Below are 144,179 nucleotides of genomic sequence, written 5' to 3'. Positions count from 1 at the left end.
AATGGCATCATTGCTGTGAAAGACTTCACTAGAGTCTCACTCATTGTATCACTGCTATGAAACACTTCGCTTGAGTCTCAATCATTGTATCACTGTTGTGAAACACTTCACTGGATTCTCACTCATTGTAGCACTGCTGTGAAACACTTCACTTGAGTCTCACCCATTGTATCACTACTGTGAAACACTTCACTGGTGTTTCACTCCATGGAATCACTGCTGTGAAACACTTCACTAGAGTCTCGCTCATGGCATCACTGCTGTGAAACAATTCACTGGAGTCTCAATCATTGTATCACTGTTGTGAAACACCTCACTGGAGTCTCACTCGTTGTATCACTGCTGTGAAACACTTCACTAAAGTCACACTCGTATCATATCACTGCTCTGAAGCTTTGTACTGGTGTCTCACTCATTGTATCACAGCTGTGAAACTCTTCACTGGTGCTTCACTCCATGGCATCACTGCTCTGAAGCACTTCACAGGAGTCTCACTCATTGCATCACTGCTGTGAAACACTTCACTTGAGTCTCACTCATTGTATAACTGCTGTGAAACACCTCACTGGAGTCTCACTCATTGCATCACTGCTGTGAAACACTTAACTGGAGTATCATTCATTGCATTACTGCTGTGAAACACTTCACTGGTGTCTCACTCATTGTGTCTCTGCTGTGAAATACTTCAATAGAGTCTTACTCATTGTATCACTGCTGTGAAACACTTCACAGGAGTCTCACTCATTGTATCACTGCTGTGAAACAATTCACAGGAGTCTCACTCATTGTATCACTGCTGTAAAACACTTCACTGGAGTCTCACTCATTGCATCACTGCTCTGAAACAATTCACTGGAGTCTCACTCATTTCATCACTGTTCTGAAACACTTCACTGGACTCTCACTCACTGTATCACTGCTGTGAAACACTTCAACAGACTTTTACTAATTTTATCACTGCTGTGAAACACTTCACTGGTGTCTCACTCATTCTATCACTGCTGATAAACTCCCCACTGGTGTTTCTCTCCATGGCATCACTGCTGTGAAACACTTCACTAGAGTCTCACTCATTGTATCACTGCTCTGAAGCACCGTACTGGTGTCTCACTCATTGTATCACTGCTGTGAAATACTTCACTAGAGTCTCACTCATTGTATCACTGCTGCGAAACACTTCACTGGAGTCTCACTCTTTGTTTCACTTCACTGAAGCACTTCACTCAAGTGTCACTCATTGTATCACTGCCCTGAAGCACAGTACTGGTGTCTCACTCATTGTATAACTTCTGTGAAACAATTCACTGAAGTCTCAGTCATTGCATCACAGCTGCGAAACACTTCACTGGAGTCTCACTCTTTGTATCACTGCACTGAAGCACTTCACTCAAGTGTCACTCATTGTATCACTGCCCTGAAGCACAGTACTGGTGTCTCACTCATTGTATCACTGCTGTGAAACACTTCACTTGAGTCTCACTCATTGTATCACTTCTGTGAAACAATTCACTGAAGTCTCACTCATTGCATCACTGCTCTGAAACACTTCACTGGTGTCTCACTCATCGTGTCACTGCTGTGAAACACTTCACTTGAGTCTCACTCATTGTATCACTGCTGTGAAACACTTCACTTGAGTCTCACTCATTGTATCACTGCTGTGAAACACTTCACGGGAGTCTCACTCTTTGCATCACTGCTCTGAAGCACTGTACTGGTGTCTCACTCATTGGATCACTGCTGTGAAACACTTCACTGGTAATTCACTCCATGGCATCACTGCTGTAAAACACTTCCACTAGAGTCTCACTCATTGTAGCACTGCTGTGAAACACTTCACTGGAGTCTCACTCATTGTATCACTGCTATGAAACACTTCACTAGAGTCCCACTCAATGGCATCACTACTATAAAACACTTCACTGGAGTCTCACTCATTGTGTCACTGCTTTGAAGTACTTCAATAGAGTCTTACTTATTGTATCACTGCTGTGAAACACTTCACGGGAGTCTCACTCATTGTGTCACTGCTGTAAAACTCTTCACTGGAGTCTCACTCTTTGTATCACTGCTGTGAAACACTTCAGTGGAGTCTCACTCATTGTGTCACTGCTGGGAAACACTTAACTGGAGTCTTACGTGTTGTATCACTGCTGTGAAACACTTCACTAGAGTCTCATTCATTTTATCATATCACTGCTCTGAAGCACTGTACTGGTGTATCACTCATTGTATTACTGCTGAGAAACACTTCACTGGAGTCTCACTCACTCTATCACTGCTGTGAAACACTTCAACAGAGTTTTACTCATTGTATCACTGCTGTGAAACACTTCACTGGAGTCTCACTCATTCTATAACTGCTGATAAACACACCCCTGGTGTTTCAATCCATGGCATCAGTGCTGTGAAACACTTTAATAGAGTCTTACTCATTGTATCACTGCTGTGAAACAATTCACAGGAGTCTCACTCATTGTATCACTGCTGTAAAACACTTCACTGGAGTCTCACTCATTGTGTCACTGCTCTGAAGCACTGTACGGGTGTCTCACTCATTGTATCACTGCTGTGAAACACTTCACTAGTCTCACTTATTGTAACACTGCTGTGAAACACTCACTTGAGTCTCACTCATTGTCTAACTGCTGTGAAACACCTCACTGGAGTCTCAATCATTGCATCACTGCTGTGAAACACTTCACTGGAGTATCATTAATTGCATCACTGCTGTGAAACACTTCACTGGTGTCTCACTCATTGTGGCACTGCTGTGAAGTACTACAATAGAGTCTTACTCATTGTATCACTGCTGTGAAACACTTCATGCGAGTCTCACTCATTGTGTCACTGCTGTGAAACACTTCACTGGAGTCTCACTCATTGTAGCACTGCTGTGAAACACTTCACTGGTGTTTCACTCCATGGCATCACTGCTGTGAAGCACTTCACTGGAGTCTCACTCATTGTGTCACTGCTGTGAAACACTTCATTGGAGTCTCACTCTGTGCATCACTGCTGTGAAACACTTCACTGGAGTCTCAATCACTGTAACACTGCTGTGAAGCACTTCAACAGAGTTTTACTCATTTTATCACTGCTGTGAAACACTTCACTGGAGTCTCACTCATTCCATCACTGCTGATAAACACTCCCCTGGTGTTTCACTCCATGGCATCACTGCTGTGAAACACTTCACTAGAGTCTCACTCATTGTATCACTGCCGTGAAACTCTTCACTGGAGTCTCACTCATTGTATCACTGCTCTGAAGCACGGTACTGGTGTCTCAATCATTGTATCAGTGCTGTCAAACACTTCACTAGAGTCTCACTCATTGTATCACTACTGTCAAACACTTCACTTGAGTCTTACTCATTGACTCACCGATGTGAAACACTTCACTGGAGTCTCACTCATTGAATCACTGCTGTGGAACACTTCACGGGAGTCTCACTCATTGCATCACTGCTGTGAAACACTTCACTGGAGTCTCACTCTTTGCATCACTGCTCTTAAGCAGTGTACTGGTGTCTCACTCATTGGATCACTTCTGCGAAACACTTCACTGGTGTTTCACTCCATGGCATCACTGCTGTGAAACACTTCACTAGAGTCTCACTCTTTGTAGCACTACTGTGAAACACTTCAGTAGAGTATAATTCAATGGCATCACTGCTGTGAAACACTTCACTAGAGTCTCACTCATTGTATCACTGCTATAAAAAAACTTCACTATAGTCTCACTCAATGGCATCACCACTATGAAACACTTCACTGGAGTCTCACTCATTGTAGCACTGCTGTGAAACACTTCACTTGAGTCTCACCCATTGTATCACCACTGTGAAACTCTTCACTGGTGTTTCACTCCATGGCATCATTGCTGTGAAACACTTCACTGGAGTCTCGCTCATGCCATCACTGCTGTTAAACACTTCACTGGAGTCTTACTCGTTGTATCACTGCTGTGAAACACTTCACTAAAGTCTCACTCGTATCATATCACTGCTCTGAATCTTTGTACTGGTGTCTCACTCATTGAATCACAGCTGTTAAACTCTTCACTGGTTTTTCACTCCATGGCATCACTGCTCTGAAGCACTTCACTCGAGTCTCACTCATTGCATCACTGCTCTGAAACACTTCACTGGAGTCTCACTCACTGTATCACTGCTGTGAAACACTTCAACAGACTTTTACTCATTTTATCACTGCTGTGAAACACTTCACTGGAGTCTCACTCATTCTATCACTGCTGATAAACTCTCCACTGGTGTTTCACTCCATGGCATCACTGCTGTGAAACACTTCACTAGAGTCTCCCTCATTGTATCACTGCTCTAAAGCACCGTACTGGTGTCTCACTCATTGTATCACTGCTGTGTAATACTTCACAAGAGTCTCACTCATTGTATCACTGCTGTGAAACACTTCACGGGAGTCTCACTCATTGTGTCACTGCTGTAAAACTCTTCACTGGAGTCTCACTCTTTGTATCACTGCTGTGAAACACTTCAGTGGAGTCTCACTCATTGTGTCACTGCTGGGAAACACTTAACTGGAGTCTTACGTGTTGTATCACTGCTGTGAAACACTTCACTAGAATCTCATTCGTTTTATCATATCACTGCTCTGAAGCACTGTACTGGTGTATCACTCATTGTATCACTGCTGAGAAACACTTCACTGGAGTCTCACTCACTGTATCACTGCTGTGAAACACTTCAACAGAGTTTTACTCATTGTATCACTGCTGTGAAACACTTCACTGGAGTCTCACTCATTCTATAACTGCTGATAAACACACCCCTGGTGTTTCAATCCATGGCATCACTGCTGTGAAACACTTCAATAGAGTCTTACTCATTGTATCACTGCTGTGAAACAATTCACAGGAGTCTCACTCATTGTATCACTGCTGTAAAACACTTCACTGGAGTCTCACTCATTGTGTCACTGCTCTGAAGCACTGTACTGGTGTCTCACTCATTGTATCACTGCTGTGAAACACTTCACTAGTCTCACTTATTGTATCACTGCTGTGAAACACTCACTTGAGTCTCACTCATTGTCTAACTGCTGTGAAACACCTCACTGGAGTCTCACTCATTGCATCACTGCTGTGAAACATTTCACTGGAGTATCATTAATTGTATCACAGCTGTGAAACACTTCACTGGTGTCTCACTCATTTTGGCACTGCTGTGAAGTACTACAATAGAGTCTTACTCATTGTATCACTGCTGTGAAACACTTCACGCGAGTCTCACTCATTGTATCACTGCTGTGAAACTCTTCACTGAAGTCTTCCTCTCTGTGTCACTGCTGTGAAACACTTCACTGGAGTCTCACTCATTGTAGCACTGCTGTGAAACACTTCACTGGTGTTTCACTCCATGGCATCACTGCTGTGAAGCACTTCACTGGAGTCTCACTCATTGTGTCACTGCTATGAAACACTTCATTGGAGTCTCACTCTGTGCATCACTGCTGTGAAACACTTCACTGGAGTCTCAATCATTCTATCACTGCTGATAAACTCTCCACTGGTGTTTCACTCCATGGCATCACTGCTGTGAAACACTTCACTAGAGTCTTCCTCATTGTATCACTGCTCTGAAGCACCGTACTGGTGTCTCACTCATTGTATCACTGCTGTGAAATACTTCACTAGTGTCTCACTCATTGTATCACTGCTGTGAAACACTTCACCTGAGACTCACTCGTTGGATCACTGCTGTGAAACACTTCACTGGAGTCTCACTCTTTGTATCACTGCTCTACAACACTTCACTGGAGTCTCACTCATTGTATCACTGCTGTGAAACACTTCACTGGTGCTTCACTCCATGGCATCACTGCTGTGAAACACTTCACTGGAGTCTTCCTCATTGTATCACTGCTCTGAAGCACCGTACTGGTGTCTCACTCATTGTATCACTGCTGTGAAACACTTCATTGGAGTCTCACTTGGTGCACAACTGCAGTGAAACACTTCACTGGAGTCTCAATCACTGTATCACTGCTGTGAAACACTTCAACAGAGTTTTACTCATTTTATCACTGCTGTGAAACAATTCACTGGAGTCTCACTCATTCTATCACTGCTGACAAAAACTCCCCTGGTGTTTCACTCCATGACATCACTGCTGCAAAACTCTTCACTAGAGTCTCACTCATTGTATCACTGTTGTGAAACACTTCACTGGAGTCTCACTCATTGTATCACTGCTCTGAAGCACCGTACTGGTGTCTCAATCATTGTATCAGTGCTGTGAAACACTTCACTAGAGTCTCACTCATTGTATTACTGCTGTGAAACACTTCACTTGAGTCTCACTCATTGAATCCCTGCTGGGAAACACTTCACTGGAGTCTCACTCATTGAAGCACTGCTGTGAAACACTTCACAGGAGTCTCACTCATTGCATCACTGCTCTGAAACACTTCACTGTAGTCTCACTCATTGCATCACTGCTGTGAAACACATCACTGGAGCCTCACTCTTTGCATCACTGCTCTGAAGCAGTGTACTGGTGTCTCACTTATTGGATCACTGCTGTAAAACACGTCACTGGTGTTTCACTCCATGGCATCACTTCACTAGAGTCTCGCTCATTGCAGCACTACTGTGAAACACTTCAGTAGAGTATAATTCAATGGCATCACTGCTGTGAAAGACTTCACTAGAGTCTCACTCATTGTATCACTACTGATAAACACTCCCCTGGTGTTTCACTCCATGGCATCACTGCTGTGAAACACTTCACTAGAGTCTCACTCATTGTATTAGTGCTGTCAAACACTTCGCTAGAGTCTCACTCATTGTATCACTGCTCTGAAATACTTCACTTGAGTCTCACTCATTGAATCACTGCTGTGAAACACTTCACTGGAGTCTCGCTCATTGAATCACTGCTGTGAAACTCTTCACGGGAGTCTCACTCATTGCATCACTGCTCTGAAACACTTCACTGTCGTCTCACTCATTGCATCACTGCTGTGAAACACTTCACTGGAGTCTCACTCTTTGCATCACTGCGCTGAAGCAGTGTACTGTTGTCTCACTCACAGTAGCACTACTGTGAAACACTTCAGTAGAGTATAATTCAATGGCATCACTGCTGTGAAACACTTCACTAGAGTCTCACTCATTGTATCACTGCATTGAAACACTTCACTATAGTCTCACTCAATGGCATTACCACTATGAAACACTTCACTGGAGTCTCACTCATTGTAGCACTGCGTGAAACACTTTACTGGAGTCTCACTCACTGTATCACTGCTGTGAAACACTTCAACAGAGTTTATCTCATTTTATCACTGCTGTGAAACACTTCACTGGACTCTCACTCATTCTATCACTGCTGATAAACACTCCCCTGGTGTTTCACTCCATGGCATCACTGCTGTGAAACACTTCACTGGAGTCTCACTCATTGTGTCACTGCTGTGAAACACTTCATTGGAGTCTCACTTGGTGCATAACTGCTGTGAAACACTTCACTGGAGTCTCAATCACTGTATCACTGCTGTGAAACACTTCAACAGAGTTTTACTCATTTTATCACTGCTGTGAAACAATTCACTGGAGTCTCACTCATTCTATCACTGCTGATAAACACTCCCCTGGTGTTTCACTCCATGGCATCACTGCTGCGAAACTCTTCACTAGAGTCTCACTCATTGTATCACTGTTGTGAAACACTTCACTGGAGTCTCACTCATTGTATCACTGCTCTGAAGCACCGTACTGGTGTTTCACTCATTGTATCAGTGCTGTGAAACACTTCACTAGAGTCTCACTCATTGTATCACTGCTGTGAAACACTTCACTTGAGTCTCACTCATTGAATCACTGCTGTGAAACACTTCACTGGAGTCTCACTCATTGAATCACTGATGTGAAACACTTCACAGGAGTCTCACTCATTGCATCACTGCTCTGAAAAACTTCACTGTAGTCTCACTCATTGCATCACTGCTGTGAAACACATCACTGGAGTCTCACTCTTTGCATCACTGCTCTGAAGCAGTGTACTGGTGTCTCACTCATTGCAGCACCACTGTGAAACACTTCAGTAGAGTATAATTCAATGGCATCATTGCTGTGAAAGACTTCACTAGAGTCTCACTCATTGTATCACTGCTATGAAACACTTCGCTTGAGTCTCAATCATTGTATCACTGTTGTGAAACACTTCACTGGATTCTCACTCATTGTAGCACTGCTGTGAAACACTTCACTTGAGTCTCACCCATTGTATCACTACTGTGAAACACTTCACTGGTGTTTCACTCCATGGAATCACTGCTGTGAAACACTTCACTAGAGTCTCGCTCATGGCATCACTGCTGTGAAACAATTCACTGGAGTCTCAATCATTGTATCACTGTTGTGAAACACCTCACTGGAGTCTCACTCGTTGTATCACTGCTGTGAAACACTTCACTAAAGTCACACTCGTATCATATCACTGCTCTGAAGCTTTGTACTGGTGTCTAACTCATTGTATCACAGCTGTGAAACTCTTCACTGGTGCTTCACTCCATGGCATCACTGCTCTGAAGCACTTCACAGGAGTCTCACTCATTGCATCACTGCTGTGAAACACTTCACTTGAGTCTCACTCATTGTATAACTGCTGTGAAACACCTCACTGGAGTCTCACTCATTGCATCACTGCTGTGAAACACTTAACTGGAGTATCATTCATTGCATTACTGCTGTGAAACACTTCACTGGTGTCTCACTCATTGTGTCTCTGCTGTGAAATACTTCAATAGAGTCTTACTCATTGTATCACTGCTGTGAAACACTTCACAGGAGTCTCACTCATTGTATCACTGCTGTAAAACACTTCACTGGAGTCTCAATCATTGCATCACTGCTCTGAAACAATTCACTGGAGTCTCACTCATTTCATCACTGTTCTGAAACACTTCACTGGACTCTCACTCACTGTATCACTGCTGTGAAACACTTCAACAGACTTTTACTAATTTTATCACTGCTGTGAAACACTTCACTGGTGTCTCACTCATTCTATCACTGCTGATAAACTCCCCACTGGTGTTTCTCTCCATGGCATCACTGCTGTGAAACACTTCACTAGAGTCTCACTCATTGTATCACTGCTCTGAAGCACCGTACTGGTGTCTCACTCATTGTATCACTGCTGTGAAATACTTCACTAGAGTCTCACTCATTGTATCACTGCTGCGAAACACTTCACTGGAGTCTCACTCTTTGTTTCACTTCACTGAAGCACTTCACTCAAGTGTCACTCATTGTATCACTGCCCTGAAGCACAGTACTGGTGTCTCACTCATTGTATAACTTCTGTGAAACAATTCACTGAAGTCTCACTCATTGCATCACTGCTGCGAAACACTTCACTGGAGTCTCACTCTTTGTATCACTGCACTGAAGCACTTCACTCAAGTGTCACTCATTGTATCACTGCCCTGAAGCACAGTACTGGTGTCTCACTCATTGTATCACTGCTGTGAAACACTTCACTTGAGTCTCACACATTGTATCACTTGTGTGAAACAATTCACTGAAGTCTCACTCATTGCATCACTGCTCTGAAACACTTCACTGGTGTCTCACTCATCGTGTCACTGCTGTGAAATACTTCAATAGAGTCTTACTTATTGTATCACTGCTGTGAAACACTTCACGGGAGTCTCACTCTTTGCATCACTGCTCTGAAGCACTGTACTGGTGTCTCACTCATTGGATCACTGCTGTGAAACACTTCACTGGTAATTCACTCCATGGCATCACTGCTGTAAAACACTTCCACTAGAGTCTCACTCATTGTAGCACTGCTGTGAAACACTTCACTGGAGTCTCACTCATTGTATCACTGCTATGAAACACTTCACTAGAGTCTTACTTATGGTATCACTGCTGTGAAACACTTCACGGGAGTCTCACTCATTGTGTCACTGCTGTAAAACTCTTCACTGGAGTCTCACTCTTTGTATCACTGCTGTGAAACACTTCAGTGGAGTCTCACTCATTGTGTCACTGCTGGGAAACACTTAACTGGAGTCTTACGTGTTGTATCACTGCTGTGAAACACTTCACTAGAGTCTCATTCGTTTTATCATATCACTGCTCTGAAGCACTGTACTGGTGTATCACTCATTGTATTACTGCTGAGAAACACTTCACTGGAGTCTCACTCACTCTATCACTGCTGTGAAACACTTCAACAGAGTTTTACTCATTGTATCACTGCTGTGAAACACTTCACTGGAGTCTCACTCATTCTATAACTGCTGATAAACACACCCCTGGTGTTTCAATCCATGGCATCAGTGCTGTGAAACACTTCAATAGAGTCTTACTCATTGTATCACTGCTGTGAAACAATTCACAGGAGTCTCACTCATTGTATCACTGCTGTAAAACACTTCACTGGAGTCTCACTCATTGTGTCACTGCTCTGAAGCACTGTACGGGTGTCTCACTCATTGTATCACTGCTGTGAAACACTTCACTAGTCTCACTTATTGTAACACTGCCGTGAAACACTCACTTGAGTCTCACTCATTGTCTAACTGCTGTGAAACACCTCACTGGAGTCTCAATCATTGCATCACTGCTGTGAAACACTTCACTCTAGTATCATTAATTGCATCACTGCTGTGAAACACTTCACTGGTGTCTCACTCATTGTGGCACTGCTATGAAGTACTACAATAGAGTCTTACTCATTGTATCACTGCTGTGAAACACTTCATGCGAGTCTCACTCATTGTGTCACTGCTGTGAAACACTTCACTGGAGTCTCACTCATTGTAGCACTGCTGTGAAACACTTCACTGGTGTTTCACTAGATGGCATCACTGCTGTGAAGCACTTCACTGGAGTCTCACTCATTGTGTCACTGCTGTGAAACACTTCATTGGAGTCTCACTCTGTGCATCACTGCTGTGAAACACTTCACTGGAGTCTCAATCACTGTAACACTGCTGTGAAGCACTTCAACAGAGTTTTACTCATTTTATCACTGCTGTGAAACACTTCACTGGAGTCTCACTCATTCCATCACTGCTGATAAACACTCCCCTGGTGTTTCACTCCATGGCATCACTGCTGTGAAACACTTCACTAGAGTCTCACTCATTGTATCACTGCCGTGAAACACTTCACTGGAGTCTCACTCATTGTATCACTGCTCTGAAGCACCGTACTGGTGTCTCAATCATTGTATCAGTGCTGTCAAACACTTCACTAGAGTCTCACTCATTGTATCACTACTGTCAAACACTTCACTTGAGTCTTACTCATTGACTCACTGATGTGAAACACTTCACTGGAGTCTCACTCATTGAATCACTGCTGTGGAACACTTCACGGGAGTCTCACTCATTGCATCACTGCTGTGAAACACTTCACTGGAGTCTCACTCTTTGCATCACTGCTCTTAAGCAGTGTACTGGTGTCTCACTCATTGGATCACTTCTGCGAAACACTTCACTGGTGTTTCACTCCATGGCATCACTGCTGTGAAACACTTCACTAGAGTCTCACTCTTTGTAGCACTACTGTGAAACACTTCAGTAGAGTATAATTCAATGGCATCACTGCTGTGAAACACTTCACTAGAGTCTCACTCATTGTATCACTGCTATAAAAAAACTTCACTATAGTCTCACTCAATGGCATCACCACTATGAAACACTTCACTGGAGTCTCACTCATTGTAGCACTGCTGTGAAACACTTCACTTGAGTCTCACCCATTGTATCACCACTGTGAAACTCTTCACTGGTGTTTCACTCCATGGCATCATTGCTGTGAAACACTTCACTGGAGTCTCGCTCATGCCATCACTGCTGTTAAACACTTCACTGGAGTCTTACTCGTTGTATCACTGCTGTGAAACACTTCACTAAAGTCTCACTCGTATCATATCACTGCTCTGAATCTTTGTACTGGTGTCTCACTCATTGAATCACAGCTGTTAAACTCTTCACTGGTTTTTCACTCCATGGCATCACTGCTCTGAAGCACTTCACTGGAGTCTCACTCATTGCATCACTGCTCTGAAACACTTCACTGGAGTCTCACTCACTGTATCACTGCTGTGAAACACTTCAAAAGACTTTTACTCATTTTATCACTGCTGTGAAACACTTCACTGGAGTCTCACTCATTCTATCACTGCTGATAAACTCTCCACTGGTGTTTCACTCCATGGCATCACTGCTGTGAAACACTTCACTAGAGTCTCCCTCATTGTATCACTGCTCTAAAGCACCGTACTGGTGTCTCACTCATTGTATCACTGCTGTGAAATACTTCACAAGAGTCTCACTCATTGTATCACTGCTGTGAAACACTTCACGGGAGTCTCACTCATTGTGTCACTGCTGTAAAACTCTTCACTGGAGTCTCACTCTTTGTATCACTGCTGTGAAACACTTCAGTGGAATCTCACTCATTGTGTCACTGCTGGGAAACACTTAACTGGAGTCTTACGTGTTGTATCACTGCTGTGAAACACTTCACTAGAATCTCATTCGTTTTATCATATCACTGCTCTGAAGCACTGTACTGGTGTATCACTCATTGTATCACTGCTGAGAAACACTTCACTGGAGTCTCACTCACTGTATCACTGCTGTGAAACACTTCAACAGAGTTTTACTCATTGTATCACTGCTGTGAAACACTTCACTGGAGTCTCACTCATTCTATAACTGCTGATAAACACACCCCTGGTGTTTCAATCCATGGCATCACTGCTGTGAAACACTTCAATAGAGTCTTACTCATTGTATCACTGCTGTGAAACAATTCACAGGAGTCTCACTCATTGTATCACTGCTGTAAAACACTTCACTGGAGTCTCACTCATTGTGTCACTGCTCTGAAGCACTGTACTGGTGTCTCACTCATTGTATCACTGCTGTGAAACACTTCACTAGTCTCACTTATTGTATCACTGCTGTGAAACACTCACTTGAGTCTCACTCATTGTCTAACTGCTGTGAAACACCTCACTGGAGTCTCACTCATTGCATCACTGCTGTGAAACATTTCACTGGAGTATCATTAATTGCATCACAGCTGTGAAACACTTCACTGGTGTCTCACTCATTTTGGCACTGCTGTGAAGTACTACAATAGAGTCTTACTCATTGTATCACTGCTGTGAAACACTTCACGCGAGTCTCACTCATTGTATCACTGCTGTGAAACTCTTCACTGAAGTCTTCCTCTCTGTGTCACTGCTGTGAAACACTTCACTGGAGTCTCACTCATTGTAGCACTGCTGTGAAACACTTCACTGGTGTTTCACTCCATGGCATCACTGCTGTGAAGCACTTCACTGGAGTCTCACTCATTGTGTCACTGCTATGAAACACTTCATTGGAGTCTCACTCTGTGCATCACTGCTGTGAAACACTTCACTGGAGTCTCAATCATTCAATCACTGCTGATAAACTCTCCACTGGTGTTTCACTCCATGGCATCACTGCTGTGAAACACTTCACTAGAGTCTTCCTCATTGTATCACTGCTCTGAAGCACCGTACTGGTGTCTCACTCATTGTATCACTGCTGTGAAATACTTCACTAGTGTCTCACTCATTGTATCACTGCTGTGAAACACTTCACCTGAGACTCACTCGTTGGATCACTGCTGTGAAACACTTCACTGGAGTCTCACTCTTTGTATCACTGCTCTACAACACTTCACTGGAGTCTCACTCATTGTATCACTGCTGTGAAACACTTCACTAGGCTCACACATTGTATCACTGCAGTGAAACACTTCACTGGAGTCTGTCATTGTATCACTGCTGTGAAACACTTCACTAGAGTCTCACTCATTGTATCACTGCTATGAAACACTCCACTATAGTCTTACTCAATGGCATCACCACTATGAAACACTTCACTGGAGTCTCACTCATTGTATCACTGCTGTGAAACTCTTCACTGAAGTCTTACTCTTTGTGTCACTGCTGTGAAACAATTCACTGGAGTCTCACTCATTGTGTCACTGCTGTGAAAGACTTCACTGGAGTCTCACTTGGTGCATCACTGCTGTGAAACACTTCAATGGAGTCTCACTCACTGTATCACTGCTGTGAAACACTTCAACAGAGTTGTACTCATTTTATCACTGCTGTGAAACACTTCACTGGACTCTCACTCATTCTATCACTGCTGATAAACACTCCCCTGGTGTTTCACTCCATGGCATCACTGCTGTGAAACACTTCACTGGAGTCTCACTCATTGTAGCACTGCTGTGAAACACTTCGCTTGAGTCTCAATCATTGTATCACTGTTGTGAAACACTTCACTGGAGTCTCACTCATTGTAGCACTGCTGTGAAACACTTCACTTTAGTCTCACCCATTGTATCACTACTGTGAAACACTTCACTGGTGTTTCACTCCATGGCATCACTGCTGTGAAACACTTAACTAGAGACTCGCTCATGGCATCACTGCTGTGAAACACTTCACTGGAGTCTCAATCATTGCATCACTGTTGTGAAACACTTCACTAGAGTCTCACTCGTTGTATCACTGCTGTGAAACACTTCACTAAAGTCTCACTCGTATCATATCACTGCTCTGAAGCTTTGTACTGGTGTCTCACTCAGTGTATCACAGCTGTGAAACTCTTCACTGGTGTTTCACTCCATGGCATCACTGCTCTGAAGCACTTCACTGGAGTCTCACTCATTGCATCACTGCTCTGAAACAATTCACTGGAGTCTCACTCATTTCATCACTGTTCTGAAACACTTCACTGAACTCTCACTCACTGTATCACTGCTGTGAAACACTTCAACAGACTTTTACTAATTTTTTCACTGCTGTGAAACACTTCACTGGAGTCTCACTCATTCTGTCACTGCTGATAAACTCCCCACTGGTGTTTCACTCCATGGCATCACTGCTGTGAAAAACTTCACTAGAGTCTCACTCATTGTATCACTGCTCTGAAGCACCATACTGGTGTCTCACTCATTGTATCACTGCTGTGAAATACTTCACTAGAGTCTCACTGATTGTATCACTGCTGTGAAACACTTCACTTGAGTCTCACTCGTAGGATCACTGCTGTGAAACACTTCATTGGAGTCTCACTCTTTGTATTACTGCTCTACAACACTTCACTGGAGTCTCACTCAATGTATCACTGCTGTGAAACACTTCACTAGGCTCACTCATTGTATAACTGCAGTGAAACACTTCAGTGGAGTCTCACTCATTGTGTCACTGCTGGGAAACTCTTCACTGGAGTCTTACGTGTTGTATCACTGCTGTGAAACACTTCACTAGAGTCTCACTCATTTTATCATATCACTGCTCTGAAGCACTGTACTGGTGTATCACTCATTGTATCACTGCTGAGAAACACTTCACTGGAGTCTCACTCACTGTATCACTGCTGTGAAACACTTCAACAGAGTTTTACTCATTGTTTCACTGCTCTGATACACTTCACTGGAGTCTCACTCATTGCATCACTGCTCTGAAACACTTCACTGAAGTCTCACTCACTGTATCACTGCACTGAAGCACTTCGCTCAAGTCTCACTCATTGTATCACTGCCCTGAAGCACCGTACTGTTGTCTCACTCATTGTATCACTGCTGTAAATCACTTCACTTGAGTCTCACTCATTGTATCACTTTTGTGAAACAATTCACTGGAGTCTCACTCATTGCATCACTGCTGTGAAGCACTTCACTGGAGTCTCACTCATTGCATCGCTGCTGTGAAACACTTCATTGGTGTCTCACTCATCGTGTTACTGCTGTGATGTACTTCAATAGAGTCTTACTTATTGTATCACTGCTGTGAAACACTTCACAGGAGTCTCACTCATTGTATCACTGCTGTGAAACTCTTCACTGGAGTCTCACTCTTTGCATCACTGCTCTGAAGCAGTGTACTGGTGTCTCACTTATTGGATCACTGCTGTGAAGCACGTCACTGGTGTTTCACTCCATGGCAGCACTACTGTGAAACACTTCAGTAGAGTATAATTCAATGGCATCACTGCTGTGAAACACTTCACTTGAGTCTCACTCATTGTATCACTGCCATGAAACACTTCACTATAGTCTCACTCAATGGCATCACCACTATGAAACACTTCACTGGAGTCTCACTCATTGTAGCACTGCTGTGAAACACTTCGCTTGAGTCTCAATCATTGTATCACTGTTGTGAAACACTTCACTGGAGTCTCACTCATTGTAGCACTGCTGTGAAACACTTCACTTGAGTCTCACCCATTGTGTCACTACTGTGAAACACTTCACTGGTGTTTCACTCCATGGCATCACTGCTGTGAAACACTTCACTAGAGTCTCGCTCATGGCATCACTGCTGTGAAACACTTCACTGGAGTCTCAATCATTGCATCACTGTTGTGAAACACTTCACTGGAGTCTCACTCGTATCATATCACTGCTCTGAAGCTTTGTACTGGTGTCTCACTCATTGTATCACAGCTGTGAAACTCTTCACTGGTGTTTCACTCCATGGCATCACTGCTCTGAAGCACTTCACTGGAGTCTCACTCATTTCATCACTGTTATGAAACACTTCAATGGACTCTCACTCACTGTATCACTGCTGTGAAACACTTCAACAGACTTTTACTAATTTTATCACTGCTGTGAAACACTTCACTGGAGTCTCACTCATTCTATCACTGCTGATTAACTCCCCACTGGTGTTTCACTCCATGGCATCACTGCTGTGAAAAACTTCACTAGAGTCTCACTCATTGTATCACTGCTCTGACGCACCGTACTGGTGTCTCACTCATTGTATCACTGCTGTGAAATACTTCACTAGAGTCTCACTGATTGTATCACTGCTGTGAAACACTTCACTTGAGTCTCACTCGTAGGATCACTGCTGTGAAACACTTCATTGGAGTCTCACTCTTTGTATTACTGCTCTACAACACTTCACTGGAGTCTCACTCAATGTATCACTGCTGTGAAACACTTCACTAGGCTCACTCATTGTATCACTGCAGTGAAACACTTCACTGGAGTCTGTCATTGTATAACTGCTCTGAAGCCCTGTACTGGAGTCTCACTCATTGTATCACTGCTGATAAACACTCCACTGGTGTTTCACTCCATGGCATCACTGCTGTGAAACACTTCAATAGAGTCTCACTCATTGTATTACTGCTGTGAAACACTTCACTGAAGTCTCACTCATTGTATCACTTCTGTGAAACAATTCACTGGAGTCTCACTCATTGCATCACTGCTGTGAAACACTTCACTGGAGTCTCACTCATTGCATCACTGCTGTGAAACACTTCATTGGTTTCTCACTCATCGTTCCACTGCTGTGAAGGACTTTAATAGAGTCTTACTTATTGTATCACTGCTGTGAAACACTTCACAGGAGTCTCACTCATTGTATCACTGCTGTTAAATTCTTCACTGGAGTCTCACTCTTTGTATCACTGCTCTGAAGCACTGTACTGGTGTCTCACTCATTGGATCACTGCTGTGAAACACTTCACTGGTATTTCACTCCATGGCATCACTGCTGTAAAACACTTCCACTAGAGTCTCACTCATTGTAGCACTGCTGTGAAACACTTCACTGGAGTCTCACTCATTGTATCACTGCTTTGAAACACTTCACTAGTGTCTCACTCAATGGCATCACTACTATACAACACTTCACTGGAGTCTCACTCATTGTGTCACTGCTTTGAAGTACTTCAATAGCGTCTTACTCATTGTATCACTGCTGTGAAACACTTCTCGGGAGTCTCACTCTTTGTATCACTGCTGTGAAACACTTCAGTGGAGTCTCACTCATTGTGTCACTGCTGGGAAACACTTCACTGGAGTCTTACGTGTTGTATCACTGCTGTGAAACACTTCACTAGAGTTTCACTCGTTTTATCATATCACTGCTCTGAAGCACTGTACTGGTGAATCACTCATTGTATCACTGCTGAGAAACACTTCACTGGAGTCTAACTCACTGTATCACTGCTGTGAAACACTTCAACAGAGTTTTACTCATTGTATCACTGCTCTGATACACTTCACTGTGAGTCTCACTCATTGTATCACTGCTGTGAAACTCTTCACTGGAGTCTCACTCTTTGTATCACTGCACTGAAGCACTTCGCTCAAGTCTCACTCATTGTATCACTGCCCTGAAGCACCGTACTGGTGTCTCTCTCATTGTATCACTGCTGTGAAACACTTCACTTGAGTCTCACTCATTGTATCACTTCTGTGAAACAATTCACTGGAGTCTCACTCATTGTATCACTGCTGTGAAACACTTCACTGGAGTATCACTCATTTCATCATTGCTCTGAAACACTTCACTTGAGTCTCACTCAATGTATCACTTCTGTGAAACAATTCACTGGAGTCTCACTCATTGTATCACTGCTATGAAACATTTCACTATAGTCTCACTCAATGGCATCATCACTATGAAACACTTCACTGGAGTCTCACTCATTGTAGCACTGCAGCAAAACACTTCACTTGAGTCTCACCCATTGTATCACCACTGTGAAACACTTCACTGGTGTTTCACTCCATGGCATCACTGCTGTGAAACACTTCACTGGAGTCTCGCTCATGGCATCACTGCTGTGAAACACTTCACTGGAGTCTCAATCATTGTATCACTGTCATGAAACACTTCACTGCAGTCTCACTCATTGTATCACTGTTCTGAAGCACTGTACTGGTATCTCACTCATTGTATCACTGCTGTGAAACACTTCACTAGTCTCACTTATTGTATCACTGCTGTGAAACAATTCACTTGAGTCTCACTCATTGTATAACTGCTGTGAAACACCTCACTGGAGTCTCACTCATTGCATCGCTGCTGTGAAACACTTCACTAGAGTTTCACTCATTGCATCACTGCTATGAAACACTTCACTGTAGTCTCACTCATTGTATCACTGCTGTGAAACACTTCACTGGAGTCTTACTCATTGTATCACTTCTGTGAAACAATTCACTGGAGTCTCACTCATTGCATCACTGCTGTGAAACACTTCACTGGAGTCTCACTCATTGCATCACTGCTCTGAAACACTTCATTGGTGTCTCACTCATCGTGTCACTGCTGTGAAGTACTTCAATAGAGTCTCACTTATTGTATCACTGCTGTGAAACACTTCACGGGAGTCTAACTCATTGTATCACTGGTGTGAAATTCTTCACTGGAGTCTCACTCTTTGTATCACTGCTCTGAAGCACTGTACTGGTGTCTCACTCATTGGATCACTGCTGTGAAACACTTCACTGGTATTTCACTCCATGGCATCACTGCTGTAAAACACTTCCACTAGAGTCTCACTCATTGTAGCACTGCTGTGAAACACTTCACTGGAGTCTCACTCATTGTATCACTGCTTTGAAACACTTCACTAGTGTCTCACTCAATGGCATCACTGCTATAAAACACTTCACTGGAGTCTCACTCATTGTGTCACTGCTTTGAAGTACTTCAATAGAGTCTTACTCATTGTATCACTGCTGTGAAACACTTGTCGGGAGTCTCACTCATTGTATCACTGCTGTGAAACTCTTCACTGGAGTCTCACTCTTTGTATCACTGCTGTGAAACACTTCAGTGGAGTCTCACTCATTGTGTCACTGCTGGGAAACACTTCACTGGAGTCTTACGTGTTGTATCACTGCTGTGAAACACTTCACTAGCGTCTCACTCGTTTTATCATATCACTGCTCTGAAGCACTGTACTGGTGTGTCACTCATTGTATCACTGCTGAGAAACACTTCACTGGAGTCTCACTCACTGTATCACTGCTGTGAAACACTTCAACAGAGTTTTACTCATTGTATCACTGCTCTGATACACTTCACTGTGAGTCTCACTCATTGTATCACTGCTGTGAAACACTTCACTGGAGTCTCACTCTTTGTGTCACTGCACTGAAGCACTTCGCTCAAGTCTCACTCATTGTATCACTGCCCTGAAGCACCGTACTGGTGTCTCACTCATTGTATCACTGCTGTGAAACACTTCACTTGAGTCTCACTCATTGTATCACTTCTGTGAAACAATTCACTGGAGTCTCACTCATTGCATCACTGCAGTGAAACACTTCACTGGAGTCTCACTCATTGCATCACTGCTGTGAAACACTTCATTGGTGTCTCACTCATCGTGTCACTGCTGTGAAGTACTTCAATAGAGTCTTACTTATTGTATCACTGCTGTGAAACACTTCACGGGACTCTCACTCATTGTATCACTGCTGTGAAATTCTTCACTGGAGTCTCACTCTTTGTATCACTGCTCTGAAGCACTGTACTGGTGTCTCACTCATTGGATCACTGCTGTGAAACACTTCACTGGTATTTCACTCCATGGCATCACTGCTGTAAAACACTTCCACTAGAGTCTCACTCATTGTAGCACTGCTGTGAAACACTTCACTGGAGTCTCACTCAATGGCATCACTACTATAAAACACTTCACTGGAGTCTCACTCATTGTTTTACTGCTTTGAAGTACTTCAATAGAGTCTTACTCATTGTATCACTGCTGTGAAACACTTCTCGGGAGTCTCACTCATTGTATCACTGCTGTGAAACTCTTCACTGGAGTCTCACTCTTTGTATCACTGCTATGAAACACTTCAGTGGAGTCTCACTCATTGTGTCACTGCTGGGAAACACTTCACTGGAGTCTTACGTGTTGTATCACTGCTGTGAAACACTTCACTAGAGTCTCACTCATTTTATCATATCACTGCTCTGAAGCACTGTACTGGTGTATCACTCATTGTATCACTGCTGAGAAACACTTCACTGGAGTCTCACTCACTGTATCACTGCTGTGAAACACTTCAACAGAGTTTTACTCATTGTTTCACTGCTCTGATACACTTCACTGTGAGTCTCACTCATTTTATCACTGCTGTGAAACACTTCACTGGAGTCTCACTCTTTGTATCACTGCACTGAAGCACTTCGCTCAAGTCTCACTCATTGTATCACTGCCCTGAAGTACCGTACTGGTTTCTCACTCATTGTATCACTGCTGTGAAACACTTCACTTGAGTCTCACTCATTGTATCACTTCTGTGAAACAATTCACTGGAGTCTCACTCATTGCATCACTGGTGTGAAACACTTCACTGGAGTCTCACTCATTGCATCGCTGCTGTGAAACACTTCACTGGTGTCTCACTCATCGTGTCACTGCTGTGATGTACTTCAATCGAGTCTTACTTATTGTATCACTGCTGTGAAACACTTCACGGGAGTCTCACTCATTGTATCACTGCTGTGAAACACTTCAGTGGAGTCTCACTCATTGTGTCACTGCTGGGAAACACTTCACTGGAGTCTTACGTGTTGTATCACTGCTGTGAAACACTTCACTAGCGTCTCACTCGTTTTATCATATCACTGCTCTGAAGCACTGTACTGGTGTGTCACTCATTGTATCACTGCTGAGAAACACTTCACTGGAGTCTCACTCACTGTATCACTGCTGTGAAACACTTCAACAGAGTTTTACTCATTGTATCACTGCTCTGATACACTTCACTGTGAGTCTCACTCATTGTATCACTGCTGTGAAACACTTCACTGGAGTCTCACTCTTTGTGTCACTGCACTGAAGCACTTCGCTCAAGTCTCACTCATTGTATCACTGCCCTGAAGCACCGTACTGGTGTCTCACTCATTGTATCACTGCTGTGAAACACTTCACTTGAGTCTCACTCATTGTATCACTTCTGTGAAACAATTCACTGGAGTCTCACTCATTGCATCACTGCAGTGAAACACTTCACTGGAGTCTCAATCATTGCATCACTGCTGTGAAACACTTCATTGGTGTCTCACTCATCGTGTCACTGCTGTGAAGTACTTCAATAGAGTCTTACTTATTGTATCACTGCTGTGAAACACTTCACGGGACTCTCACTCATTGTATCACTGCTGTGAAATTCTTCACTGGAGTCTCACTCTTTGTATCACTGCTCTGAAGCACTGTACTGGTGTCTCACTCATTGGATCACTGCTGTGAAACACTTCACTGGTATTTCACTCCATGGCATCACTGCTGTAAAACACTTCCACTAGAGTCTCACTCATTGTAGCACTGCTGTGAAACACTTCACTGGAGTCTCACTCAATGGCATCACTACTATAAAACACTTCACTGGAGTCTCACTCATTGTTTTACTGCTTTGAAGTACTTCAATAGAGTCTTACTCATTGTATCACTGCTGTGAAACACTTCTCGGGAGTCTCACTCATTGTATCACTGCTGTGAAACTCTTCACTGGAGTCTCACTCTTTGTATCACTGCTATGAAACACTTCAGTGGAGTCTCACTCATTGTGTCACTGCTGGGAAACACTTCACTGGAGTCTTACGTGTTGTATCACTGCTGTGAAACACTTCACTAGAGTCTCACTCATTTTATCATATCACTGCTCTGAAGCACTGTACTGGTGTATCACTCATTGTATCACTGCTGAGAAACACTTCACTGGAGTCTCACTCACTGTATCACTGCTGTGAAACACTTCAACAGAGTTTTACTCATTGTTTCACTGCTCTGATACACTTCACTGTGAGTCTCACTCATTTTATCACTGCTGTGAAACACTTCACTGGAGTCTCACTCTTTGTATCACTGCACTGAAGCACTTCGCTCAAGTCTCACTCATTGTATCACTGCCCTGAAGTACCGTACTGGTTTCTCACTCATTGTATCACTGCTGTGAAACACTTCACTTGAGTCTCACTCATTGTATCACTTCTGTGAAACAATTCACTGGAGTCTCACTCATTGCATCACTGGTGTGAAACACTTCACTGGAGTCTCACTCATTGCATCGCTGCTGTGAAACACTTCACTGGTGTCTCACTCATCGTGTCACTGCTGTGATGTACTTCAATCGAGTCTTACTTATTGTATCACTGCTGTGAAACACTTCACGGGAGTCTCACTCATTGTATCACTGCTGTGAAATTCTTCACTGGAGTCTCAATCTTTGTATCACTGCTCTGAAGCACTGTACTGGTGTCTCACTCATTGGATCACTGCTGTGAAACACTTCACTGGTAATTCACTCCATGGCATCACTGCTGTGAAACACTTCCACTAGCGTCTCACTCATTGTAGCACTGCTGTGAAACACTTCACTAGGCTCACTCATTGTATCACTGCAGTGAAACACTTCACTGGAGTCTGTCATTGTATACTGCTGGAAACACTTCACTGGAGTCTCACTCATTGCATCGCTGCTGTGAAACACTTCACTGGTGTCTCACTCATCGTGTCACTGCTGTGATGTACTTCAATAGAGTCTTACTAATTGTATCACTGCTGTGAAACACTTCACGGGAGTCTCACTCATTGTATCACTGCTGTGAAATTCTTCACTGGAGTCTCAATCTTTGTATCACTGCTCTGAAGCACTGTACTGGTGTCTCACTCATTGGATCACTGGTATTTCACTCCATGGCATCACTGCTGTAAAACACTTCCACTAGAGTCTCACTCATTGTAGCACTGCTGTGAAACACTTCACTGGAGTCTCACTCATTGTATCACTGCTTTGAAACACTTCACTAGTGTCTCACTCAATGGCATCACTACTATAAAACACTTCACTGGAGTCTCACTCATTGTGTCACTGCTTTGAAACACTTCACTGGAGTCTCACTCTTTGCATCACTGCTCTGAAGCAGTGTACTGGTGTCTCACTTATTGGATCACTGCTGTGAAGCACGTCACTAGAGTCTCGCTCATGGCATCACTGCTGTGAAACACTTCACTGGAGTCTCAATCATTGCATCACTGTTGTGAAACACTTCACAGGAGTCTCACTCGTTGTATCACTGCTGTGAAACACTTCACTAAAGTCTCACTCGTATCATATCACTGCTCTGAAGCTTTGTACTGGTGTCTCACTCATTGGATCACAGCTGTGAAACTCTTCACTGGTGTTTCACTCCATGGCATCACTGCTCTGAAGCACTTCACTGGAGTCTCACTCATTGCATCACTGCTCTGAAACAATTCACTGGAGTCTCACTCATTTCATCACTGTTATGAAACACTTCAATGGACTCTCACTCACTGTATCACTGCTGTGAAACACTTCAACAGACTTTTACTAATTTTATCACTGCTGTGAAACACTTCACTGGAGTCTCACTCCTTCTATCACTGCTGATAAACTCCCCACTGGTGTTTCACTCCATGGCATCACTGCTGTGAAAAACTTCACTAGAGTCTCACTCATTGTATCACTGCTCTGAAGCACCGTACTGGTGTCTCACTCATTGTATCACTGCTGTGAAATACTTCACTAGAGTCTCACTGATTGTATCACTGCTGTGAAACACTTCACTTGAGTCTCACTCGTAGGATCAATGCTGTGAAACACTTCATTGGAGTCTCACTCTTTGTATTACTGCTCTACAACACTTCACTGGAGTCTCACTCAATGTATCACTGCTGTGAAACACTTCACTAGGCTCACTCATTGTATCACTGCAGTGAAACACTTCAGTGGAGTCTCACTCATTGTGTCACTGCTGGGAAACACTTCACTGGAGTCTTACGTGTTGTATCACTGCTGTGAAACACTTCACTAGAGTCTCACTCATTTTATCATATCACTGCTCTGAAGCACTGTACTGGTGTATCACTCATTGTATCACTGCTGAGAAACACTTCACTGGAGTCTCACTCACTGTATTACTGCTGTGAAACACTTCAACAGAGTTTTACTCATTGTTTCACTGCTCTGATACACTTCACTGTGAGTCTCACTCATTGTATCACTGCTGTGAAACACTTCACTGGAGTCTCACTCTTTGTATCACTGCACTGATGCACTTCGCTCAAGTCTCACTCATTGTATCACTGCCCTGAAGCACCGTACCGGTGTCTCACTCATTGTATCACTGCTGTGAATCACTTCACTTGAGTCTCACTCATTGTATCACTTCTGTGAAACAATTCACTGGAGTCTCACTCATTGCATCACTGCTGTGAAGCACTTCACTGGAGTCTCACTCATTGCATCGCTGCTGTGAAACACTTCACTGGTGTCTCACTCATCGTGTCACTGCTGTGATGTACTTCAATGGAGTCTTACTTATTGTATCACTGCTGTGAAACACTTCACTGGAGTCTCACTCTTTGCATCACTGCTCTGAAGCAGTGTACTGGTGTCTCACTCATTGGAACACTGCTGTGAAACACTTCACTGGTATTTCACTCCATGGCATCACTGCTGTAAAACACTTCCACTAGAGTCTCACTCATTGTAGCACTGCTGTGAAACACTTCACTAGGCTCACTCATTGTATCACTGCAGTGAAACACTTGACTGGAGTCTGTCATTGTATCACTGCTGGAAACACTTCACTGGAGTCTCACTCATTGCATCGCTGCTGTGAAACACTTCACTGGTGTCTCACTCATCGTGTCACTGCTGTGATGTACTTCAATAGAGTCTTACTTATTGTATCACTGCTGTGAAACACTTCACGGGAGTCTCACTCATTGTATCACTGCTGTGAAATTCTTCACTGGAGTCTCAATCTTTGTATCACTGCTCTGAAGCACTGTACTGGTGTCTCACTCATTGGATCACTGCTGTGAAACACTTCACTGGTATTTCACTCCATGGCATCACTGCTGTAAAACACTTCCACTAGAGTCTCACTCATTGTAGCACTGCTGTGAAACACTTCACTGGAGTCTCACTCATTGTATCACTGCTTTGAAACACTTCACTAGTGTCTCACTCAATGGCATCACTACTATAAAACACTTCACTGGAGTCTCACTCATTGTGTCACTGCTTTGAAGTACTTCAATATAGTCTTACTCATTGTATCACTGCTGTGAAACACTTTTTGGGAGTCTCACTCATTGTATCACTGCTGTGAAACTCTTCACTGGAGTCTCACTCTTTGTATCACTGCTATGAAACACTTTCAGTGGCGTCTCACTCATTGTGTCACTGCTGGGAAACACTTCACTGGAGTCTTACGTGTTGTATCACTGCTGTGAAACACTTCACTAGAGTCTCACTCATTTTATCATATCACTGCTCTGAAGCACTGTACTGGTGTATCACTCATTGTATCACTGCTGAGAAACACTTCACTGGAGTCTCACTCACTGTATCACTGCTGTGAAACACTTCAACAGAGTTTTACTCATTGTTTCACTGCTCTGATACACTTCACTGTGAGTCTCACTCATTGTATCACTGCTGTGAAACACTTTACTGGAGTCTCACTCTTTGTATCACTGCACTGAAGCACTTCGCTCAAGTCTCACTCATTGTATCACTGCCCTGAAGCACCGTACTGGTGTCTCACTCATTGTATCACTGCTGTGAAGCACTTCACTTGAGTCTCACTCATTGTATCACTTCTGTGAAACAACTCACTGGAGTCTCACTCATTGCATCACTGCTGTGAAACACTTCACTGGAGTCTCACTCATTGCATCGCTGCTGTGAAACACTTCACTGGTGTCTCACTCATCGTGTCACTGCTGTGATGTACTTCAATAGAGTCTTACTTATTGTATCACTGCTGTGAAACACTTCACGGGAGTCTCACTCATTGTATCACTGCTGTGAAACTCTTCACTGGAGTCTCACTCTTTGCATCACTGCTTTGAAGCACTGTACTGGTGTCTCATTGATTGGATCACTGCTGTGAAACACTTCAATGGTAATTCACTCCATGGCATCACTGCTGTGAAACACTTCCACTAGAGTCACACTCATTGTAGCACTGCTGTGAAACACTTCACTAGGCTCACTCATTGTATCACTGCAGTGAAACACTTCACTGGAGTCTGTCATTGTATCACTGCTGGAAACACTTCACTAGAGTCTCACTCATTGTATCACTGCTATGAAACACTTCACTATAGTCTCACTCAATGGCATCACCACTATGAAACACTTCACTGGAGTCTCACTCATTGTAGCACTGCTGTGAAACACTTCACTTGAGTCTCGCCCATTGTATCACCACTGTGAAACACTTCACTGGTGTTTCACTCCATGGCATCACTGCTGTGAAACACTTCACTGGAGTCTCGCTCATGGCATCACTGCTGTGAAACACTTCACTGGAGTCTCAATCATTGTATCACTGTTGTGAAACACTTCACTGCAGTCTCACTCATTGTATCACTGCTGTGAAACACTTCTCTTGTCTCACTTATTGTATCACTGCTGTGAAACACTTCACTTGAGTCTCACTCATTGTATAACTGCTGTGAAACACCTCACTGGAGTCTCACTCATTGCATCGCTGCTGTGAAACACTTCACTGAAGTATCATTCATTGCATTACTGCTGTGAAACACTTCACTGGTGTCTCACTCATTGTGTCTCTGCTGTGAAATACTTCAATAGAGTCTTACTCATTGTATCACTGCTGTGAAACACTTCACAGCAGTCTCACTCATTGTATCACTGCTGTGAAACAATTCACAGGAGTCTCACTCATTGTATCACTGCTGTAAAACACTTCGCTGGAATCTCACTCATTGTATCACTGCTCTGAAGCACTGTACTGGTGTCTCACTCATTGTATCACTGCTGTGAAACACTTCACTAGTCTCACTTATTGTATCACTGCTGTGAAACACTTCACTTGAGTCTCACTCATTGTAAAACTGCTGTGAAACACCTCACTGGAGTCTCACTCATTGCATCACTGCTGTGAAACACTTCACTGGAGTATCATTCATTGCATTACTGCTGTGAAACACTTCACTGGTGTCTCACTCATTGTGTCACTGCTGTGAAGTACTTCAATAGAGTCTTACTCATTGTATCACTGCTGTGAAACACTTCATGGAAGTCTCACTCATTGTATAATTGCTGTGAAACTCTTCACTGAAGTCTTACTCTTTGTGTCACTGCTGTGAAACACTTCACTGGAGTCTCACTCATTGTGTCACTGCTGTGAAACACTTCACTGGAGTCTCACTTGGTGCATCACTGCTGTGAAACACTTCACTGGAGTCTCACTCACTGTATCACTGCTGTGAAACACTTCAACAGAGTTTTACTCATTTTATTACTGCTGTGAAACACTTCACTGGACTCTCACTCATTCTATCACTGCTGATAAACACTCCCCTGGTGTTTCACTCCATGGCATCACTGCTGTGAAACACTTCACTGGAGTCTCACTCATTGTGTCACTGCTGTGAAACACTTCATTGGAGTCTCACTTGGTGCATAACTGCTGTGAAAAACTTCACTGGAGTCTCAATCACTGTATCACTGCTGTGAAACACTTCAAAGTTGTACTCATTTTATCACGGCTTTGAAACAATTCACTGGAGTCTCACTCATTCTATCACTGCTGATAAACACTCCCCTGGTGTTTCACTCCATGGCATCACTGCTGTGAAACTCTTCACTAGAGTCTCACTCATTGTATCACTGCTGTGAAACACTTCACTGGAGTCTCAGTCATTGAATCACTGCTCTGAAGCACTGTACTGGTGTCTCACTCATTGTATCAGTGCTGTGAAACACTTCATTAGAGTCTCACTCATTGTATCACTGCTGTGAAACACTTGACTTGAGTCTCACTCATTGAATCCCTGCTGTGAAACACTTCACTGGAGTCTCACTCATTGAAGCACTGCCGTGAAACACTTCACAGGAGTCTCACTCATTGCATCACTGCTCTGAAACACTTCACTGTAGTCTCACTCATTGCATCACTGCTGTGAAACACTTCACTGGAGTCTCACTCTTTGCATCACTGCTCTGAAGCAGTGTACTGGTGTCTCACTTATTGGATCACTGCTGTGAAGCACGTCACTGGTGTTTCACTCCATGGCATCACTGCTGTGAAACACTTCACTAGAGTCTCACTCATTGCAGCACTACTGTGAAACATTTCAGTAGAGTAGAATTCAATGGCATCACTGCTGTGAAACATTTCACTAGAGTCTCACTCATTGTATCACTGCTATGAAACACTTCACTATAGTCTCACTCAATGGCATCACCACTATGAAACACTTCACTGGAGTCTCACTCATTGTAGCACTGCTGTAAAAGACTTCACTTGAGTCTCACCCATTGTATCACCACTGTGAAACACTTCACTGGTGTTTCACTCCATGGCATCACTGCTGTGAAACACTTCACTGGAGTCTCGCTCATACCTTCACTGCTGTTAAACACTTCACTGGAGTCTCAATCATTGTATCACTGTTGTGAAACACTTCACTGGAGACTCACTCATTGTATCACTGCTGTGAAACACTTCACTAAAGTCTCACTCGTATCATATCACTGCTGTGAAGCTTTGTACTGGTGTCTCACTCATTGAATCACAGCTGTGAAACTCTTCACTGGTTTTTCACTCCATGGCATCACTGCTCTGAAGCACTTCACTGGAGTCTCACTCATTGTATCACTGCTCTGAAACACCATACTGGTGTCTCACTCATTGTATCACTGCTGTGAAATACTTCACTAGAGTCTCACTCATTGTACCACTGCTGTGAAACACTTCACCTTAGTCTCACTCGTTGGATCACTGCTGTGAAACACTTCACTGGAGTCTCGCTCTTTGCATCACTGCTCTACAACACTTCACTTGAGTCTCACTCATTGTATCACTGCTGTGAAACACTTCACTAGGCTCACTCATTGTATCACTGCAGTGAAACACTTCACTGGAGTCTGTCATTGTATCACTGCTGTGAAACACTTCACTAGAGTCTCACTCATTGTATCACTGCTATGAAACACTTCACTATAGTCTCACTCAATGGCATCACCACTGTGAAACACTTCACTGGTGTTTCACTCCATGGCATCACTGCTGTGAAACACTTCACTGGAGTCTCGCTCATGGCATCACTGCTGTGAAACACTTCACTGGAGTCTCAATCATTGTATCACTGTTGTGAAACACTTTACTGGTGTCTCACTCATTGTGTCTTTGCTGTGAAATACTTCAATAGAGTCTTACTCATTGAATCACTGCTGTGAAACACTTCACAGGAGTCTCACTCATTGTATCACTGCTGTGAAGCAATTCACAGGAGTCACTCTCATTGTATCACTGCTGTAAAACACTTCACTGGAGTCTCACTCATTGTATCACTGCTCTGAAGCACTGTACTGGTGTCTCACTCATTTTATCACTGCTGTGAAACACTTCACTAGTCTCACTTATTGTATCACTGCTGTGAAACACTTCACTTGAGTCTCACTCATTGTATGACTGCTGTGAAACACCTCACTTGAGTCTCACTCATTGACTCACTGCTGTGAAACACTTCACTGGAGTCTCACTCATTGAATCACTGCTGTGGAACACTTCACTGTAGTCTCACGCACTGCATCACTGCTGTGAAACACTTCACTGGAGTCTCACTCTTTGCCTCACTGCTCTGAAGCAGTATACTGGTGTCTCACTCATTGGATCACTTCTGTGAAATACTTCACTGGTGTTTCACTCCATGGCATCACTGCTGTGAAACACTTCACTAGAGTCTCACTCTTTGTAGCACTACTGTGAAACACTTCAGTAGAGTATAATTCAATGGCATCACTGCTGTGAAACACTTCACTAGAGTCTCATTCATTGTATCTCTGCTATAAAAACACTTCACTATAGTCTCACTCAATGGCATCACCACTATGAAACACTTCACTGGAGTCTCACTCATTGTATCACTGCTGTGAAACACTTCACTTGAGTCTCACCCATTGTATCACCACTGTGAAACACTTCACTAGGCTCACTCATTGTATCACTGCAGTGAAACACTTCACTGGAGTCTGTCATTGTATCACTGCTGTGAAACACTTCACTAGAGTCTCACTCATTGTATCACCACTATGAAACACTTCACTGGAGTCTCACTCATTGTAGCACTGCTGTGAAAGACTTCACTTGAGTCTCACCCATTGTATCACCACTGTGAAACACTTCACTGGTGTTTCACTCCATGGCATCACTGCTGTGAAACACTTCACTGGAGTCTCAATCATTGTATCACTGTTGTGAAACACTTCAACAGAGTTTTACTCATTATATCACTGCTGTGAAATACTTCACTGGAGTCTCACTCATTCTATAACTGCTGATAAACACACCTCTGGTGTTTCAATCCATGGCATCACTGCTGTGAAACACTTCAATATAGTCTTACTCATTGTATCAGTGCTGTGAAACAATTCACAGGAGTCTCACTCATTGTATCACTGCTGTAAAACACTTCACTGGAGTCTCACTCATTGTGTCACTGCTCTGAAGCACTGTACTGGTGTCTCACTCATTGTATCACTGCTGCGAAACACTTCACTAGTCTTACTTATTGTATCACTGCTGTGAAACACTTCACTTGAGTCTCACTCATTGTCTAACTGCTGTGAAACACCTCACTGGAGTCTCACTCATTGCATCACTGCTGTGAAACACTTCACTGGAGTATCATTCATTGCATCACTGCTGTGAAACACTTCACTGGTGTCTCACTCATTGTGGCACTGCTGTGAAGTACGACAATAGAGTCTTACTCATTGTATCAATGCTGTGAAACACTTCACTGGTGTTTCACTCCATGGCATCACTGCTGTGAAACACTTCACTGGAGTCTCACTCATTGTGTCACTGCTGTGAAACACTTCATTGAGTCTCACTCTGTGCATCACTGCTGTGAAACACTTCACTGGAGTCTCAATCACGGTATCACTGCTGTGAAACACTTCAACAGAGTTTTACTCATTTTATCACTGCTGTGAAACACTTCACTGGAGTCTCACTCATTCTATCACTGCTGATAAACACTCCCCTGGTGTTTCACTCCATGGCATCACTGCTTTGAAACACTTCACTAGACTCTCACTCATTGTATCACTGCTGTGAAACACTTCACTGGAGTCTCACTCATTGTATCACTGCTCTGAAGCACCGTACTGGTGTCTCAATCATTGTATCAGTGCTGTCAAACACTTCACTAGAGTCTCACTCATTGTATCACTGCTGTCAAACACTTCACTTGAGTCTCACTCATTGACTCACTGCTGTGAAACACTTCACTGGAGTCTCACTCATTGAATCACTGCTGTGGAACACTTCACTGTAGTCTCACTCATTGCATCACTGCTGTGAAACACTTCACTGGAGTCTCACTCTTTGCCTCACTGCTCTGAAGCAGTGTACTGGTGTCTCACTCATTGGATCACTTCTGTGAAACACTTCACTGGTGTTTCACTCCATGGCATCACTGCTGTGAAACACTTCACTAGAGTCTCACTCTTTGTAGCACTACTGTGAAACACTTCAGTAGAGTATAATACAATGGCATCACTGCTGTGAAACACTTCACTAGAGTCTCATTCATTGTATCTCTGCTATAAAAATACTTCACTATAGTCTCACTCAATGGCATCACCACTATGAAACACTTCACTGGAGTCTCACTCTTTGTAGCACTGCTGTGAAACACTTCACCTGAGTCTCACCCATTGTATCACCACTGTGAAACACTTCACTAGGCTCACTCATTGTATCACTGCAGTGAAACACTTCACTGGAGTCTGTCATTGTATCACTGCTGTGAAACACTTCACTAGAGTCTCACTCATTGTATCACTGCTATAAAAACACTTCACTATAGTCTCACTCAATGGTATCACCACTATGAAACACTTCACTGGAGTCTCACTCATTGTAGCACTGATGTGAAACACTTCACTTGAGTCTCACCCATTGTATCACCACTGTGAAACACTTCACTGGTGTTTCACTCCATGGCATCACTGCTGTGAAACACTTCACTGGAGTCTCGCTCATACCATCACTGCTGTTAAACACTTCACTGGAGTCTCAATCATTGTATCACTGTTGTGAAACACTTCACTGGAGTCTCACTCATTGTATCACTGCTGTGAAACACTTCACTAAAGTCTCACTCGTATCATATCACTGCTCTGAAGCTTTGTACTGGTTTCTCACTCATTGAATCACAGCTGTGAAACTCTTCACTGGTTTTTCAGTCCATGGCATCACTGCTCTGAAGCACTTCACTGGAGTCTCACTCATTGTATCACTGCTCTGAAACACCGTACTGGTGTCTCACTCATTGTATCACTGCTGTGAAATACTTCACTAGAGTCTCACTCATTGTACCACTGCTGTGAAATACTTCACCTGAGTCTCACTCGTTGGATCACTGCTGTGAAACACTTCACTGGAGTCTCACTCTTTGCATCACTGCTCTACAACACTTCACTGGCGTCTCACTCATTGTATCACTGCTGTGAAACACTTCACTAGGCTCACTCATTGTATCACTGCAGTGAAACACTTCACTGGAGTCTGTCATTGTATCACTGCTGTGAGACACTTCACTAGAGTCTCACTCATTGTATCACTGCTATGAAACACTTCACTATAGTCTCACTCAATGGCATCACCACTGTGAAACACTTCACTGGTGTTTCACTCCATGGCATCACTGCTGTGAAACACTTCACTGGAGTCTCGCTCATGGCATCACTGCTGTGAAACACTTCACTGGAGTCTCAATCATTGTATCACTGTTGTGAAACACTTCACTGGTGTCTCACTCATTGTGTCTCTGCTGTGAAATACTTCAATAGAGTCTTACTCATTGTATCACTGCTGTGAAACACTTCACAGGAGTCTCACTCATTGTATCACTGCTGTGAAGCAATTCACAGGAGTCTCACTCATTGTATCACTGCTGTAAAACACTTCAATGGAGTCTCACTCATTGTATCACTTCTCTGAAGCACTGTACTGGTGTCTCACTCATTTTATCACTGCTGTGAAACACTTCACTAGTCTCACTTATTATATCACTGCTGTGAAACACTTCACTTGAGTCTCACTCATTGTATGACTGATGTGACACACCTCACTGGAGTCTCACTCATTGCATCACTGCTGAGAAACACTTCACTGGAGTATCATTCATTGCATTACTGCTGTGAAACACTTCACTGGTGTCTCACTCATTGTGTCACTGCTGTGAAGTACTTCAGTAGAGCCTTACTCATTGTATCACTGCTGTGAAACACTTCATGGGAGTCTCACTCATTGTATCATTGCTGTGAAACTGTTCACTGAAGTCTTACTCTTTGTGTCACTGCTGTGAAACACTTCACTGGAGTCTCACTCATTGTGTCACTGCTGTGAAACACTTCATTGGAGTCTCACTTGGTGCATAACTGCTGTGAAACACTTCACTGGAGTCTCAATCACTGTATCACTGCTGTGAAACACTTCAACAGAGTTGTACTCATTTTATCACTGCTGTGAAACAATTCACTGGAGTCTCACTCATTCTATCACTGCTGATAAACACTCCCCTGGTGTTTCACTCCATGGCATCACTGCTGTGAAACTCTTCACTAGAGTCTCACTCATTGTATCACTGCTGTGAAACACTTCACTGGAGTCTCACTCATTGTATCACTGCTCTGAAGCACCAGACTGGTGTCTCACTCGTTTTATCAGTGCTGTGAAACACTTCATTAGAGTCTCACTCATTCTATCACTGCTGTGAAACACTTGACTTGAGTCTCACTGATTGAATCCCTGCTGTGAAACACTTCACTGGAGTCTCACTCATTGAAGCACTGCTGTGAAACACTTCACAGGAGTCTCATTCATTGCATCACTGCTCTGAAACACATCAGTGTAGTCTCACTCATTGCATCACTGCTGTGAAACACTTCACTGGAGTCTCACTCTTTGCATCACTGCTCTGAAGCAGTGTACTGGTGTCTCACTTATTGGATCACTGCTGTGAAACACGTCACTGGTGTTTCACTCCATGGCATCACTGCTGTGAAACACTTTAAAGAGTCTCACTAATTGCAGCACTACTGTGAAACACTTCAATAGAGTATAATTCAATGGCATCACTGCTGTGAAACACTTCACTAGAGTCTCACTCATTGTATCACTGCTATGAAACACTTCACTATAGACTCACTCAATGGCATCACCACTATGAAACACTTCACTGGAGTCTCACTCATTGTAGCACTGCTGTGAAACACTTTGCTTGAGTCTCAATCATTGTATCACTCTTGTGAAACACTTCACTGGAGTCTCACTCATTGTAGCACTGCTGTGAAACACTTCACAGGAGTCTCATTCATTGCATCACTGCTCTGAAACACATCAGTGTAGTCTCACTCATTGCATCACTGCTGTGAAACACTTCACTGGAGTCTCACTCTTTGCCTCACTGCTCTGAAGCAGTATACTGGTGTCTCACTCATTGGATCACTTCTGTGAAATACTTCACTGGTGTTTCACTCCATGGCATCACTGCTGTGAAACACTTCACTAGAGTCTCACTCTTTGTAGCACTACTGTGAAACACTTCAGTAGAGTATAATTCAATGGCATCACTGCTGTGAAACACTTCACTAGAGTCTCATTCATTGTATCTCTGCTATAAAAACACTTCACTATAGTCTCACTCAATGGCATCACCACTATGAAACACTTCACTGGAGTCTCACTCATTGTATCACTGCTGTGAAACACTTCACTTGAGTCTCACCCATTGTATCACCACTGTGAAACACTTCACTAGGCTCACTCATTGTATCACTGCAGTGAAACACTTCACTGGAGTCTGTCATTGTATCACTGCTGTGAAACACTTCACTAGAGTCTCACTCATTGTATCACCACTATGAAACACTTCACTGGAGTCTCACTCATTGTAGCACTGCTGTGAAAGACTTCACTTGAGTCTCACCCATTGTATCACCACTGTGAAACACTTCACTGGTGTTTCACTCCATGGCATCACTGCTGTGAAACACTTCACTGGAGTCTCAATCATTGTATCACTGTTGTGAAACACTTCAACAGAGTTTTACTCATTATATCACTGCTGTGAAATACTTCACTGGAGTCTCACTCATTCTATAACTGCTGATAAACACACCTCTGGTGTTTCAATCCATGGCATCACTGCTGTGAAACACTTCAATAGAGTCTTACTCATTGTATCAGTGCTGTGAAACAATTCACAGGAGTCTCACTCATTGTATCACTGCTGTAAAACACTTCACTGGAGTCTCACTCATTGTGTCACTGCTCTGAAGCACTGTACTGGTGTCTCACTCATTGTATCACTGCTGCGAAACACTTCACTAGTCTTACTTATTGTATCACTGCTGTGAAACACTTCACTTGAGTCTCACTCATTGTCTAACTGCTGTGAAACACCTCACTGGAGTCTCACTCATTGCATCACTGCTGTGAAACACTTCACTGGAGTATCACTCATTGTATCACTGCTCTGAAGCACCGTACTGGTGTCTCAATCATTGTATCAGTGCTGTCAAACACTTCACTAGAGTCTCACTCATTGTATCACTGCTGTCAAAAACTTCACTTGAGTCTCACTCATTGACTCACTGCTGTGAAACACTTCACTGGAGTCTCACTCATTGAATCACTGCTGTGGAACACTTCACTGTAGTCTCACTCATTGCATCACTGCTGTGAAACACTTCACTGGAGTCTCACTCTTTGCCTCACTGCTCTGAAGCAGTGTACTGGTGTCTCACTCATTGGATCACTTCTGTGAAACACTTCACTGGTGTTTCACTCCATGGCATCACTGCTGTGAAACACTTCACTAGAGTCTCACTCTTTGTAGCACTACTGTGAAACACTTCAGTAGAGTATAATACAATGGCATCACTGCTGTGAAACACTTCACTAGAGTCTCATTCATTGTATCTCTGCTATAAAAATACTTCACTATAGTCTCACTCAATGGCATCACCACTATGAAACACTTCACTGGAGTCTCACTCTTTGTAGCACTGCTGTGAAACACTTCACCTGAGTCTCACCCATTGTATCACCACTGTGAAACACTTCACTAGGCTCACTCATTGTATCACTGCAGTGAAACACTTCACTGGAGTCTGTCATTGTATCACTGCTGTGAAACACTTCACTAGAGTCTCACTCATTGTATCACTGCTATAAAAACACTTCACTATAGTCTCACTCAATGGTATCACCACTATGAAACACTTCACTGGAGTCTCACTCATTGTAGCACTGATGTGAAACACTTCACTTGAGTCTCACCCATTGTATCACCACTGTGAAACACTTCACTGGTGTTTCACTCCATGGCATCACTGCTGTGAAACACTTCACTGGAGTCTCGCTCATACCATCACTGCTGTTAAACACTTCACTGGAGTCTCAATCATTGTATCACTGTTGTGAAACACTTCACTGGAGTCTCACTCATTGTATCACTGCTGTGAAACACTTCACTAAAGTCTCACTCGTATCATATCACTGCTCTGAAGCTTTGTACTGGTTTCTCACTCATTGAATCACAGCTGTGAAACTCTTCACTGGTTTTTCAGTCCATGGCATCACTGCTCTGAAGCACTTCACTGGAGTCTCACTCATTGTATCACTGCTCTGAAACACCGTACTGGTGTCTCACTCATTGTATCACTGCTGTGAAATACTTCACTAGAGTCTCACTCATTGTACCACTGCTGTGAAATACTTCACCTGAGTCTCACTCGTTGGATCACTGCTGTGAAACACTTCACTGGAGTCTCACTCATTGTATCACTGCTATGAAACACTTCACTATAGTCTCACTCAATGGCATCACCACTGTGAAACACTTCACTGGTGTTTCACTCCATGGCATCACTGCTGTGAAACACTTCACTGGAGTCTCGCTCATGGCATCACTGCTGTGAAACACTTCACTGGAGTCTCAATCATTGTATCACTGTTGTGAAACACTTCACTGGTGTCTCACTCATTGTGTCTCTGCTGTGAAATACTTCAATAGAGTCTTACTCATTGTATCACTGCTGTGAAACACTTCACAGGAGTCTCACTCATTGTATCACTGCTGTGAAGCAATTCACAGGAGTCTCACTCATTGTATCACTGCTGTAAAACACTTCAATGGAGTCTCACTCATTGTATCACTTCTCTGAAGCACTGTACTGGTGTCTCACTCATTTTATCACTGCTGTGAAACACTTCACTAGTCTCACTTATTATATCACTGCTGTGAAACACTTCACTTGAGTCTCACTCATTGTATGACTGATGTGACACACCTCACTGGAGTCTCACTCATTGCATCACTGCTGAGAAACACTTCACTGGAGTATCATTCATTGCATTACTGCTGTGAAACACTTCACTGGTGTCTCACTCATTGTGTCACTGCTGTGAAGTACTTCAGTAGAGCCTTACTCATTGTATCACTGCTGTGAAACACTTCATGGGAGTCTCACTCATTGTATCATTGCTGTGAAACTCTTCACTGAAGTCTTACTCTTTGTGTCACTGCTGTGAAACACTTCACTGGAGTCTCACTCATTGTGTCACTGCTGTGAAACACTTCATTGGAGTCTCACTTGGTGCATAACTGCTGTGAAACACTTCACTGGAGTCTCAATCACTGTATCACTGCTGTGAAACACTTCAACAGAGTTGTACTCATTTTATCACTGCTGTGAAACAATTCACTGGAGTCTCACTCATTCTATCACTGCTGATAAACACTCCCCTGGTGTTTCACTCCATGGCATCACTGCTGTGAAACTCTTCACTAGAGTCTCACTCATTGTATCACTGCTGTGAAACACTTCACTGGAGTCTCACTCATTGTATCACTGCTCTGAAGCACCGTACTGGTGTCTCACTCGTTTTATCAGTGCTGTGAAACACTTCATTACAGTCTCACTCATTCTATCACTGCTGTGAAACACTTGACTTGAGTCTCACTGATTGAATCCCTGCTGTGAAACACTTCACTGGAGTCTCACTCATTGAAGCACTGCTGTGAAACACTTCACAGGAGTCTCATTCATTGCATCACTGCTCTGAAACACATCAGTGTAGTCTCACTCATTGCATCACTGCTGTGAAACACTTCACTGGAGTCTCACTCTTTGCATCACTGCTCTGAAGCAGTGTACTGGTGTCTCACTTATTGGATCACTGCTGTGAAACACGTCACTGGTGTTTCACTCCATGGCATCACTGCTGTGAAACACTTTAAAGAGTCTCACTAATTGCAGCACTACTGTGAAACACTTCAATAGAGTATAATTCAATGGCATCACTGCTGTGAAACACTTCACTAGAGTCTCACTCATTGTATCACTGCTATGAAACACTTCACTATAGACTCACTCAATGGCATCACCACTATGAAACACTTCACTGGAGTCTCACTCATTGTAGCACTGCTGTGAAACACTTTGCTTGAGTCTCAATCATTGTATCACTCTTGTGAAACACTTCACTGGAGTCTCACTCATTGTAGCACTGCTGTGAAACACTTCACAGGAGTCTCATTCATTGCATCACTGCTCTGAAACACATCAGTGTAGTCTCACTCATTGCATCACTGCTGTGAAACACTTCACTGGAGTCTCACTCTTTGCCTCACTGCTCTGAAGCAGTATACTGGTGTCTCACTCATTGGATCACTTCTGTGAAATACTTCACTGGTGTTTCACTCCATGGCATCACTGCTGTGAAACACTTCACTAGAGTCTCACTCTTTGTAGCACTACTGTGAAACACTTCAGTAGAGTATAATTCAATGGCATCACTGCTGTGAAACACTTCACTAGAGTCTCATTCATTGTATCTCTGCTATAAAAACACTTCACTATAGTCTCACTCAATGGCATCACCACTATGAAACACTTCACTGGAGTCTCACTCATTGTATCACTGCTGTGAAACACTTCACTTGAGTCTCACCCATTGTATCACCACTGTGAAACACTTCACTAGGCTCACTCATTGTATCACTGCAGTGAAACACTTCACTGGAGTCTGTCATTGTATCACTGCTGTGAAACACTTCACTAGAGTCTCACTCATTGTATCACCACTATGAAACACTTCACTGGAGTCTCACTCATTGTAGCACTGCTGTGAAAGACTTCACTTGAGTCTCACCCATTGTATCACCACTGTGAAACACTTCACTGGTGTTTCACTCCATGGCATCACTGCTGTGAAACACTTCACTGGAGTCTCAATCATTGTATCACTGTTGTGAAACACTTCAACAGAGTTTTACTCATTATATCACTGCTGTGAAATACTTCACTGGAGTCTCACTCATTCTATAACTGCTGATAAACACACCTCTGGTGTTTCAATCCATGGCATCACTGCTGTGAAACACTTCAATAGAGTCTTACTCATTGTATCAGTGCTGTGAAACAATTCACAGGAGTCTCACTCATTGTATCACTGCTGTAAAACACTTCACTGGAGTCTCACTCATTGTGTCACTGCTCTGAAGCACTGTACTGGTGTCTCACTCATTGTATCACTGCTGCGAAACACTTCACTAGTCTTACTTATTGTATCACTGCTGTGAAACACTTCACTTGAGTCTCACTCATTGTCTAACTGCTGTGAAACACCTCACTGGAGTCTCACTCATTGCATCACTGCTGTGAAACACTTCACTGGAGTATCATTCATTGCATCACTGCTGTGAAACACTTCACTGGTGTCTCACTCATTGTGGCACTGCTGTGAAGTACGACAATAGAGTCTTACTCATTGTATCAATGCTGTGAAACACTTCACTGGTGTTTCACTCCATGGCATCACTGCTGTGAAACACTTCACTGGAGTCTCACTCATTGTGTCACTGCTGTGAAACACTTCATTGAGTCTCACTCTGTGCATCACTGCTGTGAAACACTTCACTGGAGTCTCAATCACGGTATCACTGCTGTGAAACACTTCAACAGAGTTTTACTCATTTTATCACTGCTGTGAAACACTTCACTGGAGTCTCACTCATTCTATCACTGCTGATAAACACTCCCCTGGTGTTTCACTCCATGGCATCACTGCTTTGAAACACTTCACTAGACTCTCACTCATTGTATCACTGCTGTGAAACACTTCACTGGAGTCTCACTCATTGTATCACTGCTCTGAAGCACCGTACTGGTGTCTCAATCATTGTATCAGTGCTGTCAAACACTTCACTAGAGTCTCACTCATTGTATCACTGCTGTCAAACACTTCACTTGAGTCTCACTCATTGACTCACTGCTGTGAAACACTTCACTGGAGTCTCACTCATTGAATCACTGCTGTGGAACACTTCACTGTAGTCTCACTCATTGCATCACTGCTGTGAAACACTTCACTGGAGTCTCACTCTTTGCCTCACTGCTCTGAAGCAGTGTACTGGTGTCTCACTCATTGGATCACTTCTGTGAAACACTTCACTGGTGTTTCACTCCATGGCATCACTGCTGTGAAACACTTCACTAGAGTCTCACTCTTTGTAGCACTACTGTGAAACACTTCAGTAGAGTATAATACAATGGCATCACTGCTGTGAAACACTTCACTAGAGTCTCATTCATTGTATCTCTGCTATAAAAATACTTCACTATAGTCTCACTCAATGGCATCACCACTATGAAACACTTCACTGGAGTCTCACTCTTTGTAGCACTGCTGTGAAACACTTCACTTGAGTCTCACCCATTGTATCACCACTGTGAAACACTTCACTAGGCTCACTCATTGTATCACTGCAGTGAAACACTTCACTGGAGTCTGTCATTGTATCACTGCTGTGAAACACTTCACTAGAGTCTCACTCATTGTATCACTGCTATAAAAACACTTCACTATAGTCTCACTCAATGGTATCACCACTATGAAACACTTCACTGGAGTCTCACTCATTGTAGCACTGATGTGAAACACTTCACTTGAGTCTCACCCATTGTATCACCACTGTGAAACACTTCACTGGTGTTTCACTCCATGGCATCACTGCTGTGAAACACTTCACTGGAGTCTCGCTCATACCATCACTGCTGTTAAACACTTCACTGGAGTCTCAATCATTGTATCACTGTTGTGAAACACTTCACTGGAGTCTCACTCATTGTATCACTGCTGTGAAACACTTCACTAAAGTCTCACTCGTATCATATCACTGCTCTGAAGCTTTGTACTGGTTTCTCACTCATTGAATCACAGCTGTGAAACTCTTCACTGGTTTTTCAGTCCATGGCATCACTGCTCTGAAGCACTTCACTGGAGTCTCACTCATTGTATCACTGCTCTGAAACACCGTACTGGTGTCTCACTCATTGTATCACTGCTGTGAAATACTTCACTAGAGTCTCACTCATTGTACCACTGCTGTGAAATACTTCACCTGAGTCTCACTCGTTGGATCACTGCTGTGAAACACTTCACTGGAGTCTCACTCTTTGCATCACTGCTCTACAACACTTCACTGGCGTCTCACTCATTGTATCACTGCTGTGAAACACTTCACTAGGCTCACTCATTGTATCACTGCAGTGAAACACTTCACTGGAGTCTGTCATTGTATCACTGCTGTGAGACACTTCACTAGAGTCTCACTCATTGTATCACTGCTATGAAACACTTCACTATAGTCTCACTCAATGGCATCACCACTGTGAAACACTTCACTGGTGTTTCACTCCATGGCATCACTGCTGTGAAACACTTCACTGGAGTCTCGCTCATGGCATCACTGCTGTGAAACACTTCACTGGAGTCTCAATCATTGTATCACTGTTGTGAAACACTTCACTGGTGTCTCACTCATTGTGTCTCTGCTGTGAAATACTTCAATAGAGTCTTACTCATTGTATCACTGCTGTGAAACACTTCACAGGAGTCTCACTCATTGTATCACTGCTGTGAAGCAATTCACAGGAGTCTCACTCATTGTATCACTGCTGTAAAACACTTCAATGGAGTCTCACTCATTGTATCACTTCTCTGAAGCACTGTACTGGTGTCTCACTCATTTTATCACTGCTGTGAAACACTTCACTAGTCTCACTTATTATATCACTGCTGTGAAACACTTCACTTGAGTCTCACTCATTGTATGACTGATGTGACACACCTCACTGGAGTCTCACTCATTGCATCACTGCTGAGAAACACTTCACTGGAGTATCATTCATTGCATTACTGCTGTGAAACACTTCACTGGTGTCTCACTCATTGTGTCACTGCTGTGAAGTACTTCAGTAGAGCCTTACTCATTGTATCACTGCTGTGAAACACTTCATGGGAGTCTCACTCATTGTATCATTGCTGTGAAACTGTTCACTGAAGTCTTACTCTTTGTGTCACTGCTGTGAAACACTTCACTGGAGTCTCACTCATTGTGTCACTGCTGTGAAACACTTCATTGGAGTCTCACTTGGTGCATAACTGCTGTGAAACACTTCACTGGAGTCTCAATCACTGTATCACTGCTGTGAAACACTTCAACAGAGTTGTACTCATTTTATCACTGCTGTGAAACAATTCACTGGAGTCTCACTCATTCTATCACTGCTGATAAACACTCCCCTGGTGTTTCACTCCATGGCATCACTGCTGTGAAACTCTTCACTAGAGTCTCACTCATTGTATCACTGCTGTGAAACACTTCACTGGAGTCTCACTCATTGTATCACTGCTCTGAAGCACCGTACTGGTGTCTCACTCGTTTTATCAGTGCTGTGAAACACTTCATTAGAGTCTCACTCATTCTATCACTGCTGTGAAACACTTGACTTGAGTCTCACTGATTGAATCCCTGCTGTGAAACACTTCACTGGAGTCTCACTCATTGAAGCACTGCTGTGAAACACTTCACAGGAGTCTCATTCATTGCATCACTGCTCTGAAACACATCAGTGTAGTCTCACTCATTGCATCACTGCTGTGAAACACTTCACTGGAGTCTCACTCTTTGCATCACTGCTCTGAAGCAGTGTACTGGTGTCTCACTTATTGGATCACTGCTGTGAAACACGTCACTGGTGTTTCACTCCATGGCATCACTGCTGTGAAACACTTTAAAGAGTCTCACTAATTGCAGCACTACTGTGAAACACTTCAATAGAGTATAATTCAATGGCATCACTGCTGTGAAACACTTCACTAGAGTCTCACTCATTGTATCACTGCTATGAAACACTTCACTATAGACTCACTCAATGGCATCACCACTATGAAACACTTCACTGGAGTCTCACTCATTGTAGCACTGCTGTGAAACACTTTGCTTGAGTCTCAATCATTGTATCACTCTTGTGAAACACTTCACTGGAGTCTCACTCATTGTAGCACTGCTGTGAAACACTTCACTTGAGTCTCACCCATTGTATCACTACTGTGAAACACTTCACTGGTGTTTCACTCCATGGCATCACTGCTGTGAAACACTTCACTAGAGTCTCGCTCATGGCATCACTGCTGTGAAAGACTTCACTGGAGTCTCAATCATTGTATCACTGTTGTGAAACACTTCACTGGAGTCTCAATCGTTGTATCACTGCTGTGAAACACTTCACTTGAGTCTCACTCATTGTATCACTGCTATAAAAACACTTCACTATAGTCTCAATCAATGGCATCACCACTATGAAACACTTCACTGGAGTCTCACTCATTGTAGCACTGCTGTGAAAGACTTCACTTGAGTCTCACCCATTGTATCACTACTGTGAAACACTTCACTGGTGTTTCACTCCATGGCATCACTGCTGTGAAACACTTCACTAGAGTCTCGCTCATGGCATCACTGCTGTGAAAGACTTCACTGGAGTCTCAATCATTGTATCACTGTTGTGAAACAATTCACTGGAGTCTCAATCGTTGTATCACTGCTGTAAAACACTTCACTGGAGTCTCACTCATTGTATCACTGCTATAAAAACACTTCACTATAGTCTCACTCAATGGCATCACCACTATGAAACACTTCACTGGAGTCTCAATCATTGTATCACTGTTGTGAAACACTTCACTGGAGTCTCACTCATTGTATCACTGCTGTGAAACACTTCACTAAAGTCTCACTCGTATCATATCACTGCTCTGAAGCTTTGTACTGGTGTCTCACTCATTGAATCACAGCTGTGAAACTCTTCACTGGCTTTTCACTCCATGGCATCACTGCTCTGAAACACCGTACTGGTGTCTCACTCATTGTATCACTGCTGTGAAATACTTCACTAGAGTCTCACTCATTGTACCACTGCTGTGAAACACTTCACCTGAGTCTCACTCGTTGGATCACTGCTGTGAAACACTTCACTGGAGTCTCACTCTTTGCATCACTGCTCTACAACACTTCACTGGAGTCTGTCATTGTATCACTGCTGTGAAACACTTCACTAGAGTCTCACTCATTGTATCACTGCTTTGAAACACTTCACTATAGTCTCACTCAATGGCATCACCACTGTGAAACACTTCACTGGTGTTTCACTCCATGGCATCACTGCTGTGAAACACTTCACTGGAGTCTCGCTCATGGCATCACTGCTGTGAAACACTTCACTGGAGTCTCAATCATTTTATCACTGTTGTGAAACACTTCACTGGTGTCTCACTCATTGTGTCTCTGCTGTGAAATACTTCAATAGAGTCTTACTCATTGTATCACTGCTGTGAAACACTTCACAGGAGTCTCACTCATTGTATCACTGCTGTGAAGCAATTCACAGGAGTCTCACTCATTGCATCACTGCTGTAAAACACTTCACTAGAGTCTCACTCATTGTATCACTGCTCTGAAGCACTGTACTGGTGTCTCACTCATTGTATCACTGCTGTGAAACACTTCACTTGAGTCTCACTCATTGTATGACTGCTGTGAAACACCTCACTGGAGTCTCACTCATTGCATCTCTGCTGTGAAACACTTCACTGGAGTATCATTCATTGCATTACCACTGTGAAACACTTCACTGGTGTCTCACTCATTGTGTCACTGCTGTGAAGTACTTCAATAGAGTCTTACTCATTGTATCACTGCTGTGAAACACTTCATGGGAGTCTCACTCATTGTATCATTGCTGTGAAACTGTTCACTGAAGTCTTACTCTTTGTGTCACTGCTGTGAAACACTTCACTGGAGTCTCACTCATTGTGTCACTGCTGTGAAACATTTCATTGGAGTCTCACTTGGTGCATAACTGCTGTGAAACACTTCACTGGAGTCTCAATCACTGTATCACTGCTGTGAAACACTTCAACAGAGTTTTACTCATTTTATCACTGCTGTGAAACAATTCACTGGAGTCTCACTCATTCTATCACTGCTGATAAACACTCCCCTGGTGTTTCACTCCATGGCATCACTGCTGTGAATCTCTTCACTAGAGTCTCACTCATTGTATCACTGCTGTGAAACACTTCACTGGAGTCTCACTCATTGTATCACTGCTCTGAAGCACCGTACTGGTGTCTCACTCGTTGTATCAGTGCTGTGAAACACTTCATTAGAGTCTCACACATTCTATCACTGCTGTGAAACACTTGACTTGAGTCTCACTGATTGAATCCCTGCTGTGAAACACTTCACTGGAGTCTCACTCATTGAAGCACTGCTGTGAAACACTTCACAGGAGTCTCACTCATTGCATCACTGCTCTGAAACACTTCACTGTAGTCTCACTCATTGCATCACTGCTGTGAAACACTTCACTGGAGTCTCACTCTTTGCATCACTGCTCTGAAGCAGTGTACTGGTGTCTCACTTATTGGATCACTGCTGTGAAACACGTCACTGGTGTTTCACTTCATGGCATCACTGCTGTGAAACACTTCACTAGAGTCTCACTAATTGCAGCCCTACTGTGAAACACTTCAGTAGAGTATAATTCAATGGCATCACTGCTGTGAAACACTTCACTAGAGTCTCACTCATTGTATCACTGCTATGAAACACTTCACTATAGACTCATTCAATGGCATCACCACTATGAAACACTTCAGTGGAGTCTCACTCATTGTAGCACTGCTGTGAAACACTTCGCTTGAGACTCAATCATTGTATCACTCTTATGAAACACTTCACAGGAGTCTCACTCATTGTAGCACTGCTGTGAAACACTTCACTTGAGTCTCACCCATTGTATCACTACTGTGAAACACTTCACTGGTGTTTCACTCCATGGCATCACTGCTGTGAAACACTTCACTAGAGTCTCACTCATTGTACCACTGCTGTGAAACACTTCACCTGAGTCTCACTCGTTGGATCACTGCTGTGAAACACTTCACTGCAGTCTCACTCTTTGCATCACTGCTGTACAACTCTTCACTGGCGTCTCACTCATTGTATCACTGCTGTGAAACACTTCACTAGGCTCACTCATTGTATCACTGCAGTGGAACACTTCACTGGAGTCTGTCATTGTATCACTGCTGTGAGACACTTCACTAGAGTCTCACTCATTGTATCACTGCTATGAAACACTTCACTATAGTCTCACTCAATGGCATCACCACTGTGAAACACTTCACTGGTGTTTCACTCCATGGCATCACTGCTGTGAAACACTTCACTGGAGTCTCGCTCATGGCATCACTGCTGTGAAACACTTCACTGGAGTCTCAATCATTGTATCACTGTTGTGAAACACTTCACTGGTGTCTCACTCATTGTGTCTCTGCTGTGAAATACTTCAATAGAGTCTTACTCATTGTATCACTGCTGTGAAACACTTCACAGGAGTCTCACTCAGTGTATCACTGCTGTGAAGCAATTCACTGGAGTCTCACTCTTTGTACCACTGCTGTGAAACACTTCAGTGGAGTCTCACTCATTGTGTCACTGCTGTAAAACACTTCACTGGAGTCTCACTCATTGTATCACTGCTCTGAAGCACTGTACTGGTGTCTCACTCATTGTATCACTGCTGTGAAACACTTCAATAGTCTCACTTATTGTATCACTGCTGTGAAACACTTCACTTGAGTCTCACTCATTGTATGACTGCTGTGACACACCTCACTGGAGTCTCACTCATTGCATCACTGCTGTGAAACACTTCACTGGAGTATCATTCATTGCATTACTGCTGTGAAACAATTCACTGGTGTCTCACTCATTGTGTCACTGCTGTGAAGTACTTCAATAGAGTCTTACTCATTGTATCACTGCTGTGAAACACTTCATGGGAGTCTCACTCATTGTATCATTGCTGTGAAACTGTTCACTGAAGTCTTACTCTTTGTGTCACTGCTGTGAAACACTTCACTGGAGTCTCACTCATTGTGTCACTGCTGTGAAACACTTCATTGGAGTCTCACTTGGTGCATAACTGCTGTGAAACACTTCACTGGAGTCTCACTCATTCTATCACTGCTGATAAACACTCCCCTGGTGTTTCACTCCATGGCATCACTGCTGTGAAACTCTTCACTAGAGTCTCACTCATTGTATCACTGCTGTGAAACACTTCACTGGAGTCTCACTCATTGTATCACTGCTCTGAAGCACCGTACTGGTGTCTCACTCGTTGTATCAGTGCTGTGAAACACTTCATTAGAGTCTCACTCATTCTATCACTGCTGTGAAACACTTGACTTGAGTCTCACTGATTGAATCCCTGCTGTGAAACACTTCAATGGAGTCTCACTCATTGAAGCACTGCTGTGAAACACTTCACAGGAGTCTCACTCATTGCATCACTGCTCTGAAACACTTCACTGTAGTCTCACTCATTGCATCACTGCTGTGAAACACTTCACTGGAGTCTCACTCTTTGCATCACTGCTCTGAAGCAGTGTACTGGTGTCTCACTTATTGGATCACTGCTGTGAAACACGTCACTGGTGTTTCACTCCATGGCATCACTGCTGTGAAACACTTCACAAGAGACTCACTAATTGCAGCACTACTGTGAAACACTTCAATAGAGTATAATTCAATGGCATCACTGCTGTGAAACACTTCACTAGAGTCTCACTCATTGTATCACTGCTATGAAACACTTCACTATAGACTCACTCAATGGCATCACCACTATGAAACACTTCACTGGAGTCTCACTCATTGTAGCACTGATGTGAAACACTTCGCTTGAGTCTCAATCATTGTATCACTCTTGTGAAACACTTCACTGGAGTCTCACTCATTGTAGCACTGCTGTGAAACACTTCACTTGAGTCTCACCCATTGTATCACTACTGTGAAACACTTCACTGGTGTTTCACTCCATGGCATCACTGCTGTGAAACACTTCACTAGAGTCTCACTCATGGCATCACTGCTGTGAAAGACTTCACTGGAGTCTCAATAATTGTATCACTGTTGTGAAACACTTCACTGGAGTCTCACTCGTTGTATCACTGCTGTGAAACACTTCACTTGAGTCTCACTCATTGTATCACTGCTATAAAAACACTTCACTATAGTCTCACTCAATGGCATCACCACTATGAAACACTTCACTGGAGTCTCACTCATTGTAGCACTGCTGTGAAAGACTTCACTTGAGTATCACCCATTGTATCACCACTGTGAAACACTTCACTGGTGTTTCACTCCATGGCATCACTGCTGTGAAACACTTCACTGGAGTCTCGCTCATACCATCACTGCTGTTAAACACTTCACTGGAGTCTCAATCATTGTATCACTGTTGTGAAACACTTCACTGGAGTCTCACTCATTGCATCACTGCTGTGAAACACTTCACTAAAGTCTCACTCGTATCATTTCACTGCTCTGAAGCTTTGTACTGGTGTCTCACTCATTGAATCACAGCTGTGAAACTCTTCACTGGCTTTTCACTCCATGGCATCACTGCTCTGAAGCACTTCACTGGAGTCTCACTCATTGTATCACTGCTCTGAAACACCGTACTGGTGTCTCACTCATTGTATCACTGCTGTGAAATATTTCACTAGAGTCTCACTCATTGTACCACTGCTGTGAAACACTTCACCTGAGTCTCACTCGTTGGATCACTGCTGTGAAACACTTCACTGGAGTCTCACTCTTTGCATCACTGCTCTACAACACTTCACTGGAGTCTCACTCATTGTATCACTGCTGTGAAACACTTCACTAGGCTCACTCATTGTATCACTGCAGTGAAACACTTCACTGGAGTCTGTCATTGTATCACTGCTGTGAAACACTCCACTGGTGTTTCACTCCATGGCATCACTGCTGTGAAACACTTCACTGGAGTCTCGCTCATGACATCACAGCTGTGAAACACTTCACTGGAGTCTCAATCATTGTATCACTGTTGTGAAACACTTCACTGGTGTCTCACTCATTGTGTCTCTGCTGTGAAATACTTCAATAGAGTCTTACTCATTGTATCACTGCTGTGAAACACTTCACAGGAGTCTCACTCATTGTATCACTGCTCTGAAGCACTGTACTGGTGTCTCACTCATTGTATAACTGCTGTGAAACACTTCACTAGTTTCACTTATTGTATCACTGCTGTGAAACACTTCACTTGAGTCTCACTCATTGTATGACTTCTGTGAAACACCTCACTGGAGTCTCACTCATTGCACTACTGCTGTGAAACACTTCACTGGAGTACCATTCATTGTATGACTGCTGTGAAACACCTCACTGGAGTCTCACTCATTGCATCACTGCTGTGAAACACTTCACTGGAGTACCATTCATTGCATTACTGCTGTGAAACACTTCACTGGTGTCTCACTCATTGTGTCACTGCTTTGAAGTACTTCAATAGAGTCTTACTCATTGTATCACTGCTGTGAAACACTTCATGGGAGTCTCACTCATTGTATCATTGCTGTGAAACTGTTCACTGATGTCTTACTCTTTGTGTCACTGCTGTGAAACACTTCACTGGAGTCTCACTCATTGTGTCACTGCTGTGAAACACTTCATTGGAGTCTCAATTGGTGCATAACTGCTATGAAACACTTCACTGGAGTCTCAATCACTGTATCACTGCTGTGAAACACTTCAACAGAGTTTTACTCATTTTATCACTGCTGTGAAACAATTCACTGGAGTCTCACTCATTCTATCACTGCTGATAAACACTCCCCTGGTGTTTCACTCCATGGCATCACTGCTGTGAAACTCTTCACTAGAGTCTCTCTCATTGTATCACTGCTGTGAAACACTTCACTGGAGTCTCACTCATTGTATCACTGCTCTGAAGCACCGTATTGGTGTCTCACTCGTTGTATCAGTGCAGTGAAACACTTCATTAGAGTCTCACACATTCTATCACTGCTGTGAAACACTTGACTTGAGTCTCACTGATTAAATCCCTGCTGTGAAACACTTCACTGGAGTCTCACTCATTGAAGCACTGCTGTGAAACACTTCACAGGAGTCTCACTCATTGCATCACTGCTCTGAAACACTTCACTGGAGTCTCACTCTTTGCATCACTGTTCTGAAGCAGTGTACTGGTGTCTCACCCATTGTATCACCACTGTGAAACACTTCACTGGTGTTTCACTCCATGGGATCACTGCTGTGAAACACTTCACTGGAGTCTCGCTCATACCATCACTGCTGTTAAACACTTCACTGGAGTCTCAATCATTGTATCACTGTTGTGAAACACTTCACTGGAGTCTCACTCATTGCATCACTGCTGTGAAACACTTCACTAAAGTCTCACTCGTATCATATCACTGCTCTGAAGCTTTGTACTGGTGTCTCACTCATTGAATCACAGCTGTGAAACTCTTCACTGGCTTTTGACTCCATGGCATCACTGCTCTGAAGCACTTCACTGGAGTCTCACTCATTGTATCACTGCTCTGAAACACCGTACTGGTGTCTCACTCATTGTATCACTGCTGTGAAATACTTCACTAGAGTCTCACTCATTGTACCACTGCTGTGAAACACTTCACCTGAGTCTCACTCGTTGGATCACTGCTGTGAAACACTTCACTGGAGTCTCACTCTTTGCATCACTGCTCTACAACACTTCACTGGAGTCTCACTCATTGTATCACTGCTGTGAAACACTTCACTAGGCTCACTCATTGTATCACTGCAGTGAAACACTTCACTGGAGTCTGTCATTGTATCACTGCTGTGAAACACTTCACTAGAGTCTCACTCATTGTATCACTGCTATGAAACACTTCACTATAGTCTCACTCAATGGCATCACCACTGTGAAACACTTCACTGGTGTTTCACTCCATGGCATCACTGCTGTGAAACACTTCACTGGAGTCTCGCTCATGGCATCACTGCTGTGAATCACTTCACTGGAGTCTCAATCATTGTATCACTGTTGTGAAACACTTCACTGGTGTCTCACTCATTGTGTCTCTGCTGTGAAATACTTCAATAGAGTCTTACTCATTGTATCACTGCTGTGAAACACTTCACAGGAGTCTCACTCATTGTATCACTGCTGTGAAGCAATTCACAGGAGTCTCACTCTTTGTATCACTGCTGTAAAACACTTCACTAGAGTCTCACTGATTGTATCACTGCTCTGAAGCACTGTACTGGTGTCTCACTCATTGTATCACTGCTGTGAAACACTTCACTAGTTTCACTTATTGTATCACTGCTGTGAAACACTTCACTTGAGTCTCACTCATTGTATGACTGCTGTGAAACACCTCACTGGAGTCTCACTCATTGCATCACCGCTGTGAAACACTTCACTGGAGTATCATTCATTGCATTACTGCTGTGAAACACTTCACTGGTGTCTCACTCATTGTGTCACTGCTGTGAAGTACTTCAATAGAGTCTTACTCATTGTATCACTGATGTGAAACACTTCATGGGAGTCTCACTCATTGTATCATTGCTGTGAAACTGTTCACTGATGTCTTACTCTTTGTGTCACTGCTGTGAAACACTTCACTGGAGTTTCACTCATTGTGTCACTGCTGTGAAACACTTCATTGGAGTCTCACTTGGTGCATAACTGCTGTGAAACACTTCACTGGAGTCTCAATCACTGTATCACTGCTGTGAAACACTTCAACAGAGTTTTACTCATTTTATCACTGCTGTGAAACAATTCACTGGAGTCTCACTCATTCTATCACTGCTGATAAACACTCACCTGGTGTTTCACTCCATGGCATCACTGCTGTGAAACTCTTCACTAGAGTCTCACTCATTGTATCACTGCTGTGAAACACTTCACTTGAGTCTCACTCATTGTATCACTGCTCTGAAGCACCGTACTGGTGTCTCACTCGTTGTATGAGTGCTGTGAAACACTTCATTAGAGTCTCACTCATTCTATCACTGCTGTGAAACACTTGACTTGAGTCTCACTGATTGAATCCCTGCTGTGAAACACTTCACTGGAGTCTCACTCATTGAAGCACTGCTCTGAAACACTTCACTGTAGTCTCACTCATTGCATCACTGCTGTGAAACACTTCACTGGAGTCTCACTCTTTGCATCACTGCTCTGAAGCAGTGTACTGGTGTCTCACTTATTGGATCAATGCTGTGAAACACGTCATTGGTGTTTCACTCCATGGCATCACTGCTGTGAAACACTTCACTAGAGTCTCACTAATTGCAGCACTACTGTGAAACACTTCAGTAGAGTATAATTCAATGGCATCACTGCTGTGAAACACTTCACTAGAGTCTCACTCATTGTATCACTGCTCTGAAGCACCGTACTGGTGTCTCACTCGTTGTATCAGTGCTGTGAAACACTTCATTAGAGTCTCACTCATTCTATCACTGCTGTGAAACACTTGACTTGAGTCTCACTGATTGAATCCCTGCTGTGAAACACTTCACTGGAGTCTCACTCATTGAAGCACTGCTCTGAAACACTTCACTGTAGTCTCACTCATTGCATCACTGCTGTGAAACACTTCACTGGAGTCTCACTCTTTGCATCACTGCTCTGAAGCAGTGTACTGGTGTCTCACTTATTGGATCACTGCTGTGAAACACGTCACTGGTGTTTCACTCCATGGCATCACTGCTGTGAAACACTTCACTAGAGTCTCACTAATTGCAGCACTACTGTGAAACACTTCAGTAGAGTATAATTCAATGGCATCACTGCTGTGAAACACTTCACTAGAGTCTCACTCATTGTATCACTGCTATGAAACACTTCACTATAGACTCACTCAATGGCATCACCACTATGAAACACTTCAGTGGAGTCTCACTCATTGTAGCACTGCTGTGAAACACTTCACTTGAGTCTCACCCATTGTATCACTACTGTGAAACACTTCACTGGTGTTTCACTCCATGGCATCACTGCTGTGAAACACTTCACTAGAGTCTCACTCATGGCATCACTGCTGTGAAACACTTCACTGGAGTCTCAATCATTGTATCACTGTTGTGAAACACTTCACTGGAGTCTCACTCGTTGTATCACTGCTGTGAAACACTTCACTTGAGTCTCACTCGTTGGATCACTGCTGTGAAACACTTCATTGGAGTCTCACTCTTTGTATTACGGCTCTACAACACTTCACTGGAGTCTCACTCATTGTATCACTGCTGTGAAACACTTCACTAGGCTCACTCATTGTATCACTGCGGTGAAACACTTCACTGGAGTCTGTCATTGTATCACTTCTCTGAAGCACTGTACTGGAGTCTCACTCATTGTATCACTGCTGATAAACACTTCACTGGTGTTTCACTCCATGGCATCACTGCTGTGAAACACTTCACTAGAGTTTCACTCATTGTATCACTGCTTTGAAACACTTCACTGTGAGTCTCACTCATTGTATCACTGCTGTGAAACACTTCACTGGAGTCTCACTCATTGTATCACTTCTGTGAAACAATTCACTGGAGTCTTACTCATTGCATCACTGCTGTGAAACACTTCACTGGAGTCTCACTCATTGCATCACTGCTGTGAAACACTTCACTGGTGTCTCACTCATCGTGTCACTGCTGTGAAGTACTTCAATAGAGTCTTTCTTATTGTATCACTGCTGTGAAACACTTCACTGGAGTCTCACTCATTGTATCACTGCTCTGAAACACCGTACTGGTGTCTCACTCATTGTATCACTGCTGTGAAATACTTCACTAGAGTCTCACTCATTGTACCACTGCTGTGAAACACTTCACCTGAGTCTCACTCGTTGGATCACTGCTGTGAAACACTTCACTGGAGTCTCACTCTTTGCTTCACTGCTCTACAACTCTTCACTGGCGTCTCACTCATTGTATCACTGCTGTGAAACACTTCACTAGGCTCACTCATTGTATCACTGCAGTGAAACACTTCACTGGAGTCTGTCATTGTATCACTGCTGTGAGACACTTCACTAGAGTCTCACTCATTGTATCACTGCTATGAAAAACTTCACTATAGTCTCACTCAATGGCATCACCACTGTGAAACACTTCACTGGTGTTTCACTCCATGGCATCACTGCTGTGAAACACTTCACTGGAGTCTCGCTCATGGCATCACTGCTGCGAAACACTTCACTGGAGACTCAATCATTGTATCACTGTTGTGAAACACTTCACTGGTGTCTCACTCATTGTGTCTCTGCTGTGAAATACTTCAATAGAGTCTTACTCATTGTATCACTGCTGTGAAACACTTCACAGGAGTCTCATTCATTGTATCAATGCTGTGAAGCAATTCACTGGAGTCTCACTCTTTGTATCACTGCTGTGAAACACTTCAGTGGAGTCTCACTCATTGTGTCACTGCTGTAAAACACTTCACTGGAGTCTCACTCATTGTATCACTGCTCTGAAGCACTGTACTGGTGTCTCACTCATTGTATCACTGCTGTGAAACACTTCACTAGTCTCACTTATTGTATCACTGCTGTGAAACACTTCACTTGAGTCTCACTCATTGTATGACTGCTGTGACACACCTCACTGGAGTCTCACTCATTGCATTACTGCTGTGAAACACTTCACTGGAGTATCATTCATTGCATTACTGCTGTGAAACAATTCACTGGTGTCTCACTCATTGTGTCACTGCTGTGAAGTACTTCAATAGAGTCTTACTCATTGTATCACTGCTGTGAAACACTTCATGGGAGTCTCACTCATTGTATCATTGCTGTGAAACTGTTCACTGAAGTCTTACTCTTTGTGTCACTGCTGTGAAACACTTCACTGGAGTCTCACTCATTGTGTCACTGCTGTGAAACACTTCATTGGAGTCTCACTTGGTGCATAACTGCTGTGAAACACTTCACTGGAGTCTCACTCATTCTATCACTGCTGATAACCACTCCCCTGGTATTTCACTCCATGGCATCACTGCTGTGAAACTCTTCACTAGAGTCTCACTCATTGTATCACTGCTGTGAAACACTTCACTGGAGTCTCACTCATTGTATCACTGCTCTGAAGCACCGTACTGGTGTCTCACTCGTTGTATCAGTGCTGTGAAACACTTCATTAGAGTCTCACTCATTCTATCACTGCTGTGAAACACTTGACTTGAGTCTCACTGATTGAATCCCTGCTGTGAAACACTTCAATGGAGTCTCACTCATTGAAGCACTGCTGTGAAACACTTCACAGGAGTCTCACTCATTGCATCACTGCTCTGAAACACTTCACTGTAGTCTCACTCATTGCATCACTGCTGTGAAACACTTCACTGGAGTCTCACTCTTTGCATCACTGCTCTGAAGCAGTGTACTGGTGTCTCACTTATTGGATCACTGCTGTGAAACACGTCACTGGTGTTTCACTCCATGGCATCACTGCTGTGAAACACTTCACAAGAGACTCACTAATTGCAGCACTACTGTGAAACACTTCAATAGAGTATAATTCAATGGCATCACTGCTGTGAAACACTTCACTAGAGTCTCACTCATTGTATCACTGCTATGAAACACTTCACTATAGACTCACTCAATGGCATCACCACTATGAAACACTTCACTGGAGTCTCACTCATTGTAGCACTGATGTGAAACACTTCGCTTGAGTCTCAATCATTCTATCACTCTAGTGAAACACTTCACTGGAGTCTCACTCATTGTAGCACTGCTGTGAAACACTTCACTTGAGTCTCACTCATTGTATCACTGCTATAAAAACACTTCACTATAGTCTCACTCAATGGCATCACCACTATGAAACACTTCACTGGAGTCTCACTCATTGTAGCACTGCTGTGAAAGACTTCACTTGAGTCTCACCCATTGTATCACCACTGTGAAACACTTCACTGGTGTTTCACTCCATGGCATCACTGCTGTGAAACACTTCACTGGAGTCTCGCTCATACCATCACTGCTGTTAAACACTTCACTGGAGTCTCAATCATTGTATCACTGTTGTGAAACACTTCACTGGAGTCTCACTCATTGCATCACTGCTGTGAAACACTTCACTAAAGTCTCACTCGTATCATTTCACTGCACTGAAGCTTTGTACTGGTGTCTCACTCATTGAATCACAGCTGTGAAACTCTTCACTGGCTTTTCACTCCATGGCATCACTGCTCTGAAGCACTTCACTGGAGTCTCATTCATTGTATCACTGCTCTGAAACACCGTACTGGTGTCTCACTCATTATATCACTGCTGTGAAATACTTCACTAGAGTCTCACTCATTGTACCACTGCTGTGAAACACTTCACCTGAGTCTCACTCGTTGGATCACTGCTGTGAAACACTTCACTGGAGTCTCAATCTTTGCATCACTGCTCTACAGCACTTCACTCGAGTCTCACTCATTGTATCACTGCTGTGAAACACTTCACTAGGCTCACTCATTGTATCACTGCAGTGAAACACTTCACTGGAGTCTGTCATTGTATCACTGCTGTGAAACACTCCACTGGTGTTTCACTCCATGGCATCACTGCTGTGAAACACTTCACTGGAGTCTCGCTCATGGCATCACTGCTGTGAAACACTTCACTGGAGTCTCAATCATTGTATCACTGTTGTGAAACACTTCACTGGTGTTTCACTCATTGTGTCTCTGCTGTGAAATACTTCAATAGAGTCTTACTCATTGTATCACTGCTGTGAAACACTTCACAGGAGTCTCACTCATTGTATCACTGCTGTGAAGCAATTCACAGGAGTCTCACTCATTGTATCACTGCTGTAAAACACTTCACTAGAGTCTCACTCATTGTATCACTGCTCTGAAGCACTGTACTGGTGTCTCACTCATTGTATCACTGCTGTGAAACACTTCACTAGTTTCACTTATTGTATCACTGCTGTGAAACACTTCACTTGAGTCTCACTTATTGTATGACTTCTGTGAAACACCTCACTGGAGTCTCACTCATTGCATCACTGCTGTGAAACACTTCAATGGAGTATCATTCATTGCATTACTGCTGTGAAACACTTCACTGGTGTCTCACTCATTGTGTCACTGCTGTGAAGTACTTCAATAGAGTCTTACTCATTGTATCACTGCTGTGAAACACTTCATGGGAGTCTCACTCATTGTATCATTGCTGTGAAACTGTTCACTGATGTCTTACTCTTTGTGTCACTGCTGTGAAACACTTCACTGGAGTCTCACTCATTGTGTCACTGCTGTGAAACACTTCATTGGAGTCTCACTTGGTGCATAACTACTGTGAAACACTTCACTGGAGTCTCAATCACTGTATCACTGCTGTGAAACACTTCAACAGAGTTTTACTCATTTTTTCACTGCTGTGAAACAATTCACTGGAGTCTCACTCATTCTATCACTGCTGATAAACACTCCCCTGGTGTTTCACTCATTGTATCACTGCTGTGAAACACTTCACTGGAGTCTCACTCATTGTATCACTGCTCTGAAGCACCGTACTGGTGTCTCACTCGTTGTATCAGTGCTGTGAAACACTTCATTAGAGTCTCACACATTCTATCACTGCTGTGAAACACTTGACTTGAGTCTCACTGATTGAATCCCTGCTGTGAAACACTTCACTGGAGTCTCACTCATTGAAGCACTGCTGTGAAACACTTCACAGGAGTCTCACTCATTGCATCACTGCTCTGAAACACTTCACTGTAGTCTCACTCATTGCATCACTGCTGTGAAACACTTCACTGGAGTCTCACTCTTTGCATCACTGTTCTGAAGCAGTGTACTGGTGTCTCACCCATTGTATCACCACTGTGAAACACTTCACTGGTGTTTCGCTCCATGGCATCACTGCTGTGAAACACTTCACTGGAGTCTTGCTCATACCATCACTGCTGTTAAACACTTCACTGGAGTCTCAATCATTGTATCACTGTTGTGAAACACTTCACTGGAGTCTCACTCATTGCATCACTGCTGTGAAACACTTCACTAAAGTCTCACTCGTATCATATCACTGCCCTGAAGCTTTGTACTGGTGTCTCACTCATTGAATCACAGCTGTGAAACTCTTCACTGGCTTTTCACTCCATGGCATCACTGCTCTGAAGCACTTCACTGGAGTCTCACTCATTATATCACTGCTCTGAAACACCGTACTGGTGTCTCACTCATTGTATCACTGCTGTGAAATACTTCACTAGAGTCTCACTCATTGTACCACTGCGTTGAAACACTTCACCTGAGTCTCACTCGTTGGATCACTGCTGTGAAACACTTCACTGGAGTCTCACTCTTTGCATCACTGCTCTACAACACTTCACTGGAGTCTCACTCATTGTATCACTGCTGTGAAACACTTCACTAGGCTCACTCATTGTATCACTGCAGTGAAACACTTCACTGGAGTCTGTCATTGCATCACTGCTGTGAAACACTTCACTAGAGTCTCACTCATTGTATCACTGCTATGGAACACTTCACTATAGTCTCACTCAATGGCATCACCACTGTGAAACACTTCACTGGTGTTTCACTCCATGGCATCACTGCTGTGAAACACTTCACTGGAGTCTCGCTCATGGCATCACTGCTGTGAAACACTTCACTGGAGTCTCAATCATTGTATCACTGTTGTGAAACACTTCACTGGTGTCTCACTCATTGTGTCTCTGCTGTGAAATACTTCAATAGAGTCTTACTCATTGTATCACTGCTGTGAAACACTTCACAGGAGTCTCACTCATTGTATCACTGCTGTGAAGCAATTCACAGGAGTCTCACTCTTTGTATCACTGCTGTAAAACACTTCACTAGAGTCTCACTGATTGTATCACTGCTCTGAAGCACTGTACTGGTGTCTCACTCATTGTATCACTGCTGTGAAACACTTCACTAGTTTCACTTATTGTATCACTGCTGTGAAACACTTCACTTGAGTCTCACTCATTGTATGACTGCTGTGAAACACCTCACTGGAGTCTCACTCATTGCATCACTGCTGTGAAACACTTCACTGGAGTATCATTCATTGCATTACTGCTGTGAAACACTTCACTGGTGTCTCACTCATTGTGTCACTGCTGTGAAGTACTTCAATAGAGTCTTACTCATTGTATCACTGCTGTGAAACACTTCATGGGAGTCTCACTCATTGTATCATTGCTGTGAAACTGTTCACTGATGTCTTACTCTTTGTGTCACTGCTGTGAAACACTTCACTGGAGTCTCACTCATTGTGTCACTGCTGTGAAACACTTCATTGGAGTCTCACTTGGTGCATAACTGCTGTGAAACACTTCACTGGAGTCTCAATCACTGTATCACTGCTGTGAAACACTTCAACAGAGTTTTACTCATTTTATCACTGCTGTGAAACAATTCACTGGAGTCTCACTCATTCTATCACTGCTGATAACCACTCCCCTGGTGTTTCACTCCATGGCATCACTGCTGTGAAACTCTTCACTAGAGTCTCACTCATTGTATCACTGCTGTGAAACACTTCACTGGAGTCTCACTCATTGTATCACTGCTCTGAAGCACCGTACTGGTGTCTCACTCGTTGTATCAGTGCTGTGAAACACTTCATTAGAGTCTCACTCATTCTATCACTGCTGTGAAACACTTGACTTGAGTCTCACTGATTGAATCCCTGCTGTGAAACACTTCAATGGAGTCTCACTCATTGAAGCACTGCTGTGAAACACTTCACAGGAGTCTCACTCATTGCATCACTGCTCTGAAACACTTCACTGTAGTCTCACTCATTGCATCACTGCTGTGAAACACTTCACTGGAGTCTCACTCTTTGCATCACTGCTCTGAAGCAGTGTACTGGTGTCTCACTTATTGGATCACTGCTGTGAAACACGTCACTGGTGTTTCACTCCATGGCATCACTGCTGTGAAACACTTCACAAGAGACTCACTAATTGCAGCACTACTGTGAAACACTTCAATAGAGTATAATTCAATGGCATCACTGCTGTGAAACACTTCACTAGAGTCTCACTCATTGTATCACTGCTATGAAACACTTCACTATAGACTCACTCAATGGCATCACCACTATGAAACACTTCACTGGAGTCTCACTCATTGTAGCACTGATGTGAAACACTTCGCTTGAGTCTCAATCATTCTATCACTCTAGTGAAACACTTCACTGGAGTCTCACTCATTGTAGCACTGCTGTGAAACACTTCACTTGAGTCTCACTCATTGTATCACTGCTATAAAAACACTTCACTATAGTCTCACTCAATGGCATCACCACTATGAAACACTTCACTGGAGTCTCACTCATTGTAGCACTGCTGTGAAAGACTTCACTTGAGTCTCACCCATTGTATCACCACTGTGAAACACTTCACTGGTGTTTCACTCCATGGCATCACTGCTGTGAAACACTTCACTGGAGTCTCGCTCATACCATCACTGCTGTTAAACACTTCACTGGAGTCTCAATCATTGTATCACTGTTGTGAAACACTTCACTGGAGTCTCACTCATTGCATCACTGCTGTGAAACACTTCACTAAAGTCTCACTCGTATCATTTCACTGCACTGAAGCTTTGTACTGGTGTCTCACTCATTGAATCACAGCTGTGAAACTCTTCACTGGCTTTTCACTCCATGGCATCACTGCTCTGAAGCACTTCACTGGAGTCTCATTCATTGTATCACTGCTCTGAAACACCGTACTGGTGTCTCACACATTATATCACTGCTGTGAAATACTTCACTAGAGTCTCACTCATTGTACCACTGCTGTGAAACACTTCACCTGAGTCTCACTCGTTGGATCACTGCTGTGAAACACTTCACTGGAGTCTCAATCTTTGCATCACTGCTCTACAGCACTTCACTCGAGTCTCACTCATTGTATCACTGCTGTGAAACACTTCACTAGGCTCACTCATTGTATCACTGCAGTGAAACACTTCACTGGAGTCTGTCATTGTATCACTGCTGTGAAACACTCCACTGGTGTTTCACTCCATGGCATCACTGCTGTGAAACACTTCACTGGAGTCTCGCTCATGGCATCACTGCTGTGAAACACTTCACTGGAGTCTCAATCATTGTATCACTGTTGTGAAACACTTCACTGGTGTTTCACTCATTGTGTCTCTGCTGTGAAATACTTCAATAGAGTCTTACTCATTGTATCACTGCTGTGAAACACTTCACAGGAGTCTCACTCATTGTATCACTGCTGTGAAGCAATTCACAGGAGTCTCACTCATTGTATCACTGCTGTAAAACACTTCACTAGAGTCTCACTCATTGTATCACTGCTCTGAAGCACTGTACTGGTGTCTCACTCATTGTATCACTGCTGTGAAACACTTCACTAGTTTCACTTATTGTATCACTGCTGTGAAACACTTCACTTGAGTCTCACTTATTGTATGACTTCTGTGAAACACCTCACTGGAGTCTCACTCATTGCATCACTGCTGTGAAACACTTCAATGGAGTATCATTCATTGCATTACTGCTGTGAAACACTTCACTGGTGTCTCACTCATTGTGTCACTGCTGTGAAGTACTTCAATAGAGTCTTACTCATTGTATCACTGCTGTGAAACACTTCATGGGAGTCTCACTCATTGTATCATTGCTGTGAAACTGTTCACTGATGTCTTACTCTTTGTGTCACTGCTGTGAAACACTTCACTGGAGTCTCACTCATTGTGTCACTGCTGTGAAACACTTCATTGGAGTCTCACTTGGTGCATAACTACTGTGAAACACTTCACTGGAGTCTCAATCACTGTATCACTGCTGTGAAACACTTCAACAGAGTTTTACTCATTTTTTCACTGCTGTGAAACAATTCACTGGAGTCTCACTCATTCTATCACTGCTGATAAACACTCCCCTGGTGTTTCACTCATTGTATCACTGCTGTGAAACACTTCACTGGAGTCTCACTCATTGTATCACTGCTCTGAAGCACCGTACTGGTGTCTCACTCGTTGTATCAGTGCTGTGAAACACTTCATTAGAGTCTCACACATTCTATCACTGCTGTGAAACACTTGACTTGAGTCTCACTGATTGAATCCCTGCTGTGAAACACTTCACTGGAGTCTCACTCATTGAAGCACTGCTGTGAAACACTTCACAGGAGTCTCACTCATTGCATCACTGCTCTGAAACACTTCACTGTAGTCTCACTCATTGCATCACTGCTGTGAAACACTTCACTGGAGTCTCACTCTTTGCATCACTGTTCTGAAGCAGTGTACTGGTGTCTCACCCATTGTATCACCACTGTGAAACACTTCACTGGTGTTTCGCTCCATGGCATCACTGCTGTGAAACACTTCACTGGAGTCTTGCTCATACCATCACTGCTGTTAAACACTTCACTGGAGTCTCAATCATTGTATCACTGTTGTGAAACACTTCACTGGAGTCTCACTCATTGCATCACTGCTGTGAAACACTTCACTAAAGTCTCACTCGTATCATATCACTGCCCTGAAGCTTTGTACTGGTGTCTCACTCATTGAATCACAGCTGTGAAACTCTTCACTGGCTTTTCACTCCATGGCATCACTGCTCTGAAGCACTTCACTGGAGTCTCACTCATTATATCACTGCTCTGAAACACCGTACTGGTGTCTCACTCATTGTATCACTGCTGTGAAATACTTCACTAGAGTCTCACTCATTGTACCACTGCGTTGAAACACTTCACCTGAGTCTCACTCGTTGGATCACTGCTGTGAAACACTTCACTGGAGTCTCACTCTTTGCATCACTGCTCTACAACACTTCACTGGAGTCTCACTCATTGTATCACTGCTGTGAAACACTTCACTAGGCTCACTCATTGTATCACTGCAGTGAAACACTTCACTGGAGTCTGTCATTGCATCACTGCTGTGAAACACTTCACTAGAGTCTCACTCATTGTATCACTGCTATGGAACACTTCACTATAGTCTCACTCAATGGCATCACCACTGTGAAACACTTCACTGGTGTTTCACTCCATGGCATCACTGCTGTGAAACACTTCACTGGAGTCTCGCTCATGGCATCACTGCTGTGAAACACTTCACTGGAGTCTCAATCATTGTATCACTGTTGTGAAACACTTCACTGGTGTCTCACTCATTGTGTCTCTGCTGTGAAATACTTCAATAGAGTCTTACTCATTGTATCACTGCTGTGAAACACTTCACAGGAGTCTCACTCATTGTATCACTGCTGTGAAGCAATTCACAGGAGTCTCACTCTTTGTATCACTGCTGTAAAACACTTCACTAGAGTCTCACTGATTGTATCACTGCTCTGAAGCACTGTACTGGTGTCTCACTCATTGTATCACTGCTGTGAAACACTTCACTAGTTTCACTTATTGTATCACTGCTGTGAAACACTTCACTTGAGTCTCACTCATTGTATGACTGCTGTGAAACACCTCACTGGAGTCTCACTCATTGCATCACTGCTGTGAAACACTTCACTGGAGTATCATTCATTGCATTACTGCTGTGAAACACTTCACTGGTGTCTCACTCATTGTGTCACTGCTGTGAAGTACTTCAATAGAGTCTTACTCATTGTATCACTGCTGTGAAACACTTCATGGGAGTCTCACTCATTGTATCATTGCTGTGAAACTGTTCACTGATGTCTTACTCTTTGTGTCACTGCTGTGAAACACTTCACTGGAGTCTCACTCATTGTGTCACTGCTGTGAAACACTTCATTGGAGTCTCACTTGGTGCATAACTGCTGTGAAACACTTCACTGGAGTCTCAATCACTGTATCACTGCTGTGAAACACTTCAACAGAGTTTTACTCATTTTATCACTGCTGTGAAACAATTCACTGGAGTCTCACTCATTCTATCACTGCTGATAAAAACTCCCCTGGTGTTTCACTCCATGGCATCACTGCTGTGAAACTCTTCACTAGAGTCTCACTCATTGTATCACTGCTGTGAAACACTTCACTTGAGTCTCACTCATTGTATCACTGCTCTGAAGCACCGTACTGGTGTCTCACTCGTTGTATCAGTGCTGTGAAACACTTCATTAGAGTCTCACTCATTCTATCACTGCTGTGAAACACTTGACTTGAGTCTCACTGATTGAATCCCTGCTGTGAAACACTTCACTGGAGTCTCACTCATTGAAGCAATGCTCTGAAACACTTCACTGTAGTCTCACTCATTGCATCACTGCTGTGAAACACTTCACTGGAGTCTCACTCTTTGCATCACTGCTCTGAAGCAGTGTACTGGTGTCTCACTTTTTGGATCACTGCTGTGAAACACGTCACTGGTGTTTCACTCCATGGCATCACTGCTGTGAAACACTTCACTAGAGTTTCACTAATTGCAGCACTACTGTGAAACACTTCAGTAGAGTATAATTCAATGGCATCACTGCTGTGAAACACTTCACTAGAGTCTCACTCATTGTATCACTGCTATGAAACACTTCACTATAGACTCACTCAATGGCATCACCACTATGAAACACTTCCGTGGAGTCTCACTCATTGTAGCACTGCTGTGAAACACTTCGCTTGAGTCTCAATCATTGTATCACTCTTGTGAAACACTTCACTGGAGTCTCACTCATTGTAGCACTGCTGTGAAACACTTCACTTGAGTCTCACCCATTGTATCACTACTGTGAAACACTTCACTGGTGTTTCACTCCATGGCATCACTGCTGTGAAACACTTCACTAGAGTCTCACTCATGGCATCACTGCTGTGAAACACTTCACTGGAGTCTCAATCATTGTATCACTGTTGTGAAACACTTCACTGGAGTCTCACTCGTTGTATCACTGCTGTGAAACACTTCACTTGAGTCTCACTCGTTGGATCACTGCTGTGAAACACTTCATTGGAGTCTCACTCTTTGTATTACTGCTCTACAACACTTCACTGGAGTCTCACTCATTGTATCACTGCTGTGAAACACTTCACTAGGCTCACTCATTGTATCACTGCGGTGAAACACTTCACTGGAGTCTGTCATTGTATCACTTCTCTGAAGCACTGTACTGGAGTCTCACTCATTGTATCACTGCTGATAAACACTCCACTGGTGTTTCACTCCATGGCATCACTGCTGTGAAACACTTCACTAGAGTTTCACTCATTGTATCACTGCTCTGAAACACTTCACTGTGAGTCTCACTCATTGTATCACTGCTGTGAAAACCTTCACTGGAGTCTCACTCATTGTATCACTTCTGTGAAACAATTCACTGGAGTCTTACTCATTGCATCACTGCTGTGAAACACTTCACTGGAGTCTCACTCATTGCATCACTGCTGTGAAACACTTCACTGGTGTCTCACTCATCGTGTCACTGCTGTGAAGTACTTCAATAGAGTCTTTCTTATTGTATCACTGCTGTGAAACACTTCACGGGAGTCTCACTCATTGTATCACTGCTGTGAAATTCTTCACTTTAGTCTCACTCTTTGCATCACTGCTCTGGAGCACTGTACTGGTGTCTCACTCATTGGATAACTGCTGTGAAACACTTCACTGGAGTCTCACTCATTGTATCACTGCTATGAAACACTTCACTAGAGTCTCACTCAATTGCATCCCTACTATAAAACACTTCACTGGACTCTCACTCATTGTGTCACTGCTTTGAAGTACTTCAATAGAGTCTTACTCATTGTATCACTGATGTGAAACACTTCTCGGGAGTCTCACTCATTGTATCACTGCTGTGAAACTCTTCACTGGAGTCTCACTCTTTGTGTCACTGCTGTGAAACACTTCAGTGGAGTCTCACTCATTGTGTCACTGCTGGGAAACATTTCACTGGAGTCTTACGTGTTGTATCACTGCTGTGAAACACTTCACTAGAGTCTCACTCATTTTATCATATCACTGCTCTGAAGCACTGTACTGGTATAGCACTCATTGTATCACTGCTGAGAAACAATTCACTGGAGTCCCACTCACTGTATCACTGCTGTGAAAGACTTCAACAGAATTGTACTCATTGTATCACTGCTCTGATACACTTCACTGTGAGTCTCACTCATTGTATCACTGCTGTGAAACACTTCACTGGAGTCTCACTCTTTGTATCACTGCACTGAAGCACCGTACTGGTGTCTCACTCATTGTATCACTGCTGTGAAACACTTCACTTGAGTCTCATTCATTGTTTCACTTCTGTGAAACACTTCACTGGAGTCTCACGCATTGTATCACTGCTATGAAACACTTCACTAGAGTCTCACTCAATGGCATCACTACTATAAAACACTTCACTGGAGTCTCACTCATTGTGTCACTGCTGTGAAACACTTCACTGGAGTCTCACTCATTGCATCACTGCTGTGAAACACTTCACTGGTGTCTCACTCATCGTGTCACTGCTGTGAAGTACTTCAATAGAGTCTTACTTATTGTATCACTGCTGTGAAACACTTCACTGCAGTCTCACTCATTGTATCACTTCTGTGAAACAATTCACGGGAGTCTTACTCATTGCATCACTGCTGTGAAACACGTCACTGGAGTCTCACTCATTGCATCACTGCTGTGAAACATTTCACTGTTGTCTCACTCATCGTGTCACTGCTGTGAAGTACTTCAATAGAGTCTTTCTTATTGTATCACTGCTGTGAAACACTTCACGGGAGTCTCACTCATTGGATCACTGCTTTGAAACACTTCACTGGTATTTCACTCCATGGCATCACTGCTGTAAAACACTTCCACTAGAGTCTCAATCATTGTAGCACTGCTGTGAAACACTTCACTGGAGTCTCACTCATTGTATCACTGCTATGAAACACTTCACTAGAGTCTCACTCAATGGCATCACTACTATAAAACACTTCACTTGAGTCTCACTCATTGTGTCACTGCTTTGAAGTACTTCAATAGAGTCTTACTTATTGTAACACTGCTGTGAAACACTTCACGGGAGTCTCACTCATTATATCACTGCTGTGAAACTCTTCACTGGAGTCTCACTCTTTGTATCACTGCTGTGAAACACTTCAGTGGAGTCTCACTCATTGTGTCACTGCTGGGAAACACTTCACTGGAGTCTTACGTGTTGTATCACTGCTGTGAAACACTTCACTAGAGTCTTACTCGTTTTATCATATCACTGCTCTGAAGCACTCTACTGGTGTATCACTCATTGTATCACTGTTGAGACTTCACTGGAGCCTTACTCACTGTATCACTGCTGTGAAACACTTCAACAAAGTTTTACTCATTGTATCACTGCTGTGAAACACTTCACTGGAGTCTCACTCATTCTATAACTGCTGATGAACATACCCCTGGTGTTTCAATCCATGGCATCACTGCTGTGAAACACTTCAATAGAGTCTTACTCATTGTATCACTGCTGTGAAACAATTCACAGGAGTCTCACTCATTGTATCACTGCTGTAAAACACTTCACTGGAGTCTCACTCATTGTGTCACTGCTCTGAAGCACTGTACTGGTGTCTCACTCATTGTATCACTGCTGTGAAACACTTCACTAGTCTCACTTATTGTATCACTGCTGTGAAACACTTCACTTGAGTCTCACTCATTGAATCACTGCTGTGAAACACTTCACGGGAGTCTCACTCATTGCATCACTGTTGTGAAACAGTTTACTGGAGTCTCACTCATTGCATCACTGCTGTGAAACACTTCACTAAAGTCTCACTCGTATCATATCACTGCTCTGAAGGTTTGTACTGGTGTCTCACTCATTGAATCACAGCTGTGAAACTCTTCACTGGCTTTTCACTCCATGGCATCACTGCTCTGAAGCACTTCACTGGAGTCTCACTCATTGTATCACTGCTCTGAAACACCGTACTGGTGTCTCACTCATTGTATCACTGCTGTGAAATACTTCATTAGAGTCTCACTCATTGTACCACTGCTGTGAAACACTTCACCTGAGTCTCACTCATTGGATCACTGCTGTGAAACACTTCACTGGAGTCTCACTCTTTGCATCACTGCTCTACAACACTTCACTGGAGTCTCACTCATTGTATCACTGCTGTGAAACACTTCACTAGGCTCACTCATTGTATCACTGCAGTGAAACACTTCACTGGAGTCTGTAATTGTATCACTGCTGTGAAACACTTCACTAGAGTCTCACTCATTGTATCACTGCTATGAAACACTTCACTATAGTCTCACTCAATGGCATCACCACTGTGAAACACTTCACTGGTGTTTCACTCCATGACATCACTGCCGTGAAACACTTCACTGGAGTCTCGCTCATGGCATCACTGCTGTGAAACACTTCACTGGAGTCTCAATCATTGTATCACTGTTGTGAAACACTTCACTGGTGTCTCACTCATTGTGTCGCTGCTGTGAAATACTTCAATAGAGTCTTACTCATTGTATCACTGCTGTGAAACACTTCACATGAGTCTCACTCATTGTATCACTGCTGTGAAGCAATTCACAGGAGTCTCACTCATTGTATCACTGCTGTAAAACACTTCACTAGAGTCTCACTCATTGTATCACTGCTCTGAAGCACTGTAGTGGTGTCTCACTCATTGTATCACTGCTGTGAAACACTTCACTAGTTTCACTTATTGTATCACTGCTGTGAAACACTTCACTTGAGTCTCACTCATTGTATGACTGCTGTGAAACACCTCACTGGAGTCTCACTCATTGCATCACTGCTGTGAAACACTTCACTGGAGTATCATTCATTGCATTACTGCTGTGAAACACTTCACTGGTGTCTCACTCATTGTGTCACTGCTGTGAAGTACTTCAATAGAGTCTTACTCATTGTATCACTGCTGTGAAACACTTCATGGGAGTCTCACTCATTGTATCATTGCTGTGAAACTGTTCACTGAAGTCTTACTCTTTGTGTCACTGCTGTGAAACACTTCACTGGAGTCTCACTCTGTCAAGAATTCCTGTCATGCGAGGGGAGGAAAACGGTAACCAGCGAAAACGGACTACATCTCCCAGGATGCTTAGCGGTTGAGAGGTTATGTAAACAGGAGAGCTGTTACATAACTCAAGGAAAACACGCCCTTATGTAAAACAGGAGAGCTGTCACATAACTCAAGGAAAACACGCCCTTATGTAAAACAGGAGAGCTGTTACATAACTCAAGGAAAACACGCCCTTATGTAAATAGGAGAGCTGTTACATAACTCAAGGAAAACACGCCCTTATGTAAACAGGAGAGCTGTTACATAACTCAAGGAAAACACGCCCTTATGTAAACAGGAGAGCTGTTACATAACTCAAGGAAAACAACGCCCTATAAAGGGAGGAACCGGGAGGTACAACGCTGTTGGATATTGTGTTTACAACCGACGTACCTGCTTAGTGAAGAGCAGTGTTCCGGAGTGGTGCTCCAGTAAGGCAAGAACGGAGGTAGGTCGAGTCGTTACTCCCTGGGCCGTGTCTTGCCCCATCGTCACCTGTGAAGGACCCGGAAGCTCTACCGGATAACCATTGAGCTTCGCTTTTTGACTCGGCTGAGTCAAAGCGCAGTGGCACTTTTGCTGGTTGGAGTCGTAACTCCCAGCCCGACCAGAGATACAGGGACTGCCAGCTGTAACGCACACCAGGAGGTGTTTGCCGCGTTACAGACTCGGAAGTCCACAGGATCGATCGAGCGGCTGCTCTCGGTTCAGTCTTCTTTGCTTGTGATTGGGGTATCGGTGACGCATCACCAGGAGGTGACTCCGCGTCCCGGTGCAGTCTGAGGAAGAGGTTGAGCGGCTGCTCCCTTCAGGTAGAGACCCCGGCTGGGTGTTTCCCTGACTCCTCGATTCTCCCCAACACTCTTCGTGCCCCTCACAGCCTACCGATTGGCATTGTCGGCCATTTCATTTCTGCCCTCTGTTGGCATACGCCGGGATCGGCATATATGCAGAGGACGGTTAGGACCATCCGTGCTGTGGGCTGGTAACGTACTTAGCCTGGAGGATTCCAGTGACTATAACCTTTGTTTATTCCTTGTATTATTTTTGCCTTCATTAAAATAACTAAACCTTCACAAGTGGTTGCGTTCTCATTATCGTGTCTGTTAAACGATCCTGAGACGTTCAGGGCGTTACACACTCATTGTGTCACTGCTGTGAAACACTTCATTGGAGTCTCACTTGGTGCATAACTGCTGTGAAACACTTCACTGGAGTCTCAATCACTGTATCACTGCTGTAAAACACTTCCACTAGAGTCTCACTCATTGTAGCACTGCTGTGAAACACTTCACTGGAGTCTCACTCATTGTATCACTGCTATGAAACACTTCACTAGAGTCTCACTCAATGGCATCACTACGATAAAACACTTCACTGGAGTCTCACTCATTGTGTCACTGCTTTGAAGTACTTCAATAGAGTCTTACTTATTGTATCACAGCTGTGAAACACTTCACGGGAGTCTCACTCATTGTATCACTGCTGTGAAACTCTTCACTGGAGTCTCACTCTTTGTATCACTGCTGTGAAACACTTCAGTGGAGTCTCACTCATTGTGTCACTGCTGGGAAACACTTCACTGGAGTCTTACGTGTTGTATCACTGCTGTGAAACACTTCACTAGAGTCTTACTCGTTTTATCATATCACTGCTCTGAAGCACTGTACTGGTGTATCACTCATTGTATCACTGTTGAGAAACACTTCACTGGAGCCTTACTCACTGTATCACTGCTGTGAAACACTTCAACAGAGTTTTACTCATTGTATCACTGCTGTGAAACACTTCACTGGAGTCTCACTCATTCTATAACTGCTGATGAACATACCCCTGGTGTTTCAATCCATGGCATCACTGCTGTGAAACACTTCAATAGAGTCTTACTCATTGTATCACTGCTGTGAAACAATTCACAGGAGTCTCACTCATTGTATCACTGCTGTAAAACACTTCACTGGAGTCTCACTCATTGTGTCACTGCACTGAAGCACTGTACTGGTGTCTCACTCATTGTATCACTGCTGTGAAACACTTCACTAGTCTCACTTATTGTATCACTGCTGTGAAACACTTCACTTGAGTCTCACTCATTGAATCACTGCTGTGAAACACTTCACGGGAGTCTCACTCATTGCATCACTGCTGTGAAACAGTTTACTGGAGTCTCACTCATTGCATCACTGCTGTGAAACACTTCACTAAAGTCTCACTCGTATCATATCACTGCTCTGAAGGTTTGTACTGGTGTCTCACTCATTGAATCACAGCTGTGAAACTCTTCACTGGCTTTTCACTCCATGGCATCACTGCTCTGATGCACTTCACTGGAGTCTCACTCATTGTATCACTGCTCTGAAACACCATACTGGTGTCTCACTCATTGTATCACTGCTGTGAAATACTTCACTAGAGTCTCACTCATTGTACCACTGCTGTGAAACACTTCACCTGAGTCTCACTCGTTGGATCACTGCTGTGAAACACTTCATTGGAGTCTCACTCTTTGCATCACTGCTCTACAACACTTCACTGGAGTCTCACTCATTGTATCACTGCTGTGAAACACTTCACTAGGCTCACTCATTGTATCACTGCAGTGAAACACTTCACTGGAGTCTGTAATTATATCACTGCTGTGAAACACTTCACTAGAGTCTCACTCATTGTATCACTGCTATGAAGCACTTCACGATAGTCTCACTCAATGGCATCACCACTGTGAAACACTTCACTGGTGTTTCACTCCATGGCATCACTGCTGTGAAACACTTCACTGGAGTCTCGCTCATGGCATCACTGCTGTGAAACACTTCACTGGAGTCTCAATCATTGTATCACTGTTGTGAAACACTTCACTGGTGTCTCACTCATTGTGTCACTGCTGTGAAATACTTCAATAGAGTCTTACTCATTGTATCACTGCTGTGAAATACTTCACTAGAGTCTCACTCATTGTACCACTGCTGTGAAACACTTCAGCTGAGACTCACTCGTTGGATCACTGCTGTGAAACACTTCACTGGAGTCTCACTCTTTGCATCACTGCTCTACAACACTTCACTGGAGTCTCACTCATTGTATCACTGCTGTGAAACACTTCACTAGGCTCACTCATTGTATCACTGCAGTGAAACACCTCACTGGAGTCTGTTATTGTATCACTGCTGTGAAACACTTCACTAGAGTCTCACTCATTGTATCACTGCTATGAAACACTTCACTATAGTCTCACTCAATGGCATCACCACTGTGAAACACTTCACTGGTGTTTCACTCCATGGCATCACTGCTGTGAAACACTTCACTGGAGTCTCGCTCATGGCATCACTGCTGTGAAACACTTCACTGGAGTCTCAATCATTGTATCACTGTTGTGAAACACTTCACTGGTGTCTCACTCATTGTGTCACTGCTGTGAAATACTTCACTAGAGTCTCACTCATTGTATCACTGCTCTGAAGCACTGTACTGGTGTCTCACTCATTGTATCACTGCTGTGAAACACTTCACTAGTTTCACTTATTGTATCACTGCTGTGAAACACTTCACTTGAGTCTCACTCATTGTATGACTGCTGTGAAACACCTCACTGGAGTCTCACTCATTGCATCACTGCTGTGAAACACTTCACTGGAGTATCATTCATTGCATTACTGCTGTGAAACACTTCACTGGTGTCTCACTCATTGTGTCACTGCTGTGAAGTACTTCAATAGAGTCTTACTCATTGTATCACTGCTGTGAAACACTTCATGGGAGTCTCACTCATTGTATCATTGCTGTGAAACTGTTCACTGAAGTCTTACTCTTTGTGTCACTGCTGTGAAACACTTCACTGGAGTCTCACTCATTGTGTCACTGCTGTGAAACACTTCATTGGAGTCTCACTTGGTGCATAACTGCTGTGAAACACTTCACTGGAGTCTCAATCACTGTATCACTGCTGTGAAACACTTCAACAGAGTTTTACTAATTTTTTCACTGCTGTGAAACAATTCACTGGAGTCTCACTCATTCTATCACTGCTGATAAACACTCCCCTGGTGTTTCACTCCATGGCATCACTGCTGTGAAACTCTTCACTAGAGTCTCACTCATTGTATCACTGCTGTGAAACACTTCACTGGAATCTCACTCATTGTATCACTGCTCTGAAGCACCGTACTGGTGTCTCACTCGTTGTATCAGTGCTGTGAAACACTTCATTACAGTCTCACTCATTCTATCACTGTCGTGAAACACTTGACTTGAGTCTCACTGATTGAATCCCGGCTGTGAAACACTTCACTGGAGTCTCACTCATTGAAGCACTGCTGTGAAACACTTCACAGGAGTCTCACTCATTGCATCACTGCTCTGAAACTCTTCACTGTAGTCTCACTCATTGCATCACTGCTGTGAAACACTTCACTGGAGTCTCACTCTTTGCATCACTGCTCTGAAGCAGTGTACTGGTGTCTCACTTATTGGATCACTGCTGTGAAACACGTCACTGGTGTTTCACTCCATGGCATCACTGCTGTGAAACACTTCACTAGAGTCTCACTAATTGCAGCACTACTGTGAAACACTTCAGTAGAGTATAATTCAATGGCATCATTGCTGTGAAACACTTCACTAGAGTCTCACTCATTGTATCACTGCTATGAAACACTTCACTATAGACTCACTCAATGGCATCACCACTACGAAACACTTCAGTGGAGTCTCACTCATTGTAGCACTGCTGTGAAACACTTCGCTTGAGTTTGAATCATTGTATAACTCTTGTGAAACACTTCACTGGAGTCTCACTCATTGTAGCACTGCTGTGAAACACTTCACTTGAGTCTCACCCATTGTATCACTACTGTGAAACACTTCACTGGTGTTTCACTCCATGGCATCACTGCTGTGAAACACTTCACTAGAGTCTCGCTCATGGCATCACTGCTGTGAAACACTTCACTGGAGTCTCAATCATTGTATCACTGTTGTGAAACACTTCACTGGAGTCTCACTCGTTGTATCACTGCTGTGAAACACTTCACTTGAGTCTCACTTGTTGGATCACTGCTGTGAAACACTTCATTGGAGTCTCACTCTTTGTATTACTGCTCCACAAAACTTCACTGGAGTCTCACTCATTGTATCACTGCTGTGAAACACTTCACTAGGCTCACTCATTGTATCACTGCGGTGAAACACTTCACTGGAGTCTGTCATTGTATGACTTCTCTGAAGCACTGTACTGGAGTCTCACTCATTGTATCACTGCTGATAAACACTCCACTGGTGTTTCACTCCATGGCATCACTCCTGTGAAACACTTCACTAGAGTTTCACTCATTGTATCACTGCTCTGAAACACTTCACTGTGAGTCTCACTCATTGTATCACTTCTGTGAAACAATTCACTGGAGTCTTACTCATTGCATCACTGCTGTGAAACACTTCACTGGAATCTCACTCATTGCATCACTGCTGTGAAACACTTCACTGGTGTCTCACTCATCGTGTCACTGCTGTGAAGTACTTCAATAGAGTCTTTCTTATTGTATCACTGCTGTGAAACACTTCACGGGAGTCTCACTCATTGAATCACTGCTGTGAAATTCTTCACTTTAGTCTCACTCTTTGCATCACTGCTCTGGAGCACTGTACTGGTGTCTCACTCATTGGATCACTGCTGTGAAACACTTCACTGGTATTTCACTCCATGGCATCACTGCTGTAAAACACTTCACTAGAGTCTCACTCATTGTATCACTGCTCTGAAGCACTGTACTGGTGTCTCACTCATTGTATCAGTGTTGTGAAACACTTCACTAGAGTCTCACTCATTGTATCACTGCTGTGAAACACCTCACTGGAGTCTCACTCATTGCATCACTGCTGTGAAACACTTCACTGGAGTATCATTCATTGCATTACTGCTGTGAAACACTTCACTGGTGTCTCACTCATTGTGTCACTGCTGTGAAGTACTTCAATAGAGTCTTACTCATTGTATCACTGCTGTGAAACACTTCATGGGAGTCTCACTCATTGTATCATTGCTGTGAAACTGTTCACTGAAGTCTTACTCTTTGTGTCACTGCTGTGAAACACTTCACTGGAGTCTCACTCATTGTGTCACTGCTGTGAAACACTTCATTGGAGTCTCACTTGGTGCATAACTGCTGTGAAACACTTCACTGGAGTCTCAATCACTGTATCACTGCTGTGAAACACTTCAACAGAGTTTTACTCATTTTATCACTGCTGTGAAACAATTCACTGGAGTCTCACTCATTCTATCACTGCTGATAAACACTCCCCTGGTGTTTCACTCCATGGCATCACGGCTGTGAAACTCTTCACTAGAGTCTCACTCATTGTATCACTGCTGTTAAACACTTCACTGGAGTCTCACTCATTGTATCACTGCTCTGAAGCACCGTACTGGTGTCTCACTCGTTGTATCAGTGCTGTGAAACACTTCATTAGAGTCTTACTCATTCTATCACTGCTGTGAAACACTTGACTTGAGTCTCACTGATTGAATCCCGGCTGTGAAACACTTCACTGGAGTCTCACTCATTGAAGCACTGCTGTGAAACACTTCACAGGAGTCTCACTCATTGCATCACTGCTCTGAAACACTTCACTGTAGTCTCACTCATGGCATCACTGCTGTGAAACACTTCACTGGAGTCTCACTCTTTGCATCACTGCTCTGAAGCAGTGTACTGGTGTCTCACTTATTGGATCACTGCTGTGAAACACGTCACTGGTGTTTCACTCCATGGCATCACTGCTGTGAAACACTTCACTAGAGTCTCACTAATTGCAGCACTACTGTGAAACACTTCAGTAGAGTATAATTCAATGGCATCATTGCTGTGAAACACTTCACTAGAGTCTCACTCATTGTATCACTGCTATGAAACACTTCACTATAGACTCACTCAATGGCATCACCACTATGAAACACTTCAGTGGAGTCTCACTCATTGTAGCACTGCTGTGAAACACTTCGCTTGAGTCTCAATCATTGTATAACTCTTGTGAAACACTTCACTGGAGTCTCACTCATTGTAGCACTGCTGTGAAACACTTCACTTGAGTCTCACCCATTGTATCACTACTGTGAAATACTTCACTGGTGTTTCACTCCATGGCATCACTGCTGTGAACCACTTCACTAGAGTCTCGCTCATGGCATCACTGCTGTGAAACACTTCACTGGAGTCTCAATCATTGTATCACTGTTGTGAAACACTTCACTGGAGTCTCACTCGTTGTATCACTGCTGTGAAACACTTCATTGGAGTCTCACTCTTTGTATTACTGCTCTACAACACTTCACTGGAGTCTCACTCATTGTATCACTGCTGTGAAACACTTCACTAGGCTCACTCATTGTATCACTGCGGTGAAACACTTCACTGGAGTCTGTCATTGTATCACTTCTCTGAAGCACTGTACTGGAGTCTCACTCATTGTATCACTGCTGATAAACACTCCACTGGTGTTTCACTCCATGGCATCACTGCTGTGAAACACTTCACTAGAGTTTCACTCATTGTATCACTGCTCTGAAACACTTCACTGTGAGTCTCACTCATTGTATCACTGATGTGAAACACTTCACTGGAGTCTCACTCATTGTATCACTTCTGTGAAACAATTCACTGGAGTCTTACTCATTGCATCACTGCTGTGAAACACTTCACTGGAGTCTCACTCATTACATCACTGCTGTGAAACACTTCACTGGTGTCTCACTCATCGTGTCACTGCTGTGAAGTACTTCAATAGAGTCTTTCTTATTGTATCACTGCTGTGAAACACTTCACGGGAGTCTCACTCATTGTATCACTGCTGTGAAATTCTTCACTTTAGTCTCACTCTTTGCATCAATGCTCTGGAGCACTGTACTGGTGTCTCACTCATTGGATCACTGCTGTGAAACACTTCACTGGAGTCTCACTCATTGTATCACTGCTATGAAACACTTCACTAGAGTCTCACTCAATGGCATCACTACTATAAAACACTTCACTGGACTCTCACTCATTGTGTCACTGCTTTGAAGTACTTCAATAGAGTCTTACTCATTGTATCACTGCTGTGAAACACTTCTCGGGAGTCTCACTCATTGTATCACTGCTGTGAAACTCTTCACTGGAGTCTCACTCTTTGTGTCACTGCTGTGAAACACTTCACTAGAGTCTCACTCGTTTTATCATATCACTGCTCTGAAGCACTGTACTGGTATAGCACTCATTGTATCACTGCTGAGAAACAATTCACTGGAGTCTCACTCACTGTATCACTGCTGTGAAACACTTCAACAGAGTTGTACTCATTGTATCACTGATCTGATACACTTCACTGTGAGTCTCACTCATTGTATCACTGCTGTGAAACACTTCACTGGAGTCTCACTCTTTGTATCACTGCACTGAAGCACTTCACTCAAGTCTCACTTATTGTATCACTGCCCTGAAGCACCCTACTGGTGTCTCACTCATTGTATCACTGCTGTGAAACACTTCACTTGAGTCTCACTCATTGTATCACTTCTGTGAAATACTTCACTTGAGTCTCACTCATTGTATCACTGCTATGAAACACTTCACTAGAGTCTCACTCAATGGCATCACTACTATAAAACACTTCACTGGAGTCTCACTCATTGTGTCACTGCTGTGAAACACTTCACTGGAGTCTCACTCATTGCATCACTGCTGTGAAACTCTTCACTGGTGTCTCACTCATCGTGTCACTGCTGTGAAGTACTTCAATAGAGTCTTACTTATTGTATCACTGCTGTGAAACACTTCACTGGAGTCTCACTCATTGTATCACTTCTGTGAAACAATTCACTGGAGTCTTACTCATTGCATCACTGCTGTGAAACACTTCACTGGAGTCTCACTCATTGCATCACTGCTGTGAAAAACTTCACTGGTATCTCACTCATCGTGTCACTGCTGTGAAGTACTTCAATAGAGTCTTTCTTATTGTATCACTGCTGTGAAACACTTCACGGGAGTCTCACTCATTGTATCACTGCTGTGAAATTCTTCACTTTAGTCTCACTCTTTGCATCACTGCTCTGGAGCACTGTATTGGTGTCTCACTCATTTGGTCACTGCTGTGAAACACTTCACTGGTATTTCACTCCATGGCATCACTGCTGTAAAACACTTCCACTAGAGTCTCACTCATTGTAGCACTGCTGTGAAACACTTCACTGGAGTCTCACTCATTGTATCACTGCTATGAAACACTTCACTAGAGTCTCACTCAATGGCATCACTACTATAAAACACTTCACTGGAGTCTCACTCATTGTGTCACTGCTTTGAAGTACTTCAATAGAGTCTTACTTATTGTATCACTGCTGTGAAACACTTCACGGGAGTCTCACTCATTGTATCACTGCTGTGAAACTCTTCACTGGAGTCTCACTCTTTGTATCACTGCTGTGAAACACTTCAGTGGAGTCTCACTCATTGTGTCACTGCTGGGAAACACTTCACTGGAGTCTTACGTGTTGTATCACTGCTGTGAAACACTTCACTAGAGTCTCACTCGTTTTATCATATCACTGCTCTGAAGCACTGTACTGGTGTATCACTCATTGTATCACTGTTGAGAAACACTTCACTGGAGTCTTACTCACTGTATCACTGCTGTGAAACACTTAAACAGAGTTTTACTCATTGTATCACTGCTGTGAAACACTTCACTGGAGTCTCACTCATTCTATAACTGCTGATGAACATACCCCTGGTGTTTCAATCCATGGCATCACTGCTGTGAAACACTTCAATAGAGTCTTACTCATTGTATCACTGCTGTGAAACAATTCACAGGAGTCTCACTCATTGTATCACTGCTGTAAAACACTTCAATGGAGTCTCACTCATTGTGTCACTGCTCTGAATCAAATTGTATCACTGCTGTGAAACACTTCACTAATCTCACTTATTGTATCACTGCTGTGAAACACTTCACTTGAGTCTCACACATTGAATCACTGCTGTGAAACACTTCACGGGAGTCTCACTCATTGTATCACTGCTGTGAAACAGTTTACTGGAGTCTCACTCATTGCATCACTGCAGTGAAACACTTCACTAGAGTCTCACTCATTCTATCACTGCTGTGAAACACTTGACTTGAGTCTCACTGATTGAATCCTTGCTGTGAAACACTTCAATGGAGTCTCACTCATTGAAGCACTGCTGTGAAACACTTCACAGGAGTCTCACTCATTGCATCACTGCTCTGAAACACTTCACTGTAGTCTCACTCATTGCATCACTGCTGTGAAACACTTCACTGGAGTCTCACTCTTTGCATCACTGCTCTGAAGCAGTGTACTGGTGTCTCACTTATTGGATCACTGCTGTGAAACACTTCACTAGAGTCTCACTAATTGCAGCACTACTGTGAAACACTTCAGTAGAGTATAATTCAATGGCATCACTGCTGTGAAACACTTCACTAGAGTCTCACTCATTGTATCACTGCTATGAAACACTTCACTATAGACTCACTCAATGGCATCACCACTATGAAACACTTCAGTGGAGTCTCACTCATCGTAGCACTGCTGTGAAACACTTCGCTTGAGTCTCAATCATTGTATCACTCTTGTGAAACACTTCACTGGAGTCTCACTCCTTGTAGCACTGCTGTGAAACACTTCACTTGAGTCTCACCCATTGTATCACTACTGTGAAACACTTCACTGGTGTTTCACTCCATGGCATCACTGCTGTGAAACACTTCACTAGAGTCTCGCTCATGGCATCACTGCTGTGAAACACTTCACTGGAGTCTCAATCATTGTATCACTGTTGTGAAACACTTCACTGGAGTCTCACTCGTTGTATCACTGCTGTGAAACACTTCACTTGAGTCTCACTCGTTGGATCACTGCTGTGAAACACTTCATTGGAGTCTCACTCTTTGTATTACTGCTCTACAACACTTCACTGGAGTCTCACTCATTGTCTCACTGCTGTGAAACACTTCACTAGGCTCACTCATTGTATCACTGCGGTGAAACACTTCACTGGAGTCTGTCATTGTATCACTTCTCTGAAGCACTGTACTGGAGTCTCACTCATTGTATCACTGCTGATAAACACTCCAATGGTGTTTCACTCCATGGCATCACTGCTGTGAAACACTTCACTAGAGTTTCACTCATTGTATCACTGCTCTGAAACACTTCACTGTGAGGCTCACTCATTGTATCACTGCTGTGAAACACTTCACTGGAGTCTCACTCATTGTATCACTTCTGTGAAACAATTCACTGGAGTCTTACTCATTGCATCACTGCTGTGAAACACTTCACTGGAGTCTCACTCATTGCATCACTGCTGTGAAACACTTCACTGGTGTCTCACTCATCGTGTCACTGCTGTGAAGTACTTCAATAGAGTCTTTCTTATTGTATCACTGCTGTGAAACACTTCACGGGAGTCTCACTCATTGTATCACTGCTGTGAAATTCTTCACTTTAGTCTCACTCTTTGCATCACTGCTCTGGAGCACTGTACTGGTGTCTCACTCATTGGATCACTGCTGTGAAACACTTCACTGGAGTCTCACTCATTGTATCACTGCTATGAAACACTTCACTAGAGTCTCACTCAATGGCATCACTACTATAAAACACTTCACTGGACTCTCACTCATTGTGTCACTGCTTTGAAGTACTTTAATAGAGTCTTACTCATTGTATCACTGCTGTGAAACACTTCTCGGGAGTCTCACTCATTGTATCACTGCTGTGAAACTCTTCACTGGTGTCTCACTCATCATGTCACTGCTGTGAAGTACTTCAATAGAGTCTTACTTATTGTATCACTAATGTGAAACGCTTCACGGGGGTCTCACTCATTGTATCACTGCTGTGAAACTCTTCACTGGAGTCTCACTCTTTGCATCACTGCTCTGAAGCACTGTACTGGTGTATCACTCATTGTATCACTGTTGAGAAACACTTCACTGGAGCCTTACTCACTGTATCACTGCTGTGAAACACTTCAACAGAGTTTTACTCATTGTATCACTGCTGTGAAACACTTCACTGGAGTCTCACTCATTGTGTCACTGCTCTCTGAAGCACTGTACTGGTGTCTCACTCATTGTATCACTGCTGTGAAACACTTCACTAGTCTCACTTATTGTATCACTGCTGTGAAACACTTCACTTGAGTCTCACTCATTGAATCACTGCTGTGAAACAATTCACAGGAGTCTCACTCATTGTATCACTGCTGTAAAACACTTCACTGGAGTCTCACTCATTGTGTCACTGCTCTCTGAAGCACTGTACTGGTGTCTCACTCATTGTATCACTGCTGTGAAACACTTCACTAGTCTCACTTATTGTATCACTGCTGTGAAACACTTCACTTGAGTCTCACTCATTGAATCACTGCTGTGAAACACTTCACGGGAGTCTCACTCATTGCATCACTGCTGTGAAACAGTTTACTGGAGTCTCACTCATTGCATCACTGCTGTGAAACACTTCACTAAAGAATCACTCGTATCATATCACTGCTCTGAAGCTTTGTACTGGTGTCTCACTCATTGAATCATAGCTGTGAAACTCTTCACTGGCTTTTCACTCCATGGCATCACTGCTCTGAAGCACTTCACTGGAGTCTCACTCATTGTATCACTGCTCTGAAACACCGTACTGGTGTCTCACTCATTGTATCACTGCTGTGAAATACTTCACTAGAGTCTCACTCATTGTACCACTGCTGTGAAACACTTCACCTGAGTCTCACTCGTTGGATCACTGCTGTGAAACACTTCACTGGAGTCTCACTCTTTGCATCACTGCTCTACAACACTTCACTGGAGTCTCACTCATTGTATCACTGCTGTGAAACACTTCACTAGGCTCACTCATTGTATCACTGCTATGGAACACTTCACTAGAGTCTCACTCAATGGCATCACTACTATAAAACAATTCACTGGAGTCTCACTCATTGTGTCATTGCTGTGAAACACTTCACTGGAGTCTCACTCATTGCATCACTGCTGTGAAACACTTCACTAGGCTCACTCATTGTATCACTGCGGTGAAACACTTCACTAGAGTCTGTCATTGTATCACTTCTCTGAAGCACTGTACTGGAGTCTCACTCATTGTATCACTGTTGAGAAACACTTCACTGGAGCCTTACTCACTGTATCACTGCTGTGAAACACTTCAACAGAGTTTTACTCATTGTATCACTGCTGTGAAACACTTCACTGGAGTCTCACTCATTCTATAACTGCTGATGAACATACCCCTGGTGTTTCAATCCATGGCATCACTGCTGTGAAACACTTCAATAGAGTCTTACTCATTGTATCACTGCTGTGAAACAATTCACAGGAGTCTCACTCATTGTATCACTGCTGTAAAACACTTCACTGGAGTCTCACTCATTGTGTCACTGCTCTGAAGCACTGTACTGGTGTCTCACTCATTGTATCACTGCTGTGAAACACTTCACTAGTCTCACTTATTGTATCACTGCTGTGAAACACTTCACTTGAGTCTCACTCATTGCATCACTGCTGTGAAACAGTTTACTGGAGTCTCACTCATTGCATCACTGCTGTGAAACACTTCACTAAAGTCTCACTCGTATCATATCACTGCTCTGAAGCTTTGTACTGGTGTCTCACTCATTGAATCACAGCTGTGAAACTCTTCACTGGCTTTTCACTCCATGGCATCACTGCTCTGAAGCACTTCACTGGAGTCTCACTCATTGTATCACTGCTCTGAAACACCGTACTGGTTTCTCACTCATTGTATCACTGCTGTGAAATACTTCACTAGAGTCTCACTCATTGTACCACTGCTGTGAAACACTTCACCTGAGTCTCACTCGTTGGATCACTGCTGTGAAACACTTCACTGGAGTCTCACTCTTTGCATCACTGCTCTACAACACATCACTGGAGTCTCACTCATTGTATCACTGCTGTGAAACACTTCACTAGGCTCACTCATTGTATCACTGCAGTGAAACACTTCACTGGAGTCTGTCATTGTATCACTGCTGTGAAACACTTCACTAGAGTCTCACTCATTGTATCACTGCTATGAAACACTTCACTATAGTCTCACTCAATGGCATCACCACTGTGAAACACTTCACTGGTGTGTCACTCCATGGCATCACTGCTGTGAAACACTTCACTGGAGTCTCGCTCATGGCATCACTGCTGTGAAACACTTCACTGGAGTCTCAATCATTGTATCACTGTTGTGAAACACTTCACTGGTGTCTCACTCATTGTGTCTCTGCTGTGAAATACTTCAATAGAGTCTTACTCATTGTATCACTGCTGTGAAACACTTCACATGAGTCTCACTCATTGTATCACTGCTGTGAAGAAATTAACAGGAGTTTCACTCATTGTATCACTGCTGTAAAACACTTCACTAGAGTCTCACTCATTGTATCACTGCTCTGAAGCACTGTACTGGTGTCTCACTCATTGTATCACTGCTGTGAAACACTTCACTAGTTTCACTTATTGTATCACTGCTGTGAAACACTTCACTTGAGTCTCACTCATTGTATGACTGCTGTGAAACACCTCACTGGAGTCTCACTCATTGCATCACTGCTGTGAAACACTTCACTGGAGTATCATTCATTGCATTACTGCTGTGAAACACTTCACTGGTGTCTCACTCATTGTGTCACTGCTGTGAAGTACTTCACTGGAGTATCATTCATTGCATTACTGCTGTGAAACACTTCAACAGAGTTTTACTCATTTTATCACTGCTGTGAAACAATTCACTGGAGTCTCACTCATTCTATCACTGCTGATAAACACTCCCCTGGTGTTTCACTCCATGGCATCACTGCTGTGAAACTCTTCACTAGAGTCTCACTCATTGTATCACTGCTGTGAAACACTTCATTAGAGTCTCACTCATTCTATCACTGCTGTGAAACACTTGACTTGAGTCTCACTGATTGAATCCCTGCTGTGAAACACTTCACTGGAGTCTAACTCATTGAAGCACTGCTGTGAAACAATTCACAGGAGTCTCACTCATTGCATCACTGCTCTGAAACACTTCACTGTAGTCTCACTCATTGCATCACTGCTGTGAAACACTTCACTGGAGTCTCACTCTTTGATTCACTGCTCTGAAGCAGTGTACTGGTGTCTCACTTATTGGATCACTGCTGTGAAACACCTCAATGGAGTCTCACTCATTGCATCACTGCTGTGAAACACTTCACTGGAGTCTCACTCATTGCATCACTGCTGTGAAACACTTCACTGGTGTCTAACTCATCGTGTCACTGCTGTGAAGTACTTCAATAGAGTCTTACTTATTGTATCACTGCTGTGAAACACTTCACTGGAGTCTCACTCATTGTATCACTTCTGTGAAACACTTCACTATAGTCTCACTCAATGGCTTCACCACTGTGAAACACTTCACTGGTGTGTCACTCCATGGCATCACTGCTGTGAAACACTTCACTGGAGTCTCGCTCATGGCATCACTGCTGTGAAACACTTCACTGGAGTCTCAATCATTGTATCACTGTTGTGAAACACTTCACTGGTGTCTCACTCATTGTATCTCTGCTGTGAAATACTTCAATAGAGTCTTACTCATTGTATCACTGCTGTGAAACACTTCACATGAGTCTCACTCATTGTATCACTGCTGTGAAGAAATTCACAGGAGTCTCACTCATTGTATCACTGCTGTAAAACACTTCACTAGAGTCTCACTCATTGTATCACTGCTCTGAAGCACTGTACTGGTGTCTCACTCATTGTATCACTGCTGTGAAACACTTCACTAGTTTCACTTATTGTATCACTGCTGTGAAACACTTCACTTGAGTCTGACTCATTGCATCACTGCTGTGAAACACTTCACTGGTGTCTAACTCATCGTGTGACTGCTGTGAAACACTTCACTGGTGTCTAACTCATCGTGTCACTGCTGTGAAGTACTTCAATTGAGTCTTACTTATTGTATCACTGCTGTGAAACACTTCACTGGAGTCTCACTCATTGTATCACTTCTGTGAAACAATTCACTGGAGTCTTACTCATTGCATCACTGCTGTGAAACACTTCACTGGAGTCTCACTCATTGCATCACTGCTGTGAAACACTTCACTGGTGTCTCACTCATCGTGTCACTGCTGTGAAGTACTTCAATAGAGTCTTTCTTATTGTATCACTGCTGTGAAACACTTCACGGGAGTCTCACTCATTGTATCACTGCTGTGAAATTCTTCACTTTAGTCTCACTCTTTGCATCACTGCTCTGGAGCATTGTATTGGTGTCTCACTCATTGGATCACTGCTGTGAAACACTTCACTGGTATTTCACTCCATGGCATCACTGCTGTAAAACACTTCCACTAGAGTCTCACTCATTGTAGCACTGCTGTGAAACACTTCACTGGAGTCTCACTCATTGTATCACTGCTATGAAACACTTCACTAGAGTCTCACTCAATGGCATCACTACTATAAAACACTTCACTGGAGTCTCACTCATTGTGTCACTGCTTTGAAGTACTTCAATAGAGTCTTACTTATTGTATCACTGCTGTGAAACACTTCACGGGAGTCTCACTCATTGTATCACTGCTGTGAAACTCTTCACTGGAGTCTCACTCTTTGTATCACTGCTGTGAAACACTTCAGTGGAGTCTCACTCATTGCATCACTGCTGTGAAACACTTCACTGGAGTATCATTCATTGCATTACTGCTGTGAAACACTTCACTGGTGTCTCACTCATTGTGTCACTGCTGTGAAGTACTTCACTGGAGTATCATTCATTGCATTACTGCTGTGAAACACTTCAACAGAGTTTTACTCATTTTATCACTGCTGTGAAACAATTCACTGGAGTCTCACTCATTCTATCACTGCTGATAAACACTCCCCTGGTGTTTCACTCCATGGCATCACTGCTGTGAAACTCTTCACTAGAGTCTCACTCATTGTATCACTGCTGTGAAACACTTCACTGGAGTCTCACTCATTGTATCACTGCTCTGAAGAACCGTACTGGTGTCTCACTCGTTGTACCAGTGCTGTGAAACACTTCATTAGAGTCTCACTCATTCTATCACTGCTGTGAAACACTTGACTTGAGTCTCACTGATTGGATCCCTGCTGTGAAACACTTCACTGGACTCTCACTCATTGAAGCACTGCTGTGAAACACTTCACAGGAGTCTCACTCATTGCATCACTGCTCTGAAACACTTCACTGTAGTCTCACTCATTGCATCACTGCTGTGAAACACTTCACTGGAGTCTCACTCTTTGCATCACTGCTCTGAAGCAGTGTACTGGTGTCTCACTTATAGGATCACTGCTGTGAAACACCTCAATGGAGTCTCACTCATTGCATCACTGCTGTGAAACACTTCACTGGAGTCTGACTCATTGCATCACTGCTGTGAAACACTTCACTGGTGTCTAACTCATCGTGTCACTGCTGTGAAGTACTACAATAGAGTCTTACTTATTGTATCACTGCTGTGAAACACTTCACTGGAGTCTCACTCATTGTATCACTTCTGTGAAACAATTCACTGGAGTCTTACTCATTGCATCACTGCTGTGAAACACTTCACTGGAGTCTCACTCATTGCATCACTGCTGTGAAACACTTCACTGGTGTCTCACTCATCGTGTCACTGCTGTGAAGTACTTCAATAGAGTCTTTCTTATTGTATCACTGCTGTGAAACACTTCACGGGAGTCTCACTCATTGTATCACTGCTGTGAAATTCTTCACTTTAGTCTCACTCTTTGCATCACTGCTCTGGAGCATTGTATTGGTGTCTCACTCATTGGATCACTGCTGTGAAACACTTCACTGGTATTTCACTCCATGGCATCACTGCTGTAAAACACTTCCACTAGAGTCTCACTCATTGTAGCACTGCTGTGAAACACTTCACTGGAGTCTCACTCATTGTATCACTGCTATGAAACACTTCACTAGAGTCTCACTCAATGGCATCACTACTATAAAACACTTCACTGGAGTCTCACTCATTGTGTCACTGCTTTGAAGTACTTCAATAGAGTCTTACTTATGCTGTGAAACACTTCACGGGAGTCTCACTCATTGTATCACTGCTGTGAAACTCTTCACTGGAGTCTCACTCTTTGTATCACTGCTGTGAAACACTTCAGTGGAGTCTCACTCATTGTGTCACTGCTGGGAAACACTTCACTGGAGTCTTACTCACTGTATCACTGCTGTGAAACACTTCAACAGAGTTTTACTCATTGTATCACTGCTGTGAAGCACTTCACTGGAGTCTCACTCATTCTATAACTGCTGATGAACATACCGCTGGTGTTTCAATCCATGGCATCACTGCTGTGAAACACTTCAATAGAGTCTTACTCATTGTATCACTGCTGTGAAACACTTCACCTGAGTCTCACTCATTGTATGACTGCTGTGAAACACCTCACTGGAGTCTCACTCATTGCATCACTGCTGTGAAACACTTCACTGGAGTATCATTCATTGCATTACTGCTGTGAAACACTTCACTGGTGTCTCACTCATTGTGTCACTGCTGTGAAGTACTTCACTGGAGTATCATTCATTGCATTACTGCTGTGAAACACTTCAACAGAGTTTTACTCATTGTATCACTGCTGTGAAACACTTCACTGGAGTCTCACTCATTCTATAACTGCTGATGAACATACCCCTGGTGTTTCAATCCATGGCATCACTGCTGTGAAACACTTCAATAGAGTCTTACTCATTGTATCACTGCTGTGAAACAATTCACAGGAGTCTCACTCATTGTATCACTGCTGTAAAACACTTCACTGGAGCCTCACTCATTGTGTCACTGCTCTCTGAAGCACTGTACTGGTGTCTCACTCATTGTATCACTGCTGTGAAACACTTCACTAGTCTCACTTATTGTATCACTGCTGTGAAACACTTCACTTGAGTCTCACTCATTGAATCACTGCTGTGAAACACTTCACGGGAGTCTCACTCATTGCATCACTGCTGTGAAACAGTTTACTGGAGTCTCACTCATTGCATCACTGCTGTGAAACACTTCACTAAAGTCTCACTCGTATCATATCACGGCTCTGAAGCTTTGTACTGGTGTCTCACTCATTGAATCACAGCTGTGAAACTCTTCACTGGCTTTTCACTCCATGGCATCACTGCTCTGAAGCACTTCACTGGAGTCTCACTCATTGTATCACTGCTCTGAAACACCGTACTGGTGTCTCACTCATTGTATCACTGCTGTGAAATACTTCACTAGAGTCTCACTCATTGTACCACTGCTGTGAAACACTTCACCTGAGTCTCACTTGTTGGATCACTGCTGTGAAACACTTCACTGGAGTCTCACTCTTTGCATCACTGCTCTACAACACTTCACTGGAGTCTCACTCATTGTATCACTGCTGTGAAACACTTCACTAGGCTCACTCATTGTATCACTGCTATGGAACACTTCACTAGAGTCTCACTCAATGGCATCACTACTATAAAACACTTCACTGGAGTCTCACTCATTGTGTCATTGCTGTGAAACACTTCACTGGAGTCTCACTCATTGCATCACTGCTGTGAAACACTTCACTGGTGTCTCACTCATCGTGTCACTGCTGTGAAGTACTTCAATAGAGTCTTACTTATTGTATCACTGCTGTGAAACACTTCACGGGAGTCTCACTCATTGTATCACCGCTGTGAAACACTTCACTAGGCTCACTCATTGTATCACTGCGGTGAAACACTTCACTAGAGTCTGTCATTGTATCACTTCTCTGAAGCACTGTACTGGAGTCTCACTCATTGTATCACTGTTGAGAAACACTTCACTGGAGCCTTACTCACTGTATCACTGCTGTGAAACACTTCAACAGAGTTTTACTCATTGTATCACTGCTGTGAAACACTTCACTGGAGTCTCACTCATTCTATAACTGCTGATGAACATACCCCTGGTGTTTCAATCCATGGCATCACTGCTGTGAAACACTTCAATAGAGTCTTACTCATTGTATCACTGCTGTGAAACAATTCACAGGAGTCTCACTCATTGTATCACTGCTGTAAAACACTTCACTGGAGCCTCACTCATTGTGTCACTGCTCTCTGAAGCACTGTACTGGTGTCTCACTCATTGTATCACTGCTGTGAAACACTTCACTAGTCTCACTTATTGTATCACTGCTGTGAAACACTTCACTTGAGTCTCACTCATTGAATCACTGCTGTGAAACACTTCACGGGAGTCTCACTCATTGCATCACTGCTGTGAAACAGTTTACTGGAGTCTCACTCATTGCATCACTGCTGTGAAACACTTCACTAAAGTCTCACTCGTATCATATCACGGCTCTGAAGCTTTGTACTGGTGTCTCACTCATTGAATCACAGCTGTGAAACTCTTCACTGGCTTTTCACTCCATGGCATCACTGCTCTGAAGCACTTCACTGGAGTCTCACTCATTGTATCACTGCTCTGAAACACCGTACTGGTGTCTCACTCATTGTATCACTGCTGTGAAATACTTCACTAGAGTCTCACTCATTGTACCACTGCTGTGAAACACTTCACCTGAGTCTCACTCGTTGGATCACTGCTGTGAAACACTTCACTGGAGTCTCACTCTTTGCATCACTGCTCTACAACACTTCACTGGAGTCTCACTCATTGTATCACTGCTGTGAAACACTTCACTAGGCTCACTCATTGTATCACTGCTATGGAACACTTCACTAGAGTCTCACTCAATGGCATCACTACTATAAAACACTTCACTGGAGTCTCACTCATTGTGTCATTGCTGTGAAACACTTCACTGGAGTCTCACTCATTGCATCACTGCTGTGAAACACTTCACTGGTGTCTCACTCATCGTGTCACTGCTGTGAAGTACTTCAATAGAGTCTTACTTATTGTATCACTGCTGTGAAACACTTCACGGGAGTCTCACTCATTGTATCACTGCTGTGAAACACTTCACTAGGCTCACTCATTGTATCACTGCGGTGAAACACTTCACTAGAGTCTGTCATTGTATCACTTCTCTGAAGCACTGTACTGGAGTCTCACTCATTGTATCACTGTTGAGAAACACTTCACTGGAGCCTTACTCACTGTATCACTGCTGTGAAACACTTCAACAGAGTTTTACTCATTGTATCACTGCTGTGAAACACTTCACTGGAGTCTCACTCATTCTATAACTGCTGATGAACATACCCCTGGTGTTTCAATCCATGGCATCACTGCTGTGAAACACTTCAATAGAGTCTTACTCATTGTATCACTGCTGTGAAACAATTCACAGGAGTCTCACTCATTGTATCACTGCTGTAAAACACTTCACTGGAGTCTCACTCATTGTGTCACTGCTCTGAAGCACTGTACTGGTGTCTCACTCATTGTATCACTGCTGTGAAACACTTCACTAGTCTCACTTATTGTATCACTGCTGTGAAACACTTCACTTGAGTCTCACTCATTGAATCACTGCTGTGAAACACTTCACGGGAGTCTCACTCATTGCATCACTGCTGTGAAACAGTTTACTGGAGTCTCACTCATTGCATCACTGCTGTGAAACACTTCACTAAAGTCTCACTCGTATCATATCACTGCTCTGAAGCTTTGTACTGGTGTCTCACTCATTGAATCACAGCTGTGAAACTCTTCACTGGCTTTTCACTCCATGGCATCACTGCTCTGAAGCACTTCACTGGAGTCTCACTCATTGTATCACTGCTCTGAAACACCGTACTGGTGTCTCACTCATTGTATCACTGCTGTGAAATACTTCACTAGAGTCTCACTCATTGTACCACTGCTGTGAAACACTTCACCTGAGTCTCACTCGTTGGATCACTGCTGTGAAACACTTCACTGGAGTCTCACTCTTTGCATCACTGCTCTACAATACTTCACTGGAGTCTCACTCATTGTATCACTGCTGTGAAACACTTCACTAGGCTCACTCATTGTATCACTGCAGTGAAACACTTCACTGGAGTCTGTCATTGTATCACTGCTGTGAAACACTTCACTAGAGTCTCACTCATTGTATCACTGCTATGAAACACTTCACTATAGTCTCACTCAATGGCATCACCACTGTGAAACACTTCACTGGTGTGTCACTCCATGGCATCACTGCTGTGAAACACTTCACTGGAGTCTCGCTCATGGCATCACTGCTGTGAAACACTTCACTGGAGTCTCAATCATTGTATCACTGTTGTGAAACACTTCACTGGTGTCTCACTCATTGTGTCTCTGCTGTGAAATACTTCAATAGAGTCTTACTCATTGTATCACTGCTGTGAAACACTTCACATGAGTCTCACTCATTGTATCACTGCTGTGAAGAAATTCACAGGAGTCTCACTCATTGTATCACTGCTGTAAAACACTTCACTAGAGTCTCACTCATTGTATCACTGCTCTGAAGCACTGTACTGGTGTCTCACTCATTGTATCACTGCTGTGAAACACTTCACTAGTTTCACTTATTGTATCACTGCTGTGAAACACTTCACTTGAGTCTCACTCATTGTATGACTGCTGTGAAACACCTCACTGGAGTCTCACTCATTGCATCACTGCTGTGAAACACTTCACTGGAGTATCATTCATTGCATTACTGCTGTGAAACACTTCACTGGTGTCTCACTCATTGTGTCACTGCTGTGAAGTACTTCACTGGAGTATCATTCATTGCATTACTGCTGTGAAACACTTCAACAGAGTTTTACTCATTTTATCTCTGCTGTGAAACAATTCACTGGAGTCTCACTCATTCTATCACTGCTGATAAACACTCCCCTGGTGTTTCACTCCATGGCATCACTGCTGTGAAACTCTTCACTAGAGTCTCACTCATTGTATCACTGCTGTGAAACACTTCACTGGAGTCTCACTCATTGTATCACTGCTCTGAAGCACCGTACTGGTGTCTCACTCGTTGTACCAGTGCTGTGAAACACTTCATTAGAGTCTCACTCATTCTATCACTGCTGTGAAACACTTGACTTGAGTCTCACTGATTGAATCCCTGCTGTGAAACACTTCACTGGAGTCTCACTCATTGAAGCACTGCTGTGAAACACTTCACTGGTATTTCACTCCATGGCATCACTGCTGTAAAACACTTCCACTAGAGTCTCACTCATTGTAGCACTGCTGTGAAACACTTCACTGGAGTCTCACTCATTGTATCACTGCTATGAAACACTTCACTAGAGTCTCACTCAATGGCATCACTACTATAAAACACTTCACTGGAGTCTCACTCATTGTGTCACTGCTTTGAAGTACTTCAATAGAGTCTTACTTCTTGTATCACTGCTGTGAAACACTTCACGGGAGTCTCACTCATTGTATCACTGCTGTGAAACTCTTCACTGGAGTCTCACTCTTTGTATCACTGCTGTGAAACACTTCAGTGGAGTCTCACTCATTGTGTCACTGCTGGGAAACACTTCACTGGAGTCTTACTCACTGTATCACTGCTGTGAAACACTTCAACAGAGTTTTACTCATTGTATCACTGCTGTGAAGCACTTCACTGGAGTCTCACTCATTCTATAACTGCTGATGAACATACCGCTGGTGTTTCAATCCATGGCATCACTGCTGTGAAACACTTCAATAGAGTCTTACTCATTGTATCACTGCTGTGAAACACTTCACTTGAGTCTCACTCATTGTATGACTGCTGTGAAACACCTCACTGGAGTCTCACTCATTGCATCACTGCTGTGAAACACTTCACTGGTGTCTCACTCATTGTGTCACTGCTGTGAAGTACTTCACTGGAGTATCATTCATTGCATTACTGCTGTGAAACACTTCAACAGAGTTTTACTCATTGTATCACTGCTGTGAAACACTTCACTGGAGTCTCACTCATTCTATAACTGCTGATGAACATACCCCTGGTGTTTCAATCCATGGCATCACTGCTGTGAAACACTTCAATAGAGTCTTACTCATTGTATCACTGCTGTGAAACAATTCACAGGAGTCTCACTCATTGTATCACTGCTGTAAAACACTTCACTGGAGCCTCACTCATTGTGTCACTGCTCTCTGAAGCACTGTACTGGTGTCTCACTCATTGTATCACTGCTGTGAAACACTTCACTAGTCTCACTTATTGTATCACTGCTGTGAAACACTTCACTTGAGTCTCACTCATTGAATCACTGCTGTGAAACACTTCACGGGAGTCTCACTCATTGCATCACTGCTGTGAAACAGTTTACTGGAGTCTCACTCATTGCATCACTGCTGTGAAACACTTCACTAAAGTCTCACTCGTATCATATCACTGCTCTGAAGCTTTGTACTGGTGTCTCACTCATTGAATCACAGCTGTGAAACTCTTCACTGGCTTTTCACTCCATGGCATCACTGCTCTGAAGCACTTCACTGGAGTCTCACTCATTGTATCACTGCTCTGAAACACCGTACTGGTGTCTCACTCATTGTATCACTGCTGTGAAATACTTCACTAGAGTCTCACTCATTGTACTACTGCTGTGAAACACTTCACCTGAGTCTCACTCGTTGGATCACTGCTGTGAAACACTTCACTGGAGTCTCACTCTTTGCATCATTGCTCTACAACACTTCACTGGAGTCTCACTCATTGTATCACTGCTGTGAAACACTTCACTAGGCTCACTCATTGTATCACTGCTATGGAACACTTCACTAGAGTCTCACTCAATGGCATCACTACTATAAAACACTTCACTGGAGTCTCACTCATTGTGTCATTGCTGTGAAACACTTCACTGGAGTCTCACTCATTGCATCACTGCTGTGAAACACTTCACTGGTGTCTCACTCATCGTGTCACTGCTGTGAAGTACTTCAATAGAGTCTTACTTATTGTATCACTGCTGTGAAACACTTCACGGGAGTCTCACTCATTGTATCACTGCTGTGAAACACTTCACTAGGCTCACTCATTGTATCACTGCGGTGAAACACTTCACTAGAGTCTGTCATTGTATCACTTCTCTGAAGCACTGTACTGGAGTCTCACTCATTGTATCACTGTTGAGAAACACTTCACTGGAGCCTTACTCACTGTATCACTGCTGTGAAACACTTCAACAGAGTTTTACTCATTGTATCACTGCTGTGAAACACTTCACTGGAGTCTCACTCATTCTATAACTGCTGATGAACATACCCCTGGTGTTTCAATCCATGGCATCACTGCTGTGAAACACTTCAATAGAGTCTTACTCATTGTATCACTGCTGTGAAACAATTCACAGGAGTCTCACTCATTGTATCACTGCTGTAAAACACTTCACTGGAGTCTCACTCATTGTGTCACTGCTCTGAAGCACTGTACTGGTGTCTCACTCATTGTATCACTGCTGTGAAACACTTCACTAGTCTCACTTATTGTATCACTGCTGTGAAACACTTCACTTGAGTCTCACTCATTGAATCACTGCTGTGAAACACTTCACGGGAGTCTCACTCATTGCATCACTGCTGTGAAACAGTTTACTGGAGTCTCACTCATTGCATCACTGCTGTGAAACACTTCACTAAAGTCTCACTCGTATCATATCACGGCTCTGAAGCTTTGTACTGGTGTCTCACTCATTGAATCACAGCTGTGAAACTCTTCACTGGCTTTTCACTCCATGGCATCACTGCTCTGAAGCACTTCACTGGAGTCTCACTCATTGTATCACTGCTCTGAAACACCGTACTGGTGTCTCACTCATTGTATCACTGCTGTGAAATACTTCACTAGAGTCTCACTCATTGTACCACTGCTGTGAAACACTTCACCTGAGTCTCACTCGTTGGATCACTGCTGTGAAACACTTCACTGGAGTCTCACTCTTTGCATCACTGCTCTACAACACTTCACTGGAGTCTCACTCATTGTATCACTGCTGTGAAACACTTCACTAGGCTCACTCATTGTATCACTGCAGTGAAACACTTCACTGGAGTCTGTCATTGTATCACTGCTGTGAAACACTTCACTAGATTCTCACTCATTGTATCACTGCTATGAAACACTTCACTATAGTCTCACTCAATGGCATCACCACTGTGAAACACTTCACTGGTGTGTCACTCCATGGCATCACTGCTGTGAAACACTTCACTGGAGTCTCGCTCATGGCATCACTGCTGTGAAACACTTCACTGGAGTCTCAATCATTGTATCACTGTTGTGAAACACTTCACTGGTGTCTCACTCATTGTGTCTCTGCTGTGAAATACTTCAATAGAGTCTTACTCATTGTATCACTGCTGTGAAACACTTCACATGAGTCTCACTCATTGTATCACTGCTGTGAAGAAATTCACAGGAGTCTCACTCATTGTATCACTGCTGTAAAACACGTCACTAGAGTCTCACTCATTGTATCACTGCTCTGAAGCACTGTACTGGTGTCTCACTCATTGTATCACTGCTGTGAAACACTTCACTAGTTTCACTTATTGTATCACTGCTGTGAAACACTTCACTTGAGTCTCACTCATTGTATGACTGCTGTGAAACACCTCACTGGAGTCTCACTCATTGCATCACTGCTGTGAAACACTTCACTGGAGTATCATTCATTGCATTACTGCTGTGAAACACTTCACTGGTGTCTCACTCATTGTGTCACTGCTGTGAAGTACTTCACTGGAGTATCATTCATTGCATTACTGCTGTGAAACACTTCAACAGAGTTTTACTCATTTTATCACTGCTGTGAAACAATTCACTGGAGTCTCACTCATTCTATCACTGCTGATAAACACTCCCCTGGTGTTTTACTCCATGGCATCACTGCTGTGAAACTCTTCACTAGAGTCTCACTCATTGTATCACTGCTGTGAAACACTTCACTGGAGTCTCACTCATTGTATCACTGCTCTGAAGCACCGTACTGGTGTCTCACTCGTTGTACCAGTGCTGTGAAACACTTCATTAGAGTCTCACTCATTCTATCACTGCTGTGAAACACTTGACTTGAGTCTCACTGATTGAATCCCTGCTGTGAAACACTTCACTGGAGTCTCACTCATTGAAGCACTGCTGTGAAACACTTCACAGGAGTCTCACTCATTGCATCACTGCTCTGAAACACTTCACTGTAGTCTCACTCATTGCATCACTGCTGTGAAACACTTCACTGGAGTCTCACTCTTTGCATCACTGCTCTGAAGCAGTGTACTGGTGTCTCACTTATTGGATCACTGCTGTGAAACACCTCAATGGAGTCTCACTCATTGCATCACTGCTGTGAAACACTTCACTGGAGTCTCACTCATTGCATCACTGCTGTGAAACACTTCACTGGTGTCTAACTCATTGTGTCACTGCTGTGAAGTACTTCAATAGAGTCTTACTTATTGTATCACTGCTGTGAAACACTTCACTGGAGTCTCACTCATTGTATCACTTCTGTGAAACAATTCACTGGAGTCTTACTTATTGCATCACTGCTGTGAAACACTTCACTGGAGTCTCACTCATTGCATCACTGCTGTGAAACACTTCACTGGTGTCTCACTCATCGTGTCACTGCTGTGAAGTACTTCAATAGAGTCTTTCTTATTGTATCACTGCTGTGAAACACTTCACGGGAGTCTCACTCATTGTATCACTGCTGTGAAATTCTTCACTTTAGTCTCACTCTTTGCATCACTGCTCTGGAGCATTGTATTGGTGTCTCACTCATTGGATCACTGCTGTGAAACACTTCACTGGTATTTCACTCCATGGCATCACTGCTGTAAAACACTTCCACTAGAGTCTCACTCATTGTAGCACTGCTGTGAAACACTTCACTGGAGTCTCACTCATTGTATCACTGCTATGAAACACTTCACTAGAGTCTCACTCAATGGCATCACTATTATAAAACACTTCACTGGAGTCTCACTCATTGTGTCACTGCTTTGAAGTACTTCAATAGAGTCTTACTTATTGTATCACTGCTGTGAAACACTTCACAGGAGTCTCACTCATGGTATCACTGCTGTGAAACTCTTCACTGGAGTCTCACTCTTTGTATCACTGCTGTGAAACACTTCAGTGGAGTCTCACTCATTGTGTCACTGCTGGGAAACACTTCACTGGAGACTTACTCACTGTATCACTGCTGTGAAACACTTCAACAGAGTTTTACTCACTGTATCACTGCTGTGAAGCACTTCACTGGAGTCTCACTCATTCTATAACTGCTGATGAACATACCGCCGGTGTTTCAATCCATGGCATCACTGCTGTGAAACACTTCAATAGAGTCTTACTCATTGTATCACTGCTGTGAAACACTTCACTTGAGTCTCACTCATTGTATGACTGCTGTGAAACACCTCACTGGAGTCTCACTCATTGCATCACTGCTGTGAAACACTTCACTGGAGTATCATTCATTGCATTACTGCTGTGAAACACTTCACTGGTGTCTCACTCATTGTGTCACTGCTGTGAAGTACTTCACTGGAGTATCATTCATTGCATTACTGCTGTGAAACACTTCAACAGAGTTTTACTCATTGTATCACTGCTGTGAAACACTTCACAGGAGTCTCACTCATTGTATCACTGCTGTAAAACACTTCACTGGAGTCTCACTCATTGTGTCACTGCTCTCTGAAGCACTGTACTGGTGTCTCACGCATTGTATCACTGCTGTGAAACACTTCACTAGTCTCACTTATTGTATCACTGCTGTGAAACACTTCACTTGAGTCTCACTCATTGAATCACTGCTGTGAAACACTTCACGGGAGTCTCACTCATTGCATCACTGCTGTGAAACAGTTTACTGGAGTCTCACTCATTGCATCACTGCTGTGAAACACTTCAATAGAGTCTTACTCATTGTATCACTGCTGTGAAACAATTCACAGGAGTCTCACTCATTGTATCACTGCTGTAAAACACTTCACTGGAGCCTCACTCATTGTGTCACTGCTCTCTGAAGCACTGTACTGGTGTCTCACTCATTGTATCACTGCTGTGAAACACTTCACTAGTCTCACTTATTGTATCACTGCTGTGAAACACTTCACTTGAGTCTCACTCATTGAATCACTGCTGTGAAACACTTCACGGGAGTCTCACTCATTGCATCACTGCTGTGAAACAGTTTACTGGAGTCTCACTCATTGCATCACTGCTGTGAAACACTTCACTAAAGTCTCACTCGTATCATATCACTGCTCTGAAGCTTTGTACTGGTGTCTCACTCATTGAATCACAGCTGTGAAACTCTTCACTGGCTTTTCACTCCATGGCATCACTGCTCTGAAGCACTTCACTGGAGTCTCACTCATTGTATCACTGCTCTGAAACACCGTACTGGTGTCTCACTCATTGTATCACTGCTGTGAAATACTTCACTAGAGTCTCACTCATTGTACTACTGCTGTGAAACACTTCACCTGAGTCTCACTCGTTGGATCACTGCTGTGAAACACTTCACTGGAGTCTCACTCTTTGCATCATTGCTCTACAACACTTCACTGGAGTCTCACTCATTGTATCACTGCTGTGAAACACTTCACTAGGCTCACTCATTGTATCACTGCTATGGAACACTTCACTAGAGTCTCACTCAATGGCATCACTACTATAAAACACTTCACTGGAGTCTCACTCATTGTGTCATTGCTGTGAAACACTTCACTGGAGTCTCACTCATTGCATCACTGCTGTGAAACACTTCACTGGTGTCTCACTCATCGTGTCACTGCTGTGAAGTACTTCAATAGAGTCTTACTTATTGTATCACTGCTGTGAAACACTTCACGGGAGTCTCACTCATTGTATCACTGCTGTGAAACACTTCACTAGGCTCACTCATTGTATCACTGCGGTGAAACACTTCACTAGAGTCTGTCATTGTATCACTTCTCTGAAGCACTGTACTGGAGTCTCACTCATTGTATCACTGTTGAGAAACACTTCACTGGAGCCTTACTCACTGTATCACTGCTGTGAAACACTTCAACAGAGTTTTACTCATTGTATCACTGCTGTGAAACACTTCACTGGAGTCTCACTCATTCTATAACTGCTGATGAACATACCCCTGGTGTTTCAATCCATGGCATCACTGCTGTGAAACACTTCAATAGAGTCTTACTCATTGTATCACTGCTGTGAAACAATTCACAGGAGTCTCACTCATTGTATCACTGCTGTAAAACACTTCACTGGAGTCTCACTCATTGTGTCACTGCTCTGAAGCACTGTACTGGTGTCTCACTCATTGTATCACTGCTGTGAAACACTTCACTAGTCTCACTTATTGTATCACTGCTGTGAAACACTTCACTTGAGTCTCACTCATTGAATCACTGCTGTGAAACACTTCACGGGAGTCTCACTCATTGCATCACTGCTGTGAAACAGTTTACTGGAGTCTCACTCATTGCATCACTGCTGTGAAACACTTCACTAAAGTCTCACTCGTATCATATCACTGCTCTGAAGCTTTGTACTGGTGTCTCACTCATTGAATCACAGCTGTGAAACTCTTCACTGGCTTTTCACTCCATGGCATCACTGCTCTGAAGCACTTCACTGGAGTCTCACTCATTGTATCACTGCTCTGAAACACCGTACTGGTGTCTCACTCATTGTATCACTGCTATGAAATACTTCACTAGAGTCTCACTCATTGTACCACTGCTGTGAAACACTTCACCTGAGTCTCACTCGTTGGATCACTGCTGTGAAACACTTCACTGGAGTCTCACTCTTTGCATCACTGCTCTACAACACTTCACTGGAGTCTCACTCATTGTATCACTGCTGTGAAACACTTCACTAGGCTCACTCATTGTATCACTGCAGTGAAACACTTCACTGGAGTCTGTCATTGTATCACTGCTGTGAAACACTTCACTAGAGTCTCACTCATTGTATCACTGCTATGAAACACTTCACTATAGTCTCACTCAATGGCATCACCACTGTGAAACACTTCACTGGTGTGTCACTCCATGGCATCACTGCTGTGAAACACTTCACTGGAGTCTCGCTCATGGCATCACTGCTGTGAAACACTTCACTGGAGTCTCAATCATTGTATCACTGTTGTGAAACACTTCACTGGTGTCTCACTCATTGTGTCTCTGCTGTGAAATACTTCAATAGAGTCTTACTCATTGTATCACTGCTGTGAAACACTTCACATGAGTCTCACTCATTGTATCACTGCTGTGAAGAAATTCACAGGAGTCTCACTCATTGTATCACTGCTGTAAAACACGTCACTAGAGTCTCACTCATTGTATCACTGCTCTGAAGCACTGTACTGGTGTCTCACTCATTGTATCACTGCTGTGAAACACTTCACTAGTTTCACTTATTGTATCACTGCTGTGAAACACTTCACTTGAGTCTCACTCATTGTATGACTGCTGTGAAACACCTCACTGGAGTCTCACTCATTGCATCACTGCTGTGAAACACTTCACTGGAGTATCATTCATTGCATTACTGCTGTGAAACACTTCACTGGTGTCTCACTCATTGTGTCACTGCTGTGAAGTACTTCACTGGAGTATCATTCATTGCATTACTGCTGTGAAACACTTCAACAGAGTTTTACTCGTTTTATCACTGCTGTGAAACAATTCACTGGAGTCTCACTCATTCTATCACTGCTGATAAACACTCCCCTGGTGTTTTACTCCATGGCATCACTGCTGTGAAACTCTTCACTAGAGTCTCACTCATTGTATCACTGCTGTGAAACACTTCACTGGAGTCTCACTCATTGTATCACTGCTCTGAAGCACCGTACTGGTGTCTCACTCGTTGTACCAGTGCTGTGAAACACTTCATTAGAGTCTCACTCATTCTATCACTGCTGTGAAACACTTGACTTGAGTCTCACTGATTGAATCCCTGCTGTGAAACACTTCACTGGAGTCTCACTCATTGAAGCACTGCTGTGAAACACTTCACAGGAGTCTCACTCATTGCATCACTGCTCTGAAACACTTCACTGTAGTCTCACTCATTGCATCACTGCTGTGAAACACTTCACTGGAGTCTCACTCTTTGCATCACTGCTCTGAAGCAGTGTACTGGTGTCTCACTTATTGGATCACTGCTGTGAAACACCTCAATGGAGTCTCACTCATTGCATCACTGCTGTGAAACACTTCACTGGAGTCTCACTCATTGCATCACTGCTGTGAAACACTTCACTGGTGTCTAACTCATTGTGTCACTGCTGTGAAGTACTTCAATAGAGTCTTACTTATTGTATCACTGCTGTGAAACACTTCACTGGAGTCTCACTCATTGTATCACTTCTGTGAAACAATTCACTGGAGTCTTACTTATTGCATCACTGCTGTGAAACACTTCACTGGAGTCTCACTCATTGCATCACTGCTGTGAAACACTTCACTGGTGTCTCACTCATCGTGTCACTGCTGTGAAGTACTTCAATAGAGTCTTTCTTATTGTATCACTGCTGTGAAACACTTCACGGGAGTCTCACTCATTGTATCACTGCTGTGAAATTCTTCACTTTAGTCTCACTCTTTGCATCACTGCTCTGGAGCATTGTATTGGTGTCTCACTCATTGGATCACTGCTGTGAAACACTTCACTGGTATTTCACTCCATGGCATCACTGCTGTAAAACACTTCCACTAGAGTCTCACTCATTGTAGCACTGCTGTGAAACACTTCACTGGAGTCTCACTCATTGTATCACTGCTATGAAACACTTCACTAGAGTCTCACTCAATGGCATCACTACTATAAAACACTTCACTGGAGTCTCACTCATTGTGTCACTGCTTTGAAGTACTTCAATAGAGTCTTACTTATTGTATCACTGCTGTGAAACACTTCACAGGAGTCTCACTCATTGTATCACTGCTGTGAAACTCTTCACTGGAGTCTCACTCTTTGTATCACTGCTGTGAAACACTTCAGTGGAGTCTCACTCATTGTGTCACTGCTGGGAAACACTTCACTGGAGTCTTACTCACTGTATCACTGCTGTGAAACACTTCAACAGAGTTTTACTCACTGTATCACTGCTGTGAAGCACTTCACTGGAGTCTCACTCATTCTATAACTGCTGATGAACATACCGCCGGTGTTTCAATCCATGGCATCACTGCTGTGAAACACTTCAATAGAGTCTTACTCATTGTATCACTGCTGTGAAACACTTCACTTGAGTCTCACTCATTGTATGACTGCTGTGAAACACCTCACTGGAGTCTCACTCATTGCATCACTGCTGTGAAACACTTCACTGGAGTATCATTCATTGCATTACTGCTGTGAAACACTTCACTGGTGTCTCACTCATTGTGTCACTGCTGTGAAGTACTTCACTGGAGTATCATTCATTGCATTACTGCTGTGAAACACTTCAACAGAGTTTTACTCATTGTATCACTGCTGTGAAACACTTCACAGGAGTCTCACTCATTGTATCACTGCTGTAAAACACTTCACTGGAGTCTCACTCATTGTGTCACTGCTCTCTGAAGCACTGTACTGGTGTCTCACTCATTGTATCACTGCTGTGAAACACTTCACTAGTCTCACTTATTGTATCACTGCTGTGAAACACTTCACTTGAGTCTCACTCATTGAATCACTGCTGTGAAACACTTCACGGGAGTCTCACTCATTGCATCACTGCTGTGAAACAGTTTACTGGAGTCTCACTCATTGCATCACTGCTGTGAAACACTTCAATAGAGTCTTACTCATTGTATCACTGCTGTGAAACAATTCACAGGAGTCTCACTCATTGTATCACTGCTGTAAAACACTTCACTGGAGCCTCACTCATTGTGTCACTGCTCTCTGAAGCACTGTACTGGTGTCTCACTCATTGTATCACTGCTGTGAAACACTTCACTAGTCTCACTTATTGTATCACTGCTGTGAAACACTTCACTTGAGTCTCACTCATTGAATCACTGCTGTGAAACACTTCACGGGAGTCTCACTCATTGCATCACTGCTGTGAAACAGTTTACTGGAGTCTCACTCATTGCATCACTGCTGTGAAACACTTCACTAAAGTCTCACTCGTATCATATCACTGCTCTGAAGCTTTGTACTGGTGTCTCACTCATTGAATCACAGCTGTGAAACTCTTCACTGGCTTTTCACTCCATGGCATCACTGCTCTGAAGCACTTCACTGGAGTCTCACTCATTGTATCACTGCTCTGAAACACCGTACTGGTGTCTCACTCATTGTATCACTGCTGTGAAATACTTCACTAGAGTCTCACTCATTGTACTACTGCTGTGAAACTCTTCACCTGAGTCTCACTCGTTGGATCACTGCTGTGAAACACTTCACTGGAGTCTCACTCTTTGCATCATTGCTCTACAACACTTCACTGGAGTCTCACTCATTGTATCACTGCTGTGAAACACTTCACTAGGCTCACTCATTGTATCACTGCTATGGAACACTTCACTAGAGTCTCACTCAATGGCATCACTACTATAAAACACTTCACTGGAGTCTCACTCATTGTGTCATTGCTGTGAAACACTTCACTGGAGTCTCACTCATTGCATCACTGCTGTGAAACACTTCACTGGTGTCTCACTCATCGTGTCACTGCTGTGAAGTACTTCAATAGAGTCTTACTTATTGTATCACTGCTGTGAAACACTTCACGGGAGTCTCACTCATTGTATCACTGCTGTGAAACACTTCACTAGGCTCACTCATTGTATCACTGCGGTGAAACACTTCACTAGAGTCTGTCATTGTATCACTTCTCTGAAGCACTGTACTGGAGTCTCACTCATTGTATCACTGTTGAGAAACACTTCACTGGAGCCTTACTCACTGTATCACTGCTGTGAAACACTTCAACAGAGTTTTACTCATTGTATCACTGCTGTGAAACACTTCACTGGAGTCTCACTCATTCTATAACTGCTGATGAACATACCCCTGGTGTTTCAATCCATGGCATCACTGCTGTGAAACACTTCAATAGAGTCTTACTCATTGTATCACTGCTGTGAAACAATTCACAGGAGTCTCACTCATTGTATCACTGCTGTAAAACACTTCACTGGAGTCTCACTCATTGTGTCACTGCTCTGAAGCACTGTACTGGTGTCTCACTCATTGTATCACTGCTGTGAAACACTTCACTAGTCTCACTTATTGTATCACTGCTGTGAAACACTTCACTTGAGTCTCACTCATTGAATCACTGCTGTGAAACACTTCACGGGAGTCTCACTCATTGCATCACTGCTGTGAAACAGTTTACTGGAGTCTCACTCATTGCATCACTGCTGTGAAACACTTCACTAAAGTCTCACTCGTATCATATCACTGCTCTGAAGCTTTGTACTGGTGTCTCACTCATTGAATCACAGCTGTGAAACTCTTCACTGGCTTTTCACTCCATGGCATCACTGCTCTGAAGCACTTCACTGGAGTCTCACTCATTGTATCACTGCTCTGAAACACCGTACTGGTGTCTCACTCATTGTATCACTGCTATGAAATACTTCACTAGAGTCTCACTCATTGTACCACTGCTGTGAAACACTTCACCTGAGTCTCACTCGTTGGATCACTGCTGTGAAACACTTCACTGGAGTCTCACTCTTTGCATCACTGCTCTACAACACTTCACTGGAGTCTCACTCATTGTATCACTGCTGTGAAACACTTCACTAGGCTCACTCATTGTATCACTGCAGTGAAACACTTCACTGGAGTCTGTCATTGTATCACTGCTGTGAAACACTTCACTAGAGTCTCACTCATTGTATCACTGCTATGAAACACTTCACTATAGTCTCACTCAATGGCATCACCACTGTGAAACACTTCACTGGTGTGTCACTCCATGGCATCACTGTTGTGAAACACTTCACTGGAGTCTCGCTCATGGCATCACTGCTGTGAAACACTTCACTGGAGTCTCAATCATTGTATCACTGTTGTGAAACACTTCACTGGTGTCTCACTCATTGTGTCTCTGCTGTGAAATACTTCAATAGAGTCTTACTCATTGTATCACTGCTGTGAAACACTTCACATGAGTCTCACTCATTGTATCACTGCTGTGAAGAAATTCACAGGAGTCTCACTCATTGTATCACTGCTGTAAAACACGTCACTAGAGTCTCACTCATTGTATCACTGCTCTGAAGCACTGTACTGGTGTCTCACTCATTGTATCACTGCTGTGAAACACTTCACTAGTTTCACTTATTGTATCACTGCTGTGAAACACTTCACTTGAGTCTCACTCATTGTATGACTGCTGTGAAACACCTCACTGGAGTCTCACTCATTGCATCACTGCTGTGAAACACTTCACTGGAGTATCATTCATTGCATTACTGCTGTGAAACACTTCACTGGTGTCTCACTCATTGTGTCACTGCTGTGAAGTACTTCACTGGAGTATCATTCATTGCATTACTGCTGTGAAACACTTCAACAGAGTTTTACTCATTTTATCACTGCTGTGAAACAATTCACTGGAGTCTCACTCATTCTATCACTGCTGATAAACACTCCCCTGGTGTTTTACTCCATGGCATCACTGCTGTGAAACTCTTCACTAGAGTCTCACTCATTGTATCACTGCTGTGAAACACTTCACTGGAGTCTCACTCATTGTATCACTGCTCTGAAGCACCGTACTGGTGTCTCACTCGTTGTACCAGTGCTGTGAAACACTTCATTAGAGTCTCACTCATTCTATCACTGCTGTGAAACACTTGACTTGAGTCTCACTGATTGAATCCCTGCTGTGAAACACTTCACTGGAGTCTCACTCATTGAAGCACTGCTGTGAAACACTTCACAGGAGTCTCACTCATTGCATCACTGCTCTGAAACACTTCACTGTAGTCTCACTCATTGCATCACTGCTGTGAAACACTTCACTGGAGTCTCACTCTTTGCATCACTGCTCTGAAGCAGTGTACTGGTGTCTCACTTATTGGATCACTGCTGTGAAACACCTCAATGGAGTCTCACTCATTGCATCACTGCTGTGAAACACTTCACTGGAGTCTCACTCATTGCATCACTGCTGTGAAACACTTCACTGGTGTCTAACTCATTGTGTCACTGCTGTGAAGTACTTCAATAGAGTCTTACTTATTGTATCACTGCTGTGAAACACTTCACTGGAGTCTCACTCATTGTATCACTTCTGTGAAACAATTCACTGGAGTCTTACTTATTGCATCACTGCTGTGAAACACTTCACTGGAGTCTCACTCATTGCATCACTGCTGTGAAACACTTCACTGGTGTCTCACTCATCGTGTCACTGCTGTGAAGTACTTCAATAGAGTCTTTCTTATTGTATCACTGCTGTGAAACACTTCACGGGAGTCTCACTCATTGTATCACTGCTGTGAAATTCTTCACTTTAGTCTCACTCTTTGCATCACTGCTCTGGAGCATTGTATTGGTGTCTCACTCATTGGATCACTGCTGTGAAACACTTCACTGGTATTTCACTCCATGGCATCACTGCTGTAAAACACTTCCACTAGAGTCTCACTCATTGTAGAACTGCTGTGAAACACTTCACTGGAGTCTCACTCATTGTATCACTGCTATGAAACACTTCACTAGAGTCTCACTCAATGGCATCACTACTATAAAACACTTCACTGGAGTCTCACTCATTGTGTCACTGCTTTGAAGTACTTCAATAGAGTCTTACTTATTGTATCACTGCTGTGAAACACTTCACAGGAGTCTCACTCATTGTATCACTGCTGTGAAACTCTTCACTGGAGTCTCACTCTTTGTATCACTGCTGTGAAACACTTCAGTGGAGTCTCACTCATTGTGTCACTGCTGGGAAACACTTCACTGGAGTCTTACTCACTGTATCACTGCTGTGAAACACTTCAACAGAGTTTTACTCACTGTATCACTGCTGTGAAGCACTTCACTGGAGTCTCACTCATTCTATAACTGCTGATGAACATACCGCCGGTGTTTCAATCCATGGCATCACTGCTGTGAAACACTTCAATAGAGTCTTACTCATTGTATCACTGCTGTGAAACACTTCACTTGAGTCTCACTCATTGTATGACTGCTGTGAAACACCTCACTGGAGTCTCACTCATTGCATCACTGCTGTGAAACACTTCACTGGAGTATCATTCATTGCATTACTGCTGTGAAACACTTCACTGGTGTCTCACTCATTGTGTCACTGCTGTGAAGTACTTCACTGGAGTATCATTCATTGCATTACTGCTGTGAAACACTTCAACAGAGTTTTACTCATTGTATCACTGCTGTGAAACACTTCACAGGAGTCTCACTCATTGTATCACTGCTGTAAAACACTTCACTGGAGTCTCACTCATTGTGTCACTGCTCTCTGAAGCACTGTACTGGTGTCTCACTCATTGTATCACTGCTGTGAAACACTTCACTAGTCTCACTTATTGTATCACTGCTGTGAAACACTTCACTTGAGTCTCACTCATTGAATCACTGCTGTGAAACACTTCACGGGAGTCTCACTCATTGCATCACTGCTGTGAAACAGTTTACTGGAGTCTCACTCATTGCATCACTGCTGTGAAACACTTCACTAAAGTCTCACTCGTATCATATCACTGCTCTGAAGCTTTGTACTGGTGTCTCACTCATTGAATCACAGCTGTGAAACTCTTCACTGGCTTTTCACTCCATGGCATCACTGCTCTGAAGCACTTCACTGGAGTCTCACTCATTGTATCACTGCTCTGAAACACCGTACTGGTGTCTCACTCATTGTATCACTGCTGTGAAATACTTCACTAGAGTCTCACTCATTGTACCACTGCTGTGAAACACTTCACTTAAGTCTCACTCATTGTCTAACTGCTGTGAAACACCTCACTGGAGTCTCACTCATTGCATCACTGCTGTGAAACACTTCACTGGAGTATCATTCATTGCATCACTGCTGTGAAACACTTTACTGGTCTCACTCATTGTGTCACTGCTGTGAAGTACTTCAATAGAGTCTTACTCATTGTATCACTGCTGTGAAACAATTCACAGGAGTCTCACTCATTGTATCACTGCTGTAAAACACTTCACTGGAGTCTCACTCATTGTGTCACTGCTCTGAAGCACTGTACTGGTGTCTCACTCATTGTATCACTGCTGTGAAACACTTCACTAGTCTCACTTATTGTATCACTGCTGTGAAACACTTCACTTAAGTCTCACTCATTGTCTAACTGCTGTGAAACACCTCACTGGAGTCTCACTCATTGCATCACTGCTGTGAAACACTTCACTGGAGTATCATTCATTGCATCACTGCTGTGAAACACTTCACTGGTCTCACTCATTGTGTCACTGCTGTGAAGTACTTCAATAGAGTCTTACTCATTGTATCACTGCTGTGAAACACTTCACGGGAGTCTCACTCATTGTATCACTGCTGTGAAACTCTTCACTGAAGTCTTACTCTTTGTGTCACTGCTGTGAAACACTTCACTGGAGTCTCACTCATTGTAGCACTGCTGTGAAACACTTCACTGGTGTTTCACTCCATGGCATCACTGCTGTGAAACACTTCACTGGAGTCTCATTCATTGTGTCACTGTTGTGACACACTTCATTTTAGTCTCACTCTGTGCATCACTGCTGTGAAACACTTCATTGGAGTCTCAATCACTGTATCACTGCTGTGAAACACTTCAACAGAGTCTCACTCACAGTATCACTACTGTGAAACACTTCAGTAGAGTATAATTCAATGGCATCACTGCTGTGAAACACTTCACTAGAGCCTCACTCATTGTATCACTGCTGTGAAACACTTCACTATAGTCTCACTCATTGGCATCACCACTATGAAACACTTCACTGTAGTCTCACTCATTGTAGCACTGCTGTGAAACACTTTACTTGAGTCTCACCCATTGTATCACCACTGTGAAACACTTCACTGGTGTTTCACTCCATGGCATCACTGCTGTGAAACACTTCACAAGAGTCTCGCTCATGGCATCACTGCTGTGAAACACTTCACTGGAGTCTCAATCATTGTATCACTGTTGTGAACCACTTCACTGGAGTCTCACTCATTGTATCACTGCTCTGAAGCACTGTACTCGTGTCTCACTCATTGGATCACTGCTGTGAAACACTTCACTAGTGTCACTTACTGTATCACTGCTGTGAAACACTTCAACAGAGTTTTACTCATTGTATCACTGCTGTGAAACACTTCACTGGAGTCTCACTCATTCTATAACTGCAGATAAACACACCCCTGGTGTTTCAATCCATGGCATCACTGCTGTGAAACACGTCAATAGAGTCGTACTCATTGTATCACTGCTGTGAAACAATTCACAGGAGTCTCACTCATTGTATCACTGCTGTAAAACACTTCACTGTAGTCTCACTCATTGTGTCACTGCTCTGAAACACTGTACTGGTGTCTCACTCATTGTATCTCTGCTGTGAAACACTTCACTAGTCTCACTTATTGTATCACTGCTGTGAAACACTTCACTTGAGTCTCACTCATTGTATAACTGCTGTGAAACACCTCAATGGAGTCTCACTCATTGCATCACTGCTGTGAAACACTTCACTGGAGTATCATTCATTGCATTACTGCTGTGAAACACTTCACTGGTGTCTCACTCATTGTGTCACTGCTGTGAAGTACTTCAATAGAGTCTTACTCATTGTATCACTGCTGTGAAACACTTCATGGGAGTCTCACACGTTGTATCACTGCTGTGAAACTCTTCACTGAAGTCTTACTCTTTGTGTCACTGCTGTGAAACACTTCACTGGGGTCTCACTCATTGTGTCACTGCTGTGAAACACTTCACTGGAGTCTCACTTGGTGCATCGCTGCTGTGAAACACTTCACTGGAATCTCACTCACTGTATCACTGCTGTGAAACACTTCAACAGAGTTTTACTCATTTTATCACTGCTGTGAAACACTTCACTGGACTCTCACTCATTCTATCACTGCTGATAAACACTCCCCTGGTGTTTCACTCCATGGCATCACTGCTGTGAAACACTTCACTGGAGTCTCACTCATTGTGTCACTGCTGTGAAACACTTCATTGGAGTCTCACATGGTGCATAACTGCTGTTAAAAACTTCACTGGAGTCTCAATCACTGTATCACTGCTGATAAACACTGCCCTGGTGTTTCACTCCATGGCATCACTGCTGTGAAACTCTTCACTAGAGTCTCACTCATTGTATCACTGCTGTGAAACACTTCACTGGAGTCTCACTCATTGTATCACTGCTCTGAAGCACCGTACTGGTGTATCACTCATTGTATCAGTGCTGTGAAACACTTCACTAGAGTCTCACTCATTGTATCAATGCTGTGAAACACTTCACTTGAGTCTCACTCATTGAATCCCTGCTGTGAAACACTTCTCTGGAGTCTCACTCATTGAAGCACTGCTGTGAAACACTTCACAGGAGTTTCACTCATTGCATCACTGCTCTGAAACACTTCACTGTAGTCTCACTCATGGCACCACTGCTGTGAAACACTTCACTGGAGTCTCACTCATAGTAGCACTGCTGTGAAACACTTCAGTGATGTTTCACTCCATGGCATCACTGCTGTGAAACACTTCACTGGGGTCTCAATCATTGTATCACTGTTGTGAAACACTTCACTGGAGTCTCACTCATTGTATCACTGCTCTGAAGCACTGTACTGGTGTCTCACTCATTGGATCACTGCTGTGAAACACTTCACTAGTCTCACTTATTGTATCACTGCTGTGAAACACTTCACTTGAGTCTCACTCATTGTATAACTGCTGTGAAACACCTCACTGGAGTCTCACTCATTGCATCACTGCTGTGTAACACTTCACTGGAGTATCATTCATTGCATTACTGCTGTGAAACACTTCACTGGTGTCTCACTCATTGTGTCTCTGGTGTGAAATACTTCAATAGAGTGTTACTCATTGTATCACTGCTGAGAAACACTTCACTGGAGTCTCACTCATTGTATCACTGCTCTGAATCACTGTACTGGTGTCTCACTCATTGTATCACTGCTGTAAAACACTTCACTGGAGTCTCACCCATTGTATCACTGCTCTGAAGCACTGTACTGGTGTCTCACTCATTGGATCACTGCTGTGAAACACTTCACTAGTCTCACTTATTGTATCACTGCTGTGAAACACTTCACTTGAGTCTCACTCATTGTATAACTGCTGTGAAACACCTCACTGGAGTCTCACTCATTGCATCACTGCTGTGTAACACTTCACTGGAGTATCATTCATTGCATTACTGCTGTGAAACACTTCACTTGGGTCTCACTCATTGTTTAACTGCTGTGAAACACCTCAATGGTGTCTCACTCATTGCATCACTGCTGTGAAACACTTCACTGGAGTATCATTCATTGCATTACTGCTGTGAAACACTTCACTGGTGTCTCACTCATTGTGTCACTGCTGAGAAGTACTTCAATAGAGTCTTACTCATTGTATCACTGCTGTGAAACACTTCATGGGAGTCTCACTCATTGTATAACTGCTGGGAAACACCTCACTGGAGTCTCACTCATTGCATCACTGGTGTGAAACACTTCACTGGAGTATCATTCAGTGCATTACTGCTGTGAAACACTACACTGGTGTCTCACTCATTGTGTCTCTGCTGTGAAATTCTTCAATAGAGTCTTACTCATTGTATCACTGCTGTGAACCACTTCACTGGAGTCTCACTCATTGTATCACTGCTCTGAATCACTGTACTGGTGTCTCACTCATTGTATCACTGCTGTAAAACACTTCACTGGAGTCTCACTCATTGTATGAATGCTCTGAATCACTGTACTGGTGTCTCACTTATTGTATCACTGCTGTGAAACACTTCACTGGAGTCTCACTCATTCTATCACTACTGATAAACACTCCCCTGGTGTTTCACTCCATGGCATCACTGCTGTGAAACACTTCATTAGAGTCTCACTCATTGTATCACTGCTGTGAAACACTTCACTGGAGTCTCACTCATTGTAGCTCTGCTCTGAAGCACCGTACTGGTGTCTAACTCATTGTATCCGTGCTGTCAAACACTTCACTAGAGTCTCACTCATTGTATCACTGCTCTGAAAAACTTCACTTGAGTCTCACTCATTGAATCACTGCTGTGAAACACTTCACTGGAGTCTCACTCATTGAATCACTGCTGTGAAACACTTCACGGGAGTCTCACTCATTGCATCACTGCTCTGAAACACTTCACTGTAGTCTCACTCATTGCATCACTGCTGTGAAACACTTCACTGGAGTCTCACTCTTTGCATCACTGCTCTGAAGCAGTGTACTGGTGTCTCACTCATTGGATCACTGCTGTGAAACACTTCACTGTTTTTTCACTCCATGGCATCACTGCTGTGAAACACTTCACTAGAGTCTCACTCACAGTAGCACTACTGTGAAACACTTCAGTAGAGTATAATTCAACGGCATCACTGCTGTGAAACACTTCACTAGAGTCTCACTCATTTTATCACTGCTATGAAACACTTCACTATAGTCTCACTCAATGGTATCACCACTATGAAACACTTCACTGGAGTCTCACTCATAGTAGCACTGCTGTGAAACACTTCACTTGAGTCTCACCCATTGTATCACCACTGTGAAACACTTCAGTGATGTTTCACTCCATGGCATCACTGCTGTGAAACACTTCACTGGGGTCTCAATCATTGTATCACTGTTGTGAAACACTTCACTGGAGTCTCACTCATTGTATCACTGCTCTGAAGCACTGTACTGGTGTCTCACTCATTGGATCACTGCTGTGAAACACTTCACTAGTCTCACTTATTGTATCACTGCTGTGAAACACTTCACTTGAGTCTCACTCATTGTATAACTGCTGTGAAACACCTCACTGGAGTCTCACTCATTGCATCACTGCTGTGTAACACTTCACTGCAGTATCATTCATTGCATTACTGCTGTGAAACACTTCACTGGTGTCTCACTCATTGTGTCTCTGCTGTGAAATACTTCAATAGAGTGTTACTCATTGTATCACTGCTGTCAAACACTTCACTGGAGTCTCACTCATTGTATCACTGCTCTGAATCACTGTACTGGTGTCTCACTCATTGTATCACTGCTGTAAAACACTTCACTGGAGTCTCACTCATTGTATCACTGCTCTGAATCACTCTACTGGTGTCTCACTCATTGTATCACTGCTGTGAAACACTTCACTAGTCTCACTTATTGTATCACTGCTGTGAAACACTTCACTTGAGTCTCACTCATTGTATAACTGCTGTGAAACACCTCAATGGAGTCTCACTCATTGCATCACTGCTGTGAAACACTTCACTGGAGTATCATTCATTGCATTACTGCTGTGAAACACTTCACTGGTGTCTCACTCATTGTGTCACTGCTATGAAGTACTTCAATAGAGTCTTACTCATTGTATCACTGCTGTGAAACACTACATGGGAGTCTCACACGTTGTATCACTGCTGTGAAACTCTTCACTGAAGTCTTACTCTTTGTGTCACTTCTGTGAAACACTTCACTGGAGTCTCACTCATTGTGTCACTGCTGTGAAACACTTCACTGGAGTCTCACTTGGTGCATCACTGCTGTGAAACACTTCACTGGAATCTCACTCACTGTATCACTGCTGTGAAACACTTCAACAGAGTTTTACTCATTTTATCACTGCTGTGAAACACTTCACTGGACTCTCACTCATTCTATCACTGCTGATAAACACTCCCCTGGTGTTTCACTCCATGGCATCACTGCTGTGAAACACTTCACTGGAGTCTCACTCATTGTGTCACTGCTGTGAAACACTTCATTGGAGTCTCACATGGTGCATAACTGCTGTGAAAAACTTCACTGGAGTCTCAATCACTGTATCACTGCTGTGAAACACTTCAAAGTTGTACTCATTTTATCACTGCTGTGAAACAATTCACTGGAGTCTCACTCATTCTATCACTGCTGATAAACACTGCCCTGGTGTTTCACTCCATGGCATCACTGCTGTGAAACTCTTCACTGGAGTCTCACTCATTGTATCACTGCTCTCAAGCACCGTACTGGTGTCTCACTCATTGTATCAGTGCTGTGAAACACTTCACTAGAGTCTCACTCATTGTATCACTGCTGTGAAACACTTCACTTGAGTCTCACTCATTGAATCCCTGCTGTGAAACACTTCACTGGAGTCTCACTCATTGAAGCACTGCTGTGAAACACTTCACAGGAGTTTCACTCATTGCATCACTGCTCTGAAACACTTCACTGTAGTCTCACTCATGGCATCACTGCTGTGAAACACTTCACTGGAGTCTCACTCTTTGCATCACTGCTCTGAAGCAGTGTACTGGTGTCTCACTTATTGGATCACTGCTGTGAAACATGTCACTGGTGTTTCACTCCATGGCATCACTGCTGTGAAACTAGAGTCTCACTCATTGCAGCACTACTGTGAAACACTTCAGTAGAGTATAATTCAATGGCATCACTGCTGTGAAAGACTTCACTAGAGTCTCACTCATTGTATCACTGCTATGAAACACTTCACTATAGTCTCACTCAATGGCATCACCACTATGAAACACTTCACTGGAGTCTCACTCATTGTAGCACTGCTGTGAAACACTTTGCTTGAGTCTCAATCATTGTATCACTGTTGTGAAACACTTCACTGGAGTCTCACTCATTATAGCACTGCTGTGAAACACTTCACTTGAGTCTCACTCATTGTATCACTACTGTGAAACACTTCACTGGTGTTTCACTCCATGGCATCACTGCTGTGAAACACTTCACTAAAGTCTCACTCGTTGTATCACTGCTGTGAAACACTTCACTAAATTCACACTCATATCATATCACTGCTCTGAAGCTTTGTACTGGTGTCTCACTCATTGTATCACAGCTGTGAAACTCTTCACTGGTGTTTCACTCCATGGCATCACTGCTCTGAAGCACTTCACTGGAGTCTCACTCATTGTATCACTGCTCTGAAACAATTCACTGGAGTCTCACTCATTTCATCACTGTTCTGAAACACTTCACTGGACTCTCACTCACTGTATCACTGCTGTGAAACACTTCAACAGACTTTTACTAATTTTATCACTGCTGTGAAACACTTCACTGGAGTCTCACTCATTCTATCACTGCTGTAAAACTCCCCACTGGTGTTTCATTCCATGGCATCACTGCTGTGAAACACTTCACTAGAGTCTCACTCATTGTATCACTGCTCTGAAGCACCATACTGGTGTCTCACTCATTGTATCACTGCTGTGAAATACTTCACTTGAGTCTCACTTGTTGGATCACTGCTGTGAAACACTTCACTGGAGTCTCACTCTTTGTATTACTGCTCTACAACACTTCACTGGAGTCTCACTCGTTGTTTCACTGCTGTGAAATACTTCACTAAAGTCACACTCATATCATATCACTGCTCTGAAGCTTTGTACTGGTGTCTCACTCATTGTATCACAGCTGTGAAACTCTTCACTGGTGTTTCACTCCATGGCATCACTGCTCTGAAGCACTTCACTGGAGTCTCACTCATTGCATCACTGCTCTGAAACAATTCACTGGAGTCTCACTCATTTCATCACTGTTCTGAAACACTTCACTGGACTCTCACTCACTGTATCACTCCTGTGAAACACTTCAACAGACTTTTACTAATTTTATCACTGCTGTGAAACACTTCACTGGAGTCTCACTCATTCTATCACTGCTCTGAAGCACCATACTGGTGTCTCACTCATTGTATCACTGCTGTGAAATACTTGACTTGAGTCTCACTCTTTGTATTACTGCTCTACAACACTTCACTGGAGTCTCACTCATTGTATCACTGCTGTGAAACACTTCTCTAGGCTCACTCATTGTATCACTGCAGTGAAACACTTCACTGGAGTCTGTCATTGAATCACTGCTCTGAAGCACTGTACTGGAGTCTAACTCATTGTATCACTGCTGATAAACACTCCACTGGTGTTTCAGTCCATGGCATCACTGCTGTGAAATACTTCACTAGAGTTTCACTCATTGTATCACTGCTCTGAAACACTTCACTGTGAGTCTCACTCATTGTAACACTGCTGTGAAGAACTTCACTGGAGTCTCACTCATTGTATCACTGCCCTGAAGCACCGTACTGGTGTCTCACTCATTGTATCACTGGTGTGAAACACTTCACCTGAGTCTCACTCATTGTATCACTTCTGTGAAACAATTCACTGGAGTCTCACTCATTGTATCACTGCTCTGAATCACTCTACTGGTGTCTCACTCATTGTATCACTGCTGTGAAACACTTCACTAGTCTCACTTATTGTATCACTGCTGTGAAACACTTCACTTGAGTCTCACTCATTGTATAACTGCTGTGAAACACCTCAATGGAGTCTCACTCATTGCATCACTGCTGTGAAACACTTCACTGGAGTATCTTTCATTGCATTACTGCTGTGAAACACTTCACTGGTGTCTCACTCATTGTGTCACTGCTATGAAGTACTTCAATAGAGTCTTACTCATTGTATCACTGCTGTTAAACACTACATGGGAGTCTCACACGTTGTATCACTGCTGTAAAACTCTTCACTGAAGTCTTACTCTTTGTGTCACTGCTGTGAAACACTTCACTGGAGTCTCACTCATTGTGTCACTGCTGTGAAACACTTCACTGGAGTCTCACTTGGTGCATCACTGCTGTGAAACACTTCACTGGAATCTCACTCACTGTATCACTGCTGTGAAACACTTCAACAGAGTTTTACTCATTTTATCACTGCTGTGAAACACTTCACTGGACTCTCACTCATTCTATCACTGCTGATAAACACTCCCCTGGTGTTTCACTCCATGGCATCACTGCTGTGAAACACTTCACTGGAGTCTCACTCATTGTGTCACTGCTGTGAAACACTTCATTGGAGTCTCACATGGTGCATAACTGCTGTGAAAAACTTCACTGGAGTCTCAATCACTGTATCACTGCTGTGAAACACTTCAAAGTTGTACTCATTTTATCACTGCTGTGAAACAATTCACTGGAGTCTCACTCATTCTATCACTGCTGATAAACACTGCCCTGGTGTTTCACTCCATGGCATCACTGCTGTGAAACTCTTCACTAGAGTCTCACTCATTGTATCACTGCTGTGAAACACTTCACTGGAGTCTCACTCATTGTATCACTGCTCTGAAGCACCGTACTGGTGTCTCACTCATTGTATCAGTGCTGTGAAACACTTCACTAGAGTCTCACTCATTGTATCACTGCTGTGAAACACTTCACTTGAGTCTCACTCATTGAATCCCTGCTGTGAAACACTTCACTGGAGTCTCACCCATTGAAGCACTGCTGTGAAACACTTCACAGGAGTTTCACCCATTGCATCACTGCTCTGAAACACTTCACTGTAGTCTCACTCATGGCATCACTGCTGTGAAACACTTCACTGGAGTCTCACTCTTTGCATCACTGCTCTGAAGCAGTGTACTGGTGTCTCACTTATTGGATCACTGCTGTGAAACATGTCACTGGTGTTTCACTCCATGGCATCACTGCTGTGAAACTAGAGTCTCACTCATTGCAGCACTACTGTGAAACACTTCAGTAGAGTATAATTCAATGGCATCACTGCTGTGAAAGACTTCACTAGAGTCTCACTCATTGTATCACTGCTATGAAACACTTCACTATAGTCTCACTCAATGGCATCACCACTATGAAACACTTCACTGGAGTCTCACTCATTGTAGCACTGCTGTGAAACACTTTGCTTGAGTCTCAATCATTGTATCACTGTTGTGAAACACTTCACTGGAGTCTCACTCATTATAGCACTGCTGTGAAACACTTCACTTGAGTCTCACTCATTGTATCACTACTGTGAAACACTTCACTGGTGTTTCACTCCATGGCATCACTGCTGTGAAACACTTCACTAAAGTCTCACTCGTTGTATCACTGCTGTGAAACACTTCACTAAATTCACACTCATATCATATCACTGCTCTGAAGCTTTGTACTGGTGTCTCACTCATTGTATCACAGCTGTGAAACTCTTCACTGGTGTTTCACTCCATGGCATCACTGCTCTGAAGCACTTCACTGGAGTCTCACTCATTGTATCACTGCTCTGAAACAATTCACTGGAGTCTCACTCATTTCATCACTGTTCTGAAACACTTCACTGGACTCTCACTCACTGTATCACTGCTGTGAAACACTTCAACAGACTTTTACTAATTTTATCACTGCTGTGAAACACTTCACTGGAGTCTCACTCATTCTATCACTGCTGTAAAACTCCCCACTGGTGTTTCATTCCATGGCATCACTGCTGTGAAACACTTCACTAGAGTCTCACTCATTGTATCACTGCTCTGAAGCACCATACTGGTGTCTCACTCATTGTATCACTGCTGTGAAATACTTCACTTGAGTCTCACTTGTTGGATCACTGCTGTGAAACACTTCACTGGAGTCTCACTCTTTGTATTACTGCTCTACAACACTTCACTGGAGTCTCACTCGTTGTTTCACTGCTGTGAAATACTTCACTAAAGTCACACTCATATCATATCACTGCTCTGAAGCTTTGTACTGGTGTCTCACTCATTGTATCACAGCTGTGAAACTCTTCACTGGTGTTTCACTCCATGGCATCACTGCTCTGAAGCACTTCACTGGAGTCTCACTCATTGCATCACTGCTCTGAAACAATTCACTGGAGTCTCACTCATTTCATCACTGTTCTGAAACACTTCACTGGACTCTCACTCACTGTATCACTCCTGTGAAACACTTCAACAGACTTTTACTAATTTTATCACTTCTGTGAAACACTTCACTGGAGTCTCACTCATTCTATCACTGCTCTGAAGCACCATACTGGTGTCTCACTCATTGTATCACTGCTGTGAAATACTTGACTTGAGTCTCACTCTTTGTATTACTGCTCTACAACACTTCACTGGAGTCTCACTCATTGTATCACTGCTGTGAAACACTTCTCTAGGCTCACTCATTGTATCACTGCAGTGAAACACTTCACTGGAGTCTGTCATTGAATCACTGCTCTGAAGCACTGTACTGGAGTCTAACTCATTGTATCACTGCTGATAAACACTCCACTGGTGTTTCAGTCCATGGCATCACTGCTGTGAAATACTTCACTAGAGTTTCACTCATTGTATCACTGCTCTGAAACACTTCACTGTGAGTCTCACTCATTGTAACACTGCTGTGAAGAACTTCACTGGAGTCTCACTCATTGTATCACTGCCCTGAAGCACCGTACTGGTGTCTCACTCATTGTATCACTGGTGTGAAACACTTCACCTGAGTCTCACTCATTGTATCACTTCTGTGAAACAATTCACTGGAGTCTCACTCATTGCATCACTGCTGTGAAACACTTCACTGGACTCTCACTCATTGCATCACTGCTGTGAAACACTTCACTGGTGTCTCACTCATCGTGTCACTGCCGTGAAGTTCTTCAATAGAATCTTACTTATTGTATCACTGCTGTGAAACACTTCACGGGAGTCTCACTCATTGTATCACTGCCGTGAAACTCTTCACTGGAGTCTCACTCTTTGCATCACTGCTCTGAAGCACTGTACTGGTGTCTCACTCTTTGGATCACTGCTGTGAAACACTTCACTGGAGTCTCACTCATTGTATCACAGCTATGAAACACTTCACTAGAGTCTCACTCAATGGCATCACTACTATAAAACACTTCACTGGAGTCTCACTCATTGTGTCACTGCTTTGAAGTAGTTCAATAGAGTCTTACTCATTGTATCACTGCTGTGAAACACTTCACGGGAGTCTCACTCATTGTATCACTGCTGTGAAACACTTCAGTGGATTCTCACTCATTGTGTCACTGCTGGGAAACACTTCACTGGAGTGTTACGTGTTGTATCACTGCTGTGAAACACTTCACTAGAGTCTCACACGTGTTATCATATCACTGCTCTGAAGCACTGTACTGGTGTATCACTCATTGTATCACTGCTGAGAAATACTTCACTGGAGTCTCACTCACTGTATCACTGCTGTGAAACACTTCAACAGAGTTTTACTCATTGTATCACTGCTCTGATACACTTCACTGTGAGTCTCACTCATTGTATCACTGCTGATAAACACTCCCCTGGTGTTTCACTCCATGGCATCACTGCTGTGAAACTCTTCACTAGAGTCTCACTCATTGTATCACTGCTGTGAACCACTTCACAGGAGTCTCACTCATTGTATCACTGCTCTGAAGCACCGTACTGGTGTCTCACTCATTGTATAAGTGCTGTGAAACACTTCACTAGAGTCTCACTTCATGGCATCACTGCTGTGAAACACTTCACTGGAGTCTCACTCACTGTATCACTGCTGTGAAACACTTCAACAGAGTCTTACTCATTGTATCACTGCTGTGAAAAACTTCACGGGAGTCCTATTTTTTCCATCACTGCTGTGAAACTCTTCACTGGAGTCTCACTCTTTGTATCACTGCTGTGAAACACTTCAGTGTAGTCTCACTCATTGTGTCACTGCTGGGAAACACTTCACTGGAGTCTTACGTGTTGTATCACTGTTGTGAAACACTTCACTAGAGTCTCATTTGTTTTATCATATCACTGCTCTGAAGCACTGTACTAATGTATCACTCATTGTATCACTGCTGAGATACACTTCACTGGAGTCTCACTCACTGTATCACTGCTGTGAAGCACTTCAACAGAGTTTTACTCATTGTATCACTGCTCTGATACACTTCACTGTGAGTCTCACTCATTGTATCACTGCTGTGAAACACGTCACTGGAGTCTCACTCTTTGTATCACTGCACTGAAGCACTTCACTCAAGTCTCCCTCATTGTATCACTGCCCTGAAGCACCGTACTGGTGTCTCACTCAATGTATCACTGCTGATAAACAATTCACTTGAGTCTCACTCATTGTATCACTTCTGTGAAACAATTCACTGGAGTCTCACTCATTGCATCACTGCTGTGAAACAATTCACTGGAGTCTCACTCATTGCATCACTGCTGTGAAACACTTCATTGGTCTCACTCATCGTGTCACTGCTGTGAAGTACTTCAATAAAGTCTTACTTATTGTATCACTGCTGTGAATTACTTCACGGGAGTCTCACTCATTGTATCACTGCTGTGAAACTCTTCACTGGAGTCTCACTCTTTGCATCACTGCTCTGAAGCACTGTACTGGTGTCTCACTCATTGGATCACTGCTGTGAAACATTTCACTGGAGTCTCACTCATTGTATCACTGCTGTGAAACACTTCACTGGTGTCTCACTCATTGTGTCACTGCTGTGAAGTACTTCAATAGAGTCTTACTTATTGTATCACTGCTGTGAAACACTTCACAGGAGTCTCACTCATTGTATCACTGCTGTGAAACTCTTCACTGGAGTCTCACTCTTTGCATCACTCCTCTGAAGCACCATACTGGTGTCTCACTCATTGGATCACTGCTGTGAAACACTTCACTGGTATTTCACTCCATGGCATCACTGCTGTAAAACACTTCACTGGAGTCTCACTCATTGTATCGCTGCTGTGAAACACTTCACTATGCTCACTCATTGTATCACTGCAGTGAAACACTTCAATGGAGTCTGTCATTGTATCACTGCTCTGAAGCACTGTACTGGAGTCTCACTCATTGTATCACTGCTGATAAACACTCCACTGGTGTTTCACTCCATGGCATCACTGCTGTGAAACACTTCACTAGAGTCTCACTCATTGTATCACTGCTCTGAAACACTTCACTTGAGTCTCACTCATTGCATCACTTCTGTGAAACACTTCACTGAAGTCTCACTCATTGCATCACTGCTGTGAAACACTTCACTGGTGTCTCACTCATCGTGTCACTGCTGTGAAGTACTTCAATAAAGTCTTACTTATTGTATCACTGCTGTGAAAATCTTCACTGGATTCTCACTCTTTGCATCACTGCTCTGAAGCACTGTACTGGTGTCTCACTCTTTGCATCACTGCTGTGAAACACTTCACTGGTATTTCACTCCATGGCATCACTGCTGTAAAACCATTCCACAACGGTCTCACTCATTGTAGCACTGCTGTGAAACACTTCCACTGGAGTCTCACTCATTGTATCACTGCTATGAAATACTTCACTAGAGTCTCACTCAATGGCATCACTACTATAAAACACTTCACTGGAGTCTCACTCATTGTGTCACTGCTGTGAAGTACTTCAATAGAGTCTTACTTATTGTATCACTGCTGTGAAACACTTCACGGGAGTCTCACTCATTGTATCACTGCTGTGAAACTCTTCACTGGAGTCTCACTCTTTGTATCACTGCTGTGAAACACTTCAGTGGAGTGTCACTCATTGTGTCACTGCTGGGAAACACTTCACTGGAGTCTGACGTGTTGTATCACTGCTGTGAAACACTTCACTAGAGTCTCACTCACTGTATCACTGCTGTGAAACACTTCAACAGAGTTTTACTCATTGTATCACTGCTGTGAAACAATTCACAGGAGTCTCATTCATTGTATCACTGCTGTACAACACTTCACTGCAGTCTCACTCATTGTGTCACTGCTCTGAAGCACTGTACTGGTGTCTCACTCATTGTATCACTGCTGTGAAACACTTCACTATTCTCACGTATTGTATCACTGCTGTGAAACACTTCACTTGAGTCTCACTCATTGTCTAACTGCTGTGAAACACCCCACTGGAGTCTCACTCATTGCATCACTGCTGTGAAACACTTCACTGGAGTATCATTCATTGCATCACTGCTGTGAAACACTTCACTGATGTCTCACTCATTGTGGCACTGCTGTGAAGTACTACAATAGAGTCTTACTTATTGTATCACTGCTGTGAAACACTTCACGGGAGACTCACTCATTGTATCACTGCTGTGAAACTCTTCACTGAAGTTTTACTCTTTGTGTCACTGCTGTGAAACACTTCACTGGAATCTCACTCATTGTAGCACTGCTGTGAATCACTTCACTGGTTTTTCACTCCATGGCATCACTGCTGTGAAACACTTCACTGGAGTCTCACTCATTGTGTCACTGCTGTGAAACACTTCATTGGAGTCTCACTCTGTGCATCACTGCTGTGAAACACTTCACTGGAGTCTCAATCACCGTATCACTGCTGTGAAACACTTCAACAGAGTTTTGCTCATTTTATCACTGCTGTGAAACACTTCACTGGAGTCTCACTCATTCTACCACTGCTGATAAACACTCCCCTGGTGTTTCACTCCATGGCATCACTGCTGTGAAACACTTCACTAGAGTCTCACTCATTGTATCACTGCTGTGAAACACTTCACTGGAGTCTCACTCATTGTATCTCTGCTCTGAAGCACCATACTGGTGTCTCACTCATTGTATCAGTGCTGTCAAACACTTCACTAGAGTCTCACTCATTGAATCACTGCTGTGAAACACTTCACTGGAGTCTCACTCATTGAATCACTGCTGTGAAACACTTCACGGGAGTCTCACTCATTGCATCACTGCTCTGAAACACTTCACTGTAGTCTCACTCATTGCATCACTGCTGTGAAACGCTTCACTGGAGTCTCACTCTTTGCATCACTGCTCTGAAGCAGTGTACTGGTGATTCACTCATTGGATCACTGCTGTGAAACACTTCACTGGTGTTTCAATCCATGGCATCACTGCTGTGAAACACTTCACTAGAGTCTCACTCACAGTAGCACTACTGTGAAACACTTCAGTAGAGTATAATTCAATGGCATCACTGCTGTGAAACACTTCACTAGAGTCTCACTCATTGTATCACTGCTATGAAACACTTCACTATAGTCTCACTCAATGGCATCACCACTATGAAACACTTCACTGGAGTCTCACTCATTGTAGCACTGCTGTGAAACACTTCACTTGAGTCTCACCCATTGTATCACCACTGTGAAACACTTCACTGGTGTTTCACTCCATGGCATCACTGCTGTGAAACACTTCACTGGGGTCTCAATCATTGTATCACTGTTGTGAAACACTTCACTGGAGTCTCACTCATTGTATCACTGCTCTGAAGCACTGTACTGGTGACTCACTCATTGGATCACTGCTGTGAAACACTTCACTAGTCTCACTTATTGTATCACTGCTGTGAAACACTTCACTTGAGTCTCACTCATTGTATAACTGCTGGGAAACCCCTCACTGGAGTCTCTCTCATTGCATCACTGGTGTGAAACACTTCACTGTAGTATCATTCATTGCATTACTGCTGTGAAACACTTCACTGGTGTCTCACTCATTGTGTCTCTCCTGTGAAATACTTCAATAGATTCTTACTCATTGTATCACTGCTGTGAAACACTTCACTGGAGTCTCACTCATTGTATCACTGCTCTGAATCACTGTACTGGTGTCTCACTCATTGTATCACTGCTGTAAAACACTTCACTGGAGTCTCACTCATTGTATCACTGCTCTGAATCACTGTACTGGTGTCTCACTCATTGTATCACTGCTGTGAAACACTTCACTAGTCTCACTTATTGTATCACTGCTGTGAAACACCTCACTGGAGTCTCACTCATTGCATCACTGCTGTGAAACACTTTACTGGAGTATCATTCATTGCATTACTGCTGTGAAACACTTCACTGGTGTCTCACTCATTGTGTCACTGCTGTGAAGTACTTCAATAGAGTCTTACTCATTGTATCACTGCTGTGAAACACTTCATGGGAGGCTCACTCGTTGTATCATTGCTGTGAAACACTTCACTGGAGTCTCACTTTGTGCATCACTGCTGTGAAACACTTCACTGGAATCTCACTCACTGTATCACTGCTGTGAAACACTTCAACAGAGTTTTACTCATTTTATCACTGCTGTGAAACACTTCACTGGACTCTCACTCATTCTATCACTGCTGATAAACACTCCCCTGGTGTTTCACTCCATAGCATCACTGCTGTGAAACACTTCACCGGAGTCTCACTCATTGTGTCACTGCTGTGAAACACTTCATTGGAGTCTCACTTGGTGCATAACTGCTGTGAAACACTTCACTGGAGTCTCAATCACTGTATCACTGCTATGAAACACTTCAACAGAGTTTTACTCAATTTATCACTGCTGTGAAACAATTCACTGGAGACTCACTCATTCTATCACTGCTGATAAACACTCCCCTGGTGTTTCACTCCATGGCATCACTGCTGTGAAACACTTCACTAGAGTCTCACTCATTGTATCACTGCTGTGAAACACTTCACTGGAGTCTCACTCATTGTAGCATTGCTGTGAAACACTTCACTGGTTTTTCACTCCATGGCATCACTGCTGTGAAACACTTCACTGGAGTCTCACTCATTGTGTCACTGCTGTGAAAATCTTCACTGGAGTCTCACTCATTGTGTCACTTCTGTGAAACACTTCATTGGAGTCTCACTTGGTGCATAACTGCTGTGAAACACTTCACTGGAGTCTCACTTTGTGCATCACTGCTGTGAAACACTTCACTGGAATCTCACTCACTGTATCACTGCTGTGAAACACTTCAACAGAGTTTTACTCATTTTATCACTGCTGTGAAACACTTCACTGGACTCTCACGCTTTGCATCACTGCTCTGAAGCACTGTACTGGTGTCTCACTCATTGTGTCACTGCTGTGAAACACTTCATTGGAGTCTCACATGGCGCATAACTGCTGTGAAACACTTCACTGGAATCTCAATCACTGTATCACTGCTGTGAAACACTTCAACAGAGTTTTACTCAATTTATCACTGCTGTGAAACAATTCACTGGAGACTCACTCATTCTATCACTGCTGATAAACACTCCCCTGGTGTTTCACTCCATGGCATCACTGCTGTGAAACACTTCACTAGAGTCTCACTCATTGTATCACTGCTGTGAAACACTTCACTGGAGTCTCACTCATTGTAGCATTGCTGTGAAACACTTCACTGGTTTTTCACTCCATGGCATCACTGCTGTGAAACACTTCACTGGAGTCTCACTCATTGTGTCACTGCTGTGAAAATCTTCACTGGAGTCTCACTCATTGTGTCACTTCTGTGAAACACTTCATTGGAGTCTCACTTGGTGCATAACTGCTGTGAAACACTTCACTGGAGTCTCACTTTGTGCATCACTGCTGTGAAACACTTCACTGGAATCTCACTCACTGTATCACTGCTGTGAAACACTTCAACAGAGTTTTACTCATTTTATCACTGCTGTGAAACACTTCACTGGACTCTCACTCATTCTATCACTGCTGATAAACACTCCCCTGGTGTTTCACTCCATGGCATCACTGCTGTGAAACACTTCACTGGAGTCTCACCCATTGTGTCACTGCTGTGAAACACTTCATTGGAGTCTCACTTGGTGCATAACTGCTGTGAAACACTTCACTGGAGTCTCAATCACTGTATCACTGCTGTGAAACACTTCAACAGAGTTGTACTCATTTTATCACTGCTGTGAAACGATTCACTGGAGTCTCACTCATTCTATCACTGCTGATAAACACTCCCCTGGTGTTTCACTCCATGGCATCACTGCTGTGAAACTCTTCACTAGAGTCTCACTCATTGTATCACTGCTGTGAAACACTTCACTGGAGTCTCACTCATTGTATCACTGCTCTGAAGCACCGTACTGGTGTCTCATTCATTGTATCAGTGCTGTGAAACACTTCACTAGAGTCTCACTCATTGTATCACTGCTGTGAAACACTTCACTTGAGTCTCACTCATTGAATCCCTGCTGTGTAACACTTCACTGGAGTCTCACTCATTGAAGCACTGCTGTGAAACTCTTCACTGGAGTCTCACTCTTTGCATCACTGCTCTGAAGCAGTGTACTGGTGTCTCACTTATTGGATCACTGCTGTGAAACACATCACTGGTGTTTCACTCCATGACATCACTGCTGTGAAACTAGAGTCTCACTCATTGCAGCACTACTTTGAAACACTTCAGTAGAGTATAATTCAATGGTATCACTGCTGTGAAAGACTTCACTAGAGTCTCACTCATTGTATCACTGCTATGAAACACTTCACTATAGTCTCACTCAATGGCATCACCACTATGAATCACTTCACTGGAGTCTCACTCATTGTAGCACTGCTGTGAAACACTTCACTTGAGTCTCAATCATTGTATCACTGTTGTGAAACACTTCACTGGAGTCTCACTCATTGTAGCACTGCTGTGAAACACTTCACTTGAGTCTCACCCATTGTATCACTACTGTGAAACACTTCACTGATGTTTCACTCCATGGCATCACTGCTGTGAAACACTTCACTAGAGTCTCGCTCATGGCATCACTGCTGTGAAACAATTCACTGGAGTCTCAATCATTGTATCACTGTTGTGAAAAACCTCACTGGAGTCTCACTCGTTGTATCACTGCTGTGAAACACTTCACTAAAGTCACACTCGTATCATATCACTGCTCTGAAGCTTTGTACTGGTGTCTCACTCATTGTATCACAGCTGTGAAACTCTTCACTGGTATTTCACTCCATGGCATCACTGCTGTAAAAAACATCCACTGGAGTCTTACTCATTGTATCACTGCTATGAAACACTTAACTAGAGTCTCACTCAATGGCATCACTACTATAAAACACTTCAATGGAGTCTCACTCATTGTGTCACTGCTTTGAAGTACTTCAATAGAGTCTTACTCATTGTATCACTGCTGTGAAACACTTCACGGGAGTCTCACTCATTGTATCACTGCTGTGAAACTCTTCACTGGAGTCTCGCTCTTTGTATCACTGCTGTGAAACACTTCAGTGGAGTCTCACTCATTGTGTCACTGCTGGAAAACACTTCACTGGAGTCTGACGTGTTGTATCACTGCTGTGAAACACTTCACTAGAGTCTCATTCGTTTTATCATATCACTGCTCTGAAGCACTGTACTGGTGTATCACTCATTGTATCACTGCTGAGAAACACTTCACTGGAGTCTCACTCACTGTATCACTGCTGTGAAACACTTCAACAGAGTTTTACTCATTGTATCACTGCTGTGAAACACTTCACTGGAGTCTCACTCATTCTATAACTGCTGATAAACACACCCCTGGTGTTTCAATCCATGGCATCACTGCTGTGAAACACTTCAATAAAGTCTTACTCATTGTATCACTGCTGTGAAACAATTCACAGGAGTCTCACTCATTGTATCACTGCTGTAAAACACTTCACTGGAGTCTCACTCATTGTGTCACTGCTCTGAAGCACTGTACTGGTGTCTCACTCATTGTATCACTGCTGTGAAACACTTCACTAGTCTCACTTATTGTATCACTGCTGTGAAACACTTCACTTGAGTCTCACTCATTGTCTAACTGCTGTGAAATACCCAACTAGAGTCTCACTCATTGCATCACTGCTGTGAAACACTTCACTGGAGTATCATTCATTGCATCACTGCTGTGAAACACTCCACTGGTGTCTCACTCATTGTGGCACTGCTGTGAAGTGCTACAATAGAGTCTTACTCATTGTATCACTGCTGTTAAACACTTCACAGGAGTCTCACTCATTGTATCACTGCTGTGAAACTCTTCACTGAAGTTTTACTCTTTGTGTCACTGCTGTGAAACACTTCACTGGAGTCTCACTCATTGTAGCGCTGCTGTGAAACACTTCACTGGTGTTTCACTCCATTGCATCACTGCTGTGAAACACTTCACTGGAGTCTCACTCATTGTGTCACTGCTGTGAAACACTTCATTGGTGTCTCACTCTGTGCATCACTGCTGTGAAACACTTCACTGGAGTCTCAATCACTGTATCACTGGTGTGAAACACTTAAACAGAGTTTTGCTAATTTTATCACTGCTGTGAAACACTTCACTGGAGTCTCACTCATTCTACCACTGCTGATAAACACTACCCTGGTGTTTCACTCCATGGCATCACTGCTGTGAAACACTTCACTAGAGTCTCACTCATCGTATCACTGCTGTGAAACACTTCACTGGAGTCTCACTCATTGTATCTCTGCTCTGAAGCACCGTACTGGTGTCTCACTCATTGTATCAGTGCTGTCAAACACTTCACTAGAGTCTCACTCATTAAATCACTGCTGTGAAACACTTCACTGGAGTCTCACTCATTGAATCACTGCTGTGAAACACTTCACGGGAGTCTCACTCATTGCATCACTGCTCTGAAACACTTCACTGTAGTCTCACTCATTGCATCACTGCTGTGAAACATTTCACTGGAGTCTCACTCTTTGCATCACTGCTCTGAAGCAGTGTACTGATGTCTCACTCATTGGATCACTGCTGTGAAACACTTCACTGGTGTTTCACTCCATGGCATCACTGCTGTGAAACACTTCACTAGAGTCTCACTCACAGTAGCACAACAGTGAAACACTTCAGAAGAGAATAATTCAAAAGCATCACTGCTGTGAAACACTTCACTAGAGTCTCACTCATTGTATCACTGCTATGAAACTTTTCACTATATTCTCACTCAATGGCATCACCACTATTAAACACTTCTCTGGAGTGTCACTCATTGTAGCACTGCTGTGAAACACTTCACTTGAGTCTCACCCATTGTATCACCACTGTGAAACACTTCAATGGTGTTTCACTCCATGGCATCACTGCTGTGAAACACTTCACTGGGGTCTCAATCATTGTATCACTGTTGTGAAACACTTCACTGGAGCCTCACTCATTGTATCACTGCTCTGAAGCACTGTACTGGTGTCTCACTCATTGGATCACTGCTGTGAAACACTTCAACAGAGTTTTACTCATTTTATCACTGCTGTGAAACAATTCACTGGAGTCTCACTCATTCTCTAACTGCTGATAAACACTCCTCTGGTGTTTCACTCCATGGCATCACTGCTGTGAAACTCTTCACTAGAGTCTCACTCATTGTATCAGTGCTGTGAAACACTTCACTAGAGTCTCACTCATTGTATCACTGCTGTGAAACACTTCACTTGAGTCTCACTCATTGCATCACTGCTCTGCAACACTTCACTGTAGTCTCACTCTTTGCATCACTGCTCTGAAGCAGTGTACTGGTGTCTCACTTATTGGATCACTGCTGTGAAACACGTCACTGGTGTTTCACTCCATGGCATCACTGCTGTGAAACTAGAGTCTCACTCACTACAGCACTACTGTGAATCACTTCAGTAGAGTATAATTCAATGGCATCACTGCTGTGGAACACTTCACTAGAGTCTCACTCATTGTATCACTGCTTTGAAACACTTCACTATAGTCTCACTCAATGGCATCACCACTATGAAACACTTCACTGGAGTCTCACTCATTGTAGCACTGCTGTGAAACACTTCACTTGAGTCTCACCCATTGTATCACCACTGTGAAACACTTCACTGGTGTTTCACTCCATGGCATCACTGCTGTGAAACACTTCACTGGAGTCTCGCTCATGGCATCACTGCTGTGAAACACTTCACTGGAGTCTCAATCATTGTATCACTGTTGTGAAACACTTCACTGGAGTCTCACTCATTGTATCACTGCTCTGAAGCACTGTACTCGTGTCTCACTCATTTGATCACTGCTGTGAAACACTTCACTAGTCTCACTTATTGTATCACTGCTGTGAAACACTTCACTTGAGTCTCACTCATTGTATAACTGCTGGGAAACACCTCACTGGAGTCTCTCTCATTGCATCACTGGTGTGAAACACTTCACTGTAGTATCATTCATTGCATTACTGCTGTGAAACACTTCACTGGTGTCTCACTCATTGTGTCTCTGCTGTGAAATACTTCAATAGATTCTTACTCATTGTATCACTGCTGTGAAACACTTCACTGGAGTCTCACTCATTGTATCACTGCTCTGAATCACTGTACTGGTCTCTCACTCATTGTATCACTGCTGTAAAACACTTCACTGGAGTCTCACTCATTGTATCACTGCTCTGAAACACTGTACTGGTGTCTCACTCATTGTATCACTGCTGTGAAACACTTCACTAGTCTCATTTATTGTATCACTGCTGTGAAACACTTCACTTGAGTCTCACTCATTGTATAACTGCTGTGAAACACCTCACTGGAGTCTCACTCATTGCATCACTGCTGTGAAACACTTCACTGGAGTCTCACTCATTGTGTCACTGCTGTGAAACACTTCACTGGAGTCTAACTCATTGCATCACTGCTTTGAAACACTTCACTGGTGTCTCACTCATTGTATCAGTGCTGTGAAACACTTCACTAGAGTCTCACTCATCGTATCACTGCTGTGAAACACTTCACTGGAATCTCACTCATTGTATCTCTGCTCTGAAGCACCGTACTGGTGTCTCACTCATTGTATCAGTGCTGTCAAACACTTCACTAGAGTCTCACTCATTAAATCACTGCTGTGAAACACTTCACTGGAGTCTCACTCATTGAATCACTGCTGTGAAACACTTCATGGGAGTCTCACTCATTGCATCACTGCTCTGAAACACTTCACTGTAGTCTCACTCATTGCATCACTGCTGTGAAACATTTCACTGGAGTCTCACTCTTTGCATCACTGCTCTGAAGCAGTGTACTGGTGTCTCACTCATTGGATCACTGCTGTGAAACACTTCACTGGTGTTTCACTCCATGGCATCACTGCTGTGAAACACTTCACTAGAGTCTCACTCACAGTAGCACAACAGTGAAACACTTCAGAAGAGAATAATTCAATGGCATCACTGCTGTGAAAAATTCACTAGAGTCTCACTCATTGTATCACTGCTATGAAACTTTTCACTATAGTCTCACTCAATGGCATCACCACTATGAAACACTTCACTGGAGTGTCACTCATTGTAGCACTGCTGTGAAACACTTCACTTGAGTCTCACCCATTGTATCACCACTGTGAAACACTTCAATGGTGTTTCACTCCATGGCATCACTGCTGTGAAACACTTCACTAGGGTCTCAATCATTGTATCACTGTTGTGAAACACTTCACTGGAGCCTCACTCATTGTATCACTGCTCTGAAGCACTGTACTGGTGTCTCACTCATTGGATCACTGCTGTGAAACACTTCAACAGAGTTTTACTCATTTTATCACCGCTGTGAAACAATTCACTGGAGTCTCACTCATTCTATAACTGCTGATAAACACTCCTCTGGTGTTTCACTCCATGGCATCACTGCTGTGAAACTCTTCACTAGAGTCTCACTCATTGTATCACTGCTGTGAAACACTTCACTGGAGTCTCACTCATTGTATCACTGCTCTGAAGCACTGTACTGGTGTCTCACTCATTGTATCAGTGCTGTGAAACACTTCACTAGAGTCTCACTCATTGTATCACTGCTGTGAAACACTTCACTTGAGTCTCACTCATTGCATCACTGCTCTGCAACACTTCACTGTAGTCTCACTCATTGCATCACTGCTGTGAAACACTTCACTGGAGTCTCACTCTTTGCATCACTGCTCTGAAGCAGTGTACTGGTGTCTCACTTATTGGATCACTGCTTTGAAACACGTCACTGGTGTTTCACTCCATGGCATCACTGCTGTGAAACTAGAGTCTCACTCACTGCAGCACTACTGTGAATCACTTCAGTAGAGTATAATTCAATGGCATCACTGCTGTGAAAGACTTCACTAGAGTCTCACGCATTGTATCACTGCTATGAAACACTTCACTATAGTCTCACTCAATGGCATCACCACTATGAAACACTTCACTGGAGTCTCACTCATTCTAGCACTGCTGTGAAACACTTCGCTTGAGTCTCAATCATTGTATCACTGTTGTGAAACACTTCACTGGAGTCTCACTCATTGTAGCACTGCTGTGAAACACTTCACCTGAGTCTCACCCATTGTATCACTACTGTGAAACACTTCACTGGTGTTTCACTCCATGGCATCACTGCTGTGATCACCACTATGAAACACTTCACTGGAGTCTCACTCATTCTAGCACTGCTGTGAAACACTTCACTGGAGTCTCAATCATTGTATCACTGCTGTGAAAAACCTCACTGGAGTCTCACTCGTTGTATCACTGCTGTGAAACACTTCACTAAAGTCACACTCGTATCATATCACTGCTCTGAAGCTTTGTACTGGTGTCCCACTCATTGTATCACAGCTGTGAAACTCTTCACTGGTGTTTTACTCCATGGCATCACTGCTCTGAAGCACTTCACTGGAGTCTCACTCATTGCATCACTGCTCTGAAACAATTCACTGGAGTCTCACTCATTTCATCACTGTTCTGAAACACTTCACTGGACTCTCACTCACTGTATCACTGCTGTGAAACACTTCAACAGACTTTTACTAATTTTATCACTGCTGTGAAACACTTCACTGGAGTCTCACTCATTCTATCACTGCTGATAAACTCCCCACTGGTGTTCCACTCCATGGCATCACTGCTGTGAAACACTTCACTAGAGTCTCACTCATTGTATCACTGCTCTGAAATACTTCACTTGAGTCTCACTCGTTGGATCACTGCTGTGAAATTCTTCGCTGGATTCTCACTCTTTACATCACTGCTCTGAAGCACTGTACTGGTGTCTCACTCATTGGATCACTGCTGTGAAACACTTCACTGGTATTTCACTCCATGGCATCACTGCTGTAAAACACTTCCACTAGAGTCTCACTCATTGTAGCACTGCTGTGAAACACTTCACTGGAGTCTCACTCATTGTATCACAGCTATGAAACACTTCACTAGAGTCTCACTCAATGGCATCACTAGTATAAAACACTTCACTGGACTCTCACTCATTGTGTCACTGCTTTGAAGTACTTCAATAGAGTCTTACTCATTGTATCACTGCTGTGAAACTCTTCACTGGAGTCTCACTCTTTGTATCACTGCTGTGAAACACTTCAGTGGAGTCTCACTCATTGTGTCACTGCTGGGAAACACTTCACTGGAGTCTTACGTGTTGTATCACTGCTGTGAAACACTTCACTAGAGTCTCACTCATTTTATCATATCACTGCTCTGAAGCACTGTACTGGTGTATCACTCATTTTATCACTGCTGAGAAACAATTCACTGGAGTCTCACTCACTGTATCACTTCTGTGAAACACTTCACTGGAGTCTGACTCTTTGTATCACTGCACTGAAGCACTTCACTCAAGTCTCACTCATTGTATCACTGCCCTGAAGCACCGTACTGATGTCTCACTCATTGTATCACTGCTGTGAAACACTTCACTTGAGTCTCACTCATTGTATCACTGCTATGAAATACTTCACTAGAGTCTCACTCAATGGCATCACTACTATAAAACACTTCACTGAAGTCTCACTCATTGTGTCACTGCTGTGAAACACTTCACTGGAGTCTCACTCATTGCATCACTGCTGTGAAACACTTCACTGGTGTCTCACTCATCGTGTCACTGCTGTGAAGTACTTCAATAGAGTCTTACTTATTGTATCACTGCTGTGAAACACTTCACGGGAGTCTCACTCATTGTATCCGTGCTGAGAAACTCTTCACTGGAGTCTCACTCTTTGCATCACTGCTCTGAAGCACTGTACTGGTGTCTCACTCATTGGATCACTGCTGTGAAACACTTCACTGGTATTTCACTCCATGGCATCACTGCTGTAAAACACTTCCACTAGAGTCTCACTCATTGTAGCACTGCTGTGAAACACTTCACTGGAGTCTCACTCATTGTATCACTGCTATGAAACACTTCACTAGAGTCTCACTCAATGGCATCACTACTATAAAACACTTCACTGGAGTCTCACTCATTGTGTCACTGCTTTGAAGTACTTCAATAGAGTCTTACTTATTGTATCACTGCTGTGAAACACTTCACAGGAGTCTCACTCATTGTATCACTGCTGTGAAACTCTTCACTGGAGTCTGTCATTGAATCACTGCTCTGAAGCACTGTCCTGGAGTCTCACTCTTTGAATCACTGCTCTGAAGCAGTGTACTGGTGTCTCACTCATTAGATCACTGCTTTGAAACACTTTACTGGTGTTTCACTCCATGGCATCCCTGCTGTGAAACACTTCACTAGAGTCTCACTCATTGTAGCACTACTGTGAAACACTTCACTAGAGTCTAATTCAATTGCATCACTGCTGTGAAACACTTCACTAGAGTCTCGCTCATTGTATCACTGCTATGAAACACTTCACTAGAGTCTCACTCAATGGCATCACTACTATAAAACACTTCACTGGAGTCTCACTCATTGTTTCACTGCTTTGAAGTACTTCAATAGAGTCTTACTTATTGTATCACTGCTGTGAAACACTTCACGGGAGTCTCACTCATTGTATCACTGCTGTGAAACTCTTCACTGGAGTCTCACTCTTTGTATCACTGCTGTGAAACACTTCAGTAGAGTCTCCCTCATTGTGTCACTGCTGGTAAACACTTCACTGGAGTCTTACGTGTTGTATCACTGCTGTGAAACACTTCACTAGAGTCTCACTCATTTTATCATATCACTGCTCTGAAGCACTGTACTGGTGTATCACTCATTGTATCACTGTTGAGAAACACTTCACTGGAGTCTCACTCACTGTATCACTGCTGTGAAACACTTCAACAGAGTTTTACTCATTCTATCACTGCTGTGAAACACTTCACTGGAGTCTCACTCATTCTATAACTGCTGATAAACACACCCCTGGTGTTTCAATCCATGGCATCACTGCTGTGAAACAAGTCACTAGAGTCTCACTCATTGTATCACTGCTGTGAAACAATTCACATGAGTCTCACTCATTGTATCACTGCTGTAAAACACTTCACTGGAGTCTCACTCATTGTGTCACTGCTCTGAAGCACTGTACTGGTGTCTCACTCATTGGATCACTGCTGTGAAACACTTCACTAGTCTCACTTATTGTATCACTGCTGTGAAACACTTCACTTGAGTCTCACTCATTGTCTAACTGCTGTGAAACACCTCACTGGAGTCTCACTCATTGCATCACTGCTGTGAAACACTTCACTGGAGTATCATTCATTGCATCACTGCTGTGAAACACTTCACTGGTCTCACTCATTGTGTCACTGCTGTGAAGTACTTCAATAGAGTCTTACTCATTGTATCACTGCTGTGAAACACTTCACGGGAGTCTCACTCATTGTATTACTGCTGTGAAACTCTTCACTGAAGTCTTACTCTTTGTGTCACTGCTGTGAAACACTTCACTGGAGTCTCACTCATTGTGTCACTGTTGTGAAACACTTCATTGGAGTCTCACTCTGTGCATCACTGCTGTGAAACACTTCACTGGAGTCTCAATCACTGTATCACTGCTGTGAAACACTTCAACAGAGTTTTGCTCATTTTATCATTGCTGTGAAACACTTCACTGGAGTCTCACTCATTCTATCACTGCTGATAAACACTCCCCTGGTGTTTCACTCTATGGCATCACTGCTGTGAAACACTTCACTAGAGTCTCACTCACAGTATCACTACTGTGAAACACTTCAGTAGAGTATAATTCAATGGCATCACTGCTGTGAAACACTTCACTAGAGTCTCACTCATTGTGTCACTGTTGTGAAACACTTCATTGGAGTCTCACTCTGTGCATCACTGCTGTGAAACACTTCACTGGAGTCTCAATCACTGTATCACTGCTGTGAAACACTTCAACAGAGTTTTGCTCATTTTATCATTGCTGTGAAACACTTCACTGGAGTCTCACTCATTCTATCACTGCTGATAAACACTCCCCTGGTGTTTCACTCTATGGCATCACTGCTGTGAAACACTTCACTAGAGTCTCACTCACAGTATCACTACTGTGAAACACTTCAGTAGAGTATAATTCAATGGCATCACTGCTGTGAAACACTTCACTAGAGTCTCACTCATTGTATCACTGCTATGAAACACTTCACTATAGTCTCACTCAATGGCATCACCACTATGAAACACTTCACTGGCGTCTCACTCATTGTAGCACTGCTGTGAAACACTTCACTTGAGTCTCACCCATTGTATCACCACTGTGAAACACTTCACTGGTGTTTCACTCCATGGCATCACTGCTGTGAAACACTTCACAAGAGTCTCGCTCATGGCATCACTGCTGTGAAACACTTCACTGGAGTCTCAATCATTGTATCACTGTTGTGAAACACTTCACTGGAGTCTCACTCATTGTATCACTGCTCTGAATCACTGTACTGGTGTCTCACTCATTGGATCACTGCTGTGAAACACTTCACTAGTCTCACTTATTGTATCACTGCTGTGAAACACTTCACTGGAGTCTCACACATTGCATGACTGCTATGAAACACTTCACTGGAGTATCATTCATTGCATTACTGCTGTGACACACTTCACTGGTGTCTCACTCATTGTGTCTCTGCTGTGAAATACTAGAATAGAGTCTTACTCATTGTATCACTGCTGTGAAACACTTTTTTTTTTGCAAAAACATTTTTATTGCATATTTTCAATTACAAACACCTTGCAGTAATTACTTTTGTGCTGATGAACATATCCGATTGCCAGAAATCAATGCGGTACACAATCCTATTCGCTGTCATCCAGAGAATCTGTACCCATCAGCGCTCTTATATGCATAAACGCCCTCCCCCCATGTCAGTGTGCCATAATACAAGGTATAAGGATGATTCTCTCTTTTAAACTGCCATGTCATTGGTTGAGGGCTACTCCCCCCTACAATATCCAGGCTCACTTCCGTAATTAAATGTAGTGTATTCCCTCCATCGCTGGTGTTCTACCCGGTATATCTCTATTACTGCATTTCCGCTGGCTGCCCCGTTATAGCAGCGTCCTCCACTCCTTCCGGTACCCACCCTTGGAGCTCAACCACCAGTGCCTCCCATGCATGTGCCATGTCCAGCGCTTTTTCATTATTCCCCCGCAGCGCTAACTGTAGCCTGAACGTGCCCTCACTACCTGCCCATTTGGTGAAAGTCGCTCTCTATCTCGCAAAGCTGGGACCGTGTCTCGATTTCCAGTGCAGGGTGATTTCTCTTTTGGCCAAAACTAGCCCCAAATCGCAAAACTTGCTCGTAATGTTTGTGCGCGGGGTGTGGGGAAACCACAATAGCAAACAAACTCCCATTTCCACCTCCAGGTCCCGCCCTGTCACCTGGTTTAAGCAAACAATAACCTCGTCCCAGTAGCAACTTAGTGACCCACAGGACCAGAACATGTGTTTGAAGTCTGCCCCTTCCTTCCCGCACCGAGGGCATCGTGGTGTAGGGCCCCCGAAGTACTGAAATATTTTAGCTGGCGTCAAATATGCCCTATGCAAAGTGAAGTACTGCACTAATTGAAACCGGGCATTACGCGTGCTCTTCCAGGCCCGTCTCTGTAGCGTGGGCCACGTCAGTGCAGGGATAGGTTTCCCAATGTCTATTTCCCATTTGTCCTGTGGGGCGTTCAAAGGGGCTAGGTGTTCTGTCGTCAGTCTCCGGTAAAGGCACGTAATGGCCTTAATTGTGCCCGCTGCCATAACCACATATTATCACTGCTGTGAAACACTTCACAGGAGTCTCACTCAGTGTATCACTGCTGTGAAACAATTCACAGGAGTCTCACTCATTGTATCACTGCTTTAAAGCACTTCACTGGAGTCTCACTCATTGTATCACTGCTCTGAATCACTGTACTGGTGTCTCACTCATTGTATCACTGCTGTGAAACACTTCACTGGAGTCTCACTCATTGTATCTCTGCTCCGAAGCACAGTACTGGTGTCTCACTCATTGTATCAGTGCTGTCAAACACTTCACTAGAGTCTCACTCATTGTATCACTGCTGTGAAACACTTCACTTGAGTCTCACTCATTGTATCACTGCTCTGAATCACTGTACTGGTGTCTCACTCATTGTATCACTGCTGTGAAACACTTCACAAGTCTCACTTATTGTATCACTGCTGTGAAACACTTCACTGGAGTCTCACTTATTCTATCACTACTAATAAACACTCCCCTGGTGTTTCACTCCATGGCATCACTGCTGTGAAACACTTCACTAGAGTCTCACTCATTGTATCACTGCTGTGAAACACTTCACTGGAGTCTCACTCATTGTATCTCTGCTCTGAAGCACCGTACTGGTGTCTCACTCATTGTATCAGTGCTGTCAAACACTTCACTAGAGTCTCACTCATTGTATCACTGCTCTGACACACTTCACTTGAGTCTCATTCATTGAATCACTGCTGTGAAACACTTCACTGGAGTCTCACTCATTGAATCACTGCTGTGAAACACTTCACGGGAGTCTCACTCATTGCATCACTGCTCTGAAACACTTCACTGTAGTCTCACTCATTGCATCACTGCTGTGAAACACTTCACTGGAGTCTCACTCTTTGCATCACTGCTCTGAAGCAGTGTACTGGTGTCTCACTCATTGGATCACTGCTGTGAAACACTTCACTGGTGTTTCACTCCATGGCATCACTGCTGTGAAACACTTCACTGGAGTCTCGATCATGGCATCACTGCTGTGAAACACTTCACTGGAGTCTCAATCATTGTATCACTGTTGTGAAACACTTCACTGGAGCCTCACTCATTGTGTCACTGCTCTGAAGCACTGTACTGGTTCTCACTCATTGTATCACTGCTGTGAAACACTTCACTAGTCTCACTTATTGTATCACTGCTGTGAAACACTTCACTTGAGTCTCACTCATTGTCTAACTGCTGTGAAACACCTCACTGGAGTCTCACTCATTGCATCACTGCTGTGAAACACTTCACTGAAGTATCATTCATTGCATCACTGCTGTGAAACACTTCACTGGTCTCACTCATTGTGTCACTGCTGTGAAGTACTTCAATAGAGTCTTACTCTTTGTGTCACTGCTGTGAAACACTTCACTGTTGTCTCACTCATTGTAGCACTGCTGTGAAACACTTCACTGGTGTTTCACTCCATGGCATCACTGCTGTGAAACACTTCACTGGAGTCTCATTCATTGTGTCATTGTTGTGAAACACATCATTGGAGTCTCACTCTGTGCATCACTGCTGTGAAACACTTCACTGGAGTCTCAATCACTGTATCACTGCTGTGAAACACTTCAACAGAGTTTTACTCATTTTATCATTGCTGTGAAATACTTCACTGGAGTCACACTCATTCTATCACTGCTGATAAACACTCCCCTGGTGTTTCACTCTATGGCATCACTGCTGTGAAACACTTCACTAGAGTCTCACTCACAGTATCACTACTGTGAAACACTTCAGTAGAGTATAATTCAATGGCATCACTGCTGTGAAACACTTCACTAGAGTCTCACTCATTGTATCACTGCTATGAAACACTTCACTATAGTCTCACTCAATGGCATCACCACTATGAAACACTTCACTGGAGTCTCACTCATTGTAGCACTTCTGTGAAACACTTCACTTGAGTCTCACCCATTGTATCACCACTGTGAACGACTTCACTGGTGTTTCACTCCATGGCATCACTGCTGTGAAACACTTCACAAGAGTCTTGCTCATGGCATCACTGCTGTGAAACACTTCACTGGAGTCTCACTCATTGTATCACTGCTCTGAAGTACTGTACTCGTGTCTCACTCATTGGATCACTGCTGTGAAACACTTCACTAGTCTCACTTATTGTATCACTGCTGTGAAAAACTTCACTGGAGTCTCACACATTGCATGACTGCTGTGAAACACTTCACTGGAGTATCATTCATTGCATTACTGCTGTGAAACACTTCACTGGTGTCTCACTCATTGTGTCTCTGCTGTGAAATACTACAATAGAGTCTTACTAATTGTATCACTGCTGTGAAACACTTCACTAGAGTCTCACTCAGTGTATCACTGCTGTGAAACAATTCACAGGAGTCTCACTCATTGTATCACTGTTTTAAAGCACTTCACTGGAGTCTCACTCATTGTATCACTGCTCTGAATCACTGTACTGGTGTCTCACTCATTGTATCACTGCTGTGAAACACTTCACTGGAGTCTCACTCATTGTATCTCTGCTCTGAAGCAACGTACTGGTGTCTCACTCATTGTATCAGTGCTGTGAAACACTTCACTAGAGTCTCACTCATTGTATCACTGCTCTGAAACACTTCACTTGAGTCTCACTCATTGAATCACTGCTGTGAAACACTTCACTGGAGTCTCACTCATTGTATCACTGCTCTGAATCACTGTACTGGTGTCTCACTCATTGTATCACTGCTGTGAAACACTACACTAGTCTCACTTATTATATCACTGCTGTGAAACACTTACCTGGAGTCTCACTCATTCTTTCACTACTGATAAAAACTCCCCTGGCGTTTCACTCCATGGCATCACTGCTGTGAAACACTTCACTAGAGTCTCACTCATTGTATCACTGCTGTGAAACACTTCACTGGAGTCTCACTCATTGTATCTCTGCTCTGAAGCACCGTACTGGTGTCTCACTCATTGTATCAGTGCTGTCAAACACTTCACTAGATTCTCACTCATTGTATCACTGCTCTGAAACACTCCACTTGAGTCTCACTCATTGAATCACTGCTGTGAAACACTTCACTGGAGTCTCACTCATTGAATCACTGCTGTGAAACACTTCACGGGAGTCTCACTCATTGCATCACTGCTCTGAAACACTTCACTGTAGTCTCACTCATTGCATCACTGCTGTGAAACACTTCACTGGAGTCTCACTCTTTGCATCACTGCTCTGAAGCAGTGTACTGGTGTCTCACTCATTGGATCACTGCTGTGAAACACTTCACTGGAGTCTCGCTCATGGCATAACTGCTGTGAAACACTTCACTGGAGTCTCAATCATTGTATCACTGTTGTGAAACACTTCACTGGAGTCTCACTAATTGTATCACTGCTCTGAAGCACTGTACTCATGTCTCACTCATTGGATCACTGCTGTGAAACACTTCACTAGTCTCACTTATTGTATCACTGCTGTCAAACACTTCACTTGAGTCTCACTCATTTTATAACCGCTGTGAAACACCTCACTGGAGTCTCACTCATTGCATCACTGCTGTGAAACACTTCACTGGAGTATCATTCATTGCATTACTGCAGTGAAACACTTCACTGGTGTCTCACTCATTGTGTCTCTGCTGTGAAATACTTCAATAGAGTCTTACTCATTGTATCACTGCTGTGAAACACTTCACAGGAGTATCACTCATTGTATCACTGCTGTGAAACAATTCACAGGAGTGTCACTCATTGTATCACTGCTGTAAAACACTTCACTGGAGTCTCACTCATTGTATCACTGCTCTGAATCACTGTACTGGTGTCTCACTCATTGTATCACTGCTGTGAAACACTTCACTAGTCTAACTTATTGTATCACTGCTGTGAAACACTTCACTGGAGTCTCACACATTGCATGACTGCTGTGAAACACTTCACTGGAGTATCATTCATTGCATTACTGCTGTGAATCACTTCACTGGTGTCTCACTCATTGTGTCTCTGCTGTGAAATACTACAATAGTGTCTTACTCATTGTATCACTGCTGTGAAACACTTCACTGGAGTCTCACTCAGTGTATCACTGCTGTGAAACAATTCACAGGAGTCTCACTCATTGTATCACTGCTTTAAAGCACTTCACTGGAGTCTCACTCATTGTATCACTGCTCTGAATCACTGTACTGGTGTCTCACTCATTGAATCACTGCTGTGAAACACTTCACTGGAGTCTCACTCATTGTATCACTGCTCTGAATCACTGTACTGGTGTCTCACTCATTGTATCACTGCTGTGAAACACTTCACT

The sequence above is a fragment of the Triturus cristatus genome, chromosome 1_1, assembly GCF_964204655.1.
Source record: "Triturus cristatus chromosome 1_1, aTriCri1.1, whole genome shotgun sequence".
In the NCBI taxonomy this organism is placed as follows: domain Eukaryota; kingdom Metazoa; phylum Chordata; class Amphibia; order Caudata; family Salamandridae; genus Triturus; species Triturus cristatus.
Note: the sequence above shows the minus strand (reverse complement) of the source record.